Source organism: Salmo trutta, chromosome 37 (assembly GCF_901001165.1).
Source record: "Salmo trutta chromosome 37, fSalTru1.1, whole genome shotgun sequence".
Lineage (NCBI taxonomy): Eukaryota > Metazoa > Chordata > Actinopteri > Salmoniformes > Salmonidae > Salmo > Salmo trutta.
In genome coordinates this window covers 25,474,843-25,596,738 of record NC_042993.1, presented here as the reverse complement: position 1 = coordinate 25,596,738, position 121,896 = coordinate 25,474,843, and the positions used below count along the sequence as shown (strand labels likewise).

At 41.8% G+C, this 121,896-nt stretch overlaps 8 protein-coding genes across 23 annotated transcripts in view; 3 read left to right on the top strand and 5 right to left on the bottom strand.

Annotated features, from left to right (window-relative positions):
- Window positions 1–496: 496 nt before the first annotated feature.
- LOC115177075 (B-cell receptor CD22-like) lies at window positions 497–5,692 on the top strand. Of its 2 annotated transcripts, XM_029737565.1 has the most exons (10): window positions 497–598; window positions 1,394–1,497; window positions 2,482–2,838; window positions 2,961–3,266; window positions 3,359–3,622; window positions 3,733–4,017; window positions 4,273–4,348; window positions 4,577–4,595; window positions 4,842–4,907; window positions 5,125–5,692. In XM_029737565.1, the coding sequence occupies exons 2-10, from the start codon at window positions 1,446–1,448 to the stop codon at window positions 5,167–5,169; spliced, it is 1,470 nt and encodes a 489-aa protein (XP_029593425.1). In that variant the 5' UTR covers window positions 497–598; window positions 1,394–1,445; the 3' UTR covers window positions 5,170–5,692. The 2 variants fall into 2 exon arrangements, 1 of the variants encoding a protein (XP_029593425.1); XR_003872328.1 differs by lacking the exon at window positions 5,125–5,692 and having other exon boundaries at window positions 4,577–4,667; window positions 4,842–4,857.
- Window positions 5,693–6,225: 533 nt separating this feature from the next.
- LOC115177074 (sialic acid-binding Ig-like lectin 5) lies at window positions 6,226–13,196 on the top strand. Its single transcript, XM_029737564.1, has 10 exons — window positions 6,226–6,467; window positions 7,427–7,551; window positions 8,347–8,450; window positions 9,531–9,887; window positions 10,010–10,315; window positions 10,408–10,677; window positions 10,783–11,088; window positions 11,492–11,579; window positions 11,653–11,722; window positions 12,188–13,196. Exons 3-10 carry the CDS (start codon window positions 8,399–8,401, stop codon window positions 12,821–12,823), a joined length of 2,085 nt encoding a protein of 694 aa, XP_029593424.1. The 5' UTR covers window positions 6,226–6,467; window positions 7,427–7,551; window positions 8,347–8,398; the 3' UTR covers window positions 12,824–13,196.
- A 4,455-nt stretch (window positions 13,197–17,651) lies between these two features.
- Window positions 17,652–48,613, bottom strand: LOC115177073 (B-cell receptor CD22). 4 transcript variants are annotated; one of them, XM_029737560.1, is made up of 18 exons: window positions 48,521–48,607; window positions 38,510–38,710; window positions 38,260–38,339; window positions 28,533–28,928; window positions 28,120–28,401; window positions 27,487–27,747; window positions 27,015–27,281; window positions 23,348–23,641; window positions 22,703–23,014; window positions 22,302–22,571; window positions 21,660–21,926; window positions 20,982–21,063; window positions 20,762–20,834; window positions 20,391–20,560; window positions 20,036–20,093; window positions 19,502–19,605; window positions 18,647–18,725; window positions 17,652–17,932 (listed from the first exon to the last, which is right to left on the bottom strand). In XM_029737560.1, exons 2-18 carry the CDS (start codon window positions 38,536–38,538, stop codon window positions 17,681–17,683), a joined length of 3,276 nt encoding a protein of 1,091 aa, XP_029593420.1. In that variant the 5' UTR covers window positions 38,539–38,710; window positions 48,521–48,607; the 3' UTR covers window positions 17,652–17,680. The 4 variants fall into 4 exon arrangements, with proteins under 4 accessions (XP_029593420.1, XP_029593421.1, XP_029593419.1 ...); XM_029737561.1 differs by lacking the exon at window positions 38,510–38,710 and having other exon boundaries at window positions 48,521–48,613; XM_029737559.1 differs by lacking the exon at window positions 48,521–48,607 and having other exon boundaries at window positions 38,510–38,998.
- A 5,246-nt stretch (window positions 48,614–53,859) lies between these two features.
- LOC115176517 (interferon-inducible GTPase 5) lies at window positions 53,860–55,222 on the bottom strand. Its single transcript, XM_029736546.1, has one exon. It carries the CDS (start codon window positions 55,220–55,222, stop codon window positions 54,047–54,049), a length of 1,176 nt encoding a protein of 391 aa, XP_029592406.1. The 3' UTR covers window positions 53,860–54,046.
- Window positions 55,223–55,310: 88 nt separating this feature from the next.
- On the bottom strand, window positions 55,311–64,123 carry LOC115177071 (sialic acid-binding Ig-like lectin 9). 4 transcript variants are annotated; one of them, XM_029737555.1, is made up of 9 exons: window positions 64,025–64,123; window positions 60,299–60,450; window positions 59,733–60,092; window positions 59,305–59,625; window positions 58,951–59,214; window positions 58,483–58,614; window positions 58,221–58,347; window positions 57,919–58,000; window positions 55,311–57,765 (listed from the first exon to the last, which is right to left on the bottom strand). In XM_029737555.1, exons 2-9 carry the CDS (start codon window positions 60,357–60,359, stop codon window positions 57,343–57,345), a joined length of 1,770 nt encoding a protein of 589 aa, XP_029593415.1. In that variant the 5' UTR covers window positions 60,360–60,450; window positions 64,025–64,123; the 3' UTR covers window positions 55,311–57,342. The 4 variants fall into 4 exon arrangements, with proteins under 4 accessions (XP_029593415.1, XP_029593417.1, XP_029593416.1 ...); XM_029737557.1 differs by having other exon boundaries at window positions 59,104–59,214; XM_029737556.1 differs by having other exon boundaries at window positions 59,733–60,083.
- A 10,339-nt stretch (window positions 64,124–74,462) lies between these two features.
- On the bottom strand, window positions 74,463–81,562 carry LOC115177070 (sialic acid-binding Ig-like lectin 5). Of its 3 annotated transcripts, none has more exons than XM_029737553.1 (9): window positions 81,018–81,562; window positions 78,714–78,865; window positions 78,163–78,531; window positions 77,594–77,914; window positions 77,088–77,345; window positions 76,673–76,966; window positions 76,367–76,490; window positions 76,071–76,152; window positions 74,463–75,917 (listed from the first exon to the last, which is right to left on the bottom strand). In XM_029737553.1, exons 2-9 carry the CDS (start codon window positions 78,772–78,774, stop codon window positions 75,531–75,533), a joined length of 1,896 nt encoding a protein of 631 aa, XP_029593413.1. In that variant the 5' UTR covers window positions 78,775–78,865; window positions 81,018–81,562; the 3' UTR covers window positions 74,463–75,530. The 3 variants fall into 3 exon arrangements, with proteins under 3 accessions (XP_029593413.1, XP_029593412.1, XP_029593414.1); XM_029737552.1 differs by having other exon boundaries at window positions 78,163–78,540; window positions 81,018–81,558; XM_029737554.1 differs by lacking the exon at window positions 78,163–78,531 and having other exon boundaries at window positions 81,018–81,559.
- An 18,693-nt stretch (window positions 81,563–100,255) lies between these two features.
- On the bottom strand, window positions 100,256–104,801 carry LOC115177069 (sialic acid-binding Ig-like lectin 5). Of its 3 annotated transcripts, none has more exons than XM_029737549.1 (9): window positions 104,718–104,801; window positions 104,119–104,270; window positions 103,568–103,945; window positions 103,008–103,319; window positions 102,505–102,762; window positions 102,101–102,385; window positions 101,799–101,925; window positions 101,503–101,584; window positions 100,256–101,349 (listed from the first exon to the last, which is right to left on the bottom strand). In XM_029737549.1, exons 2-9 carry the CDS (start codon window positions 104,177–104,179, stop codon window positions 100,933–100,935), a joined length of 1,920 nt encoding a protein of 639 aa, XP_029593409.1. In that variant the 5' UTR covers window positions 104,180–104,270; window positions 104,718–104,801; the 3' UTR covers window positions 100,256–100,932. The 3 variants fall into 3 exon arrangements, with proteins under 3 accessions (XP_029593409.1, XP_029593411.1, XP_029593410.1); XM_029737551.1 differs by having other exon boundaries at window positions 103,610–103,945; XM_029737550.1 differs by having other exon boundaries at window positions 104,119–104,760.
- An 8,668-nt stretch (window positions 104,802–113,469) lies between these two features.
- LOC115177065 (sialic acid-binding Ig-like lectin 14) overlaps window positions 113,470–121,896 on the top strand; it is a 12,430-nt gene continuing 4,003 nt past the window's right edge. For 2 of the 5 annotated variants that reach the window (XM_029737544.1, XM_029737542.1), the window contains exon 1: window positions 113,470–113,667. The gene's annotated coding sequence lies outside the window, so the exon portion shown is untranslated. Of the gene's footprint in view, window positions 113,668–121,076 lie in introns of those variants that run through there. The other 3 variants (XM_029737545.1, XM_029737543.1, XM_029737546.1) reach the window with 3 other exon arrangements.

Genomic DNA, 121,896 nt, shown 5'->3' with positions numbered 1-121,896 from the left:
ACTTCTTCTTTGAATGGTAGCACATTGAGTAGTAACTATGGAAAGTAACAAGTTATGCAATATATCAAACTTGTCATTTCCTTCAGCCACATGTCTTGAGCAGTTAAACTGGAACTGGAACTCGCTGTAAAAATAGACTTGAAACTATATCATTACATTAGTGGATTTAAATCTCTGGATGAATTACTGTTGGCTTGTGTTCCTTTAAAATAAAAAAATGTTTAAAAAAGAGAAATAAAGAGATATTGCAAGGGGCTATAGCTTTCTGTGTAATTTACAGGTCACTGGATTATATGTCTGCATGTATTTAATCTGGAATCAGAGGATGTTGCCTTCCTTGTGAAGCTTGGTATATCTAACTAGTAAATGTGATTGAAAAGAAAATCTGATGATCATTTGATACTACAGATGAAGGCTAGTGCTTGTGGGTTGACGCTTATTCAATGAAGGAAAATTCTGTGTCTTGCAAACAGCAGTGGCACTTCTTCTGAATGTCTGCAGTGACAGACAGCTTGACAACAGAACACCACTTCAGGTGTCATTTATATAGCCTGAATTGTGCATTGGATTTGAACAGATGACCATCGCGTGAATACTGGTAAGAGGTCGAAGACACTATTTCTGTTTGTACTTTTTCTGTTATGGTAATTCATGTGACTGTCCCAATTTTGTACTGTGGAGTGAAACATTTTAAAGTTTATGTACATGTGTCCCCACGTGTTGATATTTTCGGATGAGTTGTATTTGCGAACACATTTCAGATATTGATAGCATCTAATTAAAATGGAATTGTAGATATTGTCAAGTTCAACTAGGCTACATTTTCTTTAGTGGTTCAGGTGTAGGCTACATCTAGATTAGCACAAATATCAACCTAATCAGCTCACAGCTCTTTATGCTTCATTCATTTGTATTGGTCAGTATTTTCAATGGAAATGAATCTACACCCAAAATATGAACCTGTTTGACTTTGTTATGCTTCATTTAGGTATTTATACTTACTCAGAATCAACACAGCTTCATTGGATTCAGGGTATAATGAAATAATGTATTTTTTATTCTATATTTATTATGTGAGAAATATGTTCATATTACTATGATTCTAATCTCATTATGATACAAATGTTTGTAGTGTAGCCAACGTCAAATAAAAAAAGCAAGAAAACTCAGACTGTCTTGTGGAGAATAGGGTCAATGTTGTTTCAGTTCCCTAAAATCAAAATCTGTATGGAATCAATGACAAATCAAAACTAAAATGTCAACATTTTGATGTGTTTAACTTTATTTGAAAGTTATTTTCACTGTTGGTTTCATGTTTTAAAAAATGAAGACAGTGTAATGAAGTGTGTGTGCTGCCTCTGTACTGAACGTGTATGTCTGTCTGTCTGTCCAGACAGTGTTTCATATCAGGTGAGCTCATCCGGCCCTTTCTGATACAGAGAATCATGCACATCACAGGAGCTGAAAGACTCGTCCTCATTGGTGGTCTACTGCAAGGTGGGTCGCTGTGGGAAAGGCTATGAACTTTAGATTTTGATTTGGTACATGAACATTTTAGCGAAAATGTAAATTTTTGTGTGCACTATGTCATCATGCACTGATTTTTATCCGCAACAAGTCCAGTTGGTGGAAACACACCACTGGTGGGAAAATGCATGTATTTTCTTTATCGGATTTTATAATATTCGCATGAAAATCTGTCGCAAATTGGATGTAAACCTAGCTACTGCCATCATGATTTTTTGTTGTAATACGGTATGACTTTACTCGCATACAAACTGTGGATGGAAACATGATTAGTGTTCTGATACTTATTAAAAGCCCAGCGCAGTCAACATTCAGTTTTTCCTGTGTTTTGTATCATATTTATACAACAGCTGGTGAAACTAACACTGTAAAAATGTGATCAGTGTTATTTCACCATAGTTGCTGGTTGAAATACAGGACCCTCTAATCAGCAGGTTTTGCATGGGTGGAGTTTTGTCTTGCCTAGTGACATCACCAGAGGGGTAAAGTTAATAGACAAATAACAAAGAGCGTTTCAAACCTCTCTGCCAATAACTTCGTTTTAAGGTTACATATCCATCCCTTCTCCGCTCAGGTGGATTGATCCACACTGTGGTTAATGCACCATTTTGTACCCTTCCCCACTCCCAGACAGTCCTAGCAAAATTCTTGCTTGAGAAATAAATGAATAAAAAACATGTCAAAAAACTATTACAGTAAGTTGCTTTATTGTTACCCAGAAATTATTTGATATTGAGATAAAAACGTTTGCACTGGGCCTTTAAAGGGATAGTTCATACAATCCATGTCTACTAGCATTGCTACATTCCCCCAAAATGCTAGCCAGATTGTTCTGCACAACGCTAAATTACTAGCCAGCATATTTTTTCGCAGTTTGTAGGACAAAACAACACCCTAGTGAAGTTGAAAACAACCTAACACCCAAGTCTAATATTTTGTTGTTGTGTATTTCAGGTGTTCTGTGCCTAGATTTTGCATCTCTGTTGCCTCAGAATATAAAGGCTCTGAGTGGATCTTGTGTGGCCATTCCCTGCTCATTTACACTGCGATCTGGATTTGAGTCGTTCCTCACAACTTCATGTAAAGGAATATGGAGCAAAGGAAGGACAGAAGTGCACGTGTTTGATTCTAGTCTCACAGGAACAGGCTTAAACAACATTCAAGGGAATCTAACTGGGAACTTGCAGCAGAAGGAATGCACCACAATCCTGAATGACTTATCTTCTTTCAATGACTACTTTTCATTCAGAATTGACTGTGATAATGCTCTGAAATATAGTTTTCAAGAACATGTCACAATTAATGTAAAAGGTAGAGTATCATTAGAATATGCTAGTTTTGTGTTGTGTTGTGTTCATTTAAGTTGCAGGTTTGAACTGGCTGTATTTAATGCACTGCTCAAGTAATAAAACATTTTTTTTTTACTCCCTCAGAAAATCCATCCAAACCCACTCTAAGTCCAGCAACAGTAAATGTGATGGAGGGGACCTCAGTGAGTTTGATCTGCTCTGCTGCTGCCCCCTGTCCCTCACTTCCTCCAACTCTGACATGGACCCCCACACTGAGTAACAGTGTGGAGGATTTGCAGGAGACTCCGAATCAAGTCATAACTTCTCTCCTGAACTTTACCGCTTCACATGTCCACCATGGAGAGAAGATCTCCTGCACTGCGCTGTACAAACGACAAGCTGGCAAGAGTGATAAATCATCCAAAACGTATCTGACAGTCGCTGTTCTTTGTAAGTTGATTCATGCATGGTAAGTTTGATTCATGTATGGTAAGTTAATTATTTCTATAGAATTTGACAACTTTCTGTGCGCTCTCCCTCAGACTCTCCCAAGAACACCTCAGTGTCAGTCAGTCCCTCTGGTTCAGTGGTAGAGGGCAGTTCTGTGACTCTGACTTGCAGCAGCAATGCCAACCCAGCAGTGGGGCGCTACAACTGGTACAGAGTTATTGGAGAACAGGTTTCAACAGTGGGGGCTAGCAGAATGCTAACTGTCCAGGTACCAGCAGATGATAGTTATTTCTACTGTGAATCCATCAATGACCATGGAACTGAGAACTCATCTGTCATTCAACTAGATGGAATGTGTATGTACACAATGAAACCAAATATGAACAATATTTTCAACTATAGACAGTATCATAACACACACTAAAATGACTCTTGACATACAATATCTAATGTTTCTTTTCCCCAGCCCCTCCCAAGAACACCTCAGTGTCAGTCCTTACCTCTGGTTCAGTAGTAGGGGGCAGCTCTTTGACTCTGACTTGCAGCAGCAATGCCAACCCACCAGTGAAGAACTACACCTGGTACAGAGTCAATGAGCGCAAGATGGTCCCAATGGAGTCTAGGTCTCAGTTTCTGGTTCTGCAGGATATCAGTGAGAGTGGACTGTTCTGCTGTGAAGCACAAAATAGCTATGGCAAAGATAGGTCCAACATCTTTGTGTATTTTCCCCATTACCCCTCCATAACTACAGGTAGGCCTACTGCTGTAACAATGAAATTGTACTTTATTTCCATCATAGGTTAAACAGGTTGTTGTGTATAATTAAACAATTAAATTCATGAAGATGAAGTTAATGACATTTTAAGCAATTCTACAATTTAACGATTATGCTATTACCTGTATAAATTCATTACAAAGACTATTGGTAAACATACATAAAGTATAGAGAAAGTGGATTTGGTAACTAACAAAGTAACTCAAACATGTCTTGTCGCTCAAACATCAGTTCCATCCATAATCTGTGGAGTGGTCATTGTCCTGTGGATTCTAACAGTCATCTTCGGAGTCTATAAATATATCAGGTAATATGGATTTACTGTAATTGCTAAGCAAGTAGAATCTTGTATTTCATTATTTCATGGACATTCTTCAGAAATAGTCTTTAATATAATCTTGGTTAACCCAGAACTAAAATCCAGCGTCATTTGGTCATTGGTAGTCTCAATGAGAGATGAATATATCCATATGGTAATATACCAGTTTCAATATTTCCTGTTCTAATCTTTGTCATCATCTCTGTTCACTATCAGATTATCCAGAGGACTGAAGGTATGTCGGTAACACTAGTTTACAGTACAGAAAATACTTTGGAATGACCTGGAAATTACATAATAATACTTGGTGATTTTCTTTTTGTTTTACAAGTTTTGAAGACAGTAATAGGTGACTTATTGTAGTTACTTTGAAAAAGCATGGTAATAGTCTTGTGTTTTCTTTTTATTGTGCTTTTGCTAAGAAATACTGTATTATGTGTGAGGCACTTACTGTGTGACATGTCCCCATGTCTGCCAACAGGCAGTAGGTGACACATACGCCACACTACAGATCTCCAACGTGACCTCTACTTATGAGGTCATACAGGTGAGAGCACTCTTTAGGCTGGTATTAGTGATTTGCATACCAAAAAAAATCCCTGCAGTTCTAGAACTTTTGGAATTGTGTATACAAGTAACATTTGTTTGACCACAAATAACGTATATGTATGTGTGTGTGTGCGCACATCTGTGTGTGTGTTTGTGTGTGTGTGTGTGTGTGCATATGTGCGAACGTGCATGTGTTTGTGATGTGTGTGTGTCAGAGGAAAGAGTGTGGCAGCAGAGAAGCTCAGAGAGACCAGTGGTAGTGATATGTGAACGCTGCAGAGGGGAGAGCGGCAGTAACACCATGAGCGTAACTCTGGATTCACGGTTTCGTCTCTACCTGAGAGACGTGAATACAGGGAACGTGGTAGTACACCTCATCAGAATCTTTTTAACATATCAGATACATGTAAATAACAAGCTTAAATCAAGCTTTTCACTTTGTCATCTCCAAATATTTTGGTTTTACCATCCATTTCCACCCTTTATGTTTCTTTCAGTTCATCTGTATTTCAGATTTTATTTCACGTTTGTATATTCATTTTGTAATCATATCACATGTATTCATTTCTTGATGATGATTAGGATGATGATGATTACTTGGTTAATTGTACTAGATAGTTCTTCACTTGTGGTCCTATGCAGCTCAGTTGGTTCAGCATGGCATCAGGATAGTGGGTTTGGTTCCCAGGACAAACTGTATGTAAAATGTATGCACACATGACAGTAAGGGACCGTAAAAAAATTATTGGGGGAGACAGGATGTCATTAAAAACCTAAAAAATATTTTCACGTGACCCTCCCCTTTGCTTTACCCTCCCTGTGCGACTTCTGTTCTAACTCGCCCTGGTCAACTGTAAGTGCTGTTATTTTGTGAAGTGGAAACATCTAGAAGAAACAACAGCTCAGCCACAAGGTGGTAGGCCACACAAGCTCACAGAACGGGACCGCAGAGTGCTGAAGCACGTAGCGTGTAAAAAACGTTTGTCCTTGGTTGCAACACTCACTACCAAGTTCCAAACTACGTCTGGAAGCAACGTGAGCACAATAACTGTTTGTCGGGTTTCCATGGCTGAGCAGCAGCACACAAGTCTAATTTCACCATGCACAATGCCAAGCGTTGGGTGAAGTGGTGTAAAGCTCTGCGTGGAAACGCATTCTCTGGAGTGATGAAGCTTCATCATCTGGCAGTCCGACGGACAAATCTGGGTTTAGCATAAGCCAGGACAATGCTACATGACCCAATGCATAGTGCCAACTGTAAAGTTTGGTGGAGGAGGAATAATGGTCTGGGGCTGTTTTTCATGGTTCGGGCTAGGCCCCTCTGTTCCAATGAAGGGAAATTGTAAAGCTACAGCATACAATGGCAATCTAGACGATTCTGTTCTTCCAACTTTGTGGCAACAGTTTGGGGAAGGCCCTTTCCTGCTTCAGTATGACAGTGCCCCCGTGCTCAAATCTGTTAATGCAGTATGCGAAATGGAGTGTGCCCATGGTGTCTGGGATAATGGTGTTGATGTGAGCCATGACCAGCCTTTGAAAGCACTTCATGGCTACAAATGTGAGTACTACAGGGCGATAGTCATTTAGACAGGTTACCTTGGTGTTCTTGTAGGTATTACAGACTGGGTCAGAGAGAGATTGATAATGTCAGTGAAGACACCTGCTAGCTAAATGGCTATTATTCAATGACAATCATGTTTGCATATCATGTCCATGTATTTTGATTTGTTTAACACTTTGTTTGGTTACTACATGATTCCATGTGTTATTTCATAGTTTTGATATCTTCACTATTATTCTACATTGTAGAAAGTAGTAAAAATAAAGAAAGACCCTTAAATGAGTAGGTGTGTCCAAACTTTTGATAGGTACTGTATGTGTATGTATATTATCTCCTCAACACTGAAAGGTTAATATATTGTGTAGAGTAACATTAATATAAATTCATCATCAAAGAGACTTTTATTAATTTCTTCATGTAATTTCTCTCTTTCGAAGCCCTTTGAATTGTACTTTTATGATATCCACATTAAAGTTTGCTTTTACTTCTTCTTTGAATGGTAGCACATTGAGTAGTAACTATGGAAAGTAACAAGTTATGCAATATATCAAACTTGTCATTTCCTTCAGCCACATGTCTTGAGCAGTTAAACTGGAACTGGAACTCGCTGTAAAAATAGACTTGAAACTATATCATTACATTAGTGGATTTAAATCTCTGGATGAATTACTGTTGGCTTGTGTTCCTTTAAAATAAAAAAATGTTTAAAAAAGAGAAATAAAGAGATATTGCAAGGGGCTATAGCTTTCTGTGTAATTTACAGGTCACTGGATTATATGTCTGCATGTATTTAATCTGGAATCAGAGGATGTTGCCTTCCTTGTGAAGCTTGATATATTTAACTAGTAAATGTGATTGAAAAGAAAATCTGATGATCATTTGATACTACAGATGAAGGCTAGTGCTTGTGGGTTGACGCTTATTCAATGAAGGAAAATTCTGTGTCTTGCAAACAGCAGTGGCACTTCTTCTGAATGTCTGCAGTGACAGGCAGCTTGACAACAGAACACCACTTCAGGTGTCATTTATATAGCCTGAATTGTGCATTGGATTTGAACAGATGACCATCGCGTGAATACTGGTAAGAGGTCGAAGACACTATTTCTGTTTGTACTTTTTCTGTTATGGTAATTCATGTGACTGTCCCAATTTTGTACTGTGGAGTGAAGCATTTTAAAGTTTATGTACATGTGTCCCCACGTGTTGATATTTTCGGATGAGTTGTATTTGGGAACACATTTCAGATATTGATAGCATCTAACTAAAATGGAATTGTAGATATTGTCAAGTTCAACTAGGCTACATTTTCTTTAGTGGTTCAGGTGTAGGCTACATCTAGATTAGCACAAATATCAACCTAATCAGCTCACAGCTCTTTATGCTTCATTCGTTTGTATTTTGGTCAATATTTTCAATGGAAATGAATCTACACCCAAAATATGAACCTGTATGACTTTATTATGCTTCATTTAGGCATTTATACTTACTCAGAATCAACACAGCTTCATTGGCTTCAGGGTATAATGAAATAATGTATTTTTTATTCTATATTTATTATGTGAGAAATATGTTCATATTACTATGATTCTAATCTCATTATGATACAAATGTTTGTAGTGTAGCCAACGTCAAATAAAAAGCAAGAAAACTCAGATTTTCTTGTGGAGAATAGGGTCAATGTTGTTTCAGTTCCTTAAAATCCAAATCTATATGGAATCAATGACAAATCAAAACTAAAATGTCAACATTTTGATGTGTTTAACTTTATTTAAAAGTTATTTTCACTGTTTGTTTCATGTTTAAAAAAATGAAGACAGTGTAATGAAGTGTGTGTGCTGCCTCTGTACTGAACGTGTATGTCTGTCTGTCTGTCCAGACAGTGTTTCATATCAGGTGAGCTCATCCGGCCCTTTCTGATACAGAGAATCATGCACATCACAGGAGCTGAAAGACTCATCCTCATTGGTGGTCTGCTGCAAGGTGGGTCGCTGTGGGAAATGCTGGGTCTGATGCACTGCTTTCTTGTATCTCCCATTGCACTTTACCATTTACATTTGTTAGGTTATCTTTAGCTAGGTTCCCATCCAATTGACGACAGATTTTCATGTGAATATTTAAAAATCTGCATAAAGAAAATATGAGTTGAAAATGCCATGGAAACACTATGAACTTTAGATTTTGATTTGGTACATGAAAATTTAAGCGAAAATGTACATTTTGTGTGCACTATGTCATCATGCACTGATTTTTATCCGAAACACACCACTGGTAGGAAAACGCATATATTTGCTTTATCGGATTTTATAATATTCGCATGAAAATCTGTCGCCAATTGACCTCGCTACTGCCATCCTGATTTTCTGTTGTAATACTGTATAACTTTACTCGCATACAAACTTTGGATGGAAACATGATTAGTGTTCTGATACTTATTAAAAGCCCAGCGCAGTCAACATTCAGTTTTTCCTGTGTTTTGTATCATATTTATACAACAGCTGGTGAAACTAACACTGTAAAAATGTGATCAGTGTTATTTCACCATAGTTGCTGGTTGAAATACAGGACCTTCTAATCAGCAGGTTTTGCATGGGTGGAGTTTTGTCTTGCCTAGTGACATCACCAGGGGGGTAAAGTTAATAGACAAATAACAAAGAGCGTTTCAAACCTCTCTGCCAATAACTTCGTTTTAAGGTTACATATCCCTTCTCTGCTCAGGTGGATTGATCCACACTGTGGTTAATGCACCATTTTGTACCCTTCCCCACTCCCAGACAGTCCTAGCAAAATTCTTGCTTGAAAAATAAAAAAAAAACATTAAAAAAAAATAATAATTTGATATTGAGATAAAAACATTTGCACTGGGCCTTTAAAGGGATAGTTCATACAATCCATGTCTACTAGCATTGCTACATCCCCCAAAAATGCTAGCCAGATTGTTCTGCACATCGCTAAATAACTACCCAGCATATTTTTTCGCAGTTTGTAGGACAAAACAACACCCTAGTGAAGTTGAAAACAACCTAACACCCCAGTCTAATATTTTGTTGTTGTGTATTTCAGGTGTTCTGTGCCTAGATTTTGCATCTCTGTTGCCTCAGAATATAAAGGCTCTGAGTGGATCTTGTGTGGCCATTCCCTGCTCATTTACACTGCGATCTGGATTTGAGTCGTTCCTCACAACTTCATGTAAAGGAATATGGAAGAAAGGACGGGCAGGAGTACAAGTGTTTGATTCTAGTCTGACAGGAACAGGCTTAAACAACATTCAAGGGAATCTAACTGGGAACTTGCAGCAGAAGGAATGCACCACAATCCTGAATGACTTATCTGTTTTCAATGACTACTTTTCATTCAGAATTGACTGTGACAATGCTCTGAAATATAGTTTTCAAGAACATGTCACAATTCATGGAAAAGGTAGAGTATCATTAGAATATGCTAGTTTTGTGTTGTGTTGTGTTCATTTAAGTTGCAGGTTTGAACTGGCTGTATTTAATGCACTGCTCATGTAATAAACGTTTTGTTTTTTACTTCCTCAGAAAATCCATCCAAACCCACTCTAAGTCCAGCAACAGTAAATGTGATGGAGGGGACCTCAGTGAGTTTGATCTGCTCTGCTGCTGCCCCCTGTCCCTCACTCCCTCCAACTCTGACATGGACCCCCACACTGAGTGACAGTGTGGAGGATTTGCAGGAGACTCCGAATCAAGTCATAACTTCTCTCCTGAACTTTACTGCTTCACATGTCCACCATGGAGAGAAGATCTCCTGCACTGCGCTGTACAAACGACAAGCTGGCAAGAGTGATCTATCATCCAAAACTTATCTGACAGTCGCTGTTCTTTGTAAGTTGATTCATGCATGGTAAGTTTGATTCATGTATGGTAAGTTAATTATTTCTATAGAATTTGACAACTTTCTGTGCGCTCTCCCTCAGACTCTCCCAAGAACACCTCAGTGTCAGTCAGTCCCTCTGGTTCAGTGGTAGAGGGCAGTTCTGTGACTCTGACTTGCAGCAGCAATGCCAACCCATTTGTGAAGAACTACACCTGGTACAGAGTTGAGGGAAGTGAGAAGGACATTGTCGGGTCTGAAGAGGACCTCAACATCTTCAATGTAACCAGGCTTTCAAATGAACGGTACTACTGTGAGGCTCAGAATGTCCATGGACTGCAGATCTCTGAAGCCATCAGTATCGATGTAACGTGTATGTACTGTACAGTATTTATTCTACTGATTATGAATCACAATCACTCATTAATCTGAATGAACTATTAAGATTAATTGTGTCCTCCCTTTCTGTTCGCTGTAGTTGCTTCAGAGATCCAGAACACCTCTCACTGCATCAGGATTTCAGCTACATCTCAGATCAGATGTTTCTGTGATAGCTATGGAAACCCTGCTCCCACACTGGTGTGGCAACTGGCTGGAGAGTCTGTCAATCACTCCTCTAACACCATCATCAGGGAGGAGCCAATGGGCCGAACAGGCCTGAGGAGCTCCCTCACCATCCACCAATCACAGGAAGAGGAAATACCGAGTCTGGTCTGCCTCAGCTCCAACTTTGATGCTTTTGACAGCTTCTCATTTGACTTAACACCAATGAAAACATATGAAGGTACAGTTAGGAGACATTTGTCCTGCTCTACACCAGAATTAGTTCCTAACAGTTCCCCGGTCCCACTAACCATTCAAGAGCTTGGAACTATAAGGTTCTATCTGTATTTTTGTCAAAATGTAATTATTGACATAGCCTTGTTCTGTTCAATGTTCTGTGTTCAAAAATACCCCTATTCATGTTGTTAAGTTCAAAAGAATACAAGATAAAAATGGCTGACACAATTCAAACCAATGACGGTTCGGAACTTTATAGCCAATTATCTCAGAATCATCTTTTTGAAACAAGAACCTTATAGTCCCAAGCTCTCACATTGCCAAATAAGAAGGATTTTTAGTACAAAGAAGGAATTGTGGCGCTTGTTTTACACCTCATTTGTTTGCTCTATGTTTTGATTGCACAGGTTTCCATCTTCTCTCTCTGTTGATCGGGGCTGGTATGGGGGCAGGAGTGATGATGCTCTTATGCATCCCACTGCTTCTCATCTGCAAGTAAGTGACTGACACAGGGGCTGGACTGGTATTTGATGCCATTATCTTAACATCTCTGTTGTTTTGCTCTCAGGCATAGGAGAGCCAGGCAGTCACCAAACAAAAGACAGAAGGACTCAGCAGAGTTCATAGTGACTGATGAGGTAAGTAACTACACTGACATTCCGACATTGCACGTGTATTTGCTTACAGTCTATGTGGAAAGGCTTTGATATACATATCTCACAGAGGAGCGTGCATGAACACCCTATTACATATCCTAGATGCCGCACACATTTCAGCACTGGTATTTTTGTTGCAGTGAAAGATTAGAGGTAGCTTGGCTGTGAAAATGCAAAAATCAACAGTGTGCATGAAGAGGAACTCAGGTCAGTTTAGGCTGCGGTGGTACATTACTGTAATCAAGTCTTTTGCAACCATATTGTCTGGATCTCATGTTAAACAACTAGCTAACAACTATCTCTTTCCTATCCAGTGGTTGACTTGCTCATATGATTGTTTTGCATTGTTTTGTGTGGACACCAGGAAGTTACAGCCAGTAGGAGTCCACATAAAAAAACTTGGCCAATAAACATATAAACCCCTCTAATGTGATGCTTACCCCTCAGACCCTCTTTCAGGAGGAGGACAATGTCTATGCCAATAAAGCCATGCTGGACGAGGCCCTCGGGCCCAACAGGACAGTGGACAGGGAAATTGACGACACAGACCTCCTCTACTACGCCACCTTGAACTTCTCCAAACTCCAGGCCAAGGTGGCCGAGCGGGGGGAGGGGGAGGGAGAGATCAGGAGAGTCGCCTCCAAAACGACAGAGTACACAGTGATCCGCCTGCACTCCACAGGTAGTATCGAGGGAGGGGCTGAGAAGAAGGAGGCCAATCCTGCTCTGGAGCAGGGGGATCCCGCTGAAGACCATGGAGCTAAAGTCTTGGAAGAATCCCAGGCAGGGCACGAGAGTGACGGGGAAGAAGAAGTTGCAAAGGATTCTGCGCTGCCAGAGCTACAGGGCGTGACTAATTCTGCCCTCAGTGTCCAGGAGTCTACAGAGGCCCCACTGGGACAGCCCGAGCAGCACAACACAGCAGAAACTGCAGTGGATGAGGTGACAATGCTTTCTGAGCCGAAAGATTCCTCTAATGGTGAAGAGGAGGAAATGTATGGGAACATATGTCGTGGTCAGGTCATATCTGAAGCAAATAAGGGACAACCTGAGTTAGATAGGAGGAAGAGTAGGAGAGTGTAAAGGCACAGTAAGCTGCTGTATAGAGGGAGTAGAGCTTAAATGCAGATAAGGTTGTGAGAAATCCCCCATAATGCACTGCAGAGACATCCTCGTCACCTTCCAAACTAGAACCACTATGTCCACCTTTTTTTAACACCAGTTATTCTACAGTGTCTGTTCATAAGTTGGATTTTCATCTCTATATATACAATATATACAAAAGTCTGTGGACACCCCTTCAAATTAGTGGATTCGGCTATTTCAGCTTAACATTAAATCCAATAAGGAAATACATTAGATTTTGTCCTGCTGATCTACACAACCAACTCCACATTTTCAAAGTGAAAGAACAATTATATAATTTTTTTCCAATTGAATTAAACAAAAAAACAAAGATGTCTTGATTGCGTATGTCTTCACACCCTAGAGGTAATGCTTGGTGGAAGCATCCTTGGCCGCCATTACAGCTGTGAATCATTTTGAATAAGATTCTACTAACTTTGCACAACTCTTAGGCTAACACATACCCATTGTTTTTGTCCAAATAGCTCAAGCTCAGTAAATTTGGTTTGGGAGTCATTGATGGACAGCAATATTCAAACATTGTCTCTGATTGTCAAGCAGATTTAAGTCAGCACAAGCCACAATACTTGAAAATACAGAGGGTTTCACTCTGTGTTGTGTAGTTCTGGATTTGGCCTGTGGTTTTTAATTTAGGCCAGAAAAATTAATTTTTTTAAACATTTTTTATTTCACCTTTATTTAACCAGGTAGTCTAGTTGAGAACAAGTTCTCATTTGCAACTGCGACCTGGCCAAGATAAAGCATAGCAGTTCGACACATACAACACAGAGTTACACATGGAATGAACAAAATATACAGTCAATAATACAGTAGAAAAAGGAAAACAAAAAGTCTATATACAGTGATGGCAAATTAGGTAAAATAAGTGAATTAAGGCAATAAATAGGCCATGGTGGCGAAGTAATTACAATATGGCAATTAAAACACTGGAATGGTAGATGTGCAAAAGATGGATGTGCAAGTCGAGATACTGGGGTGCAAAAGGAGCAAAATAAATAAATAAATACAGTATGGGGATGAGGTAGATAGATGGGCTGTATACAGATGGGCTATGAACAGGTGCAGTGATCTGTGAGCTGCTCTGACAGCTGGTGCTTAAAGTTAGTGAGGGAGATATGAGTCTCCAGCTTCAGTGATTTTTGCAGTTTGTTCCAGTCATTGGTAGCAGAGAACTGGAAGGAAAGGCGACCAAAGGAGGAATTGGCTTTGGGGGTGACCAGTGAGATATACCTGCTGGAGCGCGTGCTATGAGTGGGTGCTGCTATGGTGACCAGCGAGCTGAGATAAGGCGGGGCTTTACCTAGCAAAGACTTGTAGATAACCTGTAGCCAGTGGGTTTGGCGATGAGTATGAAGTGAGGGCCAGCCAACGAGAGCGTATAGGTCGCAGTGGTGGGTAGTGTATGGGGCTTTGGTGACAAAACGGATGGGACTGTGATAGACTGCATCCAATTTGTTGAGTAGAGTGTTGGAGGCTATTTTGTAAATGACATCGCCGAAGTCGAGGATCAGTAGGATGGTCAGTTTTACGAGGGTATGTTTGGCAGCATGAGTGAAGGATGCTTTGTTGCGAAATAGGAAGCCGATTCTAGATTTAATTTTGGATTGGAGATGCTTAATGTGAGTCTGGAAGGAGAGTTTACAGTCTAGCCAGACACCTAGGTATTTGTAGTTATCCACGTATTCTAAGTCAGAGCCGTCCAGAGTAGTGATGCTGGATGGGCGGGCAGGTGCGGGGCAATGATCGGTTGAATAGCATGCATTTAGTTTTATTTGCGTTTAAGAGCAGTTGGAGGCCACGGAAGGAGAGTTGTATGGCATTGAAGCTCGTCTGGAGGTTAGTTAACACAGTGTCCAAAGAAGGGCCAGAAGTATACAGAATGGTGTCGTCTGCGTAGAGCTGGATCAAAGAATCACCAGCAGCAAGAGCGACATCATTGATGTATACAGAGAAGAGAGTCGGCCCGAGAATTAAACCCTGTGGCACCCCCATAGAGACTGCCAGAGGTCCGGACAACAAGCCCTCCGATTTTCCATGTTGTCTTGCAGTATTACTTAACAGCCTTGTTGCAAACAGATAGATGATTTGAAGTGGATTATTTTTAACACAGGCTTCCTCTTTTTCACTTTTCCATACAGGCTAGTAATGTGGAGAGAATGCAATGTTGTTGATCCTCCTGTTTGTGGTGGCAACATTGTGTTATTGGTGTGCTTGACCTCGGCAGGGATTGGAGAGTTTGTTAGGATCATAAGAAATATGAAAGGAGCAAAGCCCAGAAAAACAGTTAGAAACCCTCAGTCTTCTGAATACCAAACACTGGGATAGAGTTGTATTTTTCAGCGAGTCAATTGCACACATTTTAATCTCAAAGACACACAAGAATGGCTTTCCAATAGCTGTTGACTGCTTCTGAATGGTCCAGTGTGGTTCAGTCCTGACTTAAATCTGCGTGAAAATTTGAGACAAGGGGCTGGATTCAATCCGTATCGCTGTAGTCAAATCCAATGAAAATCAAATCAAGAAGCTCATTTTCAAGGTTTGAATATTGCTGTCCATCAATGAACTCCCAACCAAATTTACTGGGCTTGAGTAATTTTGAAAAAAACAAACAATGTGTATATGTTGCCCTATGAGGTGTACAAAGTTGGTAGAATCTAACTCAAAATGATTGACTGCTCTAATGACTGCCAAATGTGCTTCCACCAAGTATTTACTCTGGGGTGTGAAGACATACTAATTAAGACAGCTCCGTTTATTTTTTTTATTCATGGTGATGGTTATGAATCACTTCAACATGTTGTATTATTGTTTTTATTGTCTTTTTTTATTGAAAATGTATTTACAATGTTTAAAGCTGAATACAGGTGAATACTGGTTACAAACAGTCAGTAATTGCAGCATGATTCAGTAACTATGTAAAGTCAGAAGTCAGTAATGATGCGCATTGCAATGTTAAACAAGTATGAAGACATGGTGTCAGTTGCATAGCATCTACACAATAGCACATCCTGTAATATGGGACATTTCTAAACAGTGAAGCATTTCTGTTTTGACAGCCAAGTAAGCACACATTGCATTGATGTACCACACGAAGTTCAAACCCACTTTGAATGACGTCAATAAACTCTGTTTTCTGCCATTGTGGTCTTGACTGACTTGTAATTTTAAAGTACAGTTAAGGCAACTACCGATATTTGAATGTGTTTTTATTGCTAACAATCCAGATATAAAGCACTAGTCAAAAGTTTGTACACATTCATTCAAGGTTTTTCTATATTTTTACTATTTTCTACATTGTTGAATATTAGTGAAGACATCAAAACGATGAAATAACACATATGGAATCATGTAGTAACCAAAAAAGTGTTGAACAAATGAAAATATATTTTATATTATTCAAAGTAGCCATCCTTTGCTTTGATGACAGCTTTGTACACTCTTGGAATTCTCTCAACCAGCTTCACAAGGAATGCTTTTCCAACAGTCTTGAAGGAGTTCCCACATATGCTGAGCACTTGTTGGCTGCTTTTTCTTCACTCTGCGGTCCAACTCATCCCAAACCATCTCAATTGGGTTGAGGTCGGGTGATTGTGGAGGCCAGGTCATCTGATGCAGCACTCCATCACTCTCCTTTTTGGTCAAATAGCTCTTACACAGCCTGGGGGTGTGTTTCGGGTCATTGTCGTGTTGAAAAACAAATGATAGTCCCACTAAGCGCAAACCAGATGGGATGGTGTATCGCTGCAGAATGCTGTGGTAGCCATGCTGGTTAAGCATGCCTTGAATTCTAAATAAATCAGGGACAGTGTCACCAGCAAATCACCCCCACACCATAACACCTCCTCCCCCATGCTTCACGGATTGGAACCACACATGCGGAGATAATCCGTTCACTTACTCTGCGTCTCACAAAGACAGCAGTTGGAACCGAAAATCACAAATTTGGACTCATCAGACCAAAGAATAGATTTCCACCGGTCTAATGTGCATTGCTCGTGTTTCTTGGCCCAAGCAAGTCTCTTCTTGTTATTGGTGTCCTTTAGTAGTGGTTTCTTTGCAGCAATTTGACCATGAAGGCCTGATTCATGCAGTCTCCTCTGAACAGTTGATGTTGAGATGTGTCTGTTACTTGAACTCTGTGAAACATTTATTTGGGCTGCAATGTTCCTTTCCTGTGGCGGTCCTCATGAGAGCCAGTTTCATCATAGCGCATGATGGTTTTTGTGACTGCACTTGAAGAAACTTTCAAAATTCTTGAAATGTTCCAGATTAAATTACCTTCATGTCTTATATCTTTTTGCTTATTTGAGCTGTTCTTGTCATAATATGGACTTGGTCTTTTACCAAATAGGTCTATCTTCTGTATACCACCCCTACCTTGTCACAACACAACTGATTGGCTCAAACGCATTAAGAAGGAAAGAAATTCCACAAATTAACTTTTAACTGTTCATTTAAATGCATTCCAGGTGACTACCTCATGAAACTGGTTGAGAGAATGCCAAGAGTGTGCAAAGCTGTCATCAAGGCAAAGGGTGGCTACTTTGAACAATCTCAAATATAACATACATTTTTATTTGTTTAACACTTTTTTGGTTACTACAGGATTCCATATGTGTTATTTCATAATTTTGATGTCTTCACTATTATTCTAAAATGTAGAAAATAGTAAAAATAAAGAAAAACCCTTAAATGAGTAGGTGTGTCCAAACTTTTGACTGGTACTGTAGGTGTGATACAAATATTTACAAACAAACCTTAATACTTTTTTTGGACTATGAATGAAACTTCCTCTTATATTTTAACATCAGAGTACTGGGTTGTGTAGTCTTCTTCATCTGAGCTGCTGCTGTGGCCTGCCCTGCGGTGGCGAGGGTCAGAACTACAGACTGTCTGGTGTCCTGGCTTTGCTCTGAACGTGACCTCAGAGTAGCTGATCTCCATGTCATCCTCACTGCTCCCTGTCTCCGTCTCCATGTTTGGCTCGATGGTGGGCTTCGAAGCACACACTTCCTTAATGTTCTCGTAGTCATTGCACTTATTAGTCTGAATATAGAAAGAGATTCATACAAATGAAGCAGCTCGAATGTTGCTATTTTGTAAATCTGGAGCATATTAATTGTCTTGGGCAGTCATATTTTTTTCAAAATTATTCTTATCAAATATCTTAAAGCTGTACGGGTTAATTTGCCTTTTCCAAACTATCAAGTGCCAACATCAAGGTCCAGTAAAACACATTAAGTCATTTTCCCATTTTCTTTGTGGTTGTGATACCCCTTCTGCTACTGCTTGGACTGTCTGTACAAACGTCCTTCTAAACGTCCTCTTGCTTTTTTCTACTACACATTTTCTATGACGTAAGATGCACCACAAATAGAATTACATAATTTACAGGATCTCTGTGTACTCTTACCTCAATATCCTGTTTAAGTAACAGTGGAGTATTGGTTTGTTAGTAGATTTGCAACAAAGTGTTTATGACAAGTCACTTCAAAGTTTCCATTCGCAACGTTCAGTTGAACTTTATATTAAGTTCAACGGATATGATGTGGTTACCTGGTTACAGAGTAACTATACAAATAATTCAATTGAAGCAGAATTTGACAAGCTTCCTTTAAATTCCCTCATTATTATATGCAGGCCTATCTTAGCTGCAGTTACAGTGTTAAGCTGAATAATGACATTCTGGTGATCATAAGGGCCAATGTGTGATGTTGCCCATCGTTTTGGTTTACACATTTGTTATTACGGTTGACTGACCTTTTCCTTCAGCTTTGGCTTGCCAACCTTAGCATAGACGTCATCCTCTCTCGCTTGGTCTCTAGGAACCAAGCTACCCCTGGAAGACAGGTTGTGTCAATGTGTGCGTTTGACTCATGTTTATTGTCTCATCAGGTTATTTCCCTACGTACGTTTTGGTCGACTACTACAGTCATTTTCACATTAGTGGTTTCAATACATTACTACATTATGGTAGGATAATATCAATTTATGATGTATTTGAGGTAATTTGTATGTTTTCCCACATCATATGCATTCACCTAAAATGGACACCGTACTGTAGCTGTCAATGTGAAGTGATTTGATTTTTATTATTATAGTTTTTTTGTACTTTTTACACCTTTTTCGTGATATCCAATTGGTAGTTACAGTCTTGTCCAATTGCGGCAACTACCGTAGGGACTCGGGAGAGGCGAAGATTGAGAGCCATGTGTCCTCCAAGCCACACTGCTTCTTGACACACTGCTCGCTTAACCCGGAAGCCAGCCACACTAATGTGTCAGAGGAAACAACATACAGCTGGAGACAGAAATCATGCACCCAGCAGTTACAAGGAGTCGCTAGAGCATGATGGGACAAGGACATCCCGGCCGGCCAAACCCTGCCCTAACCCGGACAATGCTGGGCCAATTGTACGCCACCTCATGGGTCTCACGGTCACAGCCGGCTGCAACACAGCGGATCGAACCCAGGTCTATAGTGACGCCTCTAGCACTGTGATGCAGTGCCTTAGACCGATGCCCTACTCGGGAGGCCAATGTGATGGGTTTTAATTTGAACCTATCCTGGTTTCATCTGCCTTCCCCACATTCTCAGAAAAATGTTAATTCTTACATCTCCTGGCCCCTGAATTGCATGGAGGCATAGTTGACTTCAGGTTCCTGCGTGCGTCCAGTGTGTTCATCTTTGTTTCTGATTGGATGGCTTGGTGAAAGACCCTGAATAAACGAGATGGAATGCATTAAAAAGAATGTCAAGAATTGAAATAGTTAATTCATCCCTTCATTCATAACTGTACAATGTAATACTACTTCTTTTTTTATTTAACTAGGCAAGTTAGTTAAGAACAAATTCTGATTTACAATGACAGCCTAGGAACAGTGGATTAACTGCTTTGCTCACAGTCAGAACAACAGATTTTTACCTTGTCAGCTCAGGGATTTGATCTAGCAACCTTTCGGTTACTGGCCCAATGCTCTAACCACTAGGCTACCTGCAACTAGGCTCAGTCATTCTTGACGTACTGAATACAGAACGATTGTAATAGTCATTGATTGAGTAAACTGTAGAGTTTCAGTATATACAGCATATAAAGGCCTCTTTGTTCCATATTTCACCCCTTCAACAACATTGTTCGATTTCTCTCACCTGCTTTCCACCTGGTACCTTCAGAACACTGTATGCAGTGTATATGTCAGAGGTCGACCTTTAAAGAAAAAACAAACAAATTGAATCACTCTGCCAAGACTGACAAGTAGACACAGGTCCATATCTTCCTTTAGATGTTCAAACTGAGAACAGAAAGTAGTGGTGATCCACAGTAACTAGTATAATGGAATCCCATTGTGAGTGAGGGAGGCCTGCTAAATTGAGTCATTGAGTCTCGCGTATGTCTGCCCATCCAGACCTGTGTGTCTCTGTGTGTGCATGCAAACGTGGGTGCTTATGTGTGTTTGTCTACAGTGTGATCTTGTCTGTGTGAGACCATGCCTGATGCTCTTACGTGCTGTCTGGACACAACGTCCTGCTGGGATGGGGATGCTGCGGTTGGGGCAGAGGCTCTGGGTGGTACGGGCTGTCTGGCCACAGCTGATCTCTGTTGCTCCCCGGGGGGTCTGATGCCGCTGCACCCCCTTCGCTCACCAGGTTCTCACTTGTGCCATTACGCCAGCGCTGACGGTGACACACACAAGCATAGGGGCACACACACACACACACACACACACACACACACACACACACACACACACACACACACACACACACACACACACACACACACACACACACACACAATTAACTAGGGATTTTCACAAAATGAACTACAGAATAAATAGAAGAGAATAATGCAGTATTTGTGAAATGCAACAGTACCAGAAAACCAAAGCGAACACAACGAGGCAGTTTATTTGCTGTCCCCTGCTGGATCGATTTGATCCTCTTGTGTCTGAAAAACGCAAAACAAAAAGTGGATATTTCAGTGTTGTGGTGAGTTTCCAGTCATTGCTAACTGTAATCAATACGTATGGTTAAGAAATATATGTATTTTACAAATAAGAGGAGTGAAGTGAGTAAGTGTTGACAGAGGACTCACCTGTAGACCAGAAAGATGAGTAAAAGAACAAGTGGAACACAGCAGAAAGGAAGGACGAGAGAGAGGACATGGAAGACACTTCCTGTGGTGAGAGAAGAGAGGGAGGAGTAACGATAAAGAGAAATGGGTCAATATTGGACCATTCAGACATTCTGGCTACAGTCTTTGGCATTTTGTGTGGAGCTGTGACTTTAAATGCCAATGCCACCTATGTGTTGTTACATACTGTCTTACTGTATGCATACAATACATTTTGCATCTTGAAGAATGGTTTTTAAGGCCTGTATCATCATTGACTCATACATTTAGGTAGCATATCAGGGGGAGAATGAAATATGCAACACTCTTAGAAAGAAAGGTGGTATCTAGAACCTTAAAGGGTTCTTCGGCTGTCTCCATAGGAGAACCCTTTGAAGAACCCTATTTGGATCTAGGTAGAAACCTTTTCTACAGAGGGTTCTACCTGGAACCAAAAAGGGTTCTATCTGGAACCAAAAAGGGTTATCTTATGGGGATAGCCGAAAACCTCTTTTGGAACCCTTTTTTTCTAAGAGTGTAGGCATCAGATGAATATCAAAAGTGAGATAGAAATACTGAGGTAAAAATGTTAGTCAGAATAAGTCACACTTCTGTACTCTATTGATTTTCCAAAGTGGCTGTCAGTCACTATGCACTCACGGTTGAGAAACAGCTTGACTCTTCCAGATTCTTTCCCCCCCATGTTATTGGTGGCGACACAGTAGTACGTCCCGGGCTTGTCCGGGTGGACAGTGATGTTCTGGTGATTGATGATGAAATGCTCCCTTTCCTCGACCAGCCTGTACCACTTGTAGCTGTTGACAGGGGGGTAACTGTGACTGTGGCAGGTCAGTGCCACAGGGCTCCCCCCATCACTCTGCCACCTATTGGTCATGTTGTGAATGACCTCTGTGAGCTTTGGAGCATCTGTGATGGAAGATAATGGAAGAAAACGATTCTTATACATTTGAATAGAAATATGCATTTGCATTTTCCTTGTGTTGAATTGTCTTTAGTTATAGCATTAGAAGAATATAAGTTCAAGCTCTACACAAATTACCACTTAAGTCTTTATTCCAGAAATGTATAGAGGACCTTAACCCATTTGAAAGGATGACTCTGATCCCAAATGTAGATTTGAGAGGATTGCAGTAAGCAGTATGGTTAATCTCCCTCCATCTTGCCCTCTAATAGGCCAGGTGGAATTATCACCTTATTAATATCTATTAATTCCTCTCAGATCTACATAGGGTGTATATCCTATGGGTAGTTTTCATAAAGCAGTGACAGATATGTACTCACACTTGACTTTAACTTCAACCTGTTGGGATTTCCCAGTTCCTAAGGGGTTCTGGGCAGTGCACGTGTACAGTCCACTATGGGATGGGGTTGTGGACATCACCGTCAACTTCTGGACCAGCCCCACTATCCTGGTCTCTCCTGCGCTGATCTGGATCCAGGTGTAGTTGGTGGCATGGGGGTTGGAACGAGCCGTGCAGGTAAGAACCAGCTGGCTGTTTTCAGTCAGGACCGTGTCAGGGTGAGCAGAGGCCATCACATTTTTGGGGCTGTCTGTAGGAGTCATAGCAGAGAAAGCATCATGGAACATGTTTATCTTGGAAATCAAATATGTTTGGCTATTTCATCATAATAATAATAGAAGGATGATGACGGTGATGATGGTGACGATGCATTGTACTCACATGTAATCTCCAGCTCCTCCTCTGTGCTGCTACTCCCCTCAGAGTTCTGGGCTCTACAGGTGTAAACCCCTCCTTGCAGGAATGTAACATTAAAAGAACCCCAGACAACATTGGTAGAATGTTGGAGGAACCCAAGAACTGGTTGAGGCTGCATTTGAAGAAGGGAGCTAGACATAGGTGAGACAGAGGGACGGGGAGTCCATGTCAGAGTGAGCTGAGAGTCTGGGAAACTCTGCACGGTGCAGTTGATAGTAACCGGGAGTCCCTCCTGGGCCGTACGCACCATAGAAAGCACTGGTTTGGTTGGGCCATCTGTGGAGAGGAGGAGAGCTTTGAAAAAAACACCTATTCAAATTGTTCCTTGTTCCTATTCAAATGTTTGTCAGAGAGGACTGTAGATACAACACACACCTTTCAAATATGAACACAAACACAAACATAGAGGCTGCCATGAATAAAACGTCATCATGAATAAGCTAACCAAAATATCTTCTATGACATCTATTAATCTATTAGCTGTTCTTTTTGAGAGGGGAAATGGGTTCAGCAGTGCTCAGATACCGAGTAAGGGGAGGCTATGATATGAGATCTGGATGCATTTATACAATAAGAACAGCTTTTACAGCTGTGATGAATAATACTCACATAGAACACTGAAGCATGACATGCTGCTGTTCTGACCCGTGCCGATGTCATTGGTGGCCCTACACATGTAACACCCCTCGTCTGTTACGCCCACCCTAACCAAGAGTAGGGTCTGTGGGTTGCCTGTGAGGGAGCTTAGTCTATGTGGTAATACTCCATTGTGGCGGTACCAGGTGAAGACACTGGGGGCAGGATAGGCATCAGCCATACAGGTGAGACTTAGCTCAGAGCCTGCCTTCACCTGGTTGTTGTGGGAACCTCCGCTTTGGGTGATCTGAGTGTATCTTGGAACATCTGCAAAAGATAACAGATACTATATATATACACTGCTCAAAAAAATAAAGGGAACACATAAACAACACAATGTAACTCCAAGTCAATCACACTTCTGTGAAATCAAACTGTCCACTTAGGAAGCAACACTGATTGACAATAAATTTCACATGCTGTTGTGCAAATGGAATAGACAACAGGTGGAAATTATAGGCAATTAGCAAGACACCCCCAATAAAGGAGTGGTTCTGCAGGTGGGAACCACAGACCACTTCTCAGTTCCTATGCTTCCTGGCTGATGTTTTGTTCACTTTTGAATGCTGGCGGTGCTTTCACTCTAGTGGTAGCATGAGATGGAGTCTACAACCCACACAAGTGGCTCAGGTAGCGCAGCTCATCCAGGATGGCACATCAATGCGAGCTGTGGCAAGAAGGTTTGCTGTGTCTGTCAGCGTAGTGTCCAGAGCATGGAGGCGCTACCAGGAGACAGGCCAGTACATCAGGAGACGTGGAGGAGGCCGTAGGAGGGTAACAACCCAGCAGCAGGACCAATACCTCCGCCTTTGTGCAAGGAGGAGCAGGAGAAGCACTGCCAGAGCCCTGCAAAATGACCTCCAGCAGGCCACAAATGTGCATGTGTCTGCTCAAACGGTCAGAAACAGACTCCATGAGGGTGGTATGAGGGCCCGACGTCCACAGGTGGGGGTTGTGCTTACAGCCCAACACCGTGCAGGACGTTTGGCATTTGCCAGAGAACACCAAGATTGGCAAATTCGCCACTGGCGCCCAGTGCTCTTCACAGATGAAAGCAGGTTCACACTGAGCACGTGACAGACGTGACAGAGTCTGGAGACGCTGTGGAGAACGTTCTGCTGCCTGCAACATACTCCAGCATGACCGGTTTGGCAGTGGGTCAGTCATGGTGTGGGGTGGCATTTCTTTGGGGGGCCGCACAGCCCTCCATGTGCTCGCCAGAAGTAGCCTGACTGCCATTAGGTACCAAGATGAGATCCTCAGACCCCTTGTGAGAACATTTGCTGGTGCGGTTGGCCCTGGGTTCCTCCTAATGCAAGACAATGCTAGATTTCATGTGGCTGGAGTGTGTCAGCAGTTCCTGCAAGAGGAAGGCATTGATGCTATGGACTGGCCCGCCCGTTCCCCAGAGCTGAATCCAATTGAGCACATCTGGGACATCATGTCTCGCTCCATGCTCCAATGCCACGTTGCACCACAGACTGTCCAGGAGTTGGCGGATGCTTTAGTCCAGGTCTGGGAGGAGATCCCTCAGGAGACCATCCGCCACCTCATCAGGAGCATGCCCAGGCGTTGTAGGGAGGTCATACAGGCACGTGGAGGCCACACACACTACTGAGCCTCATTTTGACTTGTTTTAAGGACATTACATCAAAGTTGGATCAGCCTGTAGTGTGGTTTTCCACTTTAATTTTGAGTGTGACTCCAAATCCAGACCTCCATGGGTTAATTGATTATTATTGTGTGATTTTGTGGTCAGCACATTCAACTATGTAAAGAAAAAAGTATTTAATAAGATTATTTCTTTCATTCAGATCTAGGATGTGTTGTTTAAGTGTTCCCTTTATTTTTTTGAGCAGTATATATATATATATATATATATATATATATTGTATCAATCAAAGGTTTGGACACACCTACTCATTCAAGGGTTTTTCTTAATTTTTTACTATTTTCTATGAATTAACACATATGGAATTATGTAGTAACCAAAAAAGTATTAAACAAATCAAAATATATTTTAGATTCTTCAAAGTAGCCACCCTTTGCCTAGATGACAGCTTGTACACTCTTGGCATTCTCTCAACCAGCTTCACCTGGTTGAAAGTCTTGAAGGACTTCCCACATATGGGCTCCCGAGTGGTGCTGCGGTCTAAGGCACTGCATCTCAGTGCTAGAGGCGTCACTACAGACCCTGGTTCGATTCCAGGCTGTATCATAACCGGCTGTGATTGGGAGTCCTATATGGCGGCGCACAATTGGCCGAGCGTCGTTAAGGTTTTCCCAGGGTAGGCCGTCATTGTAAATAAGAACTTGTTCTTAACTTTCTTGCCTAGCTAAAATAAAAAATATCCTGTTCACTTGTTGGCTGCTTTTCCTGTGGTCCAACTCATCCCAAACCATCTCAATTGGGTTGAGGTTGGGTGATTGTGGAGGCCAGGTCATTTGATGCAGCACTCCATCACTCTCCTTCTTGGTCAAATAGCCCTTACACAGGTGTGTTGGGTCATTGTCTTGTTGAAAAATAAACAATAGTCCCACGAAGCGCAAACCAGATGGGATGCCGTATCGCTGCAGAATGCTGTGCTAGCCATGCTGGTTAAGTGTGCCTTGAATTCTAAATAAATCACCGACAGTGTCACCAGCAAAGCACCCCCAAACCGTCACACCTCCTACTCCATGCTTCATGGTGGGAATCACAGACCAAAGGACACATTTCCACCAGTCAAATGTCCATTGCTGGTGTTTCTTGGCCAAAGCAAGTCTCTTCTTATTATTGGTGTCCTTTAGTAGTGGTTTCTTTGCTGCAATTCACTGATGAAGGCCTGATTCACGCAGTCTCCTCTGAACAGTTGATGCAGTTAACTCTAGTGAACTTATCCTCTGCAGCAGAGGTAACTTCCTTTCCTGTGGCGGTCTTCATGAGAGCCAGTTTCATCATAGCGCTTGACGGTATTTGCGACTGCACTTTAAGAAACTTTCAAAGTTCTTGAAATGTTCCGGATTGACTGATCTTCATGTCCTGAAGTAATGATGGACAGTCGTTTCTCTTTGCTTATTTGAACTGTTCTTGCCATAATATGGACTTGGTCTTTTACCAAATAGGGCTATCTTCTTTACCACCCCTACCTTGTCACAACATAACTGATTGGCTCAAACGCATGAAGAAGGAAAGAAATTCCACAAATTAACTTTTAACAAGGCACACCTGTTAATTTAAATGTATTCCAGGTGACTACCTCATGAAACAGGTTGTGAGAATGCCAAGAGTGATCAAAGCTGTCATCAAGGCAAAGGGTGGCAACTTTAAAGAATCTCAAATATAAAATATATTTTGATTTGTTTAACACTTTTGTGGTTATTACATGATTCCATGTGTCATTTCATAATTTTGATGTCTTCACTATTATTCTACAATGTATAAAATAGTAAAAATAAAGAAAAACCTTTGAATAAGTAGGTGTGTCCAAACTTTTTACTGGTACTGTATATTAATTTATTCAGCACAGTGTATATTATTGAGTAGTTCCTGATATTGATATTGGATGGATGTAAGAATTTGACATTCAGCATACATTTTAATTGATAATTGTCGTTCCCTGTACAGTGTTTGAACATGCTAAAATGGGAAAAGACGTACAGGAAACCGTTATCTGATGTGTTGATGATGACCTTCTACTGCCAACATAATTCCTCGCCTCACAGGAGTAATGACCTTTGTCCTCTAGCTGTACACTCTTGAAGGTATACTCCTTTAAAGTATTGGTTATTATTTTGTTGTCTTTGAACCAAGACCATGAATGCACTTCAGGGTTGCTTTTCGACACCATGCAAGTTAATTTGATTTGTTCTCCTTCTTTGATTGTAGAGCGTTTATCTGTTTCAATGTACACTCCGACAGGAGCATCTGAAAGAGAGAGTATTCCAATTGAATAAAAACTGTATAGGCTGCCTTCATTGTTTATGTATTAAAAATTCAATTACACAATGTATATAAGCATGGATGTGAGACAGAGACTACCTAAAACATTATTTAAATGATTTCTTCCTCGATTGCATTTCCCTATGATACAAAATGTATATCTGGACTACACAAATAGGGAATATCTCACATTTAACATTTATTGTAACAACGTTTGAGTCGTGGGTCCCATGTTGGTTTACAGCTTCGCAGTAGTAATTCCCGCTGTGTGTAGATGTGATAGATCGGATCAACAATTCAGTTCCACTGAATTTGGTCTTTCGACTGTCTTTAAACCAGGAGTAGGTAGCATTGGGGTGTCCTCTGCTGGAACAAGTGAGGGTGACAGGCTGTCCTTCCTTTACATTTGACAAATTTAAATCTACAACAGCCTTCGTCTCCTTAGGGGCATCTTTTAAAGAGAAGACAAAAAAGTCAAGTGATCATAGAAATTGCTCAATTCTGAAAACAAGAAGCACAAAACATCAAATCAAATAAGTTGGATAATTTCTTTGTAATAAAAAATGGTTAAAAGAAAAACAATGCAATGGTCACGATAAGGCCAATCAAGCGGTTTTCTCTATCTGTGTCGCTGAAGCGTTACAGATTGTGGGATATACATTTAAAGGTAATTCCCGATTTGAGACGACATATGCAGCGTTTACCATGAATGCAGTCTCTGCTAAGACGGGAACATTACCTTTAAGTTTCAATCACGCTGTAACGCTGAACTTCCGCGATACGGTAAACACAGTTTAAACTAGAAAGTCAGTAATGAACTCACATTCAACGGTCAGCTTGACGCTCTTGCTCATACACTGGTCTTTGGTCCCCTGTGGTTGACAGGAGAGCACCCTCCCATCATCCTGCCAGCTAGCATTAAAGCTGACCGCAATGCTTGCACGGTTACCCTCATAGGTGTGAACAGGCATTACGGTCTGACCAAGCCCTGTGAACTCTGGGTGTGACCCACATGCCCGTGACGTGAAGCATCGAATAGTCACAGGCTCAGACTCTTTAACTGTTGACGTGTCCAACTTCTCAACTCTAACCCGGCACGGATCATCTACAGCGGCAAGACATCAGACAGAGACAGAACACCATATTGTACATTACAACACTGTCAATCGAATAGCTGTGATTATTTGGATTATTATTGGAAATTGATATCCAGATGTATCTGTAAGGTGAACTTGCCTTCAACTGTAAGATTCAGACCTGGTTCAGATATCCATTTTCCAGTCATTCCTATATATCTGAATTTGTAGATCCCACTGTCAGTCTTTTCCAGGTTGTTGATGAGTAGGCTGCAGTCGCTTTGTGTGGCCCATCCAAAATTCACAGAACCAATGTACTTTACTCTGTCTGCAAATTCAGGGGCAGGGGTTTGGGCCTTCATGTTACTGTTTACAATTGTGCCAGTGAAATTCTTCGTGTTGTCAATCCACTTTGCATTTTTCATCCAAAACCATTGATCTTGTTCATGTTTCGTCAAGCTGGTAAGAGTGCATTTGATTGTAATGCAGGAACCCTCCTTTGCGGCCAAGTGTCCTCCAGTTATTTTTAAGGGTATTTGAAGATTGCAAAAAGAAACTATGATGGACAGAGGAAAGCAAGATTAGAATAGTACAGTTTTTTGTATGCAATTTTCACAAGTATATGGTACATTTTCACAACGCTTAGTACAAAACTCAGGACAGATTTATCAAAAAGGCAGTTCAAACCTCTAAGCACATTTTCAATAGACTAAGTACAACACACAAAATCGTACAGTCACTTTTTCACCAAACTTAATCAGTGTTTCATCTAGAAAAACATGTTTCACATGTTCATAGAGAGTAATTGCTTTTCACAATGCAATGCGCACATTCATTTTGATATGATTGTCTTCTCATTTTTTCAAATACATTTCACGATTACTTAATCCGACTGCTCTTAATTTATAATCACTTAACCGTTTGGTAAACCTATAGATTTTAAATTGGTCGGTCTAGGACAGATTTTGAGAACTACATAATGAAAATGTATGTTTGTAATGTATTAACATATAAAGTATGATACTTTCATGTACTATTATGATGATGACTATTTTGATTATATTCACAGTAAGTAAAACAATATCAGATATTGACAAGATAAGAGATGTACTGTCACACCCTGATCTGTTTCACCTGTCCTCGTTATTGTCTCTACCCCCTCCAGGTGTCGCTTGTTTTCCCCAGTGTATTTATCCCTGTGTTTCCTGTCTCTCTGTGCCAGTGTATTTATCCCTGTGTTTCCTGTCTCTCTGTGCTAGTTCGTCTTGTATGTTCCAAATCCACCAATGGTTTTCCTGTACTCCTGCCTTTGCTATTCTCTTTTTTTCTAGTCCTCCCGGTTTTGACCCTTGCCTGTTCTGGAAGCTGTTAGCTCAGAGGCTGCCTGCCACCTCTGAAAAACCCCAATCACCCAGTAATTTTTTCCCTCTCTGTGGTGAGTTGGTACATCCTATCCTTGCTCCCTGAGAACCCTGCTTACCTCCTCCAGAGCGATATTCGGGGAATCCTGGTGCCTGCCGGGGTTCTTTCTCAGTGCTTGCTTATTTTTGAGCTACAGCCATCTTTGTTTCCTTCAGACCAATCGAAGATAGCGTATATCATTACACTAATGTCGGGAAGGGTGCTCTCCTGGGCTACGGCAGTTTGGGAGCAACAATCTGCCATTTGTGGTCATCTGGAGGAATTTATGGCAGAGGTGAGAAAGGTATTTGAGTCTCCGGTATCTGGGAGAAAGGCGGCCAGTGAACTGCTTGACTTACGTCAAAACTCCCGTAGTGTGGCAGACTATGCGGTTGATTTTCACACATTGGCCGCCGAGAGTGCCTGGAATCCGGAGTCTCTTTTCGATACTTTTCTGCACGGATTATCTGAGGATGTCAAGGATGCGCTAGCTGCTCGGGAATTACCGGTGGACCTTGACTCCCTTATTGCTCTAACCATCAAAATCGATGGACGCCTAATGGAATGTAGGAGTGAGAGGAGGTCTGGTCTCGGGCACACTAGTGCACCCGCTATGGCTCGTTCACCTTCGAGGGAATCTATGAAGTTTCCGAAGGCAGCTTTTCCGAGAGGATTTGAAGCCACCTGAGCCTCCCGTAAATCTAAGATGGGTGAGTTGGATACTCCTGAGCCTATGCAGTTGGGAAGAGCTAGGTTATCAGTTGGGGAACACTCACGGAGGATGAACAGTAATTGTTGTCTGTACTGTGGAGGGGCAGGACACTTTATAGCTACCTGCCCTATTAGGAAACCCTTGTCTCGAGTGGGTACCAGTGCTATGGTGAATCAGACTGGGAGTTCCCTAATTCCCATCACCTGCACACCCTTTTTTGTGCTGTGGGGAGACCAATCCAAGTCTCTCTGAGTGGTCATTGACTCTGGGGCTGATGAATGTCTTATGGATACCACGATAGCTTCGGAGCTTGGTATTCCCTCTCAGCCTCTCTCTGTGCCCATGGATCGGCCGCTCTATAGGGGAAGTCACCCATAGTACTGTGCCCGTTCAATGACGGGTTTCTGGTAACCACAGTGAGACCGTACAGTTCCTCCTCACTACATCTCCCCATGTTCCAGTCGTTTTGGTATTTTCCTGGCTACAAAAACACAATCCTGTGATTGACTGGACCACAAGCTCCATCCTGGGTTGGAGCCCATTTTGCCATTCCCACTGCCTTCAAGCAGCACAGCCTTCCCCAAGTCATCTTCCTCAGGACGTTAGCAAGACTGTGGATGTCTCTGCTGTTCCCACTGAGTACCATGACCTCCTGGAGGTCTTCAGTAAGGCACGTGCTACTTCCCTTCCCCCGCACCATCCTTATAACTGTGCTATTGACCTTCTCACAGGCATTACACCACCTCAGGGTCTGTTGTATTCTCTGTCCGGACCAGAGACCAAAGCTATGGAGGAGTACATAGAGGAGTCTCTGGCCACTGGGGCCGTCCGTCCGTCTGCATCTCCTGCCGGTGCAGGGTTTTTCTTTGTGGAGAAGAAGGACAAGAACCTGCGTCCGTGCATTGACTACCGGGGACTTAACGACATTACTGTCAAGAATCGTTACCCCCTACCTCTCCTCGGAGTTTGAACCTCCCCAGGGGGCCACCATATTTTCCAAGTTGGACCTTCTAAATGCCTACCACCTGGATCAGATACGCGAGGGGGATGAGTGGAAGACAGCCTTCAACACAGCCAGTGGACATTTTGAGTACCAGGTCATGCCATTTGGACTCACCAACGCCCCTGCTGTCTTCCAGGCTTTGGTCAATGATGTGCTTCGGGACATGCTAAACCGGTTTGTGTTCATGTACCTTGATGACATCCTGTTTTTCCCCCGATCTGCACAAGAACATGTTCTTCATGTCAGACAGGTCCTTCAGCGCCTCCTGGAGAACCAACTGTTCGTGAAAGTGAAGTGTGCGTTTCACCGCTCTACAATCACCTGACTGGGATATGTCATTGCTGAGAACAATGTTCAGATGGATCCTGGAAAGGTGAAAGCAGTGGTGGATTGGCCTCAACCAATGTCCAGGGTGCAGTTGCAACGATTTATTGGATTTACAAACTTCTACCGCCATTTCATTCGGGGTTACAGCACCCTGGCGGCCCCCCTCTCGACACTCGCCTCTCCCAAGGTACCGTTCAAGTGGTCTCCAGCTGTCGGCAAAGCCTGCGTGGACCTGAAGCATTGGTTCACAACAGCACCCATCCTCATCCATCCGGACCCCTCGCGTCAATTTGTGGTGGAAGTGGATGCTTCGGATGTTGGATTCCAGCGATCTGCCCAGGACCAGAAGCTTAATCCCTTTGCCTTCCTGTCCCATCGTCTCAATCCTGCTGAAAGGAACTATGATGTTGGCAACCCGAGAACTCCTGGCAGTGAAGATGGAGTTGGAAGAGTGGAGGCACTGGCTGGAAGGAGCAGAGCAGCCATTCCTGGTCTGGACCAACCATAAAAACCTGGAATATCTTTGTCACTGGGCTCCCTCCGTCTGATGGCAACACTGTCATTCTGATGGTAGTCGACCAGTTCTCCAAGGCTGCCCATTTCATCCCTCTCCCCAAACTACCTTCTGCCAAGGAGACGGCCCAGCTTATGGTGCAGCATGTCTCCCGGATCCATGGACTCCCGGTAGACATGGTCTCCGATCGGGGTCCTCAGTTCTCGTCTCAGTTCTGGGTCGTCGGCCAGCCTGTCATCCGGATTCCATCCCCAAACTAATGGCCAATCGGAGCAAGCCAATCAAGACCTGGAGACCACCTTAAGGTGCCTGGTCTCAACCAACTCCACTACCTGGAGCAGCCAACTGGTCTGGGTGGAGTATGCCCGGAACACTCTTCCCAGTTCTTCCACGGGACTCTCCACCAGACTCTCTTTTGAGTGCTCCATGAGGTATCAGCCTCCACTCTTCCCTGAACAAGAGCAGGAGGTCAGCGTACCTCGGCCCAGATGTTTGTCCGCCGCTGTCGACGTACCTGGAGAAGAGCCAGGGCGGCTAAAAGTGGACCGTTGCCGAACCCCAGCTCCTCACTGCCGCATTGGGCAGAGGGTATGGCTGTCCACACGGGACCTCAAAATGTCCCCTCGTTTCATTGGTCCTTTTCCCATCTCCAGAGTCCTGAGTACCACTGCTGTCCGTCTTGTGTTACCCCGTACCCTCCGTATTCACCCTAACTTCCATGTGTCTAAGATTTAAGCCTGTGTCTCACTGTTCTTTGTCTTCTGAGTTGTGACAAGGTAGGGGTGGTATACAGAAGATAACCTTATTTGGTAAAAGACCAAGTCCATATTATGGCAAGAACAGCTCAAATAAGCAAAGAGAAATGACAGTCCATCATTACTTTAAGACATGAAGGTCAGTCAATCCGGAACACTTGAAAGTTTCTTCAAGTGCAGTCACAAAAAACAGCAAGAGCTATGATGAAACTGGCTCTCATGAGGAAGGCCACAGGAAAGGAAGACCAAGAGTTACCTCTGCTGCTGAGGATAAGTATATTAGAGTTACCAGCGTCAGAAATTGCAGCCCAAATAAATGCTTCACAGAGTTCAAGTAACAGATGCATCTCAACATCAACTGTTCAGTGGAGAATGCGTGAATCAGGCCTTCATGGTCAAATCGCTGCAAAGCAACCAATACTAAAGGACAGCAATAAGAAGAGACTTGGGCGAAGATGTCCAAATTTTAGATTTTTGGTTCCAACCGCCGAGTCTTTGTGAGAAGCAGAGTAGGTGAACGGATGATCTCTGCATGTGTGGTTCCCATTGTGAAGCATGGAGGAGGTGGTGTGGTGGTGCTTTGCTGGTGACACTGTCCCTGATTTATTTAGAATTCAAGGCATACTTTACCAGCATTGCTACCACAGCATCCTGCAGCGATACGCCATCGCATCTGGTTTACGTTTAGTGGGACTGTCATTTGTTTTTCAACAGGACAATGACCAAACACACCCCCAGGCTGTGTACTGGCTATTTGACCAAGAAGGAGAGTGACGGAGTGCTGCATCAGATGACCTGGCCTCCACAATCACTCGACCTCAAACCAATTGAGATGGTTTGGGATGAGTTGGACTGCAGAGTGAAGGAAAAGCAGCCAACAACTGTTGGAAAAGCATTCCAGGTGAAGCTGATTGAGAGAATGCCAAGAGTGTGCAAAGAGTGGCTACTTTGAAGAATCTAAAATCTAAAATATATTTTGATTTGTTTAACACGTTTTTGGTTACTACATGATTCCATATGTGTCATTTCAAAGTTTTGATGTCTTCACTATTATTCTACAATGTAGAAAATAGTAAAAATAAATAAAAACCCTTGAGTGAGTATGTGTGTCCAAACTTTTGACTGGTACTGTATATATATATATATATATATATATATACATATACCATTAAATGTAGCAAGCACTTTTATCCAAAGTAACAACAGTGAGTCTACACATTTTCGTATGTGACCCCAGTGAAAATCAAACCCACAACTCAGATGTTGCTAGTACCATGCTCTTACTAACTGAGCCGCACACGACCACTACAATACATAAGTACACTACAATACTGTAAAATACCGTATATGATTACAATACAGGTGGAAGGTGTATGATTGCCATCCCTATGAGTGTCACCCTCTTTCAGGCTATGGATGAGGCATGCAATAACATCAATCCAGAGGGCTTAGATTCGCCATGCCTAAAGGTTTTTCCCCAGGTGCTTGAACAATGAGGACATCTACTGTGATGTTGTTGAGAGCCTATGGCCAAATGATCAAGACAGGCTTGATGAAAACTAGTTCCTGTTATGATTTTAAAGTGTAATTTTATATTAACAATGCATACTTTTATGCATCAATGATTTGATCACACATGGGATAGAAATTTTGGAAATGGGATTTTCAGTCCATTTTAATGGGTGTGAAAACGTCCTGTAATTTACTGTACCGTAGCGTATTACATTCAAAAGGCAATTTTGAAATACACTACATGACCAATAGTATGTGGACACCTGCTTGTCGAACATCTCATTAAAAAATCATGGGCATTAATATGGAGTCGGTCCCCCCTTTGCTGATATAACAGCCTCCAATCTTCTGGAAAGGCTTTCCACTAGATGTTGGAACAGTACGGCGGGGACTTGCTTCCATTCACCCACAAGAGCATTACTGAGGTCAGACACTGATGTTGGGCGATTAGGCCTGGCTTGCAGTCAGCATTCGAATTCATCCCAAAGGTGTTTAATGGGGTTGAGGTCAGGGCTCTGTGCAGGCCAGTCAAGTTCTTTCACATCGATCTCGACAAACCATTTCCTTATGGACCTTGCTTTGTGCACAGGAAACAGGAAAAAGCCTTCACCAAACAGTTGCCACAATGTTGGAAGCATAGCGCTTCCAACATTGAATGTCATTGTATGCTGTAGCGTTAAGATTTCTCTTCACTGGAACTAAGGGGCCTAACCTGAACCGAAAACTGCCCCAGACCATTATTCCTCCTCCAGCAAACTTTACAGTAGGCACTATGCATTCGGGTAGGTAGTGTTCGCCTGGCATCTGGCAAACTCAGATTCGTCTTTGGGACTGCCAGATGGTGAAGCGTAATTCATCACTCCAGAGAATGCATTTCCACTGCTCCAGAGTGCAATGGCGGCGAGCTTTACAGCACTCCAGCCGACGCTTGGCATTGCACATGGTGATCTTAGGCCTGTGTGCGGCTGCTCGCCCATGGAAACCTATTTCATGAAGCTTCCGTCAAACAGGTCTTGTGCTGACATTGCAACTGACGACAGACGATTTTTACTCGCTACGTTCTTCAGCACTCAGCGGACCCATTCTGTGAGCTTGTGTGGCCTACCACTTCGCGGCTGAGCCGTTGTTGCTCCTATACGTTTCCACTTCACAATAACAGCACTTACAGTTGACAGGGCAGCTCTAGCAGATCAAAAATTTGATGAACTGATTTGTTGGAAAGGTGGCATCCTATAACGATGCCATGTTGAAAGTCACTGTGCTTTTCAGTAAGGCCAGTCTACTGCCAATGGTTGGCTATGGAGGGCTGTGTGCTCGATTTTATAAATGTGGCTGAAATAGTTGAATCCAGTAATTTGAAGGGGTGTCCACATACTTTTGTATATATAGTGTATGTATCTTGCATTTTTTGCTATTGGATTAACTGGTTGTTAAAATAACTAAATTGAGAAGATATCATTATGTTGTGTTCCCATGGTATTTCACAGTAAATGTATATTTTGGACCAAAGGTGGTGTGGTGAAAGATATGTCCAAACAAAATGAATGCACAATAAAAGGTTTTGAATATGAGACTTGCTGTGTTACAAGCGTTACCAGTTTGGAGTTTTGTACTAAGAGTTTTGAAAATCCACCTCATTCTTCAAAAATAGCACCAAAGCAATTGAAACATTTATAAAATTATATGGAATGTATGGTTTTCAGTGCACCTGACAGTAACAGTTACAGTGCATTCGGAAAGTGTAAGAACCAACGCTGGAGATGAGAAGCAGGTACGGAGAGTGAACATTTAATTTTGCACAGACATGGAACAGGACAGAAACAGCGTCAGAACCGGGTAATACAAAGACATACGACAATTAATGCTGAAGTGGGGAACAGAGCTGGGAAACAGACAGATATAGGGGTGGTAATAACACAGGTGATTGAGTCCAAGTGAGTCCAATGAATCTCTGATGCGCGTGGCGAGAGAAGCAGGTGTGCGTAATGATGGTGGCAGGAGTGTGTAGTGCTGGGCAGCCTGGTGCCCTCGAGCGCCAGGGAGGAAGAGCGGGAGCAGGCGTGAAGGAAAGTATTCAGACCCCTTGACTTTTTCCACATTTTGTAACTTTACAGCCTTATTCGAAAATTTATTAAATTAATTGTTTTTCTCATAAATCTACACACAATACCTCATAATGAAAAAGCGAAAACCGTTTTTTAGAAATGTTTGAAAATGTTTTGAAAATAAAAAACAGAAATACCTTATTTACATAAGTATTCAGAGCCTTTGCTATACAACTCGAAATGGAGCTCAGGTGTATCCTGTTTCCATTGATCATCCTTGAGATGTTTCTACAACTTGATTGGAGTCCATCTGTGGAAAATTCTATTGTTGGACATAATTTGGAAAGACACGCCTGTCTGTATAAGATCCCACAGTTGACAGTGCATGTCAGAGCAAAAACCAAGCCATGGGGTCAAAGGAATTGTCCATAGAGCTCTGAGACAGGATTGTGTCAAGGCATAGATCTGGGGAAGGGTACCAAATCATTTATGCAGCATTGAAGGTTCCCAAGAACACATTGGCTTCCATCATTCTTAAATGAAAGAAGTTTGGAACCACCAAGATTCTTACTAGAGCTGGCTGCCCGGCCAAACTGAGCAATCGGGGGAGAAGGGCCTTGGTCAGGGAGGTGACCAAGAACTTGATTGTCACTCGGACAGAGGTACAGAGTTCCTCTGTGGAGATGGGAGAACCTTCCAGAAGGACAACCATCTCTGCAGCACTCCACCAATCAGGCCTTCATGGTAGAGTGGCCTGATGGAAGCCACTCTTCAATAAAAGGCACATGACATTCCGCTTGGAGCTTACCAAAAGGCACCTAAAGGAATCTCAGACCATGAGAAACAAGATTCTCTGGTCTGATGAAACCAAGATTGAACTCTTTGGCCTGAATGCCAAGCATAATGTCTGAAGGAAACCTGGCACGAAGCATGGTGGTGGCAACGTCATGGTGTGGGATTTTTTTTAGCGGCAGGGACTGGGAGACTAGTCAGGATCCAGGGAAAGATGAACGGAGCAAAGTACAGAGAGATCCTTGATGAAAACCTGCTCCAGAGCGCTCAGGACCTTAGACTGGGGTGAAGGTTCACCTTCCAACAGGACAATGACCCCAAGCACACAGCCAAGAAAATGCAGGAGTGGCTTCGGGACAAGTCTCTAAATGTCCTTGATTGACCCAGCCAGAGCCTGGACTTGAACCCGATCAAACATCCCTGGAGAGACCTGAAAATAGCTGTGCAGCGACGCTCCCCATCCAACCTGACAGACCTCGAGACGATCTGCAAAGAAGAATGGGAAAAACATTCCAGATACATGTGTGGCAAGCTTGTAGCATCACACCCAAGAAGACTCAGTACTGACTAAAGGGTCTGAATACTTATGTGAATATAATATTTCAGTTTTAAAAAATTTTAACATACATTTTCTAAAATTTATAAAAACCTGTTTTTGCTTTGTCATTATGGGGTATTGTCTGTAGATTGAAGAAATAAACAATTTAATTCATTTTAGAATAAGATTGTAAAGTAACAAAATGTGGAAAAAGTCAAGGGGTCTGAATACTTTCTGAATGCACTGTATATTTCATATGTAACTAAATAAGATAAAATGTTTACCTACCATTCAACAGCATCAGAAGAACTGTCAAGAAATGGAACATTGCAACTGTTCTCTTGAGTATCATGATTATTACTGGATATCTGTATTAGAAACATACTATTAGTGTGTGTGTGTGTGTGTGTGTGTGTGTGTGTGTGTGTGTGTGTGTGTGTGTGTGTGTGTGTGTGTGTGTGTGTGTGTGTGTGTGCGTACGTATGTGGGAGTGTGTGAGTGTATGTGTGTGTGTGTGTGTGTGTGTGTGTGTACCCACGTGGGAGTGTGTGTGTGAGTGAAAAGCATATCTCAGCTGCATATGCTTCTCTGGTTCACTGGTTAAGTAGACAGTCTGAAATAAACTCTATGCCACACCCATAACACTGCCCTTGATGCTCAAGACATGAGGTGACATTCTTTCAGCTGTTCTTTTGGTTATTCAATTCCATGCTTTTCTTTTTACACCAACAACAGAGACCTATATTGGTAAAAAATGTATAATAACTGTATTAAAACACATACTATATAAATAACATATTAATGGCTTAAAGTAGAACTGGCAGCGTTTTATCTACTTTGCAGATATGAAACAAACAGATCATATCAGTGAAAAATATAAAATCCCCAGTTTATGCTACAAAACCAACTTTATAAGAGGTTTAAAAAATTGGTAATTTTTGAATCAACATTCCATGATGTACACTAAGGCATTGTTGGCAGAATAGATGGAGGCAGTTCATTGCATGATTAATATAATTCACCAATACATTTCTTGGTAGTTCAACAAATATTGCTATCAGGTTGTAAATCACAGCTGGCCCGGTACATTGTTTGCTGCCTCCATTCGGGATGCACTGTTTCAGTTTCAATTTCTCAATATTTTGGGAAAAACTGACGAATGTAACTAAGGCAGGGAATGTCAATACAATCCAACTAGCAAGGGCAGTGATCACAAGTCAGTCATAACGTGGCTACTAGGCTAGCGTATCTATTTATGAAGCGTAATACATGCAATAAAAGGTTGAACGTACGTATCGTTAGGATCGTAATAAAATCCATACGTAAATTGTTAGGATCGTAAGAAAAGCCATGCGTGAAACATGAAACGTAAACGTGAAATTTAATCTGTGAACTTTCAAACACCTTGTTGTGATTACTGACTAATATTTTAGGGTTGAACAAATCTTGTTTTGCAATTCTGATGTACAATAATACCTTTCGGAGTTTTGGCGGTTTCAGCTCACCAACAACAACAAAAAAGTACACCAAACGGCCTGTGAGGAGTACCAAGCAAACAAGCATAACACAGTATTTAAAAAAACGCAAATCAGGGAAACCGGAATCCTGCACGTTTTCAAGTTAAAAATCTCCATTCTCTGTTACTCCTCAGTTGAGTTTACTTCACATTAGTTAGCTAATGTAATGGATTTGTTTACCAGCGCAAGTCTAGAAAGCTGCACTATGCCTACAACAGTGAAGTTTCAGTCTGCTAGGTGTATCGCTACAACATGGCCATTTCTCTGGGTGATGTGGACATCCCCATGCATGCACCTCATCAAAATATGACTAATTCAATATTGCACCATCCTCTGGGCTCTGTCTGTTATCATAGCCAGTAGTATCTTCCAGGAATAATGAAACGTAGAATAATAATAATAGATGTTTGGTGAATATATGAATTATGTATGACCACTGGAGTCTTTGCCACTAAAATTAGTTTTTAATAGAATATTTTGACATTTATTTCATCACTCAAAATCTTGCCAAAGCTTATTCTGTAGGAGGGGTTTATATTGTTAGGGTTTGACCAACTATTTGTGTGCATATCCTATATAATATAACAATTTGTTTGCATAATCTATATAATATAACACAGAAGCTGTAATACACTATTAAGTTTATTAACTATAAGATAATTGAATACTGCTATATGTTAGAGGAAGTGGCTCATGTGATGGTGGGTCATGTGGAAAGAAGGCTGATGCTTTAAAACAGGGTTTTGCAAGAGCTTTTCTGTAGAATAATAGCAATAACAGGATATGGGTGAAAGGTATATGCAGGGGGGTGTAAGGGTTTTAGGGAACTGTGCATTGTGCAGTCACAAGATGAGACATCCGCCAGAGACAATAGCTACGCCAGGAAGCATGAGTGCGTCTAGAGGTTGGGACCAACCTGCACGCCAACGATAGGCTGGAATAAGTCTAAACCATATTCTAGCCACTACTATGACAGGCCCTCAGGGAGAGGGAACTAAGTCTGTCCAGTATTTAAGGAAGAACTTGTGATGTCATACCAGTTCTCTGTCTGCCCTGCGTGGTGTTTCAGTGAGCCCGTATATACGAGCCACACATTTACCATTGAAGTGTTTGCATTAATTAAAGTAGAAAGAAATCAGAAGTTACTATGTGCTGACTATTTTGTCCTGATACCAGATTCGAATTGACGCGACCCGACAATATGAATGTAAAATAATTTGACATGATTTATATGAATCGGGTCATGAACATATGGACTTTGAAATGAACAAGGGAGAGGTTAAATGTAGGCTAAGTCTGGCATAAGCTTATTACCACATTTTACAATAACTCTGTTGCAGTAGTCTTAGGTAGTCTCCATATTGGCTATTCCCTCCATTGCGACACTGCTGCCCAGTTGATGAGCTTGTCATCTCCATGCAGCACCATGCGCCTTCGGAAAAGCACCCCTCAGTCTCAGAAGATGTCTTTCTGGAGTCATGCAGTCATAGAGTCATTATACCCTAATGTAGGCCTATTTGCCTACTAGCCAAATAAAGTGCAGAGCATGCATGATGCTTGCAACTCGTCCTTCCAACGTATTTTTGAACATTTCATTCATCCTTCATTCAGTTGTCAGTGAGTCAATATGTCATCCATTCAGTCATTTGTCTGAGTTGGGATAGGACATAAATCAAAGAGAATAGAACAGTCTTATCCATTTGTTTATTGAAATCCATGTGTGTATCAAAATGATCTACATTCTCCGAAGTTCTTTAGCCTATCACTTTAATAATTAAATGTTTCTTTAGGCCTGTCCAAATACAAAATAAGCCTTCAACTTGTAGGCATTGCAATTTAGGTAATCATTTAGGGTACTCGTGTGTTGCGGAATAATTTTGTTACTCTATTTGTGTTTTCGAACTGTTTTTATTATAGGGCTCCCTTTAAAAAGAGACCCTAGCCCACAGGCCTCTAAATAGCCCACAGGCCTCATTTGAAACAAAATAGTTGAAGAAGCAGTGGCTGATTGTGAAAACAGATCTGGCAATAAGAAGACAGTAGGCTATAGATAGTCTTGACCATTTTGGATCCCTGGGCTATTTCGCACAGGACAGGTTATAGCCAAGACTTAATCAATATTTTGTTTTGTTTCATTTATTGATATGGTTATAGCCTCTGCGTGATGAGGTTGTGCAACGCAAATGGCTATGACAAGCCTACTTACAGAGTGGAATTCACTAATACAACAGCCAAAATGCCTAATATAAGGCAAAAAAACTATTCAATTATATGGCCATTAAATAACACACAACAGCATGGGATATTTAAATAGAGGAATAAGCCTAAATCATATTTACTTTCTATTTTGCAGCTCAGGCGGTTATTCTAGACAAAGCTCTTCTGTGTCTTTATCATTCTCACACAAGTCAGTTGCTGAAGGCCCAAGCCTATACTACGCCATCTACTGGTATAATGTCGTTATTGAATGCAGTTCTAAAACAAGCTCTCTGGAATTGTATTTTGGAAATTAAACCGGAAGCTGCAAAGCAACTCTAACGTCTGTGCCAGAGCTGCTTGACTGACTAGCTAACTTCGACTAGCTACGTTTGGTTCATGTCCTTTGCAGATGCCACATTACTGACAAAAGTTTGTATTTATAAAGAAGATCTGTAACTGAGTAAAGGGAGATGTAAAGTAAGAATTGAACATGTAAATGTTCATTCATAGTCGTAACGTTTGTATGTTAACAGATCATATTTTTTACCCCTTTTTCTCCCAATTTTGTAATATCCAATTGGTAGTTACAGTCTTGTCCAATCGCTGCAACTCCCCTATGGACTCGGGAGAGGCGAAGGTCGAGAGCCATGCATCGTACGAAACACGACCCTGCCAAGCCGCACTGCTTCTTGTCACAGACTCGTTTAACCCGGAAGCCAGCCGCACCAATGTGTCATAGAAAACACCATCCAGCTGGCGTCCACAAGGAGTCACTAGAGCGCGATGGGACAAGGAAATTCTGTCCGGTCAAACCCTCCCCTAATCTGGACGACGCTGGTCAAATGTTCGCCGCCTCATGAGTCTCCTGGTCTGTAGTGATGCCTCATGCACTGCGATGCAGTGCCTTAGACCGCTGAGCCACTCGGAAGACGCTTATAGATCTAATTTAACATTTACGTTTCATGTTTCACGCATGGCTTTTCTTAAGATATGTATGTTCAACCTTTAGGCAGCTATCTCGCTCCATACTTCTTTCCTCATACAGTTTTTCTATGGCTATACACAGCTAGAGATGCAGGTGTCATTTGGTTAGCTAGCAAGAACTTGAATGACCCTGATCCTGTTAGCATATCTCTTGCGTTCACAAATTCACTCTGGCTATCTACTCTGATTTCAGAGCACTCTCCTCTGAGTGTGCCAGAGCGCAGAATGACTGATGTATTTATGAATGCACAACACTTTCTGCATATGACCGGTGTCTGTAATTGTAGACAAAAAAGTAATAGTTAGTCACAAACGTTCTAGATAACATGTAAACAGCCTAACCAGCTCTGCTACGGCAAGTATAATGGTCAGAGTGAGGTGTTCTCTCATTTGTGTCTGGAAGTAGCTAGCTAGCAAGCTAGCCAACTTTAGCCAGTTGGCTTGGGTGCTTGGTTGGGACAAGCATACATTGGCAGGCAAGCTGCAGGACGAGTAGGCTACAATTCCCCATCGTTTATCAATGCAATTTTGTGAAAAACTTTGAGAGGGTTTATCTAATGTTCCTTTGTTACTGTAGATTTTAGCTAGCATTAGTTGTTGATCTTGTTGTTGTTGATGTGCATAATAACTGAGGGAGAGAGAGACTACCTTTTCATGGATGTTTGATCAATAGGACTGTACATTTCCCAAACGTAAGAGAACTCCCGTGGTGTTTACATATTTTCAGAAATACATTCAGGTGTATTTGGTATCTTTGGCAAATGAGTTATAATGATCTAAAGTCACGCTGTTGCAACTGCCTGTTAACACACAGTCCAGTTCAAAGTGAATGATGAAAACCCTCCTACAAGGCCTAAAAACTAGCCCCCCCAAAAAGAATTCGCAAGAGAGTTGCCACATTTATCCAATAAACCCTTTTTCCATAACGTTACTGAGCGAATGAAGAAGAAATATCGAAGTCATTTTTAAACGCTAAGAAGAAAAATGTGGTTTTCCATCAGAATAATAATTATTGCTAGTTTAAGAATATGTCACAAGAGAAAAGATAAATCGCCCTTATTAAATTCTCCAGATCATTTTCCATCAATGGATGTTGATTTAACCTGTTTTGACTGCTATGATTAAGCAATAAGGCCCTGGGAGGTGTGGTCTATGGCCAATATACCATGGCTAAGCGCAGTTAGTTCTTAGGTCATAGCCCTTAGCCGTGGTATACTGGCCATATACCACAAAGAACAGCCCTTAGCCGTGGTATATTGGCCATATACCACAAACCCCTGATGTGCCTTATTGCTATTATAAACTGGTTACCAACGTAATTAGAACACAAAACAGTTGTCATTCCCGTGGTACACATCTGATATACCACGGCTTTCAACCAATCAGCCTTCAGGGCTCACACCACCCAGTTCAAATAAATCCTGCTTGCATATGTTCATAACTACAGATAAATCCGACAGGAGAGTTTGAGTGATGAAAGTTGGACAGAGGATCTCAAAATCTCTGTGCAAGAAACACTTAGATGAACTTCAAAAAACAAATGTTATGCTATTTTCTGGCAATTGCGTCATTATTATGTGCCAGATGTTTAAGACTACAAATGGTTATAAATGGCCTATTTGCGTAATTGACTTGTTATTTCAATAGGCATAGGCTACTGACTAAAATCTGGGATTATAATTGCAATTTAATTTTGCCATGGTTTGCTGAGCTAGATGCAGGAAGCCTATAGCCCTGATAGGCCAACATGCCTACATCTCATTTCAGGGAAAAATCCACAATGAAACTGACATTAAATGTGGAGAATGATACATTTGTGATAGAGCTGTGACCAAGATCACAATTGATAACTTCCAATTTAATTAACTAAACATGACAATTTATAACTTAATAATAACACAAGGCTACAACAACATCTTGGTCATGCACTGTTATAATCTCCACCTGCCACAGCCAGAAGAGGACTGGCCACCCCTCAGAGCCTGGTTCCTCTCTACGTTTCTTCCTAGGTTCCGGCCATTCTAGGGAGTTATTCCTAGCCACCGTGCTTCTACATCTGCATTGCTTTCTGTTTGGGGTTTTAGGCTGGGTTTCTGTACAGCCCTTTGTGACATCAGCTGATGTAAAAAGGGCTTTATTAATATATTTGATTGATTGAACAGAGTTATAGTTTATTAAATCAATTTGCCAGCTCTAGGTAGACTACACAAGTGGCACAAATTGATTTGCAATCACTCCAGTGATATCGTCATTTCAATATACATGTACATATTTATTATATCAAATTGTAAGCTACAGTAGGCTGCAATGTCATAGAAATGAATAGCCAACTTGATGACCAACAGATGCAAATGTTGCCTATCATTCTCCACATATAATGTAATTTTCATTGTGGACTTTTTTCCATAACACAAGCACGTGAGGGAGTTGCATAACTTCTACTTCAAATTTCCAAATCTGGAACACTCCAGACCCTAGAACTGAGCATGAGTAAATACCATGCGGTGTCAGAGGAAGGCCCTAAAAATTGTCAAAAACTCCAGCCACCCTAGTCATAGACTGTTCTCTCTGCTACCACCAGAGCGCCAAGTCTAGGTCCAAGAGGCTTCTAAAGAGCTTCTACCCCCAAGCCATACGATTCCTGAACACCTAATCAAATGGCTACCCAGACTATTTGCATTGCCCCCCCCATCGTTCACAGCGCTGCTACACGTTGTTGTTGTCATCTATGCATAGTCACTTTAATAACTCTACATTAATGTACATATTACCTCAACTAACCGGTGCCCCCTTACATTGACTCTGTTGGCAGGCGAAACCCCAAGGACAAACCTTCCAGGAAATTTTTTTTTGAGGTCACTCTCTAAGGCACTTGCTTGCAGTTCCTATCGCTTCCACTGGATGTCAACAGAAAGCTCGCTCCACTTTGTTTTTATCTGCTATTGAACGCAGTTTATCCCATCTTAAATTTTATCGATTATTTACGTAAAAAAATACATAAGTTGTATTAAGAAAGTTGTTTAAAATGTTTGGACAAAGATTACAGGTAACTTATTAGATATTTTGTAGTCATGTTGCGCAAGTTGGAACCGGTGTTTTTCCGGATCAAACGCGCCAAATAAATGGACATTTTGGATATATAACGACGGAATTAATCGAACAAAAGGACCATTTCTGATGTTTATGGGACATATTGGAGTGCCAACAAAAGAAGATCTTCAAAGGTAAGGCATGAATTATATCGTTATTTCTGAGTTTTGTGTCACGCCTGGCGGGATGAATTATGATTGTCTGTGTTTGTTTGATGGGGTGCTATCCTCAGATAATAGCATGGTTTGCTTTCGCCGTAAAGCCTTTTTGAAATCTGACATGGTGGCTGGATTAACAAGAAGTAAAGCTTTAATTTGGTGTATTGCACTTGTGATTGTATGAAAGTTAAATATTTCTAATAATTTAATTTGAATTTGGCACTCTGCCATTTCACCGGATGTTGTCAAATTGATCCCGTTAACGGGATTTGAGCCTTAAGAAGTTTTTTTAACTCCATTGTTGGTTAGGGGCTCGTAAGTAAGCATTTCACTTTAAGGTTGTATTCGGCGCATGTGATTAATAAAATTTGATTTGATTTGATACATTTGTTCCCATGTTCTTACCCAAAACTGGGTGCAGCACCTGTTAAACTCTGTAATATCCCCAAAACACAGGGATGACGAGCTGCACGGGATAAGTATTATCAGAGGACCTGGGAGTTTGCTGAAAAATAATAGGTTTTCCGGGCTGGAATAATAATCTTCCTGCCAAATAAAAATTACTGACATGGCAGATTCAGACCGGACTAAAATTACGGATGTGCTGATTTGTGCTGGTGTACATAATTACATTACCTGAGAACCCCCAGTAAACTTTTATTCATCCGTATTGGGCTTTCTACTGCCGATCGCTAAATTATCCTCATGATTATGATCACACTTCCTCAATTCAAATATTATGTCGACACTATACCAAAGATGGCTTTGTATGGTTTAGAAACTTGGGAACCAAGCTCGAGTTATCAGTGTCACCTGTCGCCAGGACTTGTTGAAATATCTTCACTCCTATAAAAAAAACTCCAGGCTTCCGTCATAACTGCCAATGTATAATTAAAAAAATAATAATTACAGGTGGCAGTTTGGAAAAAACTAATTCAGTCCGAATCGTCCTCTGGAATAACGGGCATTCGGGGGTAATACATGGATAACCAACGTTCTCTGGTAATATTAGTCCCGTTCGAATAGGGCTACAATATTCTTCCTGGGACTGGGGGTGTATATGGGTTGGGCCATGTCTGGAATGACATATCGTCCCATCAACCTGTTCAAACATGTTGATATACGATTGTATTGTCTTTTTTTTTACCAGGGAAGGGGGGAGTGCTTTGTTCCGTTGCCTACCAACGCGGTAAACGGTCTACAATGCAGCCTGTGTCATGCACAAACCACCGATTAAAGTCTAATCATGTGGAAAACATTTGACCAATATTGTATTTTCATGTGTGCAAATAAATAAACACATATAAACCAATCATATGGTGATATGTGGTACTCATAACTTTGAATGGTGATTTGTAATCAAATGTTGTAGACCTGCAGGGTGATACGAGACCCTTTCAATGGTGATTTTGGACAGAGATCGAATGAGCATGTTCACCATAGAAGACATCACTGGGCAGTGTTCTTGGGAGAGCTAAGCAAACAGTCATACTCAGTGCACAACAGCGGGCCAGCGCAGAGGTCACATCCACCCAACAAAATGTAAATGTATGACCCAGTGGCATGGCGGAGAGGGAATGAGGGTCGATTTCCGCTCTTTGTCAACGTCTCCCTCAAATACCTCTGCCTTTTCGCCCGTGCAAAAAGTTCCCGTCTGAATGTTTTTTCAGTAGGCCTACAGCAGGCAATATTGTTACCCCACTCTGCAGTCTATTAAACCAGAAAAGGTGAACAGGATTTTGTTCCATGCCAGAAACCTTTAGGTAGGTTAATATACTGTATAATGAAAAGAAAAATAGGCCGAATGGTTCTTCTTGCACTTTTTATTTGTTCAATTTTCAAAGCCTGTATTCACAGTGTGTCTTATTCGAAATAAATGTAGCCTTTGCCAGAATATTATGTTGTGTGCCTTAAAAATATTTTCACTGTATTTATTTGGTTTAATTTCGTACTTATTTTGATTACTTTATTTATTTTGTAGCCTATCTAAATGTGGATTATTCTTTTTATAGGTGACATTTATTTTATGTTCTCGCTTTCAAAAGCGCTGCTCTGAATTCTTATGTAATCCCCTTTGCTCACTTCAAGGATAGTAATAAATACTTCCACAATAATATAAATATCTGTTTAGAAGTTTCACTTGTACAAGTAACGTTTACTGCAAATTTTATTGGCAGTAACCTAGTGTAGGCCTATATTATTGCCTGTTTGGTGGCGGCACACAATTCGTTTTTCCTGCAGTTTTTGTCAGTTGGAGGCCAGGAACTTAAATGTACACTTCCCATTCGATTATTCTGTCTTGCAATTGTTGGTTCTCTCTCTCTCTCTCTCTCTCATTATTACCATATCATTGAGACAGAAATATCTAAATGACTGTACATTTTCATATAAGAAATGTATTGGTGACACTTTATAATGACTTTAAAGTGGAACTGACAGCGTTTTAGCAACATTCCTGTCTAAATGTGCGCATGAGGTATTTCACATTATCAGCTCATTATGACCGTAAATAAACATGTATCCAGGATACATTTCTCACTTTATAATGGGTAGACATGCGTAAAAGAAATAGCAAACATTCACAAAGTTGTTTCTTCTTACCTCAGAAATGGATTCGCTGTGATGACTGTCTCGTGAAAGATACTGTCTGCAGCATATCTGTCTTCTCAAAATAAGGATGAGAAACTAAAAGAGGAACCCAATTGTCTGCCAGGCTTTGCATTTGTTTCTGCATGTCCATCCAAGCATGACAGACAGAAGCGTCTATTTGTATGACTTGGGGTTGATGATGGAGGGAGGTACTGTCTCTATTTTCCATTCTGCACTGTTCAGAACTGTATTTGTGAAGTGAGCTTAGACTCACTTCATCTGTCAGGTGTTTTGTTCAAATTTACAGTATGTGTAGTGTGTGTGGTTGTTGCACATGAAGAACATGAGGCACTGTACTGTACAATACTCTCTGAGTAAAACCTTGCTGATTTAAGCAGAAATACAGTACTGACTCATATTTGTCTGTGAAAATATTTTATTGCATATAAAGACGACATGCTATACTGCCCAAGTTACTGGATTCAAGTTGAATAACTCCTACTCACATTGGCACTGTTATTGATTGTGGATGACAAAACATGTAAAAGCCCATAAATGCACTCACAGCAAATGTAATAACTGAGCATGAATACAAACTGAGCAAAAGTGATATGAAAAGAACAGGGTCACATTCATAAGGCACCAAATGGAAGAAAAGTTACTGAAACAAGGACTTGGATTTTGCTGCAGTGGTCTAAATCAGGATCACACAGAGTGTTTCTTGGTAGTCTTCTATAAATCTATTTTGAAACAAAGGCATATTTTGGGGCGGCAGGTAGCCTAGTGGTTAGAGCATTGGGCCAGTAACCCGAAAGGTTGCTGAATCGAATCCCTGAGCTGACAAGGTAAAAATCTGCCAGTCTGCCCCTGCTACTGTTCCCAGGTAGGCCGTCATTGTAAAAAAAGAATTTGTTCTAAACTGATTTGCCTAGTTAAATACAGGTAAAAAAATAAAAATACAACTCACACACATGGTTATGGGCTTAAAAAAAGAAAGAAACCTGTACCCTGACAGCTATATGATGACAGCTTTGCACGCTCTTGACATTCTCTCAACAAGCTTCATGAGGTAGTCACCTGGAATGTATTTCAATTAACAGGTTAAAAGTTCATTTGTGGAATTTCTTTCCCTCTTAATGCGTTTGAGCCAATCAGTTGTGTTGTGACAAGGTAGGGGTGGTATACAGAAGATAGCCCTATTTGGTAAAAGACCAAGTCAATATTATGGCAAGAACAACTCAAATAAGAAAAGTGAAACGACTGTCCATCATTACTTTAAGAAATGAAGGTCAGTCAACATGGAACATTTTAAGAACTTTGAAAGTTTCTTCAAGTGCAGTCGCAAAAACCATCAAGCTCTATGATGAAACTGTCTCTAATGAGGACCGCCACAGGAAATGAAGACCCAGAGTTACCTCTGCTGCAAAGGATAAGTTCATTAGAGTTAACAGCCTCAGAAATTCCAGCCCAAATAAATTCTTCACAGAATTAAAGTAACAGACACATCTCAACATCAACTGCTCAGAGGAGACTGTGTGAAGCAAATCGTATCAAATCAAATTGTATTAATCACATCTGCCGATACAACAGTAACCTTACAATAACCTTACAGTGGAATGATTACTTACAAGCCCCTAACCAACAATGCAGTTTAAAAAATACGAAAATAATAAGAAATAAAAGTAACAAGTAGTTAAAGAGCAGCAGTAAAATAACAATAGCGAGACTATATACAAGGGGTACCTGTACAGAGTCAATGTGCTGGGGCACTGGTTAGTCGGGGTAATTGAGGAAATGTGTACATGTAGGTAGAGTTATTAAAGTGACTATGCATAGATAATAGCAGAGAGTAGCAGCAGCGTAAAAGACGGGAGGCAATGCAAATAGTCTGGGTAGCCGTTTGATTAGATGTTCAGGAGTCTTATGGCTTGGTTGTAGAAGCTGTTTAGAAGCCTCTTGGACCTAGACTTGGAGCTCCGGTACCGCTTGCCGTGCGGTAACAGAGAGAACAGTCTATGTCTAGGTTGGCTGGAGTCTTCGACAATTTTTAGGGCCTTTCCTCTGACACCGCCTGGTATAGAGGCCCTGGATGGCAAGAAGCTTGGCCCCAGTGATGTACTGGGCCATACGCACTACCCTCTGTAGTGCCTTGCGGTCGAAGGCCAAGCAGTTGCCATACCAGGCAGTGATGCAACCAGTCAGGATGCTCTCGATGTTGCAGCTGTAGAATCATTTGAGGATCTGAGGACCCATGCCAAATCTTTTCAGTCTCCTGAGGGGGAATAGGCTTTGTCGTGCCCTCTTCACGACTGTCTTCGTGTGTTTGGATCATTCTAGTTTGTTGGTGATGTGGACACCAAGGATCTTGAAGCTCTGAACCTGCTCCACTACAGCCCCGTCGATGAGAATGGGGGAGTGCTCGGTCCTCCTTTTCCTGTAGTCCACAATCATCTCCTTAGTCTTAGTTACGTTGAGGGATAGGTTGTTATTCTGGCACCACCCGGCCAGGTCTCTGACCTCCTCCGTATAGGCTGTCTCCCCATACGCCACACACAGATAAGCGTACAAAGCTCTCCCTCACCCTCCATTTGGCAAATCTGACCATAATTCTACCCTCCTGATTCCTGCATACAAGCAGGAAGCACCAGTGACTCGGTCAATAAAAAAGTGGTCAGATGAAGCAGATGATAAACTACAGGACTGTTTTGCTAGCACAGACTGGAATATGTTCCAGGATTTTTCCTATGGCATTGAGGAGTACACCACATTAGTCATTGGCTTCATCAATAAGTGCATTGATGATGTTATCCCCACAGTGACCATACGTACATACCCCAACCAGAAGCCATGGATTACAGGCAACATCTGAGATAAAGGCTAGAGCGGGACTATGTATAGCGGTTAGAGCGGGACTCTAACCTGGAAGCTTATAAGAAATCCCGTTATGCCCTCTGACGAACCATCAAACAGGCAAAGTGTCAATACAGGACTAAGATCGAATCGTTGTACACTGGCTCCGAAGCTCGTTGGATGTGGCAGGGCTTGCAAACCATTACAGTCTACAAAGGGAAGCACAGCCGAGAGCTGCCCATTGACACAAGCATACCAGATGAGCTAAAATACTTCTATGCTTGCTTCGGGGCAAATAACACTGAGACATGCATGAGAGCACCAGCTGTTCCGGTCGACTGTGTGATCATGCTCTCCGCAGCTGATGTGAGTAAGTCCTTTCAAGACAAATGAGATGATTGTGGACTACAGGAAAAGGAGGACCAAGCACACCCCCATTCTCATCGCCGGGGCTGTAGTGGAGCAGATTGAGAGCTTCAAGCTCCTTGGTGTACACATCGCCAACAAACTAACATGGTCCAAGCACACCAAGACAGTCGTGAAGAGGGCATGACAAAACCTATTCCCCCTCAGGAAACTAAAAAGATTTGGCATGGGTCCTCAGATCCTCAAAAGGTTCTACAACTGCAACATCGAGAGCATCCTAACTGGTTGCATCACTGCCTGGTACGGCAAATGCTCGGCCTCCGACCGCAAGGCACTACAGAGGGTAGTGCATATGGCCCAGTACATCACTGGGGCTAAGCTGCCTGCCATACAGGACCTCTATACCAGGCGGTGTCAGAGGAAGGCCCTGAAAATTGTCAAAGACTCCAGCCACCCCAGTCATAGACTGTTCTCTCTACTACCACATGGCAAGCGGTACCGGAGTGCCAAGACTAGGACAAAAAGGCTTCTCAACAGTTTTTACCCCCAAGCCATAAGACTCCTGAACAGGTAATCAAATGGCTACCTGGACTATTTGCATTGTGTGCCCCCCAACCCCTCTTTTACACTACTGCTACTCTCTGTTTATCATATATGCATAGTCACTTTAACCATATCTACATGTATACATACTACCTCAATCAGCCCGACTAACCAGTGCCTGTATATAGCCTCGCTACTGTTACCTTTCACTGTCTTTTTACTGTTGTTTTTATTTATTTACTTACCTTTTGTTCACCTAATACCTGTTTGCACTGTTGGTTAGAGCCTGTGAGTAAGCATTTCACTGTAAGGTCTACACCTGTTTTATTCAGCGCACGTGACAAATAAACTTTGATTCGATTTGAGTAAAGGTGGTCTAGAGTTTTTTTTCCCTCTGGTTGCATGTTTAACATGCTGATAGAAATTTGGTAAAACTGATTTTAGTTTCCCTGCATTAAAGTCCCCGGCCACTAGGAGTGCCTCCTCTGGATGAGCATTTTCCTGTTAGCTTTTGGCAGAATACTGCACATTAAGTGCGCTCTTAGTGCCAGCATTGGTCTGTGGTGGTATGTAGACAGCTACGAAAAATACAGATTAAAACTGTCTAGGTAGATGGTGTAGATAGACACCAATAATAAGAAAATACTTGCTTGGGCCAAGAAACACAAGCAATGGACATTAGGCCGGTGGAAATCTGTCCTTTGGTCTGATGAGTCCAAATTTTCGATTTTTGGTTCCAACCGCCATGTCTTTGTGAGACACAGAGAAGGTGAAGGGAGGATCTCTGCATGTGTGGTTCCCACTGTGAAGCATGGAGGAGGAGGTGTGATGGTGTGTGCGTGCTTTGCTCGTGACACTGTCAGTGATTTATTTAGAATTGAAGGCGCACTTAACCAGCATGGCTACTACAGCATTCTGCAGCGATACACCATCTAATCCGGTTTGGGCTTAGTGTGACTGTCATTTGTTTTTCAACACGACAATGACCCAACATACCTCCAGGCTGTGTAAGGGCTATTTGACCAAGAAGGTGAGTGACGGAGTGCTGCATCAGATGACCTGGCCTCCACAATCACCCAACCTCAAACCAATTGTGATGGTTTGGGATGAGTTGGATCGCAGAGTGAAGGAAAAGCAGCCAACAAGTGCTCAGCCTATGTGGGAACTACTTCAAGACTGTTGGAAAAGCATTCCAGGTGAAGCTGGTTGAGAGAATGCCAAGAGTGTGCAGAGCTGTCATCAAGGCAAACGGTGGCTACTTTGAAGAATCTAAAATAAATTAAAATTTGTTTAACACTTTTTTGGTCGCTACATGTTTCCATATGAGTTATTTCATAGTTTTGAAGTCTTCACTATTATTCTACAATGTAGAAAATAGTAAAAATAAAGAAAAACCCTTGGATGGGACGTTAAATGGGTGTGCTGACTCTCTGTGGTCACTAAAGATCCCATGGCACTTATCATAAGAGTAGGGGTGTTAAAAAAAATTAAGCCCTTGAATGAATAGGTGTGTCCAAACTTTTGACTGGTACTGTACATTACAGAAGACTGAAATATAACAAAACCATTTGACATAGAAACATCTGATTTTCTACAGGGTTTTTGAAGTAATGTTTATTAATTATGAAATTATGAAAAATATGAATAACATTTTACCCATGAAGCCACTAGATAATTTGACTGCAGGAAATGCAGAATCAAATGCATATTTGCATTTCCATTGCAAATGTTTTAAAACATTTTTCATTGCACTATTTCTAGCCCTCCTCTTGACCTCCTTCATTTCCCCTCTCGTATACCAGCAGCAGCCAGTATCTTCTCTGCGTCAACCACCATCTCATCGATGGCCCCATTGAGAGCCAGCAGCATGACAGTGAAGGAACGACTGGCTGAGCGGGCGTGCCTGGGCATGGCCATCTCCACCAGTCGGGTCGTGTTGGTGGTCAACTCCTTCTCTGCCGCTGCCAGCCGAAGCTTTACCTCCCCCTTGGTGACTTCAGCCGACAGGTTACACGTGCGCAGGTCTTTGAGCTGTGCCGGCTCCACGCCACGTTGCCGTGCCAACCGCTCAACAGACTCGTCGTCCAGACAGAGCGAGGCCCTGGCCTTGGTGAGGATCCTCACACCCACTCTGGCGTCCACCATGGAGGCCACCAGGGGCACGGGGATGGCCGACACCCCACCAGAGAGTGACGCGGCAGCCCAGACCAAGGCCTTGAAGGCATCCCTCTTCTGGGTGACCAGGACTGGGGAGAGAGTGGGCAGGGCCAGGAGGAGAGCGTGGGCCCGGATCTCTGGTAGGTCCCTCTCCATCTCCTCCAGGAGTCCTGGGAAGTCAAGTTTCTCCAGACAGGAGGGCCTCACTAGGAACACCTTAGGCAGGGCCACCCCCTGGGCCTTCAACAACTCCAGACTTGCCTTCCGCCTCTCCTCCAGACCCTTTTCTGTGTCCTTCTCTGAGGCCAGCAGGGCGAAGTACACAGTGTCCCTCTGCACAGAGCGGGCTTCCAGGAACACCGCCACGCTATTGGCCTGGAGACTCTGTGTGAACACCATGACCACCACGTTGTACCGCAGGAACTTCACCCGCTCCATGTACCCTTCCGGGTCAAAGGGCGAGGCTGTGGGGGTGGGTGGCAAGTCCCAGAGCCTGAAGTCAGGGTGCTTGGGGTTGGGATAGATGGCCATCTCCTCTGGGGAAGTGGGGCAGGGGGATAGGGCGGCTCCTTCATCCTCAGGCCCCAGGCCACGGAGGGCGTTGATGAATGCAGACTTCTCGGGCCCCCGCTCTCCTGCCACGGCCAGGTTGATCCGGCTGATCAGGAGGTCCTCCACAGCATCCTTGACATCTGACAGCTTGTTGTTCTCAATGGACTCTTTGAGAGTCTCCAGGAGGTTCAGGCTGTGAGATACAACATCCGCCGCCATGGCTGTGAGAGAGGTGAGGATGGTCATTATCATAGAACAGCACGTAGGAACACATCTTAATAGTGGAGGATTACATTTCTTGGGCACGTAATTGATCAATTCAATTGACAGTTGATTGGCTGTTATGTCCACACAGTTTAATACTGAGGTATTTATTAGTCTCTGAATAGAAGGCAAGAACAAACACTGACATACAGTGCAGCCCTCGAGGACCTGGAACACAATCCCTTACTGCTTAATCAATTCGGGATAAGTGGGAACACAATAAAACAGTTTCTTTACACAATTAATCAGATTTAATGTATTTAACTTCTTTTTTTTTTTACAGAATTGGTCAAATGACAGTATTGGATAGTGGTAAGTGTTGTGTAAACAAACACACAATCTCCTCTCCAAGTAACCGTCTGGTCTACAGTACTAATCTATGCTACTGCCTATGCCTTACCTTTGACCTGGATGAAAAACCTAAGGGCAGACCTTAGTATGGAAATACATCCTTATCCAATGATCAATAGCAGATATATCCTCAATACAAGCGAAGTATGCTGACTGTGTCTGCTAGATCTATTTACAGGCTCTGTACTGTGAGTGGAACATTCTAATCCTGTAATCCCATCCTTAATCCAGTATGAGTGTGAGCACATACAGTACACACGACAGAGTCCATGATGCTCACACTGACAATTGGCAGGTGACGTAATCTCTAAATGAACAGTTAAAAGCAAAGGGACATCTTAATTTTCTTTTCATCCAAACCTGAGGAATAACACAGGTGTTTGTACGTGGGTTTGTTCGGTAGCTCAGTGACAGGTACAGTACAAAAGAAACAACCACCACAACAAAACCAGATTTACAATGTGAAAGGGAGTGTCCATTTCTTGCTACTGTGACTCACACACACACCTCTTGGTGTTTTTTTGTTCAGAGGAAACCATGTGAGAAACCTCTGAGAGTTTCAGGGTTAATTTTAAACATCTGCCTTCCAATCAGAGCCTGTTGTTCTGTCTTCACTTACACCAGCAGATGGTTGAGATCACCTTAAATCAGTTTCCTTTTCTGATAAATGAGTATTATGATAAAAGCTCAAACTGAGAATGGGTTTAGAAGTGGGCTTGTAAATGATGCGGCTTTGCGGTTGTCATGTCAAATGGAGTGTCTCTATCTAGTGGTTGTTTGTAGGATATTAATATTTTTTACATTTTTATTTAATTTAAATGCAACCTTTATTTAACTAGGCAAGTCAGTTAAGAACAACTTCTTATTTACAATGATCGTGAACATATACATCTTGATTATGTCAACATGGAATACATGGTGAAGGAACTGGATTAGTTCTATAGAAAACATCTACTGTTCTCTGCAGTCATACCACCTGTGTAATCACTGTCGAATACAATTTGTGGAGATAATAATAGACATCCAACTTCTGACACCATGTATTACAGAGGAGGCTGGTGGGATGAGCTATAGGAGGACAGGCTCGTTTTAACGGCTGGAATGGAATTCATGGAACAGAGTCATACATGTGGTTGCCATATGTTTGATACAGTTTCAAGTATTCCATTCCAGCCATTACAATGAACCTGTCCTCCTTTAGCACCTACCACCAGCCTCCACTGATGTAATAATACGTAGACGGGACACCATAGTGTTAGCTTTAGGAACGTCTTTACCCAGATAAAACCGTATATTGATACAGAGCATTATGGGTACTGTAGTACATCATGCTACAAGACAGTTAAAACATAATTTAGAAATTCTTTGAACAAATTTCAGATAGCAAACAACTAAAATACACACAAACATCAAAAGTAAGGTAGTGCCTCAATATATAGGGTTAGGGTTAAATCAAAATGCAAAAACATGAAGGAACAGAGGAGAAAAAACGAGATGGTTTGACCTCCCTGCTTCTCCAAACCACGTCTTTGTCAGTCCTTCCATGGTGACAGAAAAACAGAATTATTACAAAACTAACATTACATTAGACAAGGCTGAAAAATAAAGAATTACCAAAACTATTACCTACAGTAGTTTCAGTTAAACAAAGTCTCTATCATCATAAAACGTCCAATCTGGAATATGAGAAAATACCGCAGTGCTGTATATTAGAAGCCATAGTACTGTGCGCTGTCTCCCACGTTGCTGTGTCACTCTTCACCCATAATAGCCTTGACGTTGGAGTAAAGTGCTGTATCCTCATCTGTCTCTCGTAATGGCTTATCGTTCTCTTTCTCCTCGTCCTTCCCTATGATCTCCTCCCCTTCTTCCCATTCCACCTCCTCCATTACACCACTCCCCTCTCCACCATCTTCTTCCTCCTCATTCTTCTTCTCTCGTTTGATTTCGGCGTAGTCTGTCTCTGTGGTGGTGGTCTTCTTCTCTGCCTCCTCAGGAGTCTTCTTCTTCAGCAGGGAGTAGTTGATTCTGGCGTAGTCCACATCATTTGGTTCTTCCCCTGTGGTAGATTTTCCCGCGGCTCCACTGGTCTGGGGCCCTCTGATTTCTGCTCCCTCCCTCAGCACCAACTGCAGAGGGGTCTGTTCACACCCCACAGCCTGTCCTGCATCCGTCTATGGAGTAGATGACAGAAAGTACTGTGTTAGGAGTCTTTTGTTAGCTTGGTGGTCCCAGATATGTTTATGGTGTCTTATCAACTCATATTGGCATGCCAATGCTAACTGAATGTTGGCAGAGCTGAATAAAGAAAGTAACTGGTACTGCACCTGCTGGTCTTCACATGTCACCATCTCCAGGTTCATGAAAGGGCTTTTGGAGTCTGAGTCCTTTGCGATCTTTTCTTTGCGTCTAAGGAAAAGAGTACAAATGAAATGTCTCAATAACTGTATTTTGGAGGGGTTAACAAGCACTTCCATTACAATATGGTGCAAGGCATTGGCACTTTTGACAATAAATCTGTTGTTCTTGATAATAAATATAAATACATCAGTAAGACAATCTGCAGTTGAGTTTTAAAATAACATATTCAGTGAATAGTAACTTTACATCAGTAATAGAATGCATGTACCTTTTACATTTCCCATTCAAACACAGGAAGATACAACAGATGGTGGCTGAGAGGGCTGCACCAACCACAAATGCAGTAATCACTTTTAGGTCCGACAGCATAGCCATGATGTCTTTAGACAAATCCTCTATAAAGAGAACAACACGTTGGATTTTAGAAGTGGCTCACAACTTTTCTCAATCCAAGCGTGCAAATCCTCTATGTTGCATTGATATTGGGAAGCTGTGGCTCTCTAACAAAGTATATTAACTTATATCTTTACCTTCTTGCTTTTCTTGTTTTTTTATTTGGGTGACTTGCAGCTTCTCTCTCACTCTGCCCGCTTCATTTCTGCTGACACACTCCACAGTGGTGTTGGTATGGCTTCTGACAGGCAGGCTGATGGTGCTGTTCACTGAGAACACAACAATGATGTAGTAAAACTGTACTCTTTAGTGTTAAGCCATCTTATGAAGGGTAAGGGAACTCCCTGAGTTACACACACACACACACACACACACACACACACACACACACACACACACACACACACACACACACACACACACACACACACACACACACACACACACACACACACACACACACACACACACACACACACACACACACACACACACACACACACACACACAGGTCATGAGAGGGGAGATAAATCATAGGCAATTTAAAGGTAACAGCATGTCACAAGCCATTTTCAATCCGTTTGTACAGTGCTTCTTGTACTCACACATCACAGTGACAACAGTGGAAGCTGTCAGAGATCTCTTGTGGTGTTGAGCTGTACACACATACTCCCCAGCATGTTCTCTTGTCATGTTAGAGATGATGAGTGTGGCCAGTCCAGAGTTATTCTGTTCCAAAGCTGTTGTCCCGTTCTTACCCCAGGTGATGTTAGATGATGATGGTGGGTAGCTGTCAACACTGCAGGTCAGATTCAGGGTATCACCCTCTCTCACTGTGTTACAACCAGAGATCGTGGGTTTCTTCACATCTAGAAAACAAAGAACAGTACATACAAATCATGTTCATGAAATAGAAGTGTTGCAGCACAACGGGAGGTCAGATAATGTGCACTACCTACGTGCCACATTCATTGTCAGTGTCTTCTTAGTGGTGATGCTGCCATTGAAGGTCACCAGACATGTGACGTTGGTGCCGTGATGCTTAGCTGAGGGGGTGAAGGTCAACGTTGAGAAGTGGGTTGTTGTATCGATGGTCAGGTCCTCTCTCATCTGTATGGTGGTGTTGTCTCTGAGCTCAGTGATGTTGTCTCCTGTTCCTCTCCATGTCCATGTGATGTTAGGAGGAGTTCCAGAGCAGATCCCCGGGGCGGTGCAGGTCAGAGTGGCTGATTCTCCCTCTGTCAGAGCAGGAGTCAACACTGAGGGCTTCTGGGTCAGAGCTGGACACAGGAAATACAAACTCAGAAGTGAATTTAACATCTGTGTACCAGACATCAGAGAAACAGAATCAGATGTACCGGTATGTTAGAGTCAGTGTACATAATACCTGTCACTGTGATATTCATTTTCTGTGCATGTGTAAATGGTCGTAACATTCCGCATTGATACTCTCCAGCATCATTCTCTCTGATGTCGTTGATGATCACACTGCAGTTCCCCTTTCTCAAGTCAGTCTCCAGTAGAGACACTCTCTGTTTATAAGCCTCATGAGCTTTAGAGAGATTTTTGGAGTGGAAAATTATGTTTTTATCTTTAGAACATTTTAACCGTATTGCAGTGGTAGACTCTATGTTATCAGGGGGATTGAAAGTACATGAAATAAGAGCACATAGTCCCTTCTCTGCTGTTATTTCTGCTGGACTGAAGGTGATGTTCCAGGGTGATGCTGTTGGTGGTGCTGCCAGTTATGATAGAGGGAAATGAATACAGTCATGAGTAATACAGAAAGCACTTGGATACTACTTCACTTGTACTGAACATTTTTGATGATACAGAATCAGTTTAGATTAAAATGGGTTTTAATTACCATACTGTACCAATACGATTACCACATCTATACATCTACTAAAGATTTCAATATTAACAATACTTTAATGATGAAGGGAACCCTACTTTGACATGTTGCTCTCTCTGTCAGAGAGAAGAGTAGAGCTGCCCAGATGAGGACCCACATCCTGCCTCCACTGCCTCGATTAATCAACCACAACACCAGGGTCTGTCCTCTTTCACCTCTTTCTCTGGTCCCCTTGTCTGTGTCCACAGGACTGGAGCACAGAAAGAGAATAACACAGAATAACACAGAATAACATGATAAATAGTGTTATACAAGCAGTGAACATTTGAAATTCACTCTCACCTTTGATGCATGAAACAAGCTTTCTGGACATTTTGATAAAGAGGGAGGGGGAGGGCTTAAGCACGGACCTAAACAGGAAGCCGACGGACAGGAATTCTTTGTTACCCGGAGACAGCTTCCACCCTTAGACCCCTAAAAAAAGCCTCCCCATCAGCCAATACAGTCGCATACGCAGGATTTGTAGTACACAGAGTGACAATGACAAGCAAGCCGACTGGCTGGATGAGCATTTCAGACAGCGAGGTTACCCAGCTGGATGGCTGCATGACACAGGGGAACATTATAAAAATATGGCCCTTGATGACTCCCTCATGCCAAAACCTCCCCACACTCCTGACCAACGCGTTCAATGCTTTCTTCAATACTCCCCACTTGGTAAACAGTTTGACCACATCCTTAAAAAACCCTGGCACATCTTGAGCACTGATCCACAACTGGAAAAGAGGTTAAAGAACCTCCGCGGGTAGTCTTCAGAGGCGCCCCCAACATCAGTCAAATGGTGGTGAGGTCTGATCTTCCACTGGTGCCACGTAACATCTTCCTAGACAATGTGCCGGACGGCAAATACAGATGTGGTCGATGTACCCAGTGTAACTTTACAAACAAATGCACAATGTTCAGTCACCCTATCACGGGCAAGGCCATCAAGATTAAGGACATCATTACGCGTTCCACAAAAAATGTGATATACCTGATCAAGTGTATTTGTGGTCTATGCTATGCAGGAAAAAATGAAACGCGCTCTGAAACATGAATAGCAGAACACAGGTGTAATATTTTTTACCTTTTTTTTGTCATTTAGCAGACACTCTTATCCAGAGCGACTTACAGTAGTGAATGCATACATTTCATACAATTTTTTCTGTGCTGGCCCCCCGTGGGAATCAAACCCACAACCCTGGCATTGCAAACACCATGCTCTACCAACTGAGCTACAGGGAAGGCTGATATCAGGACCCTTGACCAGAGAAACCCTTTGGCAGCACATTTCATGGTTGCCCGTCACAACATTAGCTCTCTGTGATACATTGGTATCGAACATGTTAAGACTCATGGGGGGGTACTGATAATCTATTATTGAGAAGAGAATTGTATTGGAATCACCGTTTGTCCACCACGTCTCCTAAAGGTCTGAACCAAGAGTTTGATATAAGAACATTTCTTACATACTGTATGTCCCTTTGATTTGTCTTGGCTTCCAGGTCTCCTAGTTGGTCATTTTGTACATACTGTATATATTAGATTCTGTAACTACTATATCTCCCCATCTCATTGATATCAAATTGCTCGTAATAGTCATATGGGCAGGTATTCCAAACGTTTTCAACAATCTTTTTACTACTGTTGCCATTATTTTTAACTTGAATCCATTTGTATGTATATAATCCTTTATGACCATATGTACCTCTGAGATGAATTCTGATTGCTTGGGCAACATGTTTTATTGTTTCCACGCCCAACATGCGTCACGTGCATAATGGTCATGTGAGATGGAATGTGTATATTTTGGGAAGTGAGTACTCAGTTTGTTTGACCTGACGAAGATCTGTTTCGGATCTAAATGTTGTTAATAAAGCAGTGAATTGGGAGCTTCAACCTCGTGTGGACCTTCTTGTTCTTTAGTATGATATAATCTACACATCCCACTGCCAGCTGTGTAAGGAGAAGACATAGTCATTCATAACATCTGACGTGAACGTTTCATGACACGTTTAGGATTGTCACAACCTTCTTACCTCGTTTTTATCAACTGTAATTTAATGCATGGAGAGATGTCAAACTCCTAGTCGTGCTTTATTATCCTGTTATGGATAGGGGGCAGTATTTTCACGCCCGGATAAAAAACGTACCCGATTTAATCTGATTATTACTCCTGCCCAGAAACTAGAATATGCATATAATTAGCTTTGGATAGAAAACACTCCAAAGTTTCTAAAACTGTTTGAATGGTGTCTGTGAGTATAACAGAATTCATTTGGCAGGCCAAAACCTGAGAAGATTCTGTACAGGAAGTACCCTGTCTGACCATTTCTTGGCCTTCTTGATTATCTCTATCCAAAACAGGGGATCTCTGCTGTTACGTGACACTTCCTACAGCTCCCATGGGCTCTCAGAAGGCGGCAAAAAGCTGAATCGTGGCTTTGCAGGCCCTGGCTGAAAAACATTAGCGCGTTTGGATAGTGGCCGGTCAGAGTACTATGAGACTGAGGCTCGTGCACGAGTCGACTCCATGTTTACTTTCTCTCTCTTTGAACGAAAACAACCACTCCCGGTCGGAATATTATCGCTTTTTTACGAGAAAAATGGCAGAAAAATTGATTTTAAACAGCGGTTGACATGCTTCGAAGTATGGTAATGGAATATTTAGAATTATTTTGTCACGAAACGCGTCGGGCGCGTAACCCTTCGTCACCCTTGGATAGTGTCTTGAACGCACGAACAAAACGCCGCTATTTGGATATAACTATGGATTATTTTGAACCAAACCAACATTTGTTATTGAAGTAGCAGTCCTGGGAGTGCATTCTGACGAAGAACACCAAAGGTAATCAAACTTTTCTAATAGTAAATCGGAGTTTGGTGAGGGTCAAACTTGGTGGGTGTCAAAATAGCTAGCCGTGATGGCTGGGCTATCTACTCAGAATATTGCAAAATGTGCTTTCACTGAAAAGCTATTTTAAAATCGGACACCTCGATTGCACAAAGGAGTTCTGTATCTATAATTCTTAAAATAATTGTTATGTTTTTTGTGAACGTTTATCGTGAGTAATTTAGTAAATTCACCGGAAGTGTTCGGTGGGAATGCTAGTTCTGAACGTCACATGCTAATGTAAAAAGCTGGTTTTTGATATAAATATGAACTTGATTGAACAAAACATGCATGTATTGTATAACATAATGTCCTAGGCGTGTCATCTGATGAAGATCATCAAAGGTTAGTGCTGCATTTAGCTGTGGTTTTGTTTTTTGTGACTTTATACGCTAGCTTGAAAAATGGGTGTCTGATTATTTCTGGCTGGGTACTCTGCTGACATAATCTAATGTTTTGCTTTCGCTGTAAAGCCTTTTTGAAATCGGACAGTGTGGTTAGATAAAGGAGAGTCTTGTCTTTAAAATGGTGTAAAATAGTCATATGTTTGAAAAATTGAAGTTTTGGGTTTTTTGAGGAATTTGTAATTCGCGCCACGCCTATCATTGGATATTGGAGCAGGTGTTCCGCTAGCGGAACGTCTAGATGTAAGTTAAACCATCATTGTCTGGAATTTATTTTGAAACCACATGGTAACAGAGTAATTACATACTTTTTAAGTCACATGGGGACTCATTGTAACAAACAAAGTGCCAATTGTTTCTACCAAGGACTAAGGAGTTACTTGTTTTGTTAAATAATTAAGTCATGTCCAGAGTTGTCAATTTTTTCCAAGCACTTTAAAAAAATACATATTTGCCATGCAAAGAATAAGACTGAATCAGCACATTACCTCTCTGTATGCTCTCTCTTCTTGTTGACTGTGTGCCCTGTGTGAGTCTCTGATGAGTGTGAACTGTCACTTCATGTCCCCAGTCTGTTACTCCTCCCTCTAACCTGGTGCTGCATCCAGGAAGTCCCTCCTTACTGCATACTGGCCCAGCCATACTGTACTGTATATAGACCATAATCAACCCAAACCCATCAACCAACCCATAAATCCATACCGATCAACCAACACTACAATCCCCGTAGCTTATATATTCAGATAAATTATGAAGTAAAACTATAATTTGTAACTTATTCAAAACCAGTAATAGTGTCATTTTGTGTAGTTGTACAGCAAATGTGCATGTAGTCATAAATCAACATAATTGACCACTACTGTACATACAGAGATCTAACTGCAATTCCTCTGAAAACAGTATTACTGTAACATCCATTATGCCCCCATGTTTTGGAGCAGCAGGTAGCCTAGTGGTTAGAGTGTTGGGCCAGTCACCAAAAGGTTGCTGGATCAAATCCCTAAGCAGACAAGGTCTGTAGTTCTGCCCCTGAACAAGCCAGTTAACCCACTGTTCCCTGGTAGGCCATCATTGTGAATAAGAATTTGTTCTTAATTGACTTGCCTAGGTAAAAGAATAAAATGATGCCTTGGTCTTCAGCTCATGATGTGTTTACTTTAAGATCTGATAGTTAGCCTTACTGAGTTTGACCACAGTATTTACAACACTGTCGGCCTCAGTTAAGTTTCTCTTCACATTTTAAGACTTTGTTTAAGTGCCCCCAACCTTACTATATTTATATAGGTGGGGTTTTACTTCTCCCAAATAATTACATTTGAACTATAATCCCTAAAATACAGTATGTGTTGCTGCTATTAGAAAAAAAGTATGTTCAGATTAGAACATGACTGATGCCTCAACATGGACATTTATTGTGGTATATTTTCTTTGAAATATGGCTAAGTTAACTGGATATTCCTTGTCTTTGGATGTTCTGAATGTCTGATGGCCTGGTGACTAAATCTTTAAACGTCTTCCAACCAGTGGTGGCCGCTGATAGTCTAAATACCCAAGTTCATCCCATCTACAGAAAAGCCATCTTTCTTCGATTCCAAGCTAAAATAAATGAAGAAAACAACAGAAAATGTTTTGTTCGAAAATCTGTTTTCTCAATACATCTCCTAAACAGTAAGGTAGAAATACCCTCCAATTACAGTTCTCAATTACTTTATTAACAGTTATCCTCACGCCACCTCTCCATTGTTTACAGTACTACTGTACATCACACAAATGTGTTTTTAACCATTTAACTTGCCAATAGTTGCAACTGCAGTATCCGAATCAGGCCGGGATTCAATCCGTGCCACAACGCCTCTTTTAATAGTTTTGGTAAATGCTTTATTTTACAGCCCTGTGTCAGCTGGTACTGTATGTGCCTGGTGGTTGTACATTTTCAATACGATTATTTACTTGTACAATGAGGCAAGTTTGGAAGGTATTTTTGTAATGTTTTTTAAGGAAGTGTAATTTTACTTTTGCAATGTTTCTGGTTTTTCACAATGGTGAAAGACTGACAAAGATGTGGTTTGGAAAAGTAGAGGTCAAATCATTTCTCTTTTTTTGTTGCATTTCAATTGCAAAACTTTCAAGTGGACAAAACCATTCATCTTGAGACGACAGGGGTGTACATTACTAATCACTGAAAATATGAAAGTAGCCAATGGATCATGATACTTTCTAGTTTTAAAAAAGCAGGGGTACAAAACATACACTACTGGTCAAAAGTTTTAGAACACCTACTCATTACAGGGTTTTTATAAATGTTTTACTATTTTGTATAATGCAGAATAATAGTGAAGAAATCAAAACTATGAAATAACACATATGGAGTCATGTAGTAACCAAAAAAAGTCTTAAACAAATCAAAATGTATTTTATATTTGAGATTCTACAAATAGCTACTGTGAGGGAAAAAAAAGTATTTGATCCCCTGCAAATCAATTTATAACATTTTTGACATGCGTTTTTCTGGATTTCTTTGTCTCTCACTGTTCAAATAAACCTACCATTAAAATTATAGACTGATCATTTCTTTGTCAGTGGGCAAACGTACAAAATCAGCAGGGGATAAAATATTTTTTTCCCTCACTGTACCCTTTGCCTTTATGATAGCTTTGCACACGCTTGGCATTCTCTCAACCAGCTTCACCTGGAATGCTTTCCCAAAAGTTCTGAAGGAGTTCCCACATATACTGAGCTGCTTTTGGCTTCACTCTGTGGTCCGACTCATCCCAAAACATCTCAATTTTAATAAAGTCGGGGGATTGTGGCGGCCAGGTCATCTGATGCACTGTTTGCTACATTGCTCCTGCGCAGCCACTGTTTTGGTTCAGTGCATTAAAAGGCTTTGCATGGTCAATCTGGCATCTCCTGCGATATGGCCTCTGCAGAAGTCAGGGCATTTAAAGTGCATTCGGAATTTATTCAGACCCCTTGACTCTTTCCACATTTAGTTACGTTAAAGCTGTACTCAAAAATGGATTAAATAAAACAAGTCCTCATCAATCTACACAGAATACCCAATAATAACAAAGCCAAAACTGTTTTTTAGAAATGTTTGCAAATGTAAAAAAATGAAAACAGAAATACCTCGTTTACTTAGGTATTCAGACCCTTTGCTATGAGACTCGAAATTGAGCTCAGGTGCATCCTGTTTCCATTGATCATTCTTAAGATGTTTCTGCAAGTTCATTGGAGTCCACCTGTGGTAAATTAAATTGATCAGACATGATTTGGAAAGGCACACACCTGTCTATATAAGTTCCCACAGTAGACGGTGCATGTGAGAGCAACAACCAAGCCATGAGGTTGAAGGAATTGTCCGTAGAGCTCCGATACAAGATTATGTCGAGGCACAGATCTGGGGAAGGGTACCAAAACATTTCTGCAGCATTGAAGGTCCCCAAGAACACAGTAGCCTCTGTCATTCTTAAATGGAAGAAGTTTGGAACCACCAAGACCTCTTCCTAGAGCTGGTCGCCCAGCCAAAACGGGGGAGAAGGACCTTTGTCAGGGAGGTGACCAAGAACCCGATGGTCACTCTGACAGAGCTCCAGAGTTCCTCTGTGGAGATGGGAGAACCTTCCAGAAGGACAACCATCTCTGTAGCACTCCACCAATCAGGCCTTTATGGTAAAATGTCCAGATGGAAGCCACTCCTCAGTAAAAGGCACATGACCTGCTAGCTTGGAGTTTGCCAAAAGGCACCTAAAGGACTCTCACACCATCAGAAACAACATTCTCTGGTCTGATGAAACCAAGATTGAACTCTTTGGCCTGAATGTCAAGTGGCACTTCTGGAGGAAACCTGACACTATCCCTACGGTAAAGCATGGTGGTAGCAGCATCATGCTGTGGGGATGTTTTTCAGTGACAGGGACTGGGAAACTAGTCATAATTGAGGGAAAGATGAACGGAGAGAAGTACAGAGATCCTTGACGAAAACCTGCTCCCGAGAGCTCATGACCTCAGACTGTGGCGAAGGTTCACCTTCCAATAGGACAACGACCCTAAGCACACAGCCAAGACAATGCAAGAGTGGCTTCGGGACAAGTCTCTAAATGTCCTTGAGTGGTTTTGCCAGAGGCCGGATATGAACCCGTTCGAAAATCTCTGGTGAGACCTGATAATAGCTGTGCAGTGATGCACCCCATCCAACCTGACAGAGCTTGAGAGGATCTGCAGAGAAGAATGGAAGAAACTCCCTAACTACAGGTGTGCCAAGCTTGTAGAGTCATATCCAAAAAGACTTGAGGCTGTAATCACTGCCAAAGGTGCTTCAACAAAGTAGTGAGTAAAGGGTCAAAATACTTACAGCTGAAGTCGGAAGTTTACATACACCTTAGCCAAATACATTTAAACTCAGTTTTTCACAATTCCTGACATTTAATCCTAGTAAAGATTCCCTGTCTTAGGTCAGTTAGGATCACCACTTTATTTTAAGAATGTGAAATGTCACAATAATAGCAGAGATAATGATTTATTTCAGCTTTTATTTCTTTCATCAAATTCCCAGTGGGTCAGAAGTGTACATACACTCAATTAGTATTTGTAGCATTGCCTTAAAATTGTTTAACTTGGGTCAAACCTTTCGGGTAGCCTTCCACAAGCTTCCAACAATAAGTTGGGTGAATTTTGGCCCATTCCTCCTGACAGAGCTGGTGTAACTGAGTCAGGTTTGTAGGCCTCCTTGCTTGCACACACTTTTTCAGTTCTGCCCACAAATGTTCTATAGGATGGAGGTCAGGGCTTTGTGATGGCCACTCCAATACCTTGACTTTGTTGTCCTTAAGCCATTTTGCCACAACTTTGGAAGTATGCTTGGGGTCATTGTTCATTTGGAAGGACCCATTTGAGACCAAGCTTTAACTTCCTGACTGATGTCTTGAGATGTTGCTTCAATATAACCACATAATTGTCCTGCCTCATGATGCCATCTATTTTGTGACGTGCACCAGTCCCTCCTGCAGCAAAGCACAACCCCAACATGATGCTGCCACCGACGTGCTTCACGGTTGGGATGGTGTTTTTCGGCTTGCAAGCCTCCCCCTTTTTCCTCCAAACATAACGACGGTCATTTCAGTTCTATCTTTGTTTCATCAGACCAGAGGACATTTCTCCAAAAAGTACGATCTTTGTCCCCATGTGCAGTTGCAAACCGTATTATGGCTTTTTGATGGAGGTTTTGGAGTAGTGGCTTCTTCCTTGCTGAGAGGTCTTTCAGGTTATGTCGATATAGGACTCATTTTACTGTGTATATAGATACTTTTGTACCTGTTTCCTCCAGCATCTTCACAAGGTCCTTTGCTGCAAAGTACGTTCATCTCTAGGAGACAGAACGCGTCTCCTTCCTGAGCGGTATGACGGCTGCTTGGGTCCATGGTGTTTATACTTGCCTACAATTGTTTGTACAGATGAACGTGGTACCTTCAGGCGTTTGGAAATTGCCCCCAAGAGTGAACCAGACTTGTGGAGGTCTACAATATTTTTCTGAGGTCTTGGCTGATTTATTTTTATTTCCCCATGATGCTAAGGAAAGAGGCACTGAGTTTGAAGGAAGGCCTCGAAATACATCCACAGGTACACCTCCAATTGACTCAAATGATGTCAATCAGCCTATCAGAAGCTTCTAAAGCCATGACATCATTTTCTTGAACATTGCAAGCTGTTTAAAGGCACAGGCAACTTAGTGTATGTAAACTTCTGACCCACTGGAATTGTGATACAGTGAATTATAAATGAAATAATCTGTCTGTAAACAATTTTTGAAAAAATTACTTGTGTCGTGCACAAAGTAGATTCCTAACCGACTTGCCGAAACTATAATTTGTTAACAAGAAATTTGTGGAATGGTTGAAAAATGAGTTTTAATGACTCCAACATAAGTGTATGTAAACTTCCGACTTCAACTGTATGTAAATGTGATATTTCCGATTTTTATGTAATACATTTGCATTTCTAAAAATCTCTTTTTGCTTTGTCATTATGGGGTAATGTCTGTAGATGGATGGGGGGGAAAAATAACAATTGAATCCATATTAGAATAAGGCTGTAATGTAACAAAATGTGGAAAAAGTCAAGGGGTCTGAATACTTTCCGAATGCACTGTATACTTCTTGCATAGCTGTTGTGATGGAAGTTGTCAAGGAAGTGAGTTTGTGTTTATTTTGGACATCCTGCCCCTCCCGCCCCCTCCTAGCGTCCACCAATCATGTCAATGCGGAGCTATATGGAGCCCTCCACATTGTTACAAAACTGAGGAGGTGCACGGCTTTGCGATATGGAGCTACATTTGGCCGCTGCATGCCTTCGGGGGCTCCACAATTGCGTCATACCCTCCATATGGCGCCTCCGACCACATTTTCAGATCAAGCACAAATTTGCTTTTAGAAAGCACTAGTTTCATCACTGGTGTTTAAAAGGAAAAGGCACCTGCAAAGGAAAATTGCTTATCTATTTTGTTGTGCTGTTACATTTGTTTCGTTGTTTCATGTTCGATGCACTCAAGGTGTTGTTACATATTATTTGAGAGGCATTCACCACAAGAAATGTTGTCATGTCACTTTGCCTGATTTAAATACTGTATATGAAATATTTATTCTCCCCAGGCTGTTTACAGGCATTTGACACCATTCTGCATTTTATCACCTATTTTTCCCAACATCAATCAGTTCAATTACATGTTAAAATGTGTTCATTAAGTTGCAAAAGTCACAGTCCTGGCTGAGCCCGTATGTGAGCTCACCGTGGCCGCTTTGCGGTTACAATGTAGCCAAGCTGTCTGTATGTGCCTATCAAATAAAATAAAATGTTATTGGTCACATAGACATATTAAGCAGATGTTATTGCGGGTGTAGCGAAATGCTTGTGTTCCTAGTTACAACAGTTCAATAGTATATAGCAATTCACAAGAATACACACATATAAAAGTTAAAGAAGGGAATTAAGAAATATATAAATACTAGGACTAACAATGTCGGAGTGGCATTGACTAAATACAGTAGAATAGAATACAGTATATACATATGAGATGAGTAAAGTAGTATGTAAAGATTTACCAAAGTGACTAGTGTTCCATTATTTAAAGTGGCCAGTGATTCCAAGTCTATGTATATAGTGCAGCAGCCTCTAAGGTGCAGGGTTGAGTAGCCGGTTGGTACCCAGCTTGTGATGGCTATTTAAACCTCTAGGGGCTAGGGGGCAGTATTTTCACGGCCGGAGGAAAAACGTACCCAATTTAAACAGGTTACTACTCTGGCCCAGAAAATAGAATATGCATATTATATTCTAAAACTGTTTGAATGGTGTCTGTAAGTATAACAAGACTCATATGGCAGGCATAAACCTGAGAAAAATGTAACCAGATAGTGGAAGAAATGAGAATTGTAGTTCTTCTTTTGAATCCCTTGAGAAACTACAGCGACATAGGGTTTACGTTGCACTTCCTAAGGCTTCCATTGGCTGTCAACAATATTTAGAAACTGGTTTCATCCGGCTCCTGTTACCGGGCAGAAAATTGTGGCTCAGTCAATCAGTGGCCAGTCTGAGGACAGGTGTCTCGTGACACGCTTGCACGCGAGCTTGCTGTTCGTTCTTTTTCTTCTGGGATGAATGCCTATTGTCCAGTTGGAAAATTATCACAATTTAACGTAAAAAAATACCCTAAAGATTGATTGTAAACATCGTTTGACATGTTTCTACAAATGGTAATGGAACTTTTTAACTTTTCGTCTATGGATTTGCGCCCACGCCTCATGGCATTGTAATAGTGTTCTGGATGGGCCAACAAAACGGAGGTATTTGGACATAAATGATGGACTTTGCAGAACAAATTAACATTTCTTGTGGAAGTGGGAGTCCTTCCGAGTGCATTCCGCCAAAGACCAGCAAAGGTAAGAAAATATTTCGAACATATTTTAGAGATTTGTCGATGCCGTGGTTGTAGGCTAACTGTATAGCTTAGCATTGAAGGCTAAGTTCTGTACTCAGAATATTGAACAATGTGCTTTCTCCGTAAAGTTATTTTGAAATGTGACAAAGCGGTTGCATAAAGGAGTAGATTATCTATAATTGTGCCATGAACCCACTCAAGTGACGCACCCCTCCCATGGACGGCATGGAAGAACACCAGTAAGTCAGTGACTCAGCCTTGCCCTTTGACCTGGAAGCTTACATGGGGCTAGTCAAGTTCCTGCGGTACAACATAGTGGTCATGGTGTTCACTCAGTCTCAGGCCAACAGCGTGGTGGTGTTCCTCTCTGCAGAGGGATATGGTGTACTTTGCCCTGCTGGCCTTTGTGGTGGCTAATTTCTGCATTACCAAATGAGGAGAGTTACAAACTTCACACACCAGTCAGAGTTATACTTAAACTACATCTTTAATAATAAGAGCTTTGCATTAGCAATGACTTTCAATGACGCACCATTTCTAATGAACCATTGAAAGTGACAACACAAAAGTACAAAGATCTTTTACAGCCAAGATACACCCCTCTCAACCTACATGATTGTACCCATTTAGTCATTGGAAAATAGACTTAAAGCAGCCTACCCTTAGTAAAAGGCAATGCCCTCTCCTTCTTCACATTGGTCCAAATTACAAATATGGCTAAGGACTATAAACTCCATCATAATTATCAATTTCACGAATGACCTTGAAATCAGTATAACAAATGACCTTAAATTCATTATCCAAATGGCTTTCCAATGAGGGTGATCAAGCCACAATGAAAAGTCATGATACGGGTCATAAGTCATACAAACCCTTCAAAGAAGTGTTTCTTACTATATTAGACAAATTAAAGAAAAAACGTCAAACATTTCCTACGTGTTGTATCCCAGGTTCCCAGAACATTTCATCCTCCTCAAGGCCCTGCCCACTCTCTCCCCAGCTCTGCTGGTCACCCAGAAGAAGGACACTTTCAAGGCCCTGGTGTGGGTGGTCGCCTCGCTCTTTGGAGGGGTGTCAGCCATCCCTGTGCCCCTTGTGGCCTAGTATGGTGGATGCCAGCGTGGGTGTGAGGGTTCTCACCAAGAAATAAAGGAGAGCCACACACTCTAGGAGCTTAGATACAAAAATGTAATGTCCAATGTTTGGACAGACAAGCTGTCTTCATCAGGGTATAATGACAAACACTGCGGGATGACTCATTTATATAGTGTCAAAAGACACACAGGTGTCTGTAATCATGGCCGGGTGTGGTCATGTTTCCTTCAAAAACCCCCAAACAGGGAAACAGATTCCAATCAAAGGTGTTACCACGTGCTCCACTAAGGCAGTTATTCATCTTATAACTTGTCCTGTGTTAAATTATGTGGGTAAAATAAAAGTACGAATTAAAAGTACGTATCTCAGAGCATCGTAGCACCATTAGATGCTAAAACTCGACTTACCCAGTTGCGGCCCACTTTTTGGAAGCAAACCACTCGATTTCTTCTCTACGTTATATTGGCATTGAACATGTCACCCTCCCTAGGAGAGGGGGTGACCTTGATAATTTATTGTTAAAACGAGAGGCTGCCTGGATCTTTAATTTAAAGACCCTTGCTCCCTTCGGTCTCAACGTAGACTTTGTTCTGAAGCCATTCTTGCGATTATTGTGATTTTGCTATTGTAAATGTTTGTAGGCTTATGTAGCCAAGTTGTATCTATGATCGTACGCTATCCATTTATGTTTTTTGTATGCTATTTTGATATATGAGAATTAACCAATGATATCAGGCCACACCCGGCCATGATTACAGACACCTGTGTGTCTTTTGACACTATATAAATGAGTCATCACGCAGTGTTTGTCATTATACCCTGATGAAGACAGCTTGTCTGTCGAAACGTTGGACATTACATTTTTGCATCTGAGCTCCTAGAGTGTGCGACTCTCCTTAATTTTTTTAAGTGTTCTACTCCGCTAGCCAGCACCTCGCCTAAATAGGTGTGCGTTTCTTTCGCCTCTAGAGGATTCTCACCAAGACCAGGGCCTTGCTCTGTTTGGAGGACGAGTCCTTGGAGCTGTTGGCAGGGAAACACGGCATGGAACCTATTTCATGAACATGATTAACTGTGTATGCACTTTGTTTTCTAGATGTGAAGAAACTTCTCACGTCACCCCGCTCCTCCGCTCTCTCCACTGGCTTCCAGTTGAAGCTCGCATCCGCTACAAGACCATGGTGCTTGCCTACGGAGCTGTGAGGGGAACGGCACCTCCATACCTTCAGGCTCTGATCAGGCCCTACACCCAAACAAGGGCACTGCGTTCATCCACCTCTGGCCTGCTGGCCCCCCTACCTCTGAGGAAGAACGGTTCCCGCTCAGCCCAGTCCAAACTGTTCGCTGCTCTGGCACCCCAATGGTGGAACAAGCTCCCTCACGACGCCAGGACAGCGGAGTCAATCACCACCTGCCGGAGACACCTGAAACCCCACCTCTTTAAGGAATACCTGGGATAGGATAAAGTAATCCTTCTAACCCCCCCCCCCCTTAAAAGATTTAGATGCACTATTGTAAAGTGGTTGTTCCACTGCATATCATAAGGTGAATGCACCAATTTGTAAGTCGCTCTGGATAAGAGCGTCTGCTAAACGACTTAAATGTAAATGTAAACCCACGATCTCTGGTTGTAACACAGTGAGAGAGGGTGATACCCTGAATCTGACCTGCAGTGATGACAGCTACCCACCATCATCATCTAACATCACCTGGAGTAAGAATGTGTAGAATTGCAGGAAATTTGCTGTAAACTGCTAATTATTCTCTCCGCCCTATGGCAAAATAAGTAAAATAGCATGAAATGAGTTATAAAATTGCAAAATCTTCTCTGAACCCCTTGGCAGAATGTGTATATTTGAAGCATTTCTCTAAGTCCCATAGCAAAATGTGTAGAATAATACTTTTTTTTTAGGTCAAGAGTGAGGCCCTAAAATGTTGTGCTCGCAAGGTAGGGGAAACAACATGTTGCTTAGGGCCCCCAAAAGGCTACCGCCAGCTCTTACTACATGTGTGGGTATGGATGTTGTTAAGCAGACCCGCGAGCCACTGCTGCCCCTCTGATGAGTTCAGATTTTTTGTGGCCCCCACCCCCATCAAAGTTGCCCATTCCTGATTTATACCATTGGTAGCCTGTAATTATTGTTGAATGACATTTGTGGAGATGGTAGGTTGGAAATAGCAAAAAAGAAATACACCATTTATACATGCTTTGAACAGATTTCAGAGAACAAACAAATGAAAAAAGTGAGGTAGTGCCTCAATATAAAATAATGAACACCTATAAATAGAAAAATATTCTCAGATACTGGTGAGCTGACAATGTCACAAACGATACACACGCTTCAATGGGGCAGAAGGCCGTGTGTTGTCGTGATTCTGATTGGCCAGATAGCTACAGTAGCAACAATGACACAAAGATGCCATCTGGGGAATCGTAGGTGGCTCGTTTCAGCTAGTTTAATCTCGTTCTTGATACCATGTCTTATTTTGACTGATGTCACGTCTATGTTAATATGTAAAATGTGCTGGCTAGCTAACCAACAACTGTAATAATGTATTTGTATTTTCAATAAACATTGGAGAAGAAATATACTTTACATGTTGTCAACAATCTAAGTCAACCTGTCTCTACCTTTCCAAACCACATCTTTGTCAGTCCTTCCTCATGGTGACAAAACAGAATTATTACAGAAGTCAAATGACACTTCCTTGAAAAACATTACCAAAACTTGCTTCTATGTACAACTAGAAAATATTCTTATTGAAATTGTACAACCACCAAGAACTTACAGTACCAGCTGACACAGGGCTGTAAAATAAAGCATTTACCAAAACTATCATTACACTAGTTTCAGTTGAACAAAAGTCCCAGTATCATCATAAAACTCCATCTGGATTCAGAAAATGATATAAGAACCCATGGCTAATACTGCATGCTATCCCCCATGTTTCTAGAGAAAATTGCTTTGTCACTCACCACCACCCATAATAGCCTTGACATTGGAGTAAAGCTCTGTATCCTCATATGTCTCTGCTGCTGGCTTACCGTTGTCTTTCTCCTCATCCTTCCCCATATTCACACCACTTCCCTCTCCATCTTCATCCCCTTCTTTCTTCTCTCTTTTGATTTTGGCGTAGTCTGACTCTGTGGTAGTGGTCTTCTTCTCTGCCTCCTCAGGAGTCTTCTTCTTCAGCAGGGAGTAGTTGATTCTGGCATAGTCCACATCATTTGGTTCTTCCCTTGTGGCAGATTTTCCCGCGGCTCCACTGGTCTGGGGCCCTCTGATTTCTGCTCCCTCCCTCGGCACCACCTGCAGAGGGGTCTGTTCACACCCCACAGCCTGTCCTGCATCCGTCTATGGAGTAGATGACAGAAAGTACTGTGTTAGGAGTCTTTTGTTAGCTTGGTGGTCCCAGATATGTTTATGGTGTCTTATCAACTCATATTGGCATGCCAATGCTAACTAAATGTTGATAAAGCTGAATAAAGAAAGTAACTGGTACTGCACCTGTTGGTCTTCACATGTCACCATCTCCAGGTTCATGAAAGGGCTTTTGGAGTCTGAGTCCTTTGGGATCCTCTCTTTTTGTCTAAGGGAAATATTATGAATTACATTTCACAATAACTATATTTTGGAGGGGTTAGCTGGGACGTCCATTACAATATGGTGCAAGGCTTGGCATTTTTGACAATATATCTGATTCTCATGATAGTATATATGAATTTCTAAAGACAATCTGCAATTGATTTTAAAAACAACACTCAGTTAACACTAACTGTACATCAGTAATATAATGCATTTACCTTTTACATTTCCCTTTCAAACACAGGAAGATACAACAGATGGTGGCTGAGAGGGCTGCACCAACCACAAATGCAGTAATCACTTTTAGGTCCAACAGCATAGCTATAATGCCTTCCCATTCCTCTAAAAAGAGAACAACAACTCTGTATGGGAAGTGGCTCACATTACTTCCTATTCTCTGGAAGAAAATTTACTAATTTTCCAAATCCAAGCCTACATGTACAGTACATACACAATATTGCGAACATTGGATGGGATTGGGAAGCTGTGACTCTCTAACCAAGTAACTTGACCTATATATTTACCTCTTTGCTTTTCTTGGCTCTTATTTTGCGTGACCTGCAGCTTCTCTCTCACTACACCCACAACATTTCTGCTGACACACTCCACAGTGGTGTTGTTGTGGTTTCCAACAGGCAGGCTGATGGTGCTGTTCACTGAGGAACCCAACACTGATGTAGTGGGGCTGCACCTCTCTGTGCTGAGCTCCAGCAGTGGCCACTCTATGAGGGGTAAGGGAACCCCCTGACTGACACACACACAGGTCATGACCTCTGCCTGGTCCACACACCCAGAGCCAGGAAGAATCACGGGAAGGTCTGGAAAAAGACAGTGAAGAGAGAGATATCAGTGATAGATTGATGCTAAAAACATGCCAGAGTACTTCCAGATCATAAAATATGACATGAGTTTGTATATCTCAGTCTAGTTTGTACTTACACATCACAGTGACAACAGTGGAAGCTGTCATAGTCCTGTTCAGGTGTTGAACTGTACACACATACTCCCCAGCATGTTCTCTTGTCACATTGGAGATGGTGAGAGCGGCATTTTCAGTGTAATTCTGAAGTGGGGCACTTGTCCCGTTCTTACTCCAAGTGATGTCAGATGGAGGGTAACTGTCAACACTGCAGGTCAGATCCAGGATACCATCCTCCTTCACCATTTTATTTCCAGTTATTTGGGGGTCTTTCACATCTTTAAGTGCAAAGAGTTTCTAATTGTACAGATTTATTGTTACACATACACTAAATTCAGACTATGTTGGTTGAGGGACTAATAACAATGGATCATGTTTTAAAAAAGGGAAAAAGTCAAAGCCATGACATAACTGTAGGTGGAGCCTTCATATTGTATCATTTGCTTATTATCAAGGTTATTCCTAGGTTTCAAAGATTCTCTGGAATAAGGTGTTTAATGTAAAATGTAGGATAGGTGGTACTCACATGTTACATTCAAAGTTACTGTCTCTTCAATTTGATATTTTTTCTGGAAGGTTACTTGACACGTAACCATCATGTTGTGGTGTTCAGCTGAGGGGGTAAAGGTCAAAGTTGAGAAGTGGGTTGTTGTATCGATGGTCAGGTCCTCTCTCATCTGTATGGTGGTGTTGTCTCTGAGCTCAGTGATGTTGTCTCCTGTTCCTCTCCATGTCCATGTGATGTGAGGAGGAGTTCCAGAGCAGATCCCCGGGGCGGTGCAGGTCAGTGCAGCTGGTTCTCCCTCTGTCAGAGGAGGAGTCAACACTGAGGGCTTCTGGGTCAGAGCTGGAGACAGGAAATACAACCACAGAAGTGAGTTTTACACCTGTGTACAAAACAGCAGTGACACATAATCAGCCGTAGGAGAGCAGCATGCATGTGATGACTCTGAATGGGAGTTTTCCCAGTAATGTCCTCTTATGATAGAACTTTATAATAAGGGAGACCTGAGGGGGAACTTGAACTGTATGTGCTGTATACAATCAACTACAATAATAAGTTGTCACTGTAACTGGTAATAATAGTCATAGTACCGCTCACTGTGATTTTCACATTCTTCAAGTATGTATATGAACCTGGCAGTCTGAATTGATACTCTCCAGCATCATTCTCTCTGATGTCGTTGATGATCACACTACAGTTCTTCTTTGTCAGATCAGTCTCCAGTAGAGACACTCTCTGTTTAAAACCCTCCTGAGCTTTAGAGGGAGTTTCAGAGTGGAAAATGATGTTTCTATCCTGATCACATCTGTCATTTGTATGGCACTTGAACCATATTGCAGCGGTAGGCTTGATGTTATCAGGGTGAGTGAAAGTACATGAAATAACAGCACATAGTCCGTTCTCTGCTGTTATTTCTGCTGGACTGAAGATGATGTTCCAGGGTGATGCTGTTGGTGGTGCTGCCAGTTCTGATGGAGGGAAATGAATACAGTCATGAGTAATACAGAAAGCACTTCACTTGTTCCTAACATTTGTGATGATACAGAATCTGTTGAGGTTAAAATGTGTTAACAAATCTATACCACTAGGCCTACTAATGATTTCAATATTAACAATACTTTAATGATGAAAGGAATCCTACTTTGACATGTTGCTCTCTCTGTCAGAGAGAAGAGTAGAGCTGCCCAGATGAGGACCCACATCCTGCCTCCACTGCCTTGATGAATCAATCACAGTACCGGGGTCTCTTTCCTCTTTCTCTTATTGTCACAATCTCTGTCTGTGTCTACTGGTCTGGAGCACAAGTGTGAAATGGAATATGAAATGGTGTTGTGATAATAACAACATATAGCAATACACATCCGATATTAATGTTTCATTACATCTTTATGAGTGCTACAGTGTCATTCATAACAACCTTCTTAGCATGTTTATTCAACTAAGACCTATTTTGCTGTAATGCCTAGAGAGTATGTCAAAGAAAAATGTATGGTCACAGTTCCTATGAGCGCCTTCTTCATAATGCATTCCAAGCACATTTATAACTCCTTATGAGTGACTCCTTATAAAACATTATAATGCCCAACATAAGCGTTAATAATTGCTCCAAAATATCTTTAACTGCATTCATAAAACTTTATGCATAAGCTACAGTTGAAGTCGGAAGTTTACATACACTTAGGTTGGAGTCATTAAAACTCGTTTTTCAACCACTCCACAGATTTCTTGTTAAGAAACTATAGTTTTGGCAAGTCGGTTAGGACATCTAGTTTGTGCATGACACAAGTAATCTTTCCAACAATTGTTTACAGACAGATTATTTAACTTAATCACAATTCCACTGGGGCAGAAGTTTACATACACTAAGTTGACTGTGCCTTTAAACAGCTTGGAACATTCCAGATAATAATGTCATGGCTTTAGAAGTTTCTGATAGGATAATTGACATCATTTGAGTCAATTGGAGGTGTACCTGTGGATGTATTTCAAGGCCTACCTTCAAACTCAGTGCCTCATTGCTTGACATCATGGGAAAATGTAAAAGAAATCAGCCAAGACCTCCAAAAGTCTGGTTCATCCTTGGGAGCAATTTCCAAACGCCTGAAGGTACCACGTTCATCTGTACAAACAATAGTACGCAAGTATAAACACCATGGGACCACGCAGCTGTCATACCGCTCAGGAAGGAGACGCGTTCTGTCTCCTAGAGATGAATGTACTTTGGTGCAAAAAGTGCAAATCAATCACAGAACAACAGCAAAGGACCTTGTGAAGATGCTGGAGGAAACAGGTACAAAAGTATCTATATCCACAGTAAAACAAGTTCTACATTGACATAACCTGAAAGGCTGCCGTTGCTCCAAGGAAGAAGCCACTGCTCCAAAACCGCCATAAAAACAGCCAGACTACGGTTTGAAACCGCACATGGGGACAAAGATTGTACTTTTTGGAGAAATGTCCTCTGGTCTGATGAAACAAAAATAGAACTGTTTGGCCATAATGACCATCGTTATGTTTGGAGGAAAAAGGGGGAGGCTTGCAAGCTGAAGAATACCATCCCAACCGTGAAGCCCGTCGGTGGCAGCATCATGTTGTGGGGGTTCTTTGCTGCAGGAGGGACTGGTGCACCTCACCAAATAGATGGCTTCATGAGGAAGGAAAATTATGTGGTTATATTGAAGCAACATCTCAAGACATCAGTCAGGAAGTTAAAGCTTGGTCGCAAATGGGTCTTCCAAATGAACAATGACCCCAAGCATACTTCCAAAGTTGTGGCAAAATGGCTTAAGGACAACAAAGTCAAGGTATTGGAGTGGCCATCACAAAGCCCTGACCTCAATTCTATAGAACATTTGTGGGCAGAACTGAAAAAGTGTGTGCAAGCAAGGAGGCCTACAAACCTGACTCAGTTACACCAGCTCTGTCAGGAGGAATGGGCCAAAATTCACCCAACGTATTGTGGGAAGCTTGTGGAAGGCTACACGAAACGTTTGACCCAAGTTAAACAATTTAAAGGCCATGCTACCAAATACTAATTGAGCGTTTGTAAACTTCTGACCCACTGGGAATGTGATGAAAGAAATAAAAGCTGAAATAAATCATTCTCTCTGCTATTATTGTGACATTTCACATTCTTAAAATAAAGTGGTGATCCTAACTGACCTAAGACAGGGGATTTTTACTAGGATTAAATGTCAGGAATTGTGAAAAACTGAGTTTAAATGTATTTGGCTAAGGTCTGTGTAAACGTCCGACTTCAACTGTATATAAAGCCTTATGAAGCAATGTGTTGTAATGCCCTACATTATCAATATAACATTACCATTACATTAAGTAGTCATAATCAAGTTTTAACAGTCATTCAATGTAACGAAACAAAAATATATAATGGTTCAATAGCTTGTCTTTCAATCCATGCAGAAAGTCAGACTGAATCTCACATTACCTCTCTGTGTGCTCTCTCCTCCTGTTGATCAGGAGCCTTGTGTGTCTCTGATGGGTGTGAACTGTCACTTCATGTCCCCAGTCTGTTGCTCTCTCTAACCTGGTGCTGCAATCCAGGAAGTCCCTCTGTACAGTATACCGCCCAGCCATACTGTGTATAGACCATGATCAACCAACCTGGTTAACATTCAAGTCATTTAGCAGACACTCTTATCCAGAGCAACTTACAGTAGTGAGTCAACGCAGTAGTCAGTTTTGTACTTTTTCCTGTATTGGTCCCCCGTGGGAATCAAACCCACAACCCTGGCATTGCAAGCACAATACTCTACCAACTGAGCCACAGACTGCAATCCCAACAAACACTGCAATACCCATGCCTTTTATATTTTCATGCAGTTTTATTTTAATATAAGAAAGATTTACACAATAAAATGTGTACATATTTCAAGACTGGCTGTTTGTAACAAGTACATGTGAATAATATGGAAAATGCCTTGCATTGGATAGAGATACGCTTGCAATATTCTCTCTTTTCTTACCCCTCTGTGGTCTAATAGATTAAGTCATTTCCCCAATATGCAAGATCCGCTGTTAAAAACACATTCGCCGACATATTCTTAATTAACTCACAAGCATGCTGAATACATTTATTATGAGCGACAGGTAGCCTAGAGTTTAAAAGCATTGAGGCAGTAACTGAAAAGTTGCTGGTTTGATTAACCAAGCAGCCAAAGTGGAAAAATCTGCAAAATAGGGTTTAATGCAGAAGGCAGATTTTGGTTGAATGCATTCAGTTCCGCAACTGATTATGTATTGCGTTCATTATTAATGTTAGAGGCACACAAGTCATAAACAGCGCAATGCATTGCGAAGAGCTGCTGGCAAAACGCACTAAAGTGCTGTTTGAATGAATGCTTACGAGCCTGCTGGTGCCTACCACCGCTCAGTCAGACTGCTCTATCAAATATCAAATCATAGATTTAATTATAACATAATAACACACAGAAATACGAGCCTTAGGTCATTAATATGGTCGAATCCGGAAACTATCATCTCGAAAACAAAACGTTTTTTTCTTTCAGTGAAATACGGAACCGGGTGGCATCCCTAAGTCTAAATATTTCTGTTACATTGCACAATCTTCAATGGTATGTCATAATTACATAAAATTCTGGCAAATTACTTTGCAACGAGCCAGGCAATGAACGCAAGTTAGTGACACAATTTCATGTTAGCAGGCAATATTAACCAAATATGCAGGTTTAAAAATATATACTTGTGTATTGATTTTAAAGAAAGGCATTGATGTTTATGGTTAGGTACATTGGTGCAACGACAGTGCTTTTTCCAAACTCTCCACCATGGCCAAGACCAAAGAGCTCTCCAAGGATGTCAGGGACAAGATTGTAGACCTACACAAGGCTGGACCATCGCCAAGCAGCTTGGTGAGAAGGTGACAACAGTTGGTGCGATTATTCGCAAATGGAAGAAAGACAAAAGAACTGTCAATCTCCCTCGGCCTGGGGCTCCATGCAAGATCTCACCTCGTGGAGTTGCAATGATCATGAGAACGGTGAGGAATCAGCCCAGAACTACACGGGAGGATCTTGTCAATGATCTCAAGGCAGCTGGGACCATAGTCACCAAGAAAACAATTGGTAACACACTACGCCGTGAAGGACTGAAATCCTGCAGCGCCCGCAAGGTCCCCCTGCTCAAGAAAGCACATATACATGCCCGTCTGAAGTTTGCCAATGAACATCTTAATGATTCAGAGGACAGCTGGGTGAAAGTGTTGTGGTCAGATGAGACCAAAATGGAGCTCTTTGGCATCAACTCAACTCGCCATGTTTGGAGGAGGAGGAATGCTGCCTATGACCCCAAGAACACCATCCCCACCGTCAAACATGGAGGTGGAAACATTATGCTTTGGGGGTGTTTTTCTGCTAAGGGGACAGGACAACTTCACCGCATCAAAGGGACGATAGACGGGGCCATGTACCGTCAAATCCTTGGGTGAGAACCTCCTTCCCTCAGCCAGGGCATTGAAAATGGGTCGTGGATGGGTATTCCAGCATGACAATGACCCAAAACACACGGCCAAGGCAACAAAGGAGTGGCTCAAGAAGAAGCACATTAAGGTCTTGGAGTGGCCTAGCCAGTCTCCAGACCTTAATCCCATAGAAAATCTGTGGAGGGAGCTGAAGGTTCGAGTTGCCAAACGTCAGCCTCGAAACCTTAATGACTTGGAGAAGATCTGCAAAGAGGAGTGGGACAAAATCCCTCCTGAGATGTGTGCAAACCTGGTGGCCAACTACAAGAAACGTCTGACCTCTGTGATTGCCAACAAGGGTTTTGCCACCAAGTACTAAGTCATGTTTTGCAGAGGGGTCAAATACATATTTCCCTCATTAAAATGCAAATCAATTTATAACATTTTTGACATGCGTTTTTCTGGATATTTTTGTGGTTATTCTGTCTCTCACTGTTCAAATAAACCTACTTGAGTAAAAGTAAAGATACCTTCATAGAAAATGACTCAAGTAAAAGTGAAAGTCACCCAGTAAAATACTACTTGAGTAAAAGTCTAAAAGTATTTGGTTTTAAATATACTTAAGTGTCAAAAATAAATGTAATTGGTAAAATATACTTAAGTATCAGTAAAAGTACAAGTCTTCTCGACTGGCGCAGTGGTCTAAGGCACTACATTGCAGTATTAGTTGTGCCACTAGAGATTCTGGGTTCAAGTGCAGGCTCTGGCGCAGCTGACTGTGACTGGGAGACCCATGGGGCAGCGCAAAATTGGGCCAGTGTTGTCTGGGTGAGGGGTTTGGCTGGCAGGAATGTCCTTGTCCCATCACGCACTAGTGATTCCTGTGGTGGACCAGGTGCAGTGCACGCTGACACAGTAGCCAGGTGTATGGTGTTTCCTTGACACATTGGTGCGGCTGGCTTACGGGTTAAGTGGGCAGTGTGGCTTGGTTGGGTTGTGTATCGGAGGATGCATGGTTCTCAACCTTAGTCTGTACGGGAGTTGCAGCGATGAGACAAGACTGCAACTACTAATTGGATACCATGAAAAAGGGTTCAAAAATATATATTTAAAGTACAAACACATTTAAAATTCATTATATTAAGCAAACCAGACAGCACAATTGTCTTGTTTTTTTTTATTTACGGATAGCCAGGGTCACTCTCCAACACTCAGACATAATTTACAAACAAAGTGTTTGTGTTAATTTAGTATGCCAGACCAGTGGCAGTAGGATGACCAGGGATGTTCTCTTGATAAGTGTGCGAATTTGACAATTTTCTGTCCTGCTAAGCATTCAAAATGTAATGAGTCCTTTTGGGTGTCAGGTAAAATGTATGGAATAAAAGTACATCATTTTATTTAGGAATGTAGTGAAGTAAAAGTAAAAGTTGTCAAAAATAGGAATACTAAAGTAAAGTACAGATACCCCCAAAAAACTACTTAAGTACTACTTTAAAGTATTTTTATTTAAGGACTTTACACCACTGGGTAAATTATAATCAAGGAAAACTTTTTAGCTCTGTTTGGCTAACTGAAAGAGACTAGAGACCACCTAGCCTCTCTAACCGCCTAGCGGAGAGTTGCCAGTTCGAATGCCTGGTCCGATGGGAAATGTCTAGTGGGAAGTCAACTAGCAACCGTCGGGTTGCTGATATCAAATCCTTTGATGCCATTGCCTGCGGTTGTGCCCTTGAAAATCGCCCCACAACAACAGCTCCCCGTACACCCAGAGGAAGGTTAGTGTTTTTCGTCATGAATCTCGTTCTGGAGGCAGCTCTGCAGAGTAGTCACTAGCTGACATAGCCAAAAGTCATACAATCTGATTTTAAACCGAATTAACCCTAACCTTAAGCACACAGCTAACCCTAATGTCTAACGCTAACCTTAAATGAAGAACAGAAATCTTTGCAACTGACCCATCTAGCGGAATTCGCTCCGTTCTGCCTCCAGATCAAGATACATGACAATAAACGTCAACCTACCGCCAAGTGCGGCAACACCCCCATGCTGCAATACAAACACTTAAAAGACACACCCTCGTCCAATTTTCCTCTCCTTATGCCCTTGGGGGAATCCCCGTTGCTGTCTTGGAGGGAGGTCCAAATGATTAGCTAAGCAAATGTAGAATTCAACATATAAATGTAAGTAAGAAGAAACGCAAATAAGTTAGAAATTGTGCTACTAATGCACATGACGGCACAAACACGTCTCGTAAAAAGTAAAAAAAATTTTGTTTGGTTATCTTTTGGAAATTGTAGAAATAAAACATTTTCCTTCAGAAGTTCCAGCTAGGCAGGCTAATGTTAGTTAGCTAATTAATTTGCTAGCTATCATACAGTAGGCGTATATTAGTACTTATATATTTAATATAAGTAGACATGCACTCATAATTGACTGTAGCGCATGTGATAAACTTCTACTTTATTTTACCGTTTGGTTCAGAGGCTTGATTTTGCTCTTTTTTTTAAATTTCAATTATTTTATATTGCTATACTTTTTGTTGTTGTTGCTTGAGCCCTGAAAACATTTTGATGTGAATGAATTCAAACTCTTTTCTGAATAATGTCTCAGGATTTATGCACGAAAAAATAACTAAATTATAACTGTTTTTCTGTAAAAGCACATAAGGAAGCTACAAGTCTGTGTTATCTTCCTCGTGTTCAACTATGTTAATCAAAATGGTATGTAGATAATCAAGGTACCACAGTATGGAATGCCATCTGGGTCTTTGCGTGTCAAAAAAGATACACATCAAATAACACTATTTGACATGTCATATAACACAGTTTAATTGAAGAACATTGTGTTAGACTGCAACTACTAGGGACCAAGATATAGAATGTATTTGGGGTGTATTTTCCTTACTGTTTTCGGTATGTGTCACGTCCTGACCATTGTAAGTGGTTATTTTCTATGGTAGAGTAGGTCAGAGCGTGACAAGGGGTGTTTTGGTTTTTTTCTATGTTTTCAATTTCTATGTTTAAGTTCTAGTTTTTCTATTTCTATGTTGGGGTTGTTTGGGTTGATCTCCAATTGGAGGCAGCTGATCCTCGTTGCCTCTGATTGGAGATTATATTTAAGTAGGGTTTTTCCCTTCCTGTTTTGTGGGTTATTATCTTTTGAGTAGTGTTTGTTTCTCTCTGTGTAATGGTTTGTTGTTTTCTTATATTCAGTTATTTTGTGTATTGCATAAGTCTCACTGATTTTAATCAAATGTGGAACTACAACCTTGGTCCGAACATTCAAACAGCCGTGAAAGTATGAGAGAACAGATAACACACTATATAGATAAACTGAGCTGGTCACATTCTCTGTTGTTTACTTTATTTATTTGTTGTTTGGAACCAAAGAAAGATGGCTTTGCTTGAGGCGGGACAGACTTGTAAAATAAAGAGAATGATCAAACATCATCGTAGAGCTCATATTGTCATTAAGTAATAACAGTGCTAATTTGCAGAAAGATTGCAGAATTCTGATCGGAATAATTGTGTCAAAGATATAAAAAAAATCATCACAATAACAATAATGAATAGCACAAAGTAAAGGAAGTACAAATCTGCTTTCCAACACACTATTTGACAAACAAATTAGATAAGACATGAACAGCGCTTCTCCATTTTGTTTCCAGGTTTAGAAAGAAATAAACCCCCATGAGGCGTTCAAGAGAACTGACGACAGTAAGTGTTACTAAACGGATGTCCATATTGGCCTGTCTCAATGTTGGGTAACACATCTTGAGCGCTCTGACATTAGGTCTAGTGACTAAACCATGTCAGAACAATTACATAAAATATGTTATCAACAGTCATGACAGCTGACATAAGCTTGACAGCTGACTTGACACTGTCATGGCACAAATCTTTGCTTCAGTCAGCTTATTGGCTTAGGATACAGCTAGCCAACTCATTTACATAAATAACCATTTGTGTCATGACAGTGTAAAGGGTTGTCAGTATTTTGACATCAGTTTTCATGACCGAAAATGACATGTGTTATGTTATGACCGCATTACGTCACCCTTATGACAGAGAAGTCAGTTAAAGTGTTACCAAACCTGTATCCGACTTGCCTGTGTAAATCATTGTTGTAATACTGAGCATGTACTGTACATACCGTAGTATATTTACACATAGGGCTGACAGCATAATAGTCATGCAGGGTATTTATTTACATAATGTATACTGGTATCCTTTTACCCATCTATATGCAGTTTATTAATATTGTATTAAGTCATTGTTATCTAGTGATGTCATTAGTGAGCTTGGAGATTACATTACATGAGTTGATCAAGTATTTTTGAATAGCACAACCAACTGGTATATCAGCTTCAAAGTTGTGCCTGATGGGTGTGAACTGTCACTTCCTGTCCCCAGTCTGTTACTCCTCCCTCTAACCTGGTGCTGAGGAATTTCAGTGTCATTTTGTGTAGTTATAGTTGTTATGGAAGTGCATGTAGTCATAGATCAACATAATTTACCACTACTGTACATACAGAGATCTATCTGCAATTCATCTAAAAACAATATTACTGTAAAAGCCATTATGTCTTCATGGTCTTCAGCTCAGTTTCGCATGATGTGTTTTACTTTAACCAGATTGTATTAGTTAGCCTTACTGAGTTTCACCACAGCTTTCACAACACTGGGCTGCAGAGTTCCTCTTCACACTTTAAGACTGTGTTTAAGTGCCCCCACCCTTACTATATTTGTATGGGTGGGTTTTTACTTCTCATAAGTACTTTTGAACAATAATCCCTAAAATATTTGTTGCTCCTGATAGAAAAAGAGTATGCTCCAATCAGAACAGGCCACATGCCTCAACATGGACATTATAATGGTATATTGTCTTTACAATATTCATGACTATTATTAAGGTCTCTGGATACGCCTTTTCTTTGGATGTTGTAAATGTCTGATGGCCTGGTGATGGTAACTAAATGTTTAAAGTACATTAGAGTGTCTAGTTTGAGAAACAGATGCCTCACAAGTCCTCAACTGGCAGCTTCCTTAAATAGTACCCGCAAAACACCAGTCTCAACATCAACAGTGAAGAGGCGACTCCGAGATAATGGCCTTCTAGGCAGAGTTCCTCTGTCCAGTGTCTGTGTTATTTTGCCCATCTTAATCTTTTCTTTTAATTGGCCAGTCTGAGATATGGCTTTTTCTTTGCAACTCTGCCTAAAAGGCCAGCATCCCGGAGTCGCCTGTTCACTGTTGATGTTGAGACTGGTGTTTTGCGGGTACTATTTAAGGAAGCTGCCAGTTGAGGACTTGTGAGGCATCTGTTTCTCAAACTAGACATTCTTATGTACTTGTCCTCTTGCTCAGTTGTGCACCGGGGCCTCCCACTCCTCTTTCTATTCTGGTTAGAGCCAGTTTGCGCTGTTCTGTGAAGGGAGTAGTACACAGCGTTGTACGAGATCTGCAGTTTCTTGGCAATTTATTGCATGGAATAGCCTTCATTTCTCAGAACAAGAACAGACTGACGAGTTTCAGAAGAAAGTTACTTGTTTCTAGCCATTTTGAGTCTGTAATCAAACCCACAAATGCTTATGCTGTCACGTCCTGACCAGCAGATGGAGCTGTTGTAGTAGTTTGGGGGTCAGGACGTGGCAGTCTTGTGTGTGTGTGTTTGAATGTTCTCTGTGTCTTGTGACTCCTGATCAGGAACAGCTGGGGATCGTTGTTCCTGATTGGGAGTCATATATATATAGGAGTATGTTTGTCACTGGAGGTTGTGGGGAATTGTGGTGAGCACTGCTTTTTTTTGGTTTAGCCTGCTACCATGTCGTATCGTGAGTACTGTTCATTGTTTTGTTTATTGTTTTTTCCCAGTGGATACTTTACTTGTTTTGTTAATTAAAGAAACATGAGTGTCCACACTTCCGCTGCGCCTTGGTCCTCCTTTCAAATCCACGATGGATACTGTGACATATGCTCCAGATACCCAACTAGTCTAAAGAAGGCCAGTTTTATTGCTTCATTAATCAGAACAACAGTTTTCAGCTGTGCTAACATAATTGCAGAAGGGTTTTCTAATGATCAATTAGTCTTTTAAAATGATAAACTTGGATTAGCTAACACAACATGCCATTGGAACACAGGAGTGATGGTTGCTGATAATGGGCCTCTGGACACCTATGTAGATATTCAATAAAAAATCAGCTACAACGGTCATTTACAACATTAACAATGTCTACACTGTATTTCTGATCAATTTAATGTTATTTTAATGGACAAAATGTTTTTCTTTTCTTTCAAAAACAAGGACATTTCTAAGTGACCCCAAACTTTTGAACGGTAGTGTATATTGAAGTCAGAGAATGCCACAGTGGCAGAGTGCAAATTGGCAGGTGAAGGAATCTACAGGACTCTTCAGCAATGTACAGAATGCAATGAGCAAATGCACAGTTTCATAATAGTGCACAGAATCATTATATCTCCATATTTCATTCACATAGTTTATCTAAAGTAAAAATATAAAAACATATGTGCTTTGTCATTCACTTCTCATACAGTACTTATGCGATTTTTCATGAAATCCCATTTTTTTAAATTATAAATGATATAAAATTGTGCCTCGTAACTTTTTAATTTTATGCATGCAAATTTGAAACTTTACAAAGAAGAAAAGTGTGAATTATTTTACATGAAAATGATCTCAGTCTACTGAAAACTCTCAGCATAAGTTTAGGAGTGGGGGGGAGAACAGGTGCTCAATCATCTTGGACGCCTGGCAATGACCTCATACTCTTCCTGAGATGTGTATTTTTTATCCAATGAGATGTAAGTGCTCTTCTTTTGCTTATAGAAAGCATCTTATCAGACAGTGTCTGGGCTTATAACAGATAATTTGAGAAATAAAGTTTCATTTTCATGTAAAAATACTTATATATTCTGTCTTTGATCTAGATGTGAAATACTTTAGCAGAATATAAGTAATATAATTATCCACATTTTTTCTCTATTGTGTAATAAGTCAAAAGGATCCTTTGCATTTGTAGACAGGTAGATGAAGAGGGCACAGTCACACCAAGAGACACACCAGCTACATTTATGGTCCAGGGGAGAACTGCATTCCCACATTCTTCAGAAATATCTACAATATATGAAGAGAGAAACAGTATCATCAGAGCAGTCTTGGACCTCTTGCAATAACCACACCACAACCTTGACACAACACAATTGCAAGCTAATACTGTCTATGGGAAAATGCATGTTTTTTCAAAACATTATAGCACTTCTCTGTTTCCCTCCTTTTTGGGTGACCTGCAACTTCTCTCTTATTCCCACCGCCACATTTCTGCTGCCCCATCCACAGTGGTGTTGTTGTTGTGGTTTCCAACAGGCAGGCTGATGGTGCTGTTCACTGAGGACCCCAACACTGATGTAGTGGGGCTGCACCTCTCTGTGTTGAGCTCCAGCAGTGGCCACTCTATGAGGGGTAAGGGAACCCCCTGAGTCATGACCTCTGCCTGGACCACACACCCAGAGCCATTGAGCGTCACAGGGCTATGTGGAAAAAGACAGTGAAGAGATAGGTATCAGTGACAGATAAGAGTGATTACCATGTTATATCAAGGTGTATGTTTCAATCAGGGCTGTACAGTGATGTTTGTATTTACACATCACAGTTACAACAGTGAAAGCTGGAAGTCCTGTTGAGGTGTTGAGCACACAAACTCCCCAGCATGTTCTCCTGTCCCATTAGAGATTGTGAGTGTCCAGTCCAGATTTATTCTGTTCCAAAGCTGTTGACCCGTTATTACTTCAGGTGATGTTAGGTGATAGTGGTGAGTAGCTGTCAACACTGCAGGTCAGATTCAGGGTATCACCTTCTCTCACTGTGTTACTACTTGAGCTCTTGGGTTTCTTCACATCTAGTGTGAAGAAAAAAAGTGCATACTCAGTTAATCATGTTCATGAAATAGGGTCCACGTCGCATTGCCTTGTCATCTGCTCCATAGGCAAACATAGTGAGGCCCTGGCCTAGGTGAGGATCCTCAAACCCATGATGGCCTCCACCATGCAGGCCACCAGGGGAACAGGGATGTCTGACACCTCGCCAGAGAACGCGGTGGCCGCCCAGACCAGGGTCTTCAAGGCGTCCCTCTTCTGGGTGACCAGGGCTGGGGAGAGAGTGGGCAAGCCCAGGAGGAGGGCGTGGGCCTGGATCTCTGGGAGGTCCCTCCATCTCCTCCAGGAGGCCTGGGAAGTCAAGTTTCTTCAGGCAGGAGGGCCTCACTAGGAACACCTTAGGCCAGATACGGCTAATCAGGATGTTTTCCACAGCATCCTTGACATCTGACAGCTTGTTGTTCTCTATGGACTCTTTGAGGGTCTCCAGGAAGTTCAGGTTATTAGTAAAGGGCATAGAGCAAACACCACAAACCTGCTTCAACCCTGGATGATTTAATACCATTTTCCTAGGCACTTAATATAGTTCATCGAATTCATCATTAATTGGCAATTCAATTCATGTCCAAACACTAGAATACAGACATATTTATCAGTCTCTGGTTAGAAATAAATAAACACTGGCAATCACTGCAGCCCTTGAGGACCGGGAAACACTATCCCTAAGTGCTTCATTTAGAGATCAGTAGTAACATCTCAGCCTGCTAATAAAACATTGTATCAAAATGTAGGAGGTTCAATCTATGAATGTATGAATATAAATACGCTTAATTGGCAAAACTAAAAGTATTCTAAGTGTTAGTTGGATCTAAGATTGTGTGTTTGTTTACCTAACTGTCTGGTCTACAGTACTAATGTATACTTCCTCCTATGCCTTACCTTTGACCTGGATGAAAAACCTAAGGACAGACCTTAGTAGGGAAATACAGCCTCATTATTAATAGCAGATACTGTATATCCTCAATACAAGTGTAACGGCCGTCGTCAGAATTAGACCAAGGTGCAGCAGAGGATGTGTTCATCATTAGAATTTTAATTCAAAAAGAGAACACTTTACAAAAACGAAACAAAAACGACCAGAAACAGTCCTGTCAGGAAACACACTGAACAGAAACAATTACCGACAAAACCCAAAGGAAAAACATGCTCCTTATGTGTGACTCCCAATCAGCAACAACAAACTCCAGCTGTGCCTGATTGGGAGCCACACACGGCCCAAAACAAAGAAATACAAAAACATAGAAAAAGGAACATAGAATGCCCATCCAATGTAACACCCTGGCCTAACCAAAACCCCAAGGTGCGGACTCTGACCGCAAAACCTGACTCTGAAGGGGAGGGTCCGGGTGGGCCTTCTTACGGCGGCGGCTCAGGTGCGGGACGTGGCCTCTGCTCCACCCTCGGCGTCGCCCTCTTAGGTGGTGCACCTGGCCGCGCCGAAGGTCTGGTGGGCGACCCTGGTTGCGCCTGGCTGGCGGGCGGTGATGGTTGCGCCCGGGTGGCAGGCGACCCTGGTTGCGCCCGGCTGGCGAGCTGTGATGGTTGCGCCCGGCTGGCGGGCGACACTGGTTGCACCCGGCTGGCGGGCGGCGATGGCTGCGCCCAGCTGGCGGGCGTCCCTGGCGGCTCCGGCGGCACTGACCCAGGATTCACCAGGCTGAGGAGACATGTAAGAGACCTGGCCCTAGGCGCAGGCACAGGACTTACCGGGCTGGCGGGCAGCTCTGGACAGGTGGGCGGCTCTGGCGGCTCCGGACAGGCGGGCGGCTCTGGCGGCTCCCGACTGGCGGGCGGCTCTGGCGGCTCCCGACTGGCGGGCGGCTCTGGCGGCTCCCGACTGGCGGGCGGCTCTGGCGGCTCCCGACTGGCGGGCGGCTCTGGCGGCTCCCGACTGGCGGGCGGCTCTGGCGGCTCCCGACTGGCGGGCGGCTCTGGCGGCTCCCGACTGGCGGGCGGCTCTGGCGGCTCCCGACTGGCGGGCGGCTCTGGCGGCTCCCGACTGGCGGGCGGCTCTGGCGGCTCCGGACTGGCGGGTGGCTCTGGCGGCTCTGGACTGGCGAGACCCACTGGAGGTCTGGTCCGTGGAAGCGGCACAGGAGAGACCAGGATGGAGCGACCCACTGTAGGCCTGGTCCGTGGAGGAGGCACAGGCTTAACCAGGATGGGGAGACCCACTGGAGGCCTGGTCCGAGGAGGAGGCACAGGATAAACCGGGCTGTGGGGGAGCACTGGAGTTCTGGTACGGACGCTCTTTACCCACACTCCAGGCTGAATGCCCACTTTGGCCCGGCACGGGCGGAGAGCAGGCATTGGACGAACTGGACCCTCCCAGCACCCTGGAGACACAGTGCGCAGAGCCGGTGCAGGATACCCTGGCCCGAAAAGGCGCACTGGAGACCAGACGCGCTGAGCTGGCACAACCCGTCCTGGCTCGATGCCTGCCCTCGCATGGCACTTGCGGGGGGCTGGTATGTAGCGCACCGGGCTTTCAACGCGCACTGGGGACACCGTGCTCTCCACAGCATAACACGGTGTCTTACCAGTACCACGCTGCTTCCTGTAAGCACGGGGAGTTGGCTCAGGTCTACCGCCTGACTCCGCCAATCTCCCCGTGTGCCCCCCCAATTTTTTTGGGGGGGCTGCCGCTCATGTCTGCTGCGCTCCCTTTCCTCATACCAGCGCCTCTCAGCTCCCGCCGCCTCGATCTCCCACTGCGGGCGGCGATAATCCCCAGCTTGAGCCCATGGTCCTTTACCGTCCAGGATTTCCTCCCAAGTCCATGATTCCAGATAGCTCCTCTCCTGGTTCTTCTCCTTGCGCTGCTCCTTCCTCCGCTGCTTGGTCCGATTTTGGTGGGTAATTCTGTAATGGCCGTCGTCAGAATTAGACCAAGGTGCAGCAGAGGATGTGTTCATCATTAGAATTTTAATTAAAAAAGAAAACACTTTACAAAAACGAAACAAAAACTACCAGAAACAGTCCTGTCAGGAAACACACTGAACAGAAACAATTACCCACAAAACCCAAAGGAAAAATATGCTCCTTATGTGTGACTCCCAATCAGCAACAATGAACTTCAGCTGTGCCTGATTGGGAGCCACACATGGCCCAAAACAAAGAAATTCAAAAACATAGAAAAAGGAACATAGAACGCCCACCCAATGTAACACCCTGACCTAACCAAAATAAAGAACAAAACCCCTCTCTATGGCCAGGGCGTTACAACAAGCGAAGTATGCTGACTGTGTCTGTTAGATCTATTTACAGGCTCTGTACCGTGAGTGGAACATTCTAATCCTGTAGTCTCACCCTTAATTCAGTATGAGTCCATGATGCTCAAACTGACAAGTAGCAGGTGATGTAATCTGTAAATTAACAGTTTTTTATGTTCTTTTAGTGCACACAATACCGTGCGAATGTGTAATAACCGTTGATCTTAGCGCCACCCATTGAATTGTATTGACGACTATGATGGTATCAATTCAAACATATAAAAACATGAACAGAGCTTTCATCGTCTGTGAGTACGTAGTACAACCATTGAACATTAGGAAAACACAAATTATTACATAAATGGACATAAATATTTGACTCCTGAGCAAGAAGGATGTATACAAGAACGAGTAGGCAACGTTATTTCCTCTAAAACAATCATCAAAGTTTGTAATTCCTTTCCCAGTAGGGTGTATTTATGTATTTGAATTTCTGTTTGACTTCCATGATAGTGCTTTCATTTACTCTATCGATACTTAGTCTGAGGTGAGTTTTCAAACAGGGCCTCATGCCTGATATCTGCAAAAGTATCACTTCTCTAAAACAGTGGTTCTCAACCATGTTTTGCCTGGGACCTAAATTGAGTCACAACCCAACATTATGTACTGTTGATGACTCCATTTTGTAATGTTGTATTGCAGCTGCCTTCTTGGGCAGGCTTCACTTGCAAAATAGACTATCTCATGGTCTACTCTTATGGTATTAAAGCAAATCATTACACAGCCATATTAACTGAGAAAACATTTATTATAAATTCAAGAGAATAAGCCATTTTAATTAGGAGACCAGTTCAGGAGTGGAGTATAATACATTATAACTCAGAACATGACATCAAAACCAGTCTAATAATGTTAAACGAACAGTAACACATAGCAGTGTTTACAATAGAAAAAACAAAACCAGTCTAATAATGTTAAACTTACAGTAACACATACCAGTGTTTATTAGACTGGTTTTGTTTTTTCTATTGTAAACACTGGTATGTGTTACTGTTCGTTTAACATTATTAGACTGGTTTTGTTTTTTCTATTGTAATGTTAAACGAACAGTAACACATACCAGTGTTTACAATAGAAAAAACAAAACCAGTCTAATAATGTTAAACGAACAGTAACACATACCAGTGTTTACAATAGAAAAAACAAAACCAGTCTAATAATGTTAAACGAACAGTAACACATACCAGTGTTTACAATAGAACAAACAAAACCAGTCTAATAATGTTAAACGAACAGTAACACATACTCGTTTTTAAAATGTATTGAACTGGTTAAAAACTTACACCTTTAAAAAAAACTTTAACGTTGTGAAACTATTCACATTGTAATTGGTGGCTAAGAATTCCTAATGATTGTTGCTTTTTCAAATGTAATGTGAATGTCAGTATTAATTAACAATAACAATTAACATAGTGAACAATAACTCATTAATCTGTTTATTTATTGTGTGTGTGTGTGTGTGTGTGTGTGTGTGTGTGTGTGTGTGTGTGTGTGTGTGTGTGGCCTATCAGTGGGAAAGTGGGGGGTGTTTCTTCAGTTTGATAAGTTTATTGAAGTCTGGGGTGATGGTTGACAGGGCAACTTGGAGGTCATGCTGGCTGTTTCTGCTTTTAGTTTTCAGCACGGCCATAGCAGAGAAGCCACTTTCACACAGATAGGTAGTGCTGAACGGCAGCATGATTCTGATTGCATGACAGGCGAGAGCAGGATATTCTCCCACTATGCTGCACCAGAACTGTGGCAGTGTCATTTCCAGTAAGCGCATGCTCAGTCCGTGATCAAATGACAGCTCCACCAGCGGATCCTCTTCGTTGCTTGGCAACGTGACGCCGCCCATCTCCAGTCGAAAGGGGTCCCATATCCAGTCGTCTTGTCTCCTGTTCTCCTCCGGGAAGTAGTCGCAAAACTTTCCCTCCAGCTTGACAAGATGCTGTTAAACGTTTTTTTTTCAGTGTGTCACCGTGCTCTTTGTTGATCAGATTATGAATCTCGAAATCAGCATTGGGAAACATGTCAATACTCCCGTTAGAAACATGATTTTCCCAAACAGTAAGCTTCATCTTGAAGGCCTCCATTTCGTCCCTCTGGAAAAATCGTTTGTGGCCCCTCCATTGCATTGAGACATTGAGAGAATTCAGATGATCAAACAAATCCACCAGGTAGGCAACCTGTGCGAGCGTTTTCCTCACAATCAAAATGTTCAGCCAGAGGTGACTTGTTTTCCGAAAGAAACGCAGCGATCTCCGCTCGAAGCTCATAAAAGCGACCCAACACTTTACCCCTGGAAAGCCAGCGGACCTCTGCACGATAAAGCACCTGCTGGTGCTCGCTCCTCATATCCCTACAGAAGGCCTGGAAACACCTGCTTTTACTGGAACTCTTTTTGATATAGTTGACACACTTGATCACATCCTGGAGAGTGGCGTGGAGCTCAGGCACCATGTCCTTCACTGCCAATGTCTCCCTGTGTAGGAAGCAGTGGTTCCACGTCACACTTTGTGCTCTCTCCAGGATCCGCTTTACTACCCCGGAGTGCTTTCCTGTCATGGCAGCTGCCCCATCAGCAGCAGTGGTGACACCGACGTACCCATCCCAGGCCAGTCCCACGGAGCCCAGGTACATATCCATTGTGTTAAAGACAGCCTCAGCAGTGGTGGTGGTGGGCAAATCAGCACTAAAAAGGAACTGCTCCTCGAAGTTTTTATCCCAGACGTGTCTGACATAGACCATCAGAATTTATGGTGAGCCACATCTGTGGATTCATCAAGCTGCAGTGAGTCATGGCCATTTTTACAGATGCGCTCTGATGTCTGGCGCATTATGTCCTCAGACATGTCCTGGATTCTCCTCATGGTGTCATTGGATAGGGGTATAGTTTTAAGTTTGTTGGCGGCTGACTCTCCCAAGATTTCAGTGCACATATCAATCGCAGCAGGGAGTATGAGGTCCTCTGCGCTGGCGTGGGCTTTTTTGCACTTAGAAATGCGGTGGGCCACAAGGTATGATGCGCAAAGTGCCTTTTCTTGTACTGTGCATACGATCTTCAATTAATCTTGTGAGGCCTCTAGATATTGACACCTCAAGAATGTTATTGTATTGGTCAGTGAGTGTGTGCAGCGCGAAAACCCACCAAGTCCGAACGCAGCTAGACGTTTCACCACTGCGACGCGCTCCAAGTCAGCAACAATAAGCGGTGAGGCCGTATCCTTTCAAAATAAAAGTTTTGGTGTGGAGGTTACCTTTGAAAATATTTTTTTATTTAAATTTGTATATTCTTGCACAAGTCCCACAACCCCCTAAAATCCTCCCGTGACGACCCCCCAGTTGAGAATCCCTGCTCTAAAACAAAACAACTTCAAAAGAAACAACCACCACATGAACACAACCAGACTTTCAGTGTGAAAGGGACTTGAATAGTGTCAGTTTCCTGCTACTGTAACCCACACCACACACTTTGGTTTTATGTTCTGTGTCAAATCAAATCAAATTTTATTGGTCACATACACATGGTTAGCAGATGTCATTGCGAGTGTAGTGAAATGATTGTGCTTCTAGTTCCAGCGGTGCAGCAGTATCTAACAAGTAATATCTAACAATTTCACTACAGATACACACAAATCCAAGTAAAGGAATGGAATAAGAATATATAAATATATGGATGAGCAATGACAGAGTGACATAGGCTACGATGCAACAGATAGAATAGAATACAGTATATACTGTAATGAAACAGGCAGGGAGCAGGTCTCGAACCCTCGACCTTCTAGCCCGAAGTCCAGCGCGCTATTGACTGTGCCCCAAAAGCATGCTCGAGCGGCCGAGTCGATATCGGCGCTTATAAATCCAGGGTCGTTACAATACATCTGAGATGAGTAGTGCAAGATATGTAAACATTATTAAAGTGGCATTAGTATATTGCCCCCGGTGATGCGTTGTGCAAACCGCACCACCCTCTGGAGAGTCCTGCGGTTGTGGGCGGTGCAGTTGCTGTACCAAGCAGTGATACAGCCCAACAGGACGCTCTCAATTGTAAAGGTTTGTGAGGGTTTTAGGCCAAATTGTAAAGAGGAAACCATGCGAGAAACCTCTGCCGACATCTGAGAGTTTCAGGGTTAATTTTAAACATCTGCGTTTCAATCAGAGCCTGTTGTTCTGTCTTCACTTACACCAGCAGATGGTTGAGGTCACCTTAAATCAGTTTCCTTTTCTGATAAATGAGTATTATGATAAAAGCTCAAACTGAGAAGGGGTTAAGAAGTATGTAGGCTTGTAAGTAATGTGGCTTTGCAGTTGTCATGTTTAATGGATTGTCTCCATCTAGTGGAGTTGTTGGTAGGATATGATCTCGAACCATAGAGATAGATGGAGGACTCTAGTGCCCAAAAGCCGGTTTTAGCATGGGCAGAGCCGTTGAGGACTTTCACCATTTTGAAGTTGTCAACTGGGTGGGACTTCTTATGGGATAAAGAAGGATCACATGATTCCATCTGGGTCATCAGGAGGGATCAGCCAATGAATTATACTTGTGAGCAAATATTCCCTAACTGCATGCAGGAGTATATCGCCAAAATGAATTATACCTGTGAGCAAATATTCCCTAACTGCATGCAGTAGTATATCGCCAACCTGTTCCTATAACACACTCTAGGTGGCAGTATGCACCCTTTCAGTTTGCTTGCCAACTCATAGAAGTTGGAAGAAGAAAATTGACTACCTCAAAATGGAGATGGCCTCAATGGCGCTGTCCATGCTCTCACAGACGCCCTAATGGGACAGATATAATGATCCGAAATCTATTTGAGTCTATGTGTCGAACAGATACATGTTCCAAAGTAAACGTAGAATAAATGGTGAATGAACTGAAATAGTTCTATAAAAAGCATTTCTTCATTTTGAATAAGAAAAAAATATTCTGATGAACATTTGTTTTTACCTTAATTTAACTAGGCAAGTCAGTTAAGAACAAATTCTTATTTTCAATAACAGCCTAGGAACAGTGCCTTGTTCAGGGGCAGAACAACAGATTTTTACATTGTCAGCTCAGGGATTCGATTTTGTAACCTTTCAGTTACCAGTCCAACACTCTAACCACTAGGCTACCTGCCAGGGACTACCAATTGGTGGTTTTTCTCCACCCTATGGCAAAATGTGTAGATTTGCAGTAAACTTACTTTAAAACTGCAACATTTTCTCTACGACCCATGGCAAAATGTGTAGTTGCAGGAAATTACCTCTAAAACCTACATTTTTTCTCTCTGCTGTCAAGAGGGGAGACCTAAAATGTTGTGCTCGCAAGGTGGGGAAAACAACATTTTGCTTAGGGCTACCAAAAGGATAGGTCCGGCTCTGACAACATGTGTGTGTATGGATGTGGGTATGCAGACCCGTGAGCCACTGCGGCCCCCATGATGAGTTCAGATTAAGTGTGGCCTCCAACCCCCATCAAAGTTGCCCATCCCTGATTTATACCACTGGTAGCCTAAAGTTACTGTTGAACGAAATTTGTGGAGATGGTAGGTTGGAAATAGCAACAACAAACAATACACCATTAAACATTCTTTGAGCAGATTTTGGAGAACATCTGAAAATACACAAAACCATGAAATGAGGTTTGTGCCTCCATATAAAACAATTCTGCAATAATGCACACTTATAAATAGAAAAATATTCTCATAGATGGGATAACTGACAATGTCATAAAAACGATATGCATGATGATTCTGAATGGCCAGAAATCTAGCATCGTAGATGGCACATTCAAGCATGTTTTATGCTGTTCTTGATGCTACTTTTTCTAGGTGTTTTTTGATAATTTGGCAAAAAACTGCTAGCCCTAACCAACAACTGTAACAATGTACTTGAGAGACAACAACCACTCACTATTTTCAAAAAACATTGGAGATAAAATATAGTTTACAAGTTGTCACAATCTAAGCCAACCTATATGTTTTACCCCATAGTCTGGTTGCTAAACAAGCCAACACGTCGATAGCACACAACTTTTGAAATCATAATGTACTTTTTTTTCTTGATTCATTTAATTTGAGCTCTCTGGCTAGCTCAAAATGAGATTACTTTATTACATTATGCGAAAATGTTCTGCAGCATATCAGTATTCTATGTACAGTAATATATTGGTTAAAACCACACATACTACCTAATATTCCCACCCACTTGTCAAATAGAAATGCAAATATGAAAGGAAAGAGGAGAAAAACAAGAAATGGTTTGACCTCTACTTTTCCAAACCACATCTTTGTCAGTCCTTCCTCATAGTGACAAAACAGAATCATTACAAAAGTAACATGACACTTCCTTGAAAAACATTACCAAAACATTACCAAAATTTGCTTCTACAGTATGTACAACTAGGAAGTATTCTTATTGAAAATGTACAACCACCAGGCACATACAGTACCAGCTGACACAGCACTGTAAAACAAAGCATTTACCAAAACTATGAACTACAGTAGTTTCAGTTATTATACAAAGCCTCCATATTATCATAAAACATTCAAACTGGATTCAGCACATGAGGAAATAACACCAAAACTACTAACTACAGTAGTTTCAGTTGAACAAAAGTCTCAGTATCATCCTAAAACTTTCAATCTGGATTCAGAAAATGATATAAGAACCCATGGCTGTATAATACTGTATGCCATCCCCCACGTTTCTAGCGAAATTGCTGTGTCACTCAACACCCATAATAGCCTTGACATTGGAGTAAAGCTCTGTATCCTCATAGGTCTCTGCTGCTGGCTTACTGTTCTCTTTCTCCTCATTCTTCCCCATCATCTCCTTCCCGTCTACCCCCTCCTCCATCACTCCACTCCCATCTCCTCCATCTTCTTCTCCCTCTTTCTTCTTCTCTCGTTTGATTTCAGCGTAGTTCGACTCTGTGGTAGTGGTCTTCTTCTCTGCCTCCTCAGGAGTCTTCTTCTTCAGCAGGGAGTAGTTGATTCTGGCATAGTCCACATCATTTGGTTCTTCCCTTGTGGCAGATTTTCCCGCGGCTCCACTGGTCTGGGGCCCTCTGATTTCTGCTCCCTCCCTCAGCACCACCTGCAGAGGGGTCTGTTCACACCTCACAGTTTGTCCTGCATCCGTCTATGGAGTAGATGACAGAAAGTACTGTGTTAGGAGTCTTTTGTTAGCTTGGTGGTCCCAGATATGTTTATGGTGTCTTATCAACTCATATTGGCATGCCAATGCTAACGAAATGTTGATAAAGCTGAATAAAGAAAGTAACTGGTACTGCACCTGCTGGTCTTCACATGTCACCATCTCCAGGTTCATGAAAGGGCTTTTGGAGTCTGAGTCCTTTGGGATCCTCTCTTTTTGTCTAAGGGAAATATTATGAATGAAATTTCACAATAACTATATTTTGGAGGGGTTAGCTGGGACGTCCATTACAATATGGTGCAAGGCTTGGCATTTTTGACAATATATCTGATTCTCAAGATAGTATATATGAATTTCTAAAGACAATCTGCAATTGATTTTAAAAACAACACTCAGTTAACACTAACTGTACATCAGTAATATAATGCATTTACCTTTTACATTTCCCTTTCAAACACAGGAAGATACAACAGATGGTGGCTGAGAGGGCTGCACCAATCACAAATGCAGTAATCACTTTTAGGTCCGACAGCATAGCTATAATGCCTTCCCATTCCTTCTCTAAAAAGAGAACAACAACTCTGAATGGGAAGTGGCTCACATTCCTTCATATCCTCTGGAAGAAAATATTAATTTCCCTAAGCCTAAATATACTGAACATCCTCAATATTGCAAACATTGGGTGGGATTGGGAAGCTGTGACTCTCTAACCAAGTAACTTGACTTATATATTTACCTGTTTGCTTTTCTTGGCTCTTATTTTGCGTGACCTGCAACTTCTCTCTCACTACACCCACAACATTTCTGCTGACACACTCCACAGTGGTGTTGTTGTGGTTTCCAACAGGCAGGCTGATGGTGCTGTTCACTGAGGAACCCAACACTGATGTAGTGATCTCTGTGCTGAGCTCCAGCAGTGGCCACTCTATGAGGGGTAAGGGAACCCCCTGACTGACACACACACAGGTCATGACCTCTGCCTGGTCCACACACCCAGAGCCAGGAAGAATCACGGGAAGGTCTGGAAAAAGACAGTGAAGAGAGAGATATCAGTGATAGATTGATGCTAAAAACATGCGAGTACTTCCAGATCATAAAATATGACATGAGTTTGTATATCTCAGTCTAGTTTGTACTTACACATCACAGTGACAACAGTGGAAGCTGTCATAGTCCTGTTGAGGTGTGGAACTGTACACACATACTCCCCAGCATGTTCTCTTGTCACATTGGAGATGGTGAGAGTGGCATTTTCAGTGTAATTCTGAAGTGGGGCACTTGTCCCGTTCTTACTCCAAGTGATGTCAGATGGAGGGTAACTGTCAACACTGCAGGTCAGATCCAGGATACCATCCTCCTTCACCATTTTATTTCCAGTTATTTGGGGGTCTTTCACATCTTTAAGTGCAAAGAGTTTCTAATTGTACAGATTTATTGTGCACATAAACTAAATTCAGACTATGTTGGTTGAGGGACTAATAACAATGGATCATGATTAAAAAGGGAAAAAGTCAAAGCCATGACATAACTGTAGGTGGAGACTTCATATTGTATCATTTGCTTATTATCAAGGTTATTACTAGGTTTCAAAGGTTCTCTGGAATAAGGTGTTTAATGTAAAATGTAGGATAGGTGGTACTCACATGTTACATTCAAAGTTACTGTCTCTTCAATTTGATATTTTTTCTGGAAGGTTACTTGACACGTAACCATCATGTTGTGGTGTTCAGCTGAGGGGGTAAAGATCAAAGTTGAGAAGTGGGTTGTTGTAACGATGGTCAGGTCCTCTCTCATCTGTATGATGGTGTTGTCTCTGATGTTGTCTCCTGTTCCTCTCCATGTCCATGTGATGTGAGGAGGAGTTCCAGAGCAGATCCCCGGGGCGGTGCAGGTCAGAGTAGCTGGTTCTCCCTCTGCCAGAGGAGGAATCAACACTGAGGGCTTCTGGGTCAGAGCTGGACACAGGAAATACAAACACAGAAGTGAGTTTTACACCTGTGTACAAAACAGCAGTGACACATAATCAGCCGTAGGAGAGCAGCATGCATGTGATGACTCTGAATGGGAGTTTTCCCAGTAATGTCCTCTTATGATAGAACTTTATAATAAGGGAGACCTGGGGGGGAACTTGAACTGTATGTGCTGTATACAATTAACTACAATAATAGGTTGTCACTGTAACTGGTAATAATAGTCATAGTACCGCTCACTGTGATTTTCACTTTCTTCAAGTATGTATATGAACCTGGCAGTCTGAATTGATACTCTCCAGCATCATTCTCTCTGATGTCGTTGATGATCACACTACAGTTCTTCTTGGTCAGATCAGTCTCCAGTAGAGACACTCTCTGTTTAAAACCCTCCTGAGCTTTAGAGGGAGTTTCAGAGTGGAAAATGATGTTTCTATTCTGATCACATCTGTCATTTGTAGGGCACTTGAACCATATTGCAGTGGTAGGATTGATGTTATCAGGGTGAGTGAAAGTACATGAAATAACAGCACATAGTCCCTTCTCTGCTGTTATTTCTGCTGGACTGAAGATGATGTTCCAGGGTGATGCTGTTGGTGGTGCTGCCAGTTCTGATGGAGGGAAATGAATACAGTCATGAGTAATACAGAAAGCACTTCACTTGTTCCTAACATTTGTGATGATACAGAATCTGTTGAGGTTAAAATGTGTTACCACATCTATACCACTAGGCCTACTAATGATTTCAATATTAACAATACTTTAATGATGAAAGGAATCCTACTTCGACATGTTGCTCTCTCTGTCAGAGAGAAGAGTAGAGCTGCCCAGATGAGGACCCACATCCTGCCTACACTGCCTCAATGAATAAACCCCAACACCAGGGTCTGTCCTCTTTCACCTCTTTCTCTGGTCCTCTTGTCTGTGTCCACAGGTCTGGAGCACAGAAAGATAATAACATGATAGAAAGTGTTATGATATAATTTACACATCCCATTACCAGCTGTGTTAGGAGAATACATAGGCATTCATAACATCTGACATGAACGTTTCATGACACGTTTAGGATTGTTTCAACCTTCCTAGCACCTTTTTTTAACTTTAATTTAATGCACAGAGAGAATATGTCAAACTCCTATTAATGCTTTATTTTACCATAATTGTCTGGAATTTATTTAGAAACCACATGGTAACAGCGTAGTTACATAATTAGAAGACCTGGAATATTCATTGTAACAAATATGAGAAAGTACCAATATTTTCTACCAAAGAGTTACTAGTTTTGTTAAATAATTTCAAGTAATGTCCAGAGTTTTTCATTCTCCCAAGTACTTTAACAGTTGTTTTAGCCATGCAGAGAATAAGACTGAATCATCACATTACCTCTCTCTTTCAATGTGCTCTCTCTTCCTGTTGAATGTGAGCCCTGTGTGAGTCTCTGGTGTGTGTGAACTTTCACTTCACGTCCCCAGTCTGTTATTCCTCTCTCTAACCCTGTGCTGCAATCCAGGAAGTCCCTCTGTATTGCATACCGCCCAGCCAATGTTCCTTCAAATGTTTTTGGGCACTGAGCAACTTTTTGGTCTTGTGAGCAGAAACTTGAATGTTGTGACAATTTTGTGCAACTTCTGGTGTATGTTTACAGTGAACACTGAGGCTGTCCCCTTACAGTTTTAGACAGTAGCCAATAGGCTATTGTGGCTATTTGAGTATAGTGTAGGCCTACCAACAAAACCAATGTAGCAAATCCCATAACATTTTCACGTGTAAATAGCTTTTGATTTCTATGATATATCCTACAGTACAATATGTGGTGTTCATTGCAGGCCTACATTGCATGAGACTTTAAAGTTTTTACATGATGAAGGGCTTTACATTAATGAATGATTTTTTACTTGGTCTGTAACACTGTGGGCCAAATAGGTGACTGTAAATTGCATTTTATTGTGTTGTATGATGCAAGAAACCACATTACAAAATACAATGTATTATTATTACCACACAGAGATTTGACAATGTGGGCCACTCCTCTGTCTATTAGCTTATTTGCATATTCAACGCTGTCTCAAAATACAACACTGCCTCTTTAATTAAGACATAAGCTTTTTACCTGACTGGCTTTTCAAAGTCAGTTTGAAATGTAGCCTACACATTTTGTGCTCTTGAAGGAAGCAGTAACTCCCTATTGCTTACCTATACTTATCTATAACTGGGCTAATTTCTCGCTAAAAAAAAGGTGGACATTCGCCCTAGTCTGAGGTCCTGAGCGCTCTGGAGCAGGTTTTCATCAAGGATCTCTCTGTACTTTGCTCTGTTCATCTTTCTCGATCTTGACTAGTCTCCCAGTCCCTGCCACTGAAAAACATCCCCACAACATGATGCTGCCACCACCATGCTTCACCGTAGAGATGATGCCAGGTTTCCTCCAGACGTGACACTTGGGATTCTGGCCAAAGAGTTCAATCTTGGTTTCATCAGACCAGAGAATCTTGTTTCATATGGTCAGAGAGTCTTTAGGTGCCTTTTGGCAAACTCCAAGCGGCTGTCATGTGCCTTTTATTGAGGAGTGGCTTCCATCTGGCCACTCTACCATAGAGGCCTGATTGGTGGAGTACTGCAGAGATGGTCGTCCTTCTGGAAGGTTCTCCCATCACCAGATAAGAACTCTAGAGCTCTGTCAGAGTGACCATCGGGTTCTTGGTCACCTCCATGACCAAGGCCATTCTCCCCCGATTGCTCAGTTCGGCCAGGCGGCCAGCTCTAGGAAGAGTCTTGGGGGTTCCAAACTTCTTCCATTTAAGAATGATGGAGGCCATTGTGTTCTTGGGGACCTTCAGTGCTGCAGACATTTTTTTGTACCCTTCCCTAGATCTGTGCCTCAACACAATCCTGACCCGGAGCTCTATGGACAATTCCTTCAACCTCATGCCTTGGTTTTTGCTCTGACATGCACTGTCAACTGTGGGACCTTTTATAGACAGGTGTGTGCCTTTCCAAATCATGTCCAATGTGAAGGAAAAATTATGTATTCACCTTATTTGTTGGATATGTAACAATTATTTACTTATCGAACAGTAAGATATTTCTGTCCTGCTAATGCTTTGTTTTATGGTCTCAATCTAGCAGCCTGCAGCTAGTCTGGGTGTTGAGGACATGGGTTCTACTAGAGATAGCTTGAAGCTGACAATTGATTGATGTTGGTGGTGATAACCTAAAATCTTCTTGTAGTCCACAATCATCTCCTTTGTCTTGATCCCGTTGAGGGATAGGTTGTTGTCCTGACACCACACGGCCAGGTCTCTGACCTCCTCCCTGTAGGTTGTCTCATCGTTGCCGGTGATCAGGCCTACCACTGTTGTGTCATCGGCAAACTTATTGATGGTGTTGGAGTCGTGCCTGGCCGTGTAGTCATGAGTGAACAGGGAGTACAGGAGGGGACTGAGCACACACCCCTGAGGGGCCCCTGTTTTGAGGATCAGCGTGGCGGATGTGTTGTTACCTACCCTTACCACCTGGGGGCAGCCCATCAGGAAGTCCAGGATCAAGTTGCAGAGGGAGGTGTTTAGTCCCAGGGTCCTTAGCTTAGTGATGAGCTATGAGGGCACTATGGTGTTGAACGCTGAGCTGTAGTCAATGAATAGCATTCTCACATAGGTGTTCCTTTTGTCCAGGTGGGAAAGGGCAGTGTGGAGTGCAATAGAGATTGCATCATCTGTGGATCTGTTGGGGCGGTATGCAAATTGGAGTGGGTCTAGGGTTTCTGGGATAATGGTGTTGATGTGAGCCATTACCAGCCTTTCAAAGCACTTCCTGGCCACAGACATGAGTGCTACGGGTCGGTAGTCATTTAGGCAGGTTACCTTAGTGTTCTTGGGCACAGGCACTGTGATGGTCTGCTTAAAACATGTTGGTATTACAGACTCGGACAGGGAGAGGTTGAAAATGTCAGTAAAGACACTTGCTAGTTGGTCCGCGCATGCTTTGAGTACCCGTCATGTTAAAAGGTTTTGTTCACATCGGCTACCGAAAGCGTTATCACACAGTCATCCAGAACAGCTGGTGCTCTCGTGCATGCTTCAGTGTTGCTTGCCTCAAAGCGAGCATAAAAGGCATTTATCTCGTCTGGTAGGCTCGCGTTATTGGGCAGCTCGCGTCTGGGTTTCCCTTTGTTGTCCGTAATAGTTTTTAAGCCCGGCCACATCCGATGCACAAATTGATGAAGCCGATGACTGAGGTGGTGTATTCCTCAATGCCATTGGATGAATCCCGGAACATATTCCAGTCTGTGCTAGCAAAACAGTCCTGTAGTGTAGCATCCGCGTCATCTGACCACTTCCGTATTGAGCAAGTCACTGGTACTTCCTGCTTTTGTTTTTGCTTGTAAGCAGGATTCAGGAGGATATATGTATGGTCATATTTGCAAAATGGAGGGCGGGGGAGAGCTTTGTATGCATCTCTGTGTGTGGAGTAAAGGTGGAAAGGTGGTCTTAGATTTTTTTCCCCCCTGGTTGCACATGTGTCATGCTGATAAAAATTTGGTACAACTGATTTAAGTTTGCCTGCATTAAAGTCCCCAGCCACGAGGAGCGCAGCATCTGGGAGAGCGCTTTCTTGCTTACTTATGGTGGAATACAGCTCATTCAATGCTATCTTAGTGCCAGCCTCTGACTGTGGTGGTATGTAAACAACTACGAAAAATCAGATGAAAACTCTTAAGCTGTAGACCACACTATCTACCTAATCATGAGATACTCTACCTCAGGCGAGCAATAGTTCGAGACTTCCTTAGATATCGTGCACCAGCTGTTGTTTACAAAAATACACAGTCTACCGCCCCTTGTCTTACCAGATGCCGCTGTTCTATCCTATCGGTACAGCGTATAACCAGCCAGCTGTATGTTGATAGTGTTGTTGTTCAGCCACGACTCCGTGAAGCTTAAGATAATACAGTTTTGAATGTCCCGTTGGTAGCTTAATCTTGTGCGTAGGTCATCTATTTTATTCTCCAAAGATTGCACGTTTGCTAGCAGAATGGAAGGAAGTGGGGGTTTATTCGATCGCCTACAAATTCTCAGAAGGCAGCCCGCCCTTTGGCCTCCTTTCTCAGACTCCTCTTCAGGCAAATCATGGGGATCTGGGCCTGTTCCCAAGAAAGCAGTATATCATTCGCGTCGTGCTCGTCAGACTCTTTAAAGGAAAAAAAAGATTCTGCCAGTCCGTTGTGAGTAATCGCAGTCCTGATGTCCAGAAGTTATTTTCAGTCATAAGAGACGGTAGCGGAAACATTATGTACAAAAGAATTTAAAAAATGTAAAATGCAAATAAACTATTAAAAAAAACACCATCGGTTGGGGACACGTAAAACGTCTGCCTTCTTCTCCGGTGCCATATTATCATCTTGATTGTAGGCCTATAAGCGACTATTTACTAGTTCTCAGAGTGTCAGTTTTTGTATGTTTGGGGTGTGATGGAAGTTTTTATGTTTGTGCTTTTCTAATAACCATTTATGTGTTCATGCAAGTGACTGATTGAACACCTGGGAGAAATCCTCACTGTAGTATCTGCAATTTGGCAGTACGCCCAAACCCTTGTTTTGAGAACAATATCTCAGTTTCAAGGTCTCAGCTTGGAGAGAAGAAGCCTCGTGAGTTATTGGTCTGCCACATGCATAAACCAGTATTGGTTGGTTACATGAATGAAGCAAACGTTAATGATGAATTAAATATGAATGATGAATAAGCTAAATTATGCATATATGACTTGTCTGTAGTATATAAGAGAACAAACGGGACTGCCCCGGAGGAGCTCCTGGTCGACATGTGTACTTGGTGCATTGAGTTGGTTGGAACCTCTCCAGCGCGCTGATAATAAAGGATGATTAATTTAATATTGACTTCAGGAGTCCCTGGTGGTAATTTCCATGACATGGTGTTGAATTTCCACAACAGGGGGATGTCTGTAGACAAGGCAGGAGTCGCGGGATGGTTTTAAAGTGGCCTTTTGTCCGGCATCTCCCAAACACTGTCAGCAGCTTTTCTAGCTGCCTACTTGAGCCGACTCTGAGCTGGGTTAGTTATTTTCACGTCTCAGGCCCTCAGCCTGTGTTGCTAGACGGTAGAGTTAGCCGTTTGAGAGAGTGGTGAATGTGCAGCTAACAAGGCAAACGTGGGAGGCAAATCTGTGGAATGTAAGCAAACATAAAGAACAACCCACTGTTCATGATTCCACTCATTCGCAAAGAGGCAGTCGCAATTCAATCAGATATAGAATATTATACCACAGCAATGATGAATTCTCATGTCTTATTGGGTAGAAGGGCATTTTAAATTGACATTAAAACCAGATAACAGGACAGTTGGAAAGTATATTGGGACACCTTGCAATAATGACGCAATATGAGCCTATACATGCAGACCATACTTGCTACAAAGATACAGAAAGCTACACCAACAACCACACAAACCGAAATTGGATTCATTGTACACGCAGATCCAACAAATAAAAACAATTGATTTGTTTTTAGAGACTTATTTTTGGGGAGCAACTAATTGTCTAAAGTTGTGAGTGATGAACATGAATTTCTCCGGTCCCTATGTTGCAGTCATGACACAAGTGGTGCTATGGAAGAGGAAGAAATTGGTGGAAGCAATGCCTGATAAAGTATCAGCTGTCATAGGCGTCGTAGAGAATAAACCAAGGCGCAGCTTGTAAAGTGCTCATTCTTAACTCTTTAATGAATAACACTTACAAAACAACAAAACGACCAACACTTCCGTCAGGTACAACAACTAAACGGAAAATAACCACCCACGAAACCCAAAAGAAAACAGGCTGCCTAAGTATGGCTTCCAATCAGAGACAACGAAAGACACCTGCCTCTGATGGGAAACCATACTCGGCCAAACATAAAAACGAAACATAGAAAACTAGAACAAAAAAACCAAAACACACAAAACAACCCCCCTGCCACGCCCTGACCAATCTACTATGGCAAATGACCCTTTTCACTGGTCAGGACGTGACATCAGCAGTGTGTAGTAATTGTGTCAAATTAATTTCAGTGTCATTCTGTGTAGTTGTAAAGCAAATGTGCATGTAGTCATAAATCAACATAATTGACCACTACTGTACATGCAGAGATCTAACTGCAATTCCTCTGAAAACAATATTACAGCGCAGTTTCCCATGTGTTTTAGTTATTTTAACCAGATCTGTTAGTTAGCCTTGCAGAGTTTGACAACAGCTCACAGCACTCTGTGGGCTTCAGTTAACTTCCTCTTTACACTTCGAAAATGTGTTAAAGTGCCCCCACTTTTTTTTTAAAGAGCCTTGCTATATTTGTTTGTTGGGGTTTTACTTCTCCTAAATACAGACGTAAGATCTTCATTTTAGGCAGTTTTCTACAGCAGGATATAAATCCTGCAGCAACAGGAAATGTGAATTATTATGTGGATTATAGTTCATGGACATTTTTGTAGGGGTTGATACATTTTTCGTAAGGGAAAATCAAGTCGGAAATTATAAACTTCAGAAGCCTTTTGAACCTCAAATATACTGCAATTGCAGGAAAGTTCACCTGCAACAGGGTGATGATCAAATTAAGATCTTACATCAGTACTTACATTTAAACTCTACTCCATGTTCCCTTATATATATGTGCTGCTGCTGAAAGGTGATGTTAGTTTCAGCTCTCAATAGTAGGCCTTGTGCTGCAGCAAGGACAGTAAAGTGAGCTATTTTTAAAATAGTTTCTGCACATGCCTTTCTTTTAGCTGAATTTCTGGTGGCCTAAGCCACAACCTGGTGGCTACTCCTGCAAATGCCTTCTAAAGACCCTCATCAGTATATACCAAACTACAGATACTCACACAGTTGGAACGTTAACAAAAAAAATGAATAATAATAATATTTAACCTTTATTTAACTAGGCAAGTCAGTTAAGAATAAGTTCTTATTTACTGTGACGGCCTACCCAGGCCAAACCCAGACGACGCTGGGCCAATTTTCCGCCTCCATATGGGACTCCCAATCACGGTCGGATGTGATACAGCCTGGATTCAAACCAGGGACTGTAGTGATGCCTCCTGCACTGAGATGCAGTGCCTTAGACCGTTGCGTCACTTGGGAGCCCTAAACTAAAAGCCTTGTAGAGTTATTCTAGCCATTGTAAGTCATAGTCAAACTGAATGGAATTGAAATTAAATTGAGGTTAAACCTAAGTGGGTAAACAACATACTCAACTAGTATATATACAATGCATTTTCGCACAACCATTGTGATGGTATACAGATATTATCATAGTGCTGTGAATTTTTTTTGCCCCCTTTCTAATGTTCTCTACTTTTGAATATTTCTGATACTGAATGTTATCAGATCTTTAACCAAAACTTAATATTAAATTAAATGGAACCTGAATGAACAACTAACACAACAATTACATGATTCTTTCATTTATCTAATATACAAAGTTATGCAACAACCCATGCCCCTGTGTGAAAAAGTAATTGCCCCCTTACACTCAATAACTGGTTGTGCCACCTTTAGCTGCAATGACTCCAGTTGCTCTGGAATTTTGGCCCAGTCTTGCATGCAGAACTGCTTTAACTCAGCGACATGAGTGGGTTTTCAAGCATGAACTGCTCCTTTCAAGTCCTGACACATCATCTCAATTCGGATTAGGTCTGGACTTTGACTAGGTCGTTCCAAAGCAAGACTATGATCCAAAACACACAATCAAATCTATATGAACACAGCTAAAAAGCAACATAGCCATGTTCATGTAGACTTGATTGTTTGTTTTGGATCATAGTCTTGCTGCATGACCCAGCTGCGCTTCAGCTTCAGCTCACAGACGGATGGCCTGACATTCTCCTGTAAAATTCTCTGATACAGAGCAGAATTCATGCTTCCTTCTTTTAAGGCAAGTCGTCCAGGTCCTGAGGCAGCAAAGCATCCCCAAACCATCACACTACCACCACCATGCTTGACCGTTGGTTCTTACTGTGGAATGCAGTGTTTAGTTTTTGCCAGACATAATAGGACCCATGTCGACAAAATCAAGTCTACATGAAAATGGTTAAAAAGCAACAAATTTGATGTTACAACTGACCAAGGTGAACCATATGCACAATTTTTTTATCTAAAATATGATCTGCCCTCGATCATTAGTGCAAAGCCTGAAAAAACAAGCATCCACTACTGGATCGGTGTCCCTAAATCAGGACAGTTGTTGCTCAATATGCGATAATGTGACTAGAATGATTATGTAAACAACAGCCAACTTTCCGGGATATAGACACATCTTATATGGGCAGAAAGCTTAAATTATTCTTAATCTAACTGCAGTGTCCATTTTACAGTAGCTATTACAGTGAAAAAAATACCATGCTGTTTTTATATTCAAATATAGGAACTGGGTTCTACAGTTTGACCCCACTGCTGTCTCTGGCTTCACACCCACCCCGCCCGGCCATCTAGATGTGTGAAGGTTAGTGTCTTATCTGTAGGGAAGCTAATGATCCATCATGTATGACATTCCTGGGAGTGTGTAAACGTATATGTATTATTACCATAGCATTTTTGTATGTTCTCTATAGTTATGTACTTGAAAATGTATCAATTAACGACACACCTCATGAAGTACACCTGGCAGACTTGATACAACATATTGTGTAGTGATGTAATTATTCAATGGATCAGTCTGAAACTTTGCATGCACACTGCGTCCTTCTTGTGGACAACATCTAAATTACAGCTGAAATCCTACATCGCTGTCTGGCCTTTCTCTTGCATTTCAAAGATAATGCAAAACAAATAGAAAACGCATGTCTTTTCTTTGTATTATCTTTTACCAGATCCAATGTGCTATATTCTCCTACATTAGTTTAACATTTAAACTAACTTCAAAGTGTTTCCTTTCAAAAGGTATCAAGAATATGCATATACTTGCATAAGGTCCTGAGCTACAGGAAATTTAAAAAAAGGATTTATACCAATGGCCTGAATGTCAATGCAATATTTTTGGTTACTTTATGCTGACTTTAGCATCATCTACAACTGTGCCTAATTGTGCTGACAACACAGTATTGTACTGTGCAACAGTTTATATTGGCTCACTATAAAATTAGGTTGTGAAAAGGGGAACTAAAGACAGATACTGACTCTCAAATCTAGCCTCTACAGATATTTTAACATTTCTCGCAACCAGTAATGACAGACAATATTTAGATATTGTGATCTGTAAATGTGCTCACAAGTATCAGAGAACAAGATCTCAACCGAACAGTGAGACCTATAGTGAGACAGGGAGATGGCTGGTACACAGTAGAGAGTGGTAAGTGGATTAATAACATTATAAACAAGAGTCATTTATCAGCATATTATGAAGTATTGAATTCTTTGTGCATTTGGTTAGCTGTTTACGGAAACAATTTGTATATTCTCTATTACAGCATAGATTTTTGTCTCATTATTATTGATTCCTTATGTCCTGTGATAACATGACAGCAAGCTGTAGTCTGTGCATAAGTACAGTATAATGATATATGACTTGACAAAAAAGTAAAATGTAACATGAGATTATTATTTTTGTAAGCTATGGCTGATCAAATGTAAATGTACTACTATAAAACATTTGTATAGAGACTATTGAAACAGGGACAGAGTTCTCCATCTTAGTGACCCAAGATGTTACAGTAGAGGCTGGATGGTGTATTCCGATATCATGTAAATTCACGTACCCAGGCAATATTACTGAATACGTACAAAGAATCTGTTTCAAAGGAGATCCACTTACATCTCTATTTGAAAAAGATGCAGAGGTGAGCGGTGTTGATTGGCTGTTCCTGAGAGGTCCTGAAAGGTCTTGCAGCTTTTTCTAGAAGACCTGCAAGAAGGAGAAAGCGAGTATAGATTCAAGTTAACATGGGGAGATGATCAAATGCATGTTTTTCCTGAGAGGGTGCGAGGCTCAGTGTCTGGTACATCAGTAACTACAGTTGAAGTCGGAAGAGTGCACCTTAGCCAAATACATTTAAACGCAGTTTTTCACAATTCCTGACATTTAATCCTAGTAAACATTCCCTGTCTTAGGTCAGTTAGGATCACCACTTTATTTTAAGAATGTGAAATGTCACAATAATAGTCGAGAGAATGATTTATTTCAGCTTTTATTTCTTTCATCACATTCCCAGTGGGTCAGAAGGTTACATACACTCAATTGGTATTTTGTAGAATTGCCTTTAAAAATTGTTTAACTTGTGTCAAACGTTTCGGATAGCCTTCCACAAGCTTCCCACAATAAGTTGGGTGAATTTTGGCCCATTCCTCCTGACAGAGATGGTGTAACTGAGTCAGATTTGTAGGCCTCCTTGCTCACACACACTTTTTCAGTTCTGCTCACAAATTTTCTATAGGATTGAGGTCAGGTCTTTGTGATGGCCACTCCAATACCTTGACTTTGTTGTCCTTAAGCCATTTTGCCACAACTTTGGAAGTATGCTTGGGGTCATTGTCCATTTGGAGGACGCATTTGCGACTTTAACTTCCTTACTGATGTCTTGAGATGTTGCTTCAATATATCCACAGCATTTTCTTTCCTCATGATGCCTTCTATTTTGTGAAGTGCACCAGTCCCTCCTGCAGCAAAGCACCACCACAACATGATGCTTCCACCCCTGTGCTTCACAGTTGGGATGGTGTTCTTCAGCTTGCAAGCCTCCCCCGTTTTCCTCCAAACATAACGATGGTCATTATGGCCAAACAGTTCCATTTTTGTTTCATCAGACCAGAAGACATTGCTCCAAAAAGTACGATCTTTGTCCCCATGTGCTGTTGCAAACCGTAGTCTGGCTTTTTTTATGCCGGTTTTGGAGCAGTGGCTTCTTCCTGCTGAGCAGCCTTTCAGGTTATGTCGATATAGGACTTGTTTTACTGTGGATATAGATACTTTTGTACCCGTTTCCTCCAGCATCTTCACAAGGTCCTTTGCTGTTGTTCTGGGATTGATTTGCACTTTTTGCACCAAAGTACATTCATCTCTAGGAGACAGAACGTGTCTCCTTCCTGATCGGTATGACAGCTGTGAGGTCCCATGGTGTTTATACTTGCGTACTATTGTTTGTACAGATGAACGTGGTACCTTCAGGCATTTGGAAATTGCTCCCAAGGATGAACCAGACTTGTGGAGGTCTACAATTTTTTTCTGAGGTCTTTGCGGATTTCTTTAAAATTTTCCCATGATGTCAAGCAAAGAGGCACTGAGTTTGAAGGTAGGCCTTGAAATACATCCACAGGTACACCTCCAATTGACTCAAACGATGTCAATTAGCCTATCAGAAACTTCTAAAGCCATCACATAATTTTCTGGAATTTTCCAAGCTGTTTAAACGCACAGTCAACTTAGTGTATGTAAACTTCTGACCCACTGGAATTGTGATACAGTGAATTAGTTATAAGTGAAATAATCTGTCTGTAAACAATTGTTGGAACCATTACTTGTGTCATGCACAAAGTAGATGTCCTAACCGACTAGCAGAAACTATAGTTTGTTAAAACCTGTTGTGGATAGGGTGCAGTATTTTCACGTTCGGATGAAAAACGTGCCCAAATTAAACTCCTGCTTCTCAGACTCAGAAGGTAGGATATGCATAGTATTAGTAGATTTGGATAGAATTAGTAGATTTGTGAGTATAACAGAACTCATATGGCAGGCAAAAACCTGAGAAAAATCCAACCAGGAAGTGGGAAATCTGAGAATTGTAGGTTTTCTTTTGAATCCCTATCGAAACTACAGTGTCTGTGGGGTCACGTTGCACTTCCTAAGGCTTCCATTGGCTGTGAACAGCCTTTAGAAACTTGTTTCATCCGTCTCCTGTTACTGGGCAGAGAATAGGAGCTCAGTCAATCAGTGGACTGCCTGAGGACAAAGGACTTGGTTATGCGCGAGCACACGAGCGCGCCGTTCCCTCTTTTTCTTCTGGAATGAATACGCTATTGTCCGGTTGGAATATTATCGATGTTTTATGTTAAAAAGACCCTAAGGATTGATTGTAAACAACGTTTGACATGTTTCTACGAACGGTAATGGAACATTTTTACTTTTTGTGTCTGGATTTATGCTCGCGCATTATGCCTTTGGGTAGTGATCTGAACACGCGAACAAAAGGAGGTATTTGGACATAAATATGGAGTATTTCGAACAAAACTAACATTTCTTGTGGAAGTAGGAGTCCTGGGAGTGCATTCTGATGAAGATCAGCAAAGGTAAGTGAATATTTATAATACTATTTCTGAGTTTAGTTGACTCCAGAACTTTGCTGGTATCTGTATAGCTTGCTTTGATGGTTGAGCTCTGTACTCAGAATATTGAAAAATGTGCTTTCGCCGTAAAGCTATTTTGAAATCTAACACAGCGGTTGCATTAAGGAGAAGTGTATCTATAATTCTTTCAATAACTGTTGTAAAGTTTATCAACGTTTATGATGAGTATTTTTGTAAATTGATGTGCTCATTCACTGGATGTTTTGGGTGGCAATACATTTTCTGAACATCACGCGCCAATGTAAAATGGGATTTTTGGATATAAATATGAATTTTATCTAACAAAACATACATGTATTGTCTAACATTGAGTCCTGGGAGTGTCATCTGATGAAGATTGTCAAAGGTTAGTAATTAATTTTTGCTGTATTTCTGGTTTTTGTGAAGCCTCTCCTTACTTGGCTGTTTGGCTTTTCATGTTTAGGTGAGGTGCTAACATAATCTAATATTTTGCTTTCGCCATAAAGCCTTTTTGAAATCGGACACTGTCGTTAGATTAACGAGAATCTTATCTTTAAAATGATGTATAATACTTGTATGTGTGAGAAATTTGAATTATGAGATTTTTGTTTTTTGAATTTGGCGCTGTGCTATTTCACTGGCTGTTGTAAAATCAATCCCGCTAACGGGATTCGCTTGTTAAGGGGTCCCTAACAAGAAATTTGTGGAGTGTTTGAAAAACGAGTTTTAATGACTCCAACCTAAGTGTATGTAAACTTCCGACTTCAACTGTAACTAAAACACATCATGGGAAACTGCGCTGACCAAAGAAGGAATGATTAACTTTTACAGTAATATTGTTTTCAGAGGAATTGCAGATATGTCAATTATGTTGATTTATGACTACATGCACATTTGCTTTACAACTACACAACATGACACTGAAATTCATTTGACACAAGTATTACATACTACTGATACTTTATCAGGCATTGTTGCCACCAATTTCTTCCTCTTCCGGCTGTGATCAGTTGCATTATTATCAGGACTTCTCTTTATCAAGTCAGAGGAATATAACAGTGAAAGAGGAATCATCACTCTTCAAAAGTGGGTCTGATATGAATGTATAGTGAGTGAAACATTGTGGATTGAAAGAAAACATGTTAGAATAAGGTACAAATGAATCTTTATACATTGAATACAGTCCAGTCAGCTCTGTTATTGATAATAGGTGCATTCAGGGCCGTAACTACATATGAGGACACCTAGGTCTGGTAATGTGGGATGATTTGACAGCATAGCACCACTTGCGTCATGACTGCAACATAAGGACCGGAGAAATTCATATTCATCACTCACCACTTTAGATCATTAGATGCTTCCCCCAAAAAAATAAGTTTCTAAAAACAAATCAATAGTTTTTCCTCGTTGGACATGCGTTTACAATGTATCCAATTTTGGTTTGTGTGGTTGTTGGTTTAGCATTCTGTAACTTTGTAGCAAGTAGGGTTTGCATGTAGGCACATATTGCGTCATGATTGCAAGGTGTCCCAATATACTTTCCAACTGTCCCGTATATTTTCCAACTGTCCTGTTATCTAGTTTTAATGTCCATTCTAGAATGCCCTTCTACCCAATAAGAAATGAGAATTCAACATTGCTGTGGTATAATATTCTATATCTGATTGAATTGCGACTGCCTCTTTGCGAATGAGTGGAATCATGAACAGTGGGTTGTTCTTTATGTTTGCTTACATTCCACAGATTTGCCTCCCACGTTTGCCTTGTTAGCTGCACATTCACCACTCTCTCAAACGGCTAACTCTACCGTCTAGCAACACAGGCTGAGGGCCTGAGACGTGAAAATAACTAACCCAGCTCAGAGTCGGCTCAAGTAGGCAGCTAGAGAAGCTGCTGACAGTGTTTGGGAGATGCCGGACAAAAGGCCACTTTAAAACCATCCCGCGACTCCTGCCTTGTCTACAGACATCCCCCTGTTGTGGAAATTCAACACCATGTCATGGAAATTACCACCAGGGACTCCTGAAGTCAATATTAAATGAATCATCCTTTATTATCCGCGCCCTGGAGAGGTTCCAACCAACTCAATGCATCAAGTACACATGTCGATCAGGAGCTCCTCCGGGGCAGTCCCCTTTGTTCTCTTATATACTACAGAGAAGTCATATATGCATAATTTAGCTTATTCATCATTCATATTTAATTCATCATTAACGTTTGCTTTATTCATGTAACCAACCAATACTGGTTTATGCATGTGGCAGACCAATAACTCACGAGGCTTCTTCTCTCCAAGCTGAGACCTTGAAACTGAGATATTGTTCTCAAAACAAGGATCTGGGCTACTGCCAAATTGCAGATGCTACAGTGAGGACTTATCACAGGTGTTCAGTCAGTCACTTGCATGAACATAGACATTGGTTATTAGAAAAGTAAAAACGGAGCACAGACATTGGTTATTAGAAAAGCATAAACATTTCCATCAACAAACAAAAACCAATGTTCTGAGAACTAGTAAATAATCACTTATAGGCCTACAATCAGTCAGATGGCTAGCTGCTGGCAGTGACTTCTATTGCAGTAATGTTGAAGGGCTCTTTGGCTAGTATTGCTTAGCCAGATAGAAAGATGAAGTAAGAAGCTAACGGAAAACAGAGCCTACCTCAGCAGGAGCAAAAAATTGGCTAAGTTCTCATAATAACTTTGCTTTAAAGGGGAGTAGGCTACTGAGACAGACAGTGATGTGCCGCTCAGTGATGTGCCGCTCAGTGGTGAGAGAGAGAGAGAGAGAGAGAGAGAGAGAGAGAGAGAGAGAGAGAGAGAGAGAGAGAGAGAGAGAGAGAGAGAGAGAGAGAGAGAGAGAGAGAGAGAGAGAGAGCCAGAGCCAGAGCCAGAGCCAGAGCCAGAGCCAGAGCCAGAGCCAGCCATGTGGGGTTCCCTGACAAAATCTGTACTAACCTTATCAAACATGTTTGGAACTTCAAAAAATAAGATATGTTTCAATATGAACATCTCCACATGGCCTATCGTCCCTATAGGCCTACATTTAAATGTCATACGTTTTCGTTTATATCAGTTGTTGTTCGTCTTATCTCGACAGGATTGTGTCGAGGCACAGATCTAGGGAAAGGTACAAAATAATTCTGCAGCACTGAAGGTCCCCAAGAACACAGTGGCATCCATCATTCTTAAATGGAAGACGTTTGGAACCCCCAAGACTCTTCCTAGAGAGTGGAGAAGGGCATTGGTCAGGGAGGTGACCAAGAACCTGATGGTCACTCTGACAGAACTCTAGAGTTCCTATTTGGAGATAGGAGAACCATCCAGAAGGACAACCGTCTGCAGTACTCCACCAATCCATTTTAGAATATGCCTGTAAAGAAGCAATATGTGGAGAAAGTCAAGGAAGTTAAGGTGTCTCAATACTTTCCGAATGCACTATATATCCATATCCAATGCGAGGCATTCTCCATATTATTCACATGTAGTGTACATGTTACAATAAGACAACCATCTGAGTATAATGTTTCTGAGTATTAACAGGGCAGGCTGATAGAAATTGTGAAATTAAACTCCCTCTGAATATAAAAGCAATGGGAATTGAAGTGTTAACCAAAGTTCTTTGATGGCTCTGGATTGGTGGGTTTGTTGATGGTTTGGATTGATGGGTTTGTTGATGGTTTGGATTGATGGGTTTGTTGATGGTTTGGATTGATGGGTTTGTTGATGGTTTGGATTGATGGGTTTGTTGATGGTTTGGGTTGATGGGTTTGTTGATGGTTTGGATTGATGGGTTTGTTGACGGTTTGGTTCGATGGGTTTGTTGATGGTTTGGATTGATGGATTAGTTGATGGTTTGGGTTGATCATGGTGTATATGCAGTACAGTAAGGCTGGACGCAATGTTCACTCTAAGCTGCGCACGTGCACACCCATGAACTTCCTCCAGGACTGCCGCGCAGAAGAAATGCCATGCTGCGCAGTGTCACGGTAGTCGTAAGGAGAGGACCAAAACGCAGCGGGAATATGTACACTCATCTTCTTTATTATGGACAAAGAAGGAAAAACCCAAAACAAACACGTATACAAAACACAACGACGAATAACAGGCCGGTAAGGCACAAAGCTATAGACAGCACAATCTCCCACAAACTAACAAGTGAAATCAAGCGACCTAAGTATGACTCTCAATCAGCAACAACGATGTACAGCTGTTCCTGATTGAGAATCATACCAGGCCAACACAGAAATACAAAACTAGAACAGCCCCTTAGAAATACAAACACAAGAACATACCCAACACCCCGGAACACATAAATCAAATACCCCTCTACAATACACACACACCCCGAACCACCTAAATCAACTACCCCCTCTACATCGACACTTACACCAATAAACCCCAGAAACACAATATATCCCTCTATCTAAACACATACACAAAACCATGAAAACAAATACCCTCTGCCACGTCCTGACCAAACTACAATAACAAATAGACCCCTTTACTGGTCAGGACGTGACACGCAGAGACTCAAGACTTTGAACTTCACTGAGTTCCCTCCATTAGTTTGCACTATATAGACTTTTTTTTTCTGTGATCAAATCAACATTATATCAATGGCATTTTGTTGTAGGCAGAGCCAGAGCAAAATGGAGTAGAAATCCATTGGCTAGGAAGCCCACCGTCTTTCAATCACCCGCGAGTGAATGGCTTTTCAGATCAGTTCATTTGATGATATTATTTGCTAGTTAGCGAGTTATTAGCCCAGTTATAGATAAGTATAGGTAAGCAATAGGGAGTTACTGCTTCCTTCAAGAGCACAAAATGTGTAGGCTACATTTCAAACTGACTTTGAAAAGCCAGTCAGGTAAAAAGCTTATGTCTTAATTAAAGAGGCAGTGTTGTATTTTGAGACAGCCTTGAATATGCAAATAACCTAATAGACAGAGGAGTGACCCACATTGTCAAATCTCTGTATGGTAATAATAATACATTGTATTTTGTAATGTGGTTTCTTGCATCATACAAGACAATAAAATGCAATTCACAGTCACCTATTTGGCCCACAGTGTTACAGACCAAGTAAAAAAACATTCATTAATGTAAAGCCCTTCATCATGTAAAAACTTTAAAGTCTCATGCAATGTAGGCCTGCAATGAACACCACATATTGTACTGTGGGATATATCATAGAAATCAAAAGCTATTTACACGTGAAAATGTTATGGGATTTGCTTATTGGTTTTGTTGGTAGGCCTACACTATACTCAAATAGCCA

Coding starts and splice junctions, on each gene's coding strand:
- LOC115177075 (XM_029737565.1), top strand. CDS start 1,446: ATGCACATCACAGGAGCTGAAAGACTCGTCCTCATTGGTGGTCTACTG. Junction 1,498..2,481: donor CATTGGTGGTCTACTGCAAG/GTGGGTCGCTGT, acceptor TGTGTATTTCAG/GTGTTCTGTGCCTAGATTTT. Junction 3,267..3,358: donor TCTGACAGTCGCTGTTCTTT/GTAAGTTGATTC, acceptor GCTCTCCCTCAG/ACTCTCCCAAGAACACCTCA.
- LOC115177074 (XM_029737564.1), top strand. CDS start 8,399: ATGCACATCACAGGAGCTGAAAGACTCATCCTCATTGGTGGTCTGCTG. Junction 8,451..9,530: donor CATTGGTGGTCTGCTGCAAG/GTGGGTCGCTGT, acceptor TGTGTATTTCAG/GTGTTCTGTGCCTAGATTTT. Junction 10,316..10,407: donor TCTGACAGTCGCTGTTCTTT/GTAAGTTGATTC, acceptor GCTCTCCCTCAG/ACTCTCCCAAGAACACCTCA.
- LOC115177073 (XM_029737560.1), bottom strand. CDS start 38,538: ATGCTTTTCACTCACACACACACTCCCAC. Junction 38,340..38,509: donor ACTCACACACACACTCCCAC/GTGGGTACACAC, acceptor TTTCTAATACAG/ATATCCAGTAATAATCATGA. Junction 23,015..23,347: donor GTCATGCTTCAGTGTTCTAT/GTGAGTATTATT, acceptor TCCTCTCCACAG/ATGGCCCAACCAAACCAGTG.
- LOC115176517 (XM_029736546.1), bottom strand. CDS start 55,222: ATGACCATCCTCACCTCTCTCACAGCCATGGCGGCGGATGTTGTATCT.
- LOC115177071 (XM_029737555.1), bottom strand. CDS start 60,359: ATGTGGGTCCTCATCTGGGCAGCTCTACTCTTCTCTCTGACAGAGAGA. Junction 58,615..58,950: donor CACTGTTGTCACTGTGATGT/GTGAGTACAAGA, acceptor TTGTGTTCTCAG/TGAACAGCACCATCAGCCTG. Junction 58,001..58,220: donor TTGAATGGGAAATGTAAAAG/GTACATGCATTC, acceptor TCTTTTCCTTAG/ACGCAAAGAAAAGATCGCAA.
- LOC115177070 (XM_029737552.1), bottom strand. CDS start 78,774: ATGTGGGTCCTCATCTGGGCAGCTCTACTCTTCTCTCTGACAGAGAGA. Junction 77,915..78,162: donor TGTGAAAATCACAGTGAGCG/GTACTATGACTA, acceptor TCCTGTCTCCAG/CTCTGACCCAGAAGCCCTCA. Junction 76,967..77,087: donor CACTGTTGTCACTGTGATGT/GTAAGTACAAAC, acceptor GTCTTTTTCCAG/ACCTTCCCGTGATTCTTCCT.
- LOC115177069 (XM_029737549.1), bottom strand. CDS start 104,179: ATGTGGGTCCTCATCTGGGCAGCTCTACTCTTCTCTCTGACAGAGAGA. Junction 103,946..104,118: donor AGAGAGAGCAACATGTCGAA/GTAGGATTCCTT, acceptor TCCCTCCATCAG/AACTGGCAGCACCACCAACA. Junction 101,926..102,100: donor GAGCCAAGAAAAGCAAACAG/GTAAATATATAA, acceptor TTCTCTTTTTAG/AGAAGGAATGGGAAGGCATT.